General features: G+C 40.0%; 1 protein-coding gene across 2 annotated transcripts; it reads left to right on the top strand.

Annotated features, from left to right (window-relative positions):
- Positions 1-25,348: 25,348 nt before the first annotated feature.
- On the top strand, positions 25,349-102,172 carry lamc1.L (laminin subunit gamma 1 L homeolog). 2 transcript variants are annotated; one of them, XM_018258504.2, is made up of 28 exons: positions 25,351-26,130; positions 62,855-63,159; positions 63,859-63,989; positions 64,098-64,264; positions 65,536-65,724; positions 67,183-67,300; positions 68,036-68,134; positions 68,255-68,391; positions 70,023-70,145; positions 72,298-72,487; positions 74,322-74,434; positions 77,306-77,527; positions 78,320-78,508; positions 79,339-79,584; positions 80,793-80,946; positions 81,122-81,264; positions 81,390-81,568; positions 82,515-82,671; positions 82,999-83,204; positions 83,433-83,512; positions 83,934-84,071; positions 84,376-84,520; positions 90,701-90,850; positions 91,866-91,980; positions 92,159-92,358; positions 98,757-98,915; positions 99,000-99,099; positions 100,578-102,172. In XM_018258504.2, exons 1-28 carry the CDS (start codon positions 25,755-25,757, stop codon positions 100,832-100,834), a joined length of 4,788 nt encoding a protein of 1,595 aa, XP_018113993.1. In that variant the 5' UTR covers positions 25,351-25,754; the 3' UTR covers positions 100,835-102,172. The 2 variants fall into 2 exon arrangements, with proteins under 2 accessions (XP_018113994.1, XP_018113993.1); XM_018258505.2 differs by lacking the exons at positions 98,757-98,915; positions 99,000-99,099; positions 100,578-102,172 and adding an exon at positions 93,706-93,865 and having other exon boundaries at positions 25,349-26,130.
- Positions 102,173-110,048: the final 7,876 nt, after the last annotated feature.

The following is a 110,048-nucleotide window of genomic DNA, read 5'->3' as shown; positions in this document are numbered from 1 at the left end:
GGCCTCTGAGAAGAAATAAAGAAGTTATGGAAACACTCGTGATCTCCATGAAGAAGTAAGGCTTACAGGTATAATAAGCATCAACTTTGCAACAGGCCTCAGGAATTGAAGGTGATCATGTTTAACATGCAAAACAGCCCAAACTACTAAGAGTGATCTAAACCTATAAAGTCTAGATCACTCTTAGTAGTTTGGGCTGTTTTGCATGTTAAACATGATCACCTTCAATTCCTGAGGCCTGTTGCAAATTGATGCTTATTATAGAGGTGCCCAGGCTATTGGTACTTAAGCATAACTAAATGCAAGAAGCCAAAATACACCTATAGATGGAGCAAACTTTAACACCCCATGGCTCTTACAGCATACACAATACAACAGACCATTTTAAAAAAAAATGGGGGGGAGTAGAATAATCTCTGTAGATGGAGTGACCTTGCAGGCTCCATCTGTCTCTCTGAGAAACTGCTGATCTAAACTTCAGTCCTTGTTTTAAAAGAATGAAAAACAGCAGTGCATGTAATTTGTGATGCAATATACTTATTTCCATCTATACGTTCATCATTTCAGCTCAGTGTGGTTCAGAAGTTTGCTGAAGGCTCTTTCCTCCCCCTCAGTGTTTAGAGGAAGATGCTTCTATAACTGTAGTTACATTTATATAGGACTAGTAGTGTAAGAGCACATTTGAATCTATTTTTCGCTGTATGGCCAACAAATATCATTGCCAAAGAGGGAACCAATCTGTTCCAGATATTATGTTAAACAATGGCCTTATACATAAGAGACTCCAAAAATGTATTGAATCACAAAACATTCCAAGCTGAAAATGCTTACCATTCTGTCAAGCACACTGAGTACTTTCTCATTGGAGTAATTCACATTCCTTAGCACTTAGCCTACGCAGCGAGAGAAAATGCATGCAGGGAATAGTGCCAAGCGGAGCATGTGAGACGTAACAGATCAGCCCCTGCCAGGTGCTGGAAAATCCATGCCAATACTGTTTAGCTTACAAAAGGGATACAGTATTTCTTATAGTTTCCTTCTATGTTCATAGCTGACAGTTTCATATCACTTTAGTTTTGGCTCATTGCTGTGTGCAAACCAGTAGAGAAATCTATGGGTATCTGTAATACTTAATTAGCATTGTGTCAGCTACAATTAAATCAGCTCATTTTAACTTGATTTTAGTTTTCTAGACTCCAGGGAAACCGCAGTCACTGAATATCTATTTCACCCCCACACCGGCATTAGGAAAGCCCCTTAGTTGTATCCTAACTGTGTGCAACAGAGATACTCTTGTCCTTCATACAGTTAAAGAGGAACCGTTGTGTTTCCCCACACACTGCAATTCTGTAATGATGCCATAGAACTAGGTATGCAATGAATCCAGATTGGTTCAGGATTCAGGCTTTTTCAGTAGGATTCACATTCAGCCAAATCAAAGAGCCTCACACGAACAAGGTCAATTCCCAAAAGTATAGATTTGGTGAATCCATTAAATAAACACTCCTGATCTTGTCTAGGAATACTGCACATCCCATTGTTCTAAGGTCACTGGCACACCAGATAGACTCTTGAACTGTAGATAAAAGCAGGCGGAGAATCAGCCCTGGTGCTCCTATCAGCTTTTTGATTTGCCTGCACCCAGATCCACTGTGTCAGTCTGAGTGCAGGCAAAGAGCAGATTTTGTCAGCAAAATGCATACTTGCTCATACTCTTTGTGTTTATCTGCGAACCAAGAATCCGTCTGTTGTGGCAAAGGGACTACTGTACTGTACTGAATTCTGCAAATGTAAATAAAGCACATATAAACCAGTGCTTGACGACTTCCCGAGGTTCAAAACCCTTCTGTGCCACAGCTTAGATTGTAAGCTTTTTTTTGGGCAGAGCATTCTTTACCTCTTGTAACTTTGTATGTAAATCTGTATGGTCAATGTATACATGCATTTTCTGTACAGCGCTGAGGAATGTTAGTACTTATGTTAACAATAAATGGAAACAGTAACATGGCCAGTGTGTACAGCTCCTTCCTATTAATCCCTTACATTTTGATTGCATCTACTCATTAGCAGCCTACTACATGCAGACCTGGACTGATCATCTGTGGGTTCTGACAAATGCCAGAGGGGCTGCTGCTGTAAGGTCCTATAGACAGTCACTATTTAGTGGGCTGGTGGAGGTCTATTTGGGCCTCTGAGTACTTGGAATGCCACAGCCTATTTTGTCTCCCAGTCCAGACCTGCCTATATCTAAGTCCTGCATTGTGTACAAAACTGCTTAGGCTTATGTGTAAAAATGACATTCTTCCAATATACTCTATTAAATAGTAGCAAAGTGTCATGCCAGTACCAACATACTTTAGTGCCAATGACAAACAACAAAGAGCAAAATATGATTGATTTTCTATGTTCTAAGGATACTGATATATACTTCAAATTCCACCCACAAAATCCAGGGGCCTCTTAGACAATATATTTCTCTTTTGCAAAAAATCAACCCCTCCTGGAATTTTACGCAGAGGGCAAAAAGTTCAAGACAACGTGCAGCTGTTTCAATGGAACTTGCTGTCTCTGGCTCATAAATGAATGTAGAATGTAAGACATATGGCATCTCCAGGGAAAGCACAACTATATTTTTTTTATTTTCAAGGTAACCAGTCAAAAACTATAAATTTGTAGAAGTATGAAATAGAGAAAGTAAGAAGACAGTGGATAGGTGCTTCTTTATGTGCTAATTTAGATCAGATTCCATGTAGTCTGGCACTGTCATGGAAAAAGAAATGCTACAATTGGCACACCTGACAACTAGTTTATTGTAAAAACAATACTGGTTATTAATGAATGAGCTGAGTGGTTACAATCTATGGGTCACTTGGTCAAGAAGGGGCAATCGAGCTTATAGGGGCAGTTTAGCTACGATAATTCCCTCTTCCTCAAAATGATAATCCTGCTGTTTTATTTATAGGGGCCTGAGTGCCAGTTAATATCTCTCTTTGATGTTGTAAGCTGTAAGGAATCATTACATGTCCATAGAGTCCTTGTGAATCACATAAGACCACTTTAATATCTCAATGCAAAAGCTGTCACCATTAATTCTAAGGGTAACGCCACATAAGGAGATTTTAGGTTTTTTGGTGCCCACAACTTTTGGCATTCAGGAGGTGGGAAGAATATACTTAAAACTGTCTCCATTAATCTCTACATCAACTGCCCAAAAGCACTCAGACTAGTGTTTGTCAGACAAAAAGTACCAAGTGGCTGACAAATTCTTATTAAAGTTCACCTTCCATGCATCTAAAAGTCTCTCCACCAAGACGTCCCCAAATTCAGCCTATGTGCCAAAAGTGGAGAAAACATTTTTCCTGGTATAATTAGAGATAAAATAGGTGTACATAAACTCCTTATACTCATGAACAAGAACCTGTCAAAATGTGTTTTATGATGGAAAAAAAAAAAAGACTTTTTTTTGACTTTTTTAAAAAAAAAATCTTTATTTTATAAAAAAATTTCCAGATGCTCATGTCAACTTACTTCTTCTGCTCACGTCAACTAACTTCTTCCTATTACATTTATATACAAACATGGAATACGTATAGGGAATGAGAATGGTGAGGCTACATCCACAGTGGCCAGCTCATAAACATCAGCCAGTTTCTAGCAAAGTGCCCCATCAGCAGCAGCAGCCATGTAAGGCTTTGGATCTAATGATGACTCTGGAACAGCTAATTGGCACAAACATAAAACCAGTCTAGCTGACACAGGGACTCTATGGCACTGCATATCACATATCAATCCTTGTATTCTGCCAAATTGCAAACATTGAACCAATACATTGTATTACTTCCCTAAAAGAACCTCATACATGCCCTCTCAATTCTTCAGCTGTAAAGCAGATCACTCCTGCACAAGAAAATAACACTCTCAAGTTATTGGTTACAATGACAAGTTCTGGCGTCCTAAACAGATATCATCTTATTTTATAAACATCTGCATTCTCTGTAGTAAAACTCTCCGGAAAAAGTTTAGTCGTGTGTCTAACCTTGCCTTCAGCTGCAAGATGTTATTGTACAGTTTCAGTAGTCCATACCGTGTTTCCCAGGCAGCCAAAACCTCTAGAGACAAGGTTTTCTGAATTCAATGTCATAACAATTAAGGAGGGAAAGCCACAACAAGAAGTATAATCTATAAACAATGTAGCCATCTTTCTAGCTGCTACAGACTGTCATATTTCAAATAGATTGGATTTCATCTGCCAATAAAGAACACTGCAAGCAACTTGATGCACCCACCCTTGTTTACTTGAAGAATTTGGCTGTGTTGAATGCAAGAGAGGACAGATGGAATCCTTCTAGATAACACCTGCCAGTGCTTTCTCCCATCCATAAACACATTTTGTGACACTGATCAGGTCCAGCTTGTGTACGGTAAACTGTTGGCATCACAATCTTTCACATAACAAGGTCTCTCTTGGGTTTTGCTGTTCTTTCTTTTTAGCCACAACATGAAGATTCAGTGTAAAAAAAAACCTTCAATTCTCAGAACAACTGCAAAAGAGATCTGGCATCTGAAACACATTGTATTGAAGAAAATAGAAAGAACAGCAAAGTGAAGGCCATGGTTTAGCATAGTTCCCTGCATTACAAAAAGCCTACAATTAAAATTGACCATGCCAAATTCCTAGATAGGTATTAGGATAGGTACCCCCTCAGGGTCATCCTATGCAAATACAGACTCTCAAGATTCCCCCACTGTTGAACGTCAAGCTGCATCCATCACTCGTCTTTGAGAATCCTATTGTTTATTTACATCTGGAAAGTGGCTTGGATATTATTTTAGCCCTTACAGCACCAAGTTTGGTTTATTCTGCAATCCCTGAGTCCTAATCGTGTTAAATGGGAAGTTGGCCTTTTGTTAAAGGGTTGATTCACCTTTAAATAAACCCTTAGTGCGATGTAGAGAGTGCTATTCTGAGACAGTTTAGCTTTTTGTTTAGCAGCTCTCCAGTTTGCAGTTTCGGAAATCTGGTTGGGAGGGTCCAAATTACCCGAGCTACCAGGTCTGGACTGAGATTCAAAATAGGCCCTGGCATTTCAGCTACACAGACAGGCCCAAACAGCACCTCACCAGCCCAATAAATAGTGAGAGTCTATGGCAATTTACAGCAGCCCCTCTGGCATTTGCCAGAACCCACAGATTGCCAGTCCGGGCATGCTAGTAACCATGCACTGATTTGAAGAAGAGACTGGGAATATCCGGTATATGTGTTGCCTTAGAGAGTATTTGTTTTTTAGATAGGGTTAGTGACCCCCATTTGAAAGCTGGAAAAAGTTAGAAAAAGAAGGCAAATAATTAAAAATCTATAAAAAAAAGAAAAAATGAATGACAATTAAATAGCTGCTTAGAATTAGCCATTCTATAACATACTAAAAAGTTAACGCAAAGGTGAACCATCCCTTCAATGAGATGTAACCTAAAAATGGACTGTTAGTATCTTGTAGACAGAAGCAACCTGGAATGTAAACAATTTTTATGGGTCAAGTTCAGTCCTATCCACCTTTTTGTATACCATGAGTCAATTATTCAAATGCTACAAATTCTTTGGCTATATTATATTACAGTGCTAATGTCATACACAAAAATGTTTAGGTCTTTTGGGCCACCGGATGCTCATAAACATTCATTAGAGGGTCACTATTGGTCTGCAATTGACCTGAAAGTCTCCATCTGTGCAACTCACTACTTCACTTACAAGAAAATAATGTCTGATTGTTACAGGTTATTGCATGGGGCAAATTGCATCCGTGACAAAAATGATAAGAAAACTAGAAGATTAGGGGCAGATTTATCAAGGGTCGAAGTGAATTCGAGGGAATTTTCGAAGTTAAAAAATTCTAAATTTAAAGTAATTTTTTGGATACTTCGACCATCGAATAGGATACTACGACTTTGAATTCAAATTCGATTTGAAGTAAAATAGTTTGAATATTCGATAATCGAAGTACTGTCTCTTTAAAAAAATTCGACTTCAATACTTTGCCAAATTAAACCTGCCAAAGTGCTTCGACCTTCGAATTCCTTCGAAACGTTTGATTTTACTTCGACCGCAGGATACCCAAATTCGATCAAAAAAATGTTGACTTCGATATTCGAAGTCAAAGTATTTCAATTCGATGGTCGAATTTTGAAGTATTTTTAACTTCGAAATTCGACCCTTGATAAACCTGCCCCTTAGCGTATACTAGGACATAAGGTTAGCTTAGTGGTAACTTAGTTGAAGAGTGGACCTATACAATATTCAATATGGATATACAGTTATAGGACCTTTTATCCAGAATGCTTGGGATCTGGGGCTTTCCAGATAAGGGGTCATTCCATAATTTGGATGACAAAAAAATTATTTAAAGGGGTGGTTCGCCTTTGAGGTAACTTTTAGTATGTTATAGAATGTCAATTCCTAAAAACTTTGCAGTTGGTCTTCATTATTCATATGTTTTTTAGTTATTTGCTTTTTTCTTCTGACATTTTCCAGCTTCTGACATTTTTCTCTGACCCCTTTGAAAAAAAACAAATGCTCTGAAAGGCTACAAATGTATTGTTATTGCTACTTTTTATTATTCATCTTTCTTTTCAGGCCTCTCCTATTCATATTGAACCCTAGCAGCAAGACTCTGCATCATACCTGTACATAGAACAGTTTGTACAGTTTGTGTCCTGACTGGGCTTTTGCCTTGAAGGAACAGTAACGCCCAAAAATTAAAGTGTTTTAAAGGAAAGACAATATAGTGTACTGTTGAACTTTTTTTTTTTAACAGGTTTCTTTTTTATTGAGTTTCAAAAATTCAGGGATACAGAAAGCAAAAAAGGGGGGGGAAGGTAAAAAGTCAAAGAAAAAGAAGGTACAATAACATCATATCATCAATAGCATACGATCAAATGTACAGTAAATTACAGTACATCAATGCAAAGTAGCACCTAAATGAATATCACACCACAATTCCCACATCTTCTGAAATTTACCTGGGCATCCCCGAGCTTCATAAGTGAGTTTTATTAACGTAGTTTATCCACTCTTTCTTAACAGGAGGGTCTGGGGAGATCCAGTGCATCACCAACATTTTCTTTGCATAGAATAGCAATGTCCTCACAGTTAATCTAGCAGGGGCAGCTGGCAGTAGATCCTCAACAGTCCCTAACAGGCAGCCTTCAGGGATATATACGTTAGGCACCTCTAGGGACAGGTCCATACCATGTGCCAGAAGGAACCATCCATCATATGACATCTTGGGCATCTTGGCTCTGCCAACCTGCCCATTCGAGCTAATTTGTTAGGAGTAAGGTAGGTACGTAGCAGAAACTTATGCTGAATTAAGTTATCCCTGGCTGAAATCAAAAAGCTATATAGGTGCCCTGTCACTTCCTCCCATTGGTCGCTAGTAAGGGTTGGCAGATCTATTCTCCATGTGTCATATGCTCTCACAAACGGGGAAGGTATTGTAAGCAGAAGATTAGCGTACACATATGAGATCACTTTAGGAGGATGAGGCTGACGTAAATAGGTAAGTATCGCCGGTTCTGATAAGTTCCTTAACATACCACTGAATTGTGAGTGAAACATATATCTCAGTTGGAGATATCGAAACATGGGAATCGTAGGGATGGGTAAATTTTGTTCTAATTTGATTTTGTCCACAAAAAGGTCTTCCACTATTAGGTCTCCTAAAAAAATTGATGTGTTTGCTATAGAAATACAATTATAGTTTATACAATCAAGCTGCTGTGTAGCCATGAGGGCAGCCATTCAAGCACAGGATATACAGAAAATTGCATAAGTTCTGAAGAATCCCATTGTATATTACTGAGCTTATCCATTATCTGCTGTGTGACCTGTGCCTCTTCTCCCTTTTCTGCTTTAAATGGCTGCCCCCATGGCTACACAGAAGTTTGTTTATATAAACTATAGTAGAGTTTCTGAAGCAAACACACCACTTGTAACCGCGCAGCACAATAGTACAATGTATTTTCATTACTGTAAAATACTTTAATTTTTTTGGTGTTACTGTTTCTTTAAGCTTTAGGGCTCCTACCTAACATGTGAAGAATAAACAAATTAGGTTGAAACTGGTGTAGCTTCACAAACCCCAAATACAGCTTCTCTGTGCCCTCCCCACACAAGCAATACTATTCTATTTTAGGTTCCATCCATCTTATCTATATTCCATTGTTATTTATTAAAGTCACAGGCTGGCACATTCTTCTCCAATCATATATATATATATATATATATATATATATATATATATATATATATATATATATATATATATATATATATATATATAGCTTCACAAACCCCAAATACAGCTTCTCTGTGCCCTCCCCACACAAGCAATACTATTCTATTTTAGGTTCCATCCATCTTATCTATATTCCATTGTTATTTATTAAAGTCACAGGCTGGCACATTCTTCTCCAATCATATATATATATATATATATATATATATATATATGTATATTTGGATATCATCCAAATATGTTTTCCAGTGCTCATGTCCAAAGTGATACCTTTCAGGCTAGTCAAGATCTCTTTTACTGTGGCTTAGGTGCATGAATTTAGCCTCACTAACTGATATCTGCTCCATCTGCTACAATAAGCAAATGTCAAATTTTGCCTTCATGGCTTTACCCATGGAGATCTATCAAAACAAGGCATTTTTATTCATTATTACTACTATTTTATTCTTGCAAAGAACGAAGCCCAGCACTGATCCCTGTCTGAATACCTTCCATTTTGATCACCTTCCAACTCTAAGGGGGAAATTTACTAAAGTGCAAAGTGGCTAACGCTGGTGAAAATTCGCCAGCATGACGTCATTTTGGCACTTCGCCGATTTACTAACGGTAGCTGGTGTAAATTTGCTGGAGTAATTTCGCCAAAGAGATAGACTCTGGCGCAACGTCGCACTCTAACGCCAGGCGAATTTTCAGTCTACGCAAATTTACTAAGCTATTGATTTTACTGACCGTTACCTCTATCACCAGACTTGCCTTTGCCACCTCAGACCAGGCGAAGTGCAATAGGAGTTCCTCAAAAAAAAGCTGAAAATTTTTCTAAGTCCCAAAATACGCTGGCGTTTTTTCCTATTTAAAGGGTGATAGACTGAAAAAGATCATAATTTTTTTTTTTTTGGAGTACCCTCCTTCCCCCCCCCCCTACATTTGCTAACATATGGCACCTAAACTATACTGTGGGCACATGTTTAGGCATTATAACAACTTTATATAATTTTATTAAGGTTCCCTGGCCTTGTGTAGTGTAATGTATTTGCTGCAGTATATACGGCCATTGTACTTTAACTGCACACCGTATGCTAATTAGCCAACGCTAGCGTAACTTCGAACTGCTGAGCGTAATTTCGCCAGTGTTCGGTACTCTGTGCGCAACTTCGGATCTTTGTGAATTAGCGTTGTCCAGGTGAATTTACACCTGGCGAAGTCTTGAGATGTGCGCGAAGCCTGCGCTGGCGAATTTTCGCCGTTTAGTGAATTTGCATCTGAGAACTTTGGCCAATCCTTTCCTCCTCTATCTTGTGTGCCCAGTGATAGGCATGAATGTGATCCACCTCTCACTGCACGCATGGTGCAGAATTTGGCTGAAATCCACCCTGTCTGAGCAGTGACAGGCAGATCACATTCATTCCTGACAATGTGCACCCAGGATGGATGTGAATAGGATTAGCCCTTAAGGGATATTAAAAATGAATTGGGTCTGAATTGAGGAGGTATGATTTCTGAGCCCTGACAGCTCATGTGAGTTACAGAGACTGATCAAAACAGATCAATGTGTGCTTAAGGTTCAGGTTCCAGGTAAAGTGTTTTGTACCGTTAGCCAATTGATAAAGTTATAGGGTAAAACTTATGATATGAAGCATAACAAAAGTGGCGTAAAGGTGATGCCATTATTGGCTAACTAGGATAGTAATCACAGCAAGCTTTCAGTTGAGTTCCTTTTTCATAGTTGATTTGAAAAAGGAACTGATATAATCTGAAAGCTTTATGTGATTATCAGTTAGCCAATTATGGCATCACCTTTACGCCACTTTTTGTTATGTTTCATATCAAAAGTTTTATCCTATAACATAAGGTTCAGGTACGCATGTTCTGATAAATGAGATGTTCTAATCTAATATGTACTCCGTAAGTAACGCCAGAGCAGACGACATATTTATCACACTGCTTTGTGGTGTAAAGTGCAAATGAATCATGTAATGCAGAAAATTAGATTAATAATGGCATGCTTAACTGAGGCCCATGTTGACACTCATGTAAACTGCATGACTTTACAGTGGGAATCAAACTGTGCACGTGTATTGATGCTTCGTTTTTGTCTATGTATGGGAAGGGGTGGGCACAAACCATAAAGACATATACATAAATAGTGGAATTCTTTAAATTAAGAAATACCGTGAATTTCTGAATCATATGTTGGTCACTAGGCCAATATCTTCATAGAAAAGTACATGTTGAAGTACTAAATGTAATATAACTATTCCCATAAAAATAGTATAAGCATTTGTCCTGGTTCTCTTCTTACCTCACTAATCGTTGCTTAAGTGTCTCCTACAATGGAGTATCATCTTCTCCCCTAGCTCTGGAATTCTCTCCCACAGTCTGTCCGACTTTCTCCCAATCTTTCTGCTTTCAAAAGATCTCTTAAAACATACTTATTTAGAGAAGCCTACCCTCACTCTGTTCAGCTACCAAATGCAATACCATATGCTATATCTGCTATTTCTGATCTTGCCCACTGCAGCCCCTTGCTTCTCATCCCCTTCCCCTCTAGATTGTAAGCTCTTTTGCACAGATCCTATGTATGTAATTCATGTGATTTCTTTGTATAAACACATTTATTTTCCAGTGCTGCACAATATGTTGGTGTTCTTTAAAAACATGTTAATAATAGTAAGCATTATTCAGTCTTTATCAGTGTTGTTACTTTGGTTGTAGGTGTGCAACATATCACAAATATTCTAGGGGCTGTTGTGGGAACATAAAAGAATGTGTACAAAGGACCTGTTATAATTTTTAATTATCTGTCACACCTCATGTGTGCTCTTCTCTCTCTCTCCTTACTCTCCTTAAGGTATTTCTATCCCTTCCCCCACCATCTCCCTTTCTCTTGTAGCTGTGGGAGCCTCCCCGTGGGCTTCGCCAGATAGAAATATGAAAAGAATGTCTCTGGAGAAAGCCTTGTAAGATATGGTACCTTCCCATTAGAAAGGATCAAGATGGCATATGTCAGTCTGACATAAGAATTCTCCCACAGCTGGAACATCCTTAATACATCCATGGGAAAATGAAATCTAAAAGCTAAGAGCATTTTTACTGAGATTAATGTACACATAGCTGTGTTTATATAGGTAACGTAGAGCAGAGCTATGCTTTTGAACAATACATTTTATAGTACTGACACAGTAGGGCTAGCATCACACAAGTGTAGTAATTGAATTTCAAGTAGAAATGTCAAGATCCATGAGATAAGACGTGCCTGAAAAGTTTGCAGTGGAATATCAGATTACATTTCTACAGATAAAGCAAAAAAAAAAAATTCCCTATAAAGACATCTAGTGGGATCATTTCCAGGGGAGTCACAATGATGAAATATGGGGAAATTACACTATTTTTGTGATGGAATCCAAAAACTCAGACCCTAATTTATTAGTGAATCTATCAATCTATCAAGTTCTACTTCGGCGAAAATATTGCGAAACGTGGAAAATTTGCAAAATGCATTGAAGTCAATGTGGAGTCTATAAATGCGCTTTTTTCACTACAAAACTAGGCAAAAAATTTCACTCAGCACTATTAAAAATCTGTAAATCGGTTACCACTGGGTAAAACTGGGTAAAACATTACCAACTATTCAAGATTTTTAATAAAACGATTGCCTGAATCATTTCAACCTGCACGTGCAGCAGTACTAACACTAGGGGGCCCATTTACTTAGCTCATGTGAAGGAATAGAGGAAAAAAACTTCGAATTTCTAAGGTTTTTTTTTGGCTACTTCGACCATTGAATTGGCTACTTCGACAACGACTTCGAATCGAATGATTCAAACTAAAAATCATTCGACTATTCGACCATTCGATAGTCGAAGTACATTCTCTTTAAGAAAAAACTTCGACCCCCTATTTCGCCACCTAAAAGCTACCGAAGACAATGTTAGCCTATGGGGAAGGTCCCCATAGGCTTTGCTAGCTTTTTTTGGTCGAACAAAAATCGTTTGATCGATGGATTAAAATCCTTCGAATTGAACGATTCAAAGGATTTAATCGAACGAATAGTGCTAAATCCTTTGACTTCGATATTCGAAGGATTTAACTTCGACAGTCGAATATCGAGGGTTAATTAACCCTCGATATTCGACCTTAAGTAAATTTGTCCCTAGGCTGACAGACCAGTAAGAGAACTGACTTCTGCTACATTGTTTAAAAGGGAATCTCCAAAATACTCCCTTTCCTGAACTGTAGTCAAGTTTCATACCTTGTGAACCACTAAGTTTATATACACACAACCTTACAAGTCTGAAAATCTTCCATGCATTGCAACAACCATATTTGATCAGTCGTTGTCTTTGTCACAAATATTTGTGTGCACACGCACGTCTATCCCAGCCCACTGACCATACACTGGTTGTGGAATGGATATTATACGCATGCACGAGTTTGAAGCATGTCTTCTGCATCATGTCTTAAGTCTGGGTAGGGTAGACTTGGAATTCCATCATGCACTGCAGAGGTAACTGTTGAGGTTTAAAGGAGAAGGAAAGCTACGGAGGCATTTTATTGCCAATAGATTAGCTGCAATAGTGCAAGATAGAATTCTATATTTATTCTGTAGAATGTTTTACCATGCCTGAGTAAAAGCTTTAGAAGCTCTCTGGTTGTTTAGGATAGGAGCTGCAGTATTAACATGGTGTGACATCACTTCCTGCCTGAGTCTCTCCCTGCTCTGGGCTCAGATTACAGTAGAAAGGGGAGGGGGTGGGGAAGAGGAGCAAACTGAGCATGCTCTTGCCCAGGGCAATGAGGTTTAAGCTGAAGGCAGGAAGTCTGATACAGAAACCCATGTGTACACAATAGAAGGAAAGAAATGCAGTGTTTCTTTTGACAGGGGACTCAGAGCAGCACTACTTTGGGGGTTTACTGGTATATTTAGATGGACCTTTCTGATAAGGCTTACTTAGTTTTAACCTTTCCTTCTCCTTTAACAACAATAAACAGAGCCATGACATCTTATTCAATGCACCCTTTGGGGTAAATATTATTTATTGTTAGGGTTTCCTTGTCCTTGAAGAGTCAGATCCAGAGAACTGAAAGGTTCCAACCACTGCTTCAAAGCTGCTTTCAAATGTAAAATGTATAATAAATGTATACGGGAAAGCTTTTCAGGACAGCTGGAGATCACCTTAAGGGCAGAGGCACATGCTGCTATTCCGGGAGATTAGTCACCCAGCGACCTCTTCTTCTTCGGGCGATTAATCTCCCAAACTTTCTTCCCGCAGGCTAGAATGTAAATCGCCGGTGGGATGGCCCTCGGATCGCTTCGGCTTTTCGAAGTCAACCCAAGTTTTCTCGTGAGGCAACTTTGGGTGACTTCGGAAAACAAAGTGTTCCAAGTGCCATCCCGCCAGCGATTAACATTCTAGCCGGCAGGAAGAAGAAGCGGTGGCTGGGCGACTAATCTCCCGGCGATTTACATTCTAGCCGGCGGGAAGGCAGTTCGGGGAGATTAGTCACCCAAAGATGAATAGGTTTGTTGCTGGGCTACGAATCTCCTGAAATAGCAGCGTGTGTTTCTGTCCTTAAAGAAAAGATTTGTTAATCAGTTTAGCATTAAAGAAAGCTATAGTACACCTCTCGCATAGGGTATAACACACTCCTCTGGACCTTAGGCTCTAAGGTGTCATCCATCATCCTTTCAGAAAGTGAAACCAAAGAGGCCTAGATTTAGAATCATCTCCCTTTTATTACTAGGATGTACCTCATAACACCTCTAGGCCAACAGGATTTACCATCTCCCACAGGGCACGTCTAATAATGGGGAATTTCTCATAATATGGAAAGGTCAACTTTAAAACCTCATACATCAGTTATAAGGCATTCATGCAGCTTTTGCACAATGCCTGACTGTTTTGGTGTGCTTTAATTGTAATATTAATCTTCTTACACTGCTCGTTCATTGTTCTCTAAAGTTTACCTTAGATTATAAAACTGTTGACACAGTGTATCATGGGCATTGTTTTTATGCCAGCATGGTTGCAAATAATCTTTTGATGTTTGATTAATTTTACAGAAGTAAGAAGACCAAACTAAACTCTGACAAGGCAAAATGACAAAAAACAACAAACAAAAAAGCCACTTTGGTTGTGATGTGCACCCTCTAGACTCTACAATTTACTCCAATACACCAAAATCAACCAAAAGCTACAAGTTATGTGAATACAAAAATAATCCAGTTGGATTGGTGTATGTATATATATATATATATATATATATATTATAATAAGGAAAATTCACTGCCTATCACCATCCCTTCTAAAGGTATATATATGTATATATGTATATATCCCAGCATATTGGCACTCATTCAGATAAAAGTCTGCTAATCTATAGCTTGTTTCAACCTGTTGCATTTTACCTTCTTACAGCATGCACCTGGCTGCTCTCCAAAAGTGCATTCTCCATCAGAAACATTTGCATCACACTCAATCAGTAATTTCTTCTTCTGAGCACATTTTTAGAATAACACAGTTGGTGCCCCAACATTTGCACAGTCAAGAAAAATAACTAAAATAAAGTTTAAGAAATTATTGTGGAGTTAAGGACATATTCAACAAATTATTTAAAAAAACATGTATCATGCTTACAATGAGAAATAGCTAATCCTAAAGCCAGTACCAAAGGGACCAAGGCTGTGCCACATTCAAAAGAAACAATAGCTGTTTTCCCCCAATTTCCTCTAATATTGTTATATATTGTGTATTCATGTTGAATATCTGCAACCTTGGAAATATGTTCCTTCTAGTGGATGTTGAAGTACAACCAAAGGAGAATTGACTACTGAGCAGCTGGGGATTTTATTCTCAGTAGTACAGTTTACAAATAATAAACTGTTACACAGGGAATGAAGAGCAGCTAAATCTCCAACAATAAGCCTAGGGATGGTTTCATGTTACATATAATAATGAAGTAAAGATACTCTCACCTGAAGACCTTGTGTCACACCATGGGGTAAATTTATCAAAGAGTGAAGTTCCGCCACTAGAGTGAAATTCCGCAGCTCTCAATTCATTTCTATGGGATTTTGAAAGGCGTATTTATCAATGGGTGAAAGTTCACCCTTTGATAAATACACCTATAAAAATCCCATAGAAATGAATGGAGAGTGGCGGAATTTCACTCTAGTGGTGGAACTTCACTATTAACTTCACTCTTTGATAAATATACCCCCATGTTACTGCAACAGGATTTACAGATATTAGGACTAGATTTCATGTAGACTCAGCTCTTTCTAGCTAGACTGGCTCAGGTAGAGGAAATCTGTGGTTAAAGAGGTGTTCAAGTAAACTTTTGGGATGTTATAGAATAGCCAATTCTGAACAACTTTTCAGTTGGTCTTCATTATTTACTTTTTATAGTTTTTAAATTTATTTGCCTTTCGTCCTCTGACTTTGCTTTCAAGTGGGGGTCACTGAATCAAATGTTCTGTAAGGCTACAAATGTATTGATATTGCTACTTTTTATTACTCATCTTTTTATTCAGGTCCTCTCCTATTTATCTTCCAGTATCTTATTCAAGTATGTGCATGGTTGTTAGGGTAATCTGGACCCAGCAACCAGATTGCTGATATTGTAAACTGTAGAGCTACTGAATAAAATGCTAAATAACTTAAAAACCGCAAATAAAAAATGAAAAGCAATTGGGAATCGTCTCAGAATATCAATCTCTTCAGTATACTAAAAGTTAATTTAAAAGTTACCGGTTTAACCACTAGGCCAGGAGAGTAGCTGCCTGGTCAGTTTTAATTTAATTTCATATGATTTTCGGACTGTGTGTGGATCATTCTGCCATTTTTTGTGCCATGGCAATCGGTCGTTTAGTTACACAGACAGGTAAGAAGATTTCTGTCAGCTAATGATAAGATCTCTGCATATATTGTCTATCTGATGATATCAATGGGTGACTGTCACTACTATTTGTCGGACATAACTTTCGTATGATCTCTGTCTTTGAATTAATGACCAGAAAATCATCTGATTTGTTCTTTTTTTACTACTTTATTTAATCTGAATGGTTAGTTGTAGGTTGGGAGATTGCAATACACGATCATTTGTCAGACATAAGGATATACTTGCAAGTGTTATCGCCACCTTAAGGAGAATACTATTCCCCAAGGGGATATAACATTTTTTTTAAAAAAATGGCACAAAAATAAACCTTTGATAAAATATGCAATAGTTGTTTTTCAAAAATGCTGTACCTCCACTACTTCTTGCATCAGTAATCAGGGCCAGATTTCTGGCACCGCTCTAGCGAGTGCAGGCACACCAGAGCACTGGGGAGCTGTGTGTCCCCAGTGCTCCTCAGCAAGCCCCTAACAACTTGCCACACTAGGCCCGGGCCTTTGTGGCCTCGCCACCAATCCAGGCCTGCCAGTAATGATCTGCTGTAACTGGTACTGTCTGGTTATAGGCTTTTCCCCAATATCTCACCTGTGTATCTTCACTAAGGAAGAAATCTAATTGGTGTCTACACCAGTGCCTAGTGCTCCACTTACATTGTAAGATTTATGGGACAGGAATATCCTGACTCTTGTATCACTTAAGCTTAAATTCAATTGAATATATTGTAGATACCTACAATATATTCAATTGAATTTAAGCTTAAGTGATACAAGAGTATATTTATGTTCTATTATTGTATTGCTCACTGTCTCTGCATAGCTCTGTTTATAATAAAAATATGTATACATAAACTTACCAATAAGGCATCATTTGTTTTCAAAGGTTACTTCAGCAGAAAAGCTGTCCTATAAACATTATTATGGCAATAGCAGGAAACAAAGTACTGTGGTGAGGTCATTACTAGGATACCTGGGAAAGTCCAGGACGGAGCTTATTTATGCCCCAGGTTCCTAACAGAGTGGTTCCGGGACTGCTAGTCCAGCCCGGGTGTTTTGAGTTGTCCTGAGGTATCTCAGGTGGTTAATTAAAAAGGCAGCTCAAGCCAGAGTGGAGAGTTTCTGGCTGGGGAAAAGACACAGGACAGCTGCCTGTGTGAGAGGGATTGAAATCACCAAAAGGTTTGGGATTTTGTATATTACTGTATGTTCTCTGTTTTGGGGAGACAGGCGGTATGCCTTCTCCTGGTTAGTTAGGAAAACTGACTTGTATTAGTTAGAAGCCCGCCTGGACTGGGAGTCAAAATAGGCCCTGCCATTCCAAGTACACAGAGGCCCAAACAGCCCCCTACCAGCCCACTATATGGTAACTTTCTATGGAACCATACAGCCAGAACCCACAGATTGCCAGTCCGGGCCTGAGTGGCAAGGATTTTATTTATTATTATTTGTTTTGTTTATTTTGCTGCAAGAGACAATAAACTGCCAAAAAGAGACTATACTCTCATGAGTTGTGCTTGTGTTGGGCTGTGTTACCCCCAGAAAACTGATCCCAGCTACCCAAACCCTTAGAGTACGTATATGTTGTTCCTCTGGGACAATTTATAATAACAAAGGAAACAAGCTTCAGACAGAGATAGAATGTCTAAGGGTAAGGACACACGAGGAGATTCAGGGAGATTTTGTCGCCTGGCTACTAATCGCCTCGTCTTTTGAGCAACTATCTCCCTGAACTGCCTCAGCGTTTTTCCCCATAGGCTACAATGAAAAGTTGCCTGTGTTAATGCACACACAGTGATGCGTTTTCAATAGTTGCCTGAAATTGCCTCACTGAGGGAACTTTGGGCAACTATTGAAAACGCATCGCTTCTATGCAATCAGCATGCAGAAGCAAAAGTTTTCACTCAAAATATAATCTGGATAAAAAGTTGCATTATTAATATGAGATACAGTAAGGTCCGACTACCTTTAGACGAATTTCTGAACCATGTCAGAAGATATGTCAGGCAATCAATATGATGTAATTATGAAGTATGCAGAAAAACATACTAAAGGATAGACCTGAACAGAACAGTGATAGACCTGAATAGAATAGTGATAGAAAATATTTACATAATTAAGTTCAGTAAATTGATTTAATGTTAGTCAGAATTTACATCTGATGGCTGAAGACAATTCTCAGTTTTGACTACTTTTTTCAGCATTCTTGTGAGCCTACTGCCTTGCCTCTAACATTAGTACCGTGCCCAAATTAGTTCTCAATATACACTCATCAGATTGGCAAATTCACAGCCTGATTAATCAGTGCATCAAATCAAGCTGGACAGGAAATGTTGTTGTTACAATACAGTAAATATCTGGGCAGCAAAATAATCTCTTAAAATTGACCGTATATGCTAAGATCTTCTCAATCATCAAGGTTGCTGAACAACTGGAGCATTGCCCAATTTGGACATCCTGATGGCAGGTCAAATTAGGCTGATCCAATTGTTTTGGCTCCTGAATGAAAGATTGAATAACGCTAAAAGCCTGGGCAGACTGAGAGTGGACCACACCCACAATTGGGCTCTTTGCTAGATGGGATTTCCATCCAGACTGAATGATGCCTGGTGGTGCTCCATAGATCATTTGGAGAAGCCATAGCATTGGCAGGATATATGTGCCAATATGTGCTGGGGACTTAGAAGTAACCAACCTTATCCATTCAGAGGTTGATGATTTGCAAATGTCTATCATAGGGATCGCAGGCTATCATGAAATGATAATGCTGCACAAATGTATGGTTATTCTAAGCAAGAAAAGGACTGGCTCATTTGGGATCGTGAGAAAGCAATCATTGTTTAGGCCATGGTGACTAACAGTTCATTACTATACAATTCAACTCATGTCCTAGTCAGCCTATGTCTAGGAATCTTCTGAATATACTGGTTCACTATAGCATCAGAGCTGTGTTGGTCGGACCTTACCAGAGAAGAGATATACTCTGGGATTACAGACTTGTTGAATTTTAGCTAAATACTATATGGGCAAGCCTTCTAGATATATTTTATAGAAGTGTCCCTAATTTTTTTTAAATGATCTGGCAACCTTAACTTATAAACATGTAGTTTACAGAAAATGAATCATGGTTTTTAGTAGTAACCACTACAAATATCACTGTAGAAGCCCATCTTAAGGATCTACATAACATTGTCTTGGATCAGGTATCATTTGACACAATTTTTTGCAGACTTAAAAACTGGACAGGACTCTAATTGCATAATTGTGACTCCATTTATCTTGGAACATCTATGATTCCTAAGGGTATTTCCACACATGATTTCTTTGGGTAATTTCATTCCCAACCATTGCAACTTGCTTGCTCTAACAAGGTAGCACTGAGTGCAAAAGTCCCCTAGCAGAAAGATCAGGAAGGCAAACTGAACACTGCCCAATGGAAATTGGGGGGGCTCTGCTACACTGGACAAATAGTATCTGAAGTGCACACTGCCCTCTTGTATATTAATATTTGAATAGAAATCCACAATCCGGAATCCCCAAAATATGTTTCAAACCTTGTTAGTCTCAAAAAAGTGTAATTTCATTGCAAATCTGCACTTCTTTGAACTTACCACCTTTAACCCCAACTGATTTCTGTAATATATTTAAGACATTTATTATATAGTTAGAATTAAATCCAGCACAGAAGAGCATGCAACTAAGACATGACACAACTTTCACTATTTTTCTGTACTGTCACTTCTCAACAAACTTTGCACAGTTGGGCATCTCATATAATGTAGGTATCAATTGTTTGCATCCCATACCTATTTCATACGAGAAGGTATTACTTGATTCCTCATAAATAAATTACCTTTTTTTTGCTGGCAGTGAAGTTTCCAGCTCAGAAGGTGCCAAAATGCTAGGAATTGCCCCTCCATGCTCATCTACTGCAACCCAACTATTGGTCTAAGCTTACATTAAGCTAAAGTTTTTTTTTATAGTTTTCCTAACGGCAGTTAGAATAGTATTTTCAGATTTAGTGATGCACAACAACCAATTCCAGGTACTCCCTATAGTATGATGTTCAAACTCTCTGGTAGAAGCAGTGACCTCACCCAACCACAATTTCTGCTTTCATCTGCTTTTTACAATGAGGGTTTCCTTTTGTCTGTAAGGCTTCTTTTCATTTACTGGATGGACTGCGGGTGTCTGGAGTCATTACCATTATTATCATTGAGCTAATTGAATAAAGCAGAAGAGCATGTGGGTAGCCTACACACCATGGAGTCAGGCCAGGGCATGTCTATGAGAAGAAGAGTGGGAGAGAACCCCTACCTAATTACTAGACAGCCAATCCATTTCCACTGGCTTTTGCGTGTTGTTGACTTAACATGAAACATTTTCCCATGGCCTTTCCTTAGTCTTACAAACAACTAAAACAGAGTAACATTCTAAGAGTCTCCTCAAGTCATAGTAGCTTTGTAATCTTCTTCTGCATTTCCCATTAAATTCCTGGGTGTGTCCAGTGTAAATTAGAATGTGTGCCCACTTGGTTTAATGTGTCTTTAGACTGCATTTGAAATGTTTTTAGTTTGTGCTTCAGCTTTTGACTCCTCTTTAAGCTGCTGAAATGAAAGTAGATATGTAGAAGTGAAACGAATGCAGACAAGTATACAAAGAATGCAATGTATATTGCTTACGTTCATAAAAGTATAAAAGTGTGAAATATAAAAAATCCTTAATTGAGTTCAAAAATATATAGTAAATAATATACCCCAATTGTAAAATATAAGTATATTACAAGTGACAAGGAGTTCCATAATCATAAAAAAGCAAAAGTATTTTTACAGCAGTATATTGTACATTATAATAAAGGAGTTTCCATGAGTTATGTGACACAAATTACATCCTAAGGACAGTGAGTTTGCAGCATTCCTATAGGCTTGTCTATATACACCTGGCAAACTTACTTTGCTGGGGGACTGGACTGTTTTGTTGTTCAACAGGATGGGATGAACACAATCGGTTGTGGTTTGGCGGCAGGTCAGGGATGCTAGGAAACACATAGAAAAGTGTGTCTCTTTAAGTTATAAACAGCATTATGTCAGGACACACCATTTATAAGGATATCATTGGGGAAATGGCCAAACAGCTTATGTATATATGTCGAAGGTTGGGGTGTTTTTGATTGATTAATAGACATTCCCTGGTCACCAGTAATTCAGTATCTGTGTATACTTGTCAGGAGCTGAATTTCAGCAAGATGGTGGCACCCACAGTCACATAGTGATGTCAACACACATATATTCTCAGAGACCAGGTTCAATGCCCAATATAGGTTCTACTCCTGAGTGTTCTGGTGCGCTATAATAATTTATTGACTGATTCCTGGATCTTAACCTTCTTGCATTGATTCCAGACTACTGCCCTTGCTGCCTGCCCTTGACTTTTTGCCTGGATATCGACCTTGGTCTGTTTAGCCCCTTGTGTGCTGTGAACTGGACTTTTATCTGCCATCCTGCACAGCAGCTCCCTCCTCACTAATCTTACTCTTCCTCCACTAGGCCTTGCAAATACTGTATATATAACAGGACTTTTTAGTTACATGCTACTATACCACGTCAAGGTTAACCCCCATATGGTGGTCCAAACTGTTATCAGTGATCTTGTTCTGGCGCTCACCTGCTACATCCTGTTACCATGTTCTTGAGACTTGCTTTTGAGCTGTATCTTTGTGTACAGCCCTGTCACCCCCATGAGAACAGTTTTAGGAACATTATCCAAGCTTAAAATGTAGTCAGATACCTTAGTGAGGAGGGAACAAATGAAGGTTAACAGGAACCTACAGCATAGCCAGCCAGGGAAAAACAGGGATTGATTACCGTCGCTGGGGGTGCAACAAATTGGCAGTCCCAGTGAGTTTGAGTCTTACGTTGTCATTTAATACTGCCAACAGCCAATATAATTGCAAAACATACTGTGTATTTACGCATATGCTTTACAAAAAAGCTATGACAGTTGGTCTGGACATACAGAAAATCCATCCCGCCAATTCTTCATCTCGACACACGAATGTGTCAGGGAGCTGGGATGCTCCCACCAGGGAGGAGGTCAGGATCTAGGAGGAAGCCCTCAGAGGGATCAAAAGTCGCGGTGTCCAAAGGGTTAATCAAAAGGATAGTTAGAGTCCAGGCAAGGGTTCAAGGGCTGGCAGAATAATCAGCAAAATCCAAAGGAATCAGGAATAAGAACAGTCTTAAATAGTTCACAGAAACCCAGGATACACACCAGGAAGGTATACTATACTTGGGCGTGCTTTTATTTTCAAATTTGGCGCCATAGTGACGTCATTGGCGTCTTTACGCCAACGTCGATGCGCAGGCGCTCCTGCCCGCGCTGACGTCATTGCGACGGCGCCGCTACCCAGGTGGCGGCCAAGGGCGCCGCCATTTTGGGAGCGACGCCGGCAGAGAGAGACACGCCCACCCGGAGCTCCTAGGACCGCTCCGGGCGGCGATTGTGACAGAATGTGACTTTAGTGTATCCAGTTTGAGATGGAACATTTCAACCTCAAGTCTGTTCCAAGCTGCTCAATTGGATCACTTGCTTAATGAATGGATCAGTCCTTTGTGGCCATCAGGTCATATATTTCAGATGATCTGGCAACCTTATTTAAATAGTACTATATAATAACATATATTGTCTATTTTTTGCATTTTGTTGTGTATAGTTTGCATATTTAACGTCGTCATATTTTGTATACTGTTTATTTTATTTATAGTTTCTGTTATATTCATCTATATTCCATATAGAACTCTACCTGCTGACTCTAAAGGTGGCCATTTACTATATGATCCGCTTGACAAGGTCACCAAACAAGTGGACCTTTCCCCTGATATACCCACTCCTGGGACCAAATGATCGCATTACAGTGACCAGAATAAGGGCTGTCAGGTCAAGGACTGCATCAACAAGCTGACGCAGTCCTCGATCCAACATGAAAAAAAAAACCTGCTCTTTCAACGTGGCTGATTTTTTTTTTTTTTTTTTTTTTTTTTTGCCAGATATTGGTTAGGTAGCCCTGTCGGAGGGCCCCATACATGGACAGATAAGCTGCTGACATCTTAAATATGCCATGTATGGCCACCTTAATTTGTAAAGTAAGGTAAATGCTTTCCTATTTCTGTTTACCGTTTACAGATACTGTTCTAATAAACGGGCCTTCAGGAAAGATCATTATTGGGGCCTATTTAACAAAGCCACAGTGAAGACGTCATTGTTCTCACAGCCCACATGAACTGCATACACAAATGACAATGTACTATGGTATTTTATACATTATATATATATATCAATTGATAGCTGTATTTAAAGGTTTGCACATCATGCTGCTTCTCCAGATCAAGTGAACTATCAGAGGATATAACCATAACTTGACAAACTTCCTCTTTAAGGAAGAAAACTTATGTCTGCATAGATTTCAGAAATCCTGCACCATGTATTGTTTATGTTTAGAGAAAGGGAAGCCAGACAGACCCTCTCCCTGCGGATCTGTCATCCTGCAGCTGTGGCTCACAGTAATGTGGATTCAAATCTTTGTATTCTATGTTGCTAGGAGAACACTGAATTGACACTTGTTAGTGTTTCTTGCCTCATAAAGACTTATAGTTGGAATGCTGCCTTATTGGAAGCAACCCTTTCCTCCTTACACAATAACAAGCCCACTATTTGCGTCTTGAACAAACTTGCAAACCATTTGAGCAAACAGGGAATTGTTGTGTTGTGTATGGAAATAATGAGAGCAAAAAGTCCACTTCCAGTGAGGTAAAAAACTTTTAAGACAAAAAAGAGTGATTGCTCTTCAAATTAAAAATGTGCTTTTTTTTAAGGGCAATGTAGTAATTCCAGACTTTTATCACACAGGTGATTAAGGGCTAAATTCCCCAAGTGTTTTTGTAGGATCGACAAATCACATCCGACAAGCCAGATGTTTTCGCATGGATCAAAATGTAATAGGACTGATACAAATATCTGATGTGTAAACTACATGGAAGCTACACAGCTGTTGGATGGGAACACTTCGTCTTCATCTGATGAGATAAAATCTGATGGTGTCTGACTTTTTTTTGCCAGTGAAATACTATTTGGTAGCCCTTATGTGGACTGGCAGCTTACATGAGGCTCTGTTTGGCAGTTCACCTGTTTTTTATGCAACCAAAACTTGCCTTCAATCCAATAATTCAAAAATAAGCACCTGCTTTGAGGCCACTGGGAACATCCAAGGGGTTGGTGAGCAACATGTTGCCCACAAGCCACTGGTTGGGGACCGCTAATATAGAGAGTGATATTCTGAGACTATTTTTTATTATGTGTTGTTTGAGTTATTTAGCTTTGTATTCAGCAGCTCTCCAGTTTGCAATGTCAGCAATCGGGTTGCTCTGGTCCAAATTTCCCTAGGAGAGGGCCTAAATAGAAAACTAAGCCATAAAAAGTAGCAATAACAATACATCTGTAGCCTTAAATGAATTTGTTGGGGTCAGTGACTCCTATAAAAAAATGAAAGCTAATTGAAAAGTTGCTTAGAAGTCGCCTTGTGAGGCGACTTTGGAAAACGAAGCGCTGCGTGTGCTTTAGCGGAGGCAAATTTTCATTATAGCAAACGGGAAGGTACACGAAGGCAGTTCAGGGAGATTATCGCCCAGAAGAAGAGGCGACTAGTCGCTAGGCGATTAAATCTCCCCCAATCTGCCTGTGTGTCACCACCCTAAAGGTGAGGTTATAGGAGCAAGCCCTGAATTATTAATGTATTGGCTACTAGTCACTCCGCTCCACTGAGTGACTAGTAGCCAATACATTAATAATTCAGGACTTGCTCCTATAACCCAATAGCCTATAGCCAATGTGCCAAGTGAGTCGGTGATTGCGACTATTACAAACGCACGGACACCGTTGGCTCCAGGGAAACTTTGCTTCTGCTCTTCCTACAAGAAAACCCAATGGCCAAGTCTGTGCAGGACAGAATTCCAGTTGCAGCTCTTCTCCCGTCGTCCCATTGAGAATGACGGAAAGTATGAGGCGAAAGGCTCCAATCTCCGCTCCAATCTCAGCTCCTCATTTGCATCTCTTCCCCACCATGCCTTGCGTACCCCCCACCTCCCCACCCTGTGTCCTCGGCCGGCCCCTCCTGCCCAGTACAGCAGGAGCAGATAAGTATTAGGATACAGCTCCTCCCAGAGCTACCGGAACCTGATCCCGCCCCGCACGACTGGGCAATAATCCCTGTCCAAGAAGGATCCGCTGTGGGAAGTGTCCCGCTCCAGCAGCTGCACAGGGAACAAAACTTCCAGGGGAGGAGGGAAGGAAGCAGCGGATCCAAGATTAGACACAGCCAAGGCAGCCCGGGTCCATCGCAAGTCACTACTCCGCATGTGCAAAGCTGCTGCCCCACTTACCGACCCCTTCAAACTCTGGTTTGTGGATCTCCCGCACCCCTCCCGCGGAGTAAAGTGCGACCCTCCCAGCCATTCCCTTCTCTGACCTTCAGTCGGGAAGTTCCAAGTGGGCTCCAGCAGGAGGGAGCTGCCGAGCCCTTATGTGCAGGAGGATGCGGGCCCCGGTGCTGGCAGTGCTGCTGCTACTCGGGACAGTACGGGCCGCAATGGATGAATGCGAAGAGGCGGGGAGACCGCAGCGCTGCATGCCCGAGTTTGTTAATGCCGCCTTTAATGTGACTGCTGTTGTGGCCACCAACACGTGCGGCTCTCCCCCGGAGGAGTACTGCGTGCAGACCGGAGTCACCGGCGTAACCAAGTCCTGCCACATCTGCGACAGCAGCCGCTTTAACCTGCAACACGGCGCCGACTACCTGACCGACTATAACAACCAGGCGGAAATCACGTGGTGGCAGAGCCAGACTATGCTGGCCGGGATCCAGTACCCCAACTCCATCAACCTGACCCTACACCTCGGTGAGTAGTTACACAGACATGCGAATGGTCTTGTTTAACCGCACTTGCCATCAGCCACTAACATCATCAATGGGGCTAAATATAAACATCATGGTGCTGCTGTAAGGTGCCTGTAATAGCCCAGCCTTCTCTCCCACTCTGACATCTTTACTAGGCTGGTGTCCAATATCTGCCACCTTGCTCCCAGGCCAAACTTGTCCTATTTATTCATGGCTAGTGCTGCCTCTAATAATAATGTCACATTCAGCCATTCGTGGGCAGCTTATTGGCCCTTGTGTGGGACCATCCAACGGGCATCCCTGATCGATATCTGGCCGAAAGTCAGGCAGTTGCCGATCGGGCAAGTTAAAAAATCGAGTTGGATTGTGCCCGCATCTTTTTGTTGATGTGGACCAGCGTTCCGATCCATTCTGATCCGATCGTTGAGCCCCGATGTTCAGCCCGATATCGCCCACTTCAATGTATCATATTGGGAAGAGATCCGCTCGTTTGGTGACATTGCACATTTATTTTTGGTGTTCCATCTGTGGAGGTTGGACAAAAGTCACTGCCTGCATTTTTCCTGAGCCCCAAATTCAGTTCTAATTACGTAGTGTCAAGCGACCAACCTCCTTTGCATAGTTATTTTTCACAGAGGTTTCAGAGATAAATACACCTGGTTTAGCTAAAGTCCAATTAAATTGTTTAGTGTGAGTGAGGCCTATAACTCTAGAAGGGATTGTTCTGACTCTGTTGTCTGGGATTCTGGAAGCATGTAACGTGGGTCTGACAGTTGCATAACATTTAAATTAGGTGTCTGCGTGACTTTATTGCGATAGTTGCATCTTTTTATTTGTAAGTGGGACAAAATCCCGTCCAGTTATCTGTGTGGAGGTTGAATGAGCATCTGATTTACACTTACCTACATGGAGATGAATGGGAATGCAATTGCCTTACTATCTGTTGCTGCATACCACAGCTCATTTTAACACACACAGTTGGATGTGGTAACCCGACCATTGGGAGCCTAGCAACTTTATTCTGAATGAGCAGTAACTGTGCCTTTAATGTATCCTTCCCCTGGGACTATTGCCATTTCAGTTTTACAGCTCCTGCAGGCAGTTGTATTGTGGTAACTTGCCATATATTTATGTATGGTCCATCTTGGGCCCTTTCAGAATTGTGATCCATTTGGACCTTTTTTAAATCTGTAGACTGATGTACAGATTTTTTTTCTCACAATATATTTTTATTCTTGACAGTTTTTCTTATGTAAAAAAAAAAAAGCAAAAATGTTCTTGCCCCGGAAATGGAAATGATCAGAAAACTTAATTTTTTTTTTTTTTTTTGAGAAAAGGTTTTTTTTCAAATACTGTAGTTCTCCAGCTTTCTGGAAAAATATCTATAAGGTTTCCATAGATTATAATGGGCTTTAAGACAAAAAAGCATTGGAGAACCATCTTACTATATTGCAGGAAATCCTACAGTTGTCAGTCACATTCTTAAATATTAAAAAAATTGGTAAAATGTTCACACTTGGGGGAGGGGGGAGCAGCCTTTTTGTGCAGTGAGGCAAACATTTGTCTTCCAAAGCTAAAATGCTGGTAGATAAAACGGCAATAGGGCAAGCTATCTGCATCGCCCGGTGGCATCTGCCTCTCACTTCACATACTAGAATGGTTCTGTCTGAAATATGCTATGTATGCCCAGTGACTGGTAGATGCCACAGGGCAGCACTTTAGAAGGCCTTATTGGTGTTTTCTCTGCATAACTAAAAAAGGAGGTCCATCCCAATAGAACCACAGCCCTTTAGCAGTAAAGCTCTGTGCCTCCAAAGATGTCCTTGTAGCTCCCCATCTTCTCTTCTGCTAATTTACTACACATGCTCTGTGCTGCTGCCAGTTACCTGAGTTTAGGGATTGACTCATTATACACAGTATATATAGAATATAAATGTCACTCTACAAGCTGATTACTAATTAATTCAGGTTATTGGTACTTTGTCAAAAACCAGCACAATTAGCATCTGAATTTCATAATCCGCCCTGTAGCATAATCTTATATGACAGGCAGACCTTGATGATTTGGAACGACCTCCAAGCTTAGCTTCTCAACAGCTGCTTAAAGCTCACTGGGCATGTGCGTGTCGCAGACCCTCCTAACAAAATCCAAGATGGAAAACGTCTGTGACTTTGATGGTCTGAATCATTAATACTGTAGAGATGATATAGCATTTATAACCATATTTAGTTTTAAGCTGGCCATAGACGCAAAGATCAGATTGTACGAATCATCGTCCAATGGACTTTCCCATCTCCCAACCTGCCACTAACCATTCCGATCAAATAAAGTACAAAAGAACAGATCATCCGATGTTCTGCCCCTGACAGCAATCGTACGAAAGTTACGTCTGACCAAAGCTAGTGACAGTCTCAGTCTGTCTGTAAAGAGATATTACCAAACGACCGATCTCTGCCGGACGAAAAATGTCGGGACTCTCCACACATGGTCCGAAAATCGTACGAATCCTCGAATCGTACTATCTGATCTTTGCGTCTATGGCCAGCTTTAGAGTTTAGTTCTCCTTTTAAGGCTCAAATGAATGGGCTATTTTTTTCTGTTGACTTGTGTTCTAGACATTTTCGTGTAGCTCCCTGACATACTGCCCTGAGAAATAGTGTTGCAGAATGTGATACAACTAACTCTCTCTGAACCATCTCTGTCACCCTGTCAATGTAAAAAGTAGCAATAAGGGCAAACATTGTGTTAGGATGCTGCTACTCGTTGCAGGTGCCTAAATGCCCCCTTCTTGTTGTGAGTAGTGAACAGGTGTTACTGTGTGTGATATTCACCTATTCAGGTCAACCCATGTCACGTTATTTGGTAGAAGACATTTGCCTAGACACTAAACCTACAAGTCAGGCAGTCAAAATATCCTCTGCATCGTTTCTCTTTGGCAATTTTTTCACTAGAGATTTTGTTGGTCTGACAATTAGGATGAATTACACTTTGTATGATTGAGATTCTATTGCAATTTTAGTATACTGAAATTATATCATTGATGTGAATAGGGGTTGTGATTGTTTTGTTGCATGATGTTTTACCTTGTTGCAGCTCTGTTGCAGTAGACTAGCTGGAATGAGTAGATGATCATTACTTACTGTAGTAGGCCTTACTGTAATGGTAAAAGACTAATTTTACATGCCAGCTGTGTAAGCCTGTGTTCTCTATATAAGCAATTATTTCTTTAAATCTGTTTCAGAACTTAGCACTTAAAGGGGCTGTTCATGTTTAAATTAACTTTTAGTATGATGTAGAGAGTGATATTCTGCGACAATTTGGTTTTGCAACAATTGGTTTTCATTTTTTACTATTTGTGGTTTTTGCGTTATTTAACTTCTTATTCAGCAGCTCTCCAGTTTCAATTTCACCAATCTGGTTGCTGGGGTCCAATATGAATATTAAATATTTAATTTAAAGCTGAACCACTTCTTTAAGCTGTATACAAACAGGCTCATAGTTTACTAGTGTAGATCGTTCTCAAGCAGAGGAGCTAATAGGGTCTAAAAACCATACTTTATTAGAATCTTAAGATATTTCTGGCTCTGACAGGGCATGTTTGTAGATGAATATATTTGTGCATGTAAGCAATCGTAGTCTGAATAAATCAGTGTCTCGCTTCCAAGTTTATTTATTCAGTTTGCTGGTGTAGCCAAAATGGTCCGTGTTCTGCTGTCTTGTCGCATGTACCTACTCTGGCTGTATCTATAGTATTTCTGGGTGTGGCTGTCTTATAGATTGGATCTTTAGGGCACTTGCAAACCTGAATAGCATTCTTTGTTATCCAAGGACTTAACCATTTTATTTCCTTTTAAAAAGAGCCCTTGAAAGGATTTTTCACCCCTTAAAAATTAATGACTGGTACAGAAATTAGTACCTCTAGGCTGTGCAAGCGAGCACACCAGATGTTAACATCTCATGACCTCCTTTTCATTTATCACAACCTGCAATTAAATGGAAACTGAGCTTTTGGACTTTATCTGCTGGTGTGAGCTCTGAAGAATTTCATGTAAAGTTTATGGCAAAAGTCTTCAGAAGAACATATCTCAACACACTTGTTCTATCTGAGGAGATAAACGGTTAGACATTGTGACACAGTTTCTAAAGTCATGTCTGGTTCACAATTACTCAATTTCCACAGTCTAGCAAAAAACCTTTGAAACAAATCTCACATCTGAATAACTACTGGAATGCACTGCAACGTGCTGCAGATGGAAATGTCTTATATTTTAGATGTTGTTTGAGTTGGATTTGGGCCTCTCGAGCATCCCTAATTTTCTTGTATATTTAATCTTCAGTTTCTTTCATTGTATTTGCAAGCAGTTGTTAAAGCTGAAAACTTGTTTTCAGTAATATTTTTTGACATTCGTTAAATATGTTTAGTTTGTTTGGATTAATGATCAGTTTCCTCAAAATCATCTCCAATGTGGTTATTACATAAGCACGTTTGGCACAGATCACCACACAAAGCAGCCTGTAATTCTATCCTCCTAAACTCACATACTGGATTCTACAAAAGCCATTGTGAACTGTGATTTGGTAATAGAAACTTTTATTAAAAAACATATGCATTACAAACCATTTATTGATATATTGCAGTAAGCTCGAGCTTACCAAATTGGAGATCATTTGGAGAAACTGGTGCTCATCAGAGGTTGCATGATGATATGCATGGCTTTGAAGTACCAATCTTGAAATTACTGTGCTGCATTGTTGTTATATTTGTCACTTTGAGGTAACTGGAGACCAATACAAGGATCCTATACCCTGCGCTGTTTGTACTCATGGTTATTACCTTGCAACCATGCTGCAAATTGACCTGGTCTGTGCACAAATTGGTGTGTGGGGTCTGGTGGCGAATATATAAACTTTACAAACGACGAGTATAAGCCCAAGGTGTCTGCATTTGTAGCTGCACCGAACTTCAGGTTATTTTGTATTGATGGATGTTACATTCTAGTTGAGTGTTTCCAAATCTTTTTCTCTTGGAACCCAGATAAATGTTGTAAATCAGGCCAGAGACCCCACACATTGACTTTGAGTCAGCACTTTACTTGTGTTTTAACTACTCTTGTCTACCTTGGGAAGTGTTTTTACTCTGTAACATGTTAATGTATTATGTAATCAAATTATATCTGAAATAGTCACACTTTTGTATATTAATTAATACAACTTTAATTTTATATTGATTACAAGTAGTAGTTTTTCTTTTTTTTTTTTTTTTGGTTTTTTATTTTTAACGGTTTCAAGCCTATCTGCTTGATCAGTTCCCCCTTGTTCGAATTATGCACTGACACTTTAAGTTCTGGTGTTTTGAACTGTGGAAGCACATACATATGTATTTCTCAATGCCACAACACGCCCTTTCATATAAGAACTTGTCTTAAAGCTTTACTGTTCATTTAATGAGGGAACAACTGTATGTCAAACAGTGCATTATGTTGTCTGTGCAGAAACCCACTGCAGGCCTCATTGGCTATTGTTTATGTGCCTGTAAATAGGAGATTATTCGAACAGCCCCAGGCTATTAAGTGATGTCTCTGGAATGCCTGGGAGAAGAAACCGCTATATACACTCCTACATTTTCCACATTGTCTTTTTTTCATGTGCATTAGAAATGTTGGTTGTGTTAGCCTGGGCTTAACAAAATGACTGCCTGTAGTCTAATGACATGAAAAGCAGAGTTAGTTTTCACAGCAGAAGGCACTGCAAAGAAGCATTTATTAAAACATCCTCTGGGAATATTTTTATTCCCTCTGTGTTACTCTAAATGGCATAGTTATTGCATGTTTATTTTCCTATGGTTTGGTTTTCCCATGCTTCTATGAATGTGTTAACCATTCCAAAGCTGAAACTGATTCAGGCAGGCAAAACTTCTTTATCACCTTCTTTAGCCATTCGTATGAAGCAAGGAGCCCAGTGCTCGCTTACACAGCAGACTTCCGTCCAGTCTTAATAAGAATAAATCAATAGAACAGTCAAATCACTTGTGTCTATTTATTTCTGACAAGTTGGAAAATTCATCCAATGTAATTAGTCAGACTCAAAATACAGTTGTAGTTATTGCTGAGGTCTATATAACATGAACAAATCTTTGCACACTGCATTTCAGAAAAGCATAGGTGCTCACTAAAACACTAAACTGCATCTGGAATTCAGTGTTCCTTTAAATTCTCAAGTAATATCAAAAAGGGCCATGGCTTTATTTCACTGGGTGGCATTCAGCTGAATGGGGCTATAAAAGAAATATTCATAAAAGGGAGAACTCTAAGTTTCCCATGTGTTCCCCTTCCAACATGGGTGTTTTCCTGTATCAAACATAGTTGTTCAAGGGAAAAAGTATAGTACTCTTTTGTGCAATACAGGAAAATTCTGTATATAGTATACAGTATACATTTACATTAAACTGCTAACAAAAAAAGGTTTGACGTGACAGAACAATAAAATATATTCTTAAGAGCCAAAGTCCTGTTTTTATTAGTGTCTGCACTGTAAAGGCAGTGGCACGCAGTGTGTTTAGATCTCCTTAAAAGCGTGTAACAAAACATCAGAAAATACCTTTGCATTGATGTCTATGTGGCTCACTGGTGGTAAAACATTTGAATTGTGTAAGGAAAAAGGGACAGTTTGTGGCACTTAAATTATTCAAATAGTTTGCCCCAGTGATCCACACTGACACCAACGCTAAAATGTTTTCTGATGGTTTGTCACCTGTCCTGGAAGCATTGTGCCGACAAATCCACATCCATTGCAACAACATGTGTAGTCCAAGAATGATATAGCTAATCTCCAACGGTGAAGTTAAAGGGATTGTTCACCTTTAAATCAAATGTTAGTATGATGTAGAACAGGGGTGTCCAACCTTTTGGCTTCCCTGGGCCACATTGGAAAAAGAGAAATTGTCTGGGGCCATACATGAAATACACAAACACTTTTGATTTGTAAAAGTAAAATACACAGAAAAGATCTAAAATACCAGTTGGATAACCCGATGGAGCTATACACTGGAATATGGGACACCTGGATATTAAATAGACTTATTATTATATTATTATGACGTTTCCTCTGGAACTGAGCTTTTCAAGCTGGGCCACATTCATAACCATCCTGGGCCGCAGGTTGGACACACCTGATGTAGAATGATATTTTAAGACAATTTGCATTTGGTTTAATTTTTTTATTATTTGTGTTTTTTTAGTTATTTCGTTTTTTTTATTCAGAAGCACTTCAGTTTGCCATTTCAGCAATGTGGTTACAAGCGTCAAAATGACCATAGCAGCCATGTATAGATATAAGTAGCAACAACAATAAATGTGTAGCCTTACAGAGCATTCATTTTTAGATGGGGTCAGTGACCCACATTTGAAAGCTGGAAATAAATTTAAAAACTATGTAATAACATCATTATTTGTATGATGTAGTTTTTATTTCTAAATTACGCTGTTTACACTGCACATAATTTACTCTATAGTATAAAATTTCATTCCTGAACCAGCAAGTGCATTTTTTTTTTAGTTGTAATATTGGTGTGTAGGCAGCCATCTGAGGTCTTTTTGCCTGGTTGTGTGCTTTCAGAAATAGCCAACACTTTAGGATGGAACTGCTTTCTGGCATGCTGTTGTTTCTCCTACTCAATGTAACTGAATGTGTCGCAGTGGGACCTGGATTTTACTATTGAGTGCTGTTCTTAGATCTACCAGGCAGCTGTTATCTTGTGTTAGGGAGCTGCTATCTGGTTACCTTCCCATTGTTCTGTTGTTTGGCTGGGGGGGGCTGATATGACTCCAACTTGCAGTACTTCAGTAAAGAATGACTGAAGTTTATCAGAGCACAAGTCACATGACTAGGGCAGCTGGGAAACTGACAATATGTCTAGCCCCATGTCAGATTTCAAAATTAAATATAAAAAAAATAATCTGTTTGCTCTTTTGAGAAATGGATTTCTGTGCAGAAATCTGCTGGAGCAGCACTAGTAACTGATGCGTTTGGAAAAATATTTTTTTTCCCATGACTGTATCCATTTAAAGTTAAACCACCTGTTTAAGCTGAGGTATCTATTAGTCAGTTAGATGTAGGTGCAGAAGTATAGTTAATAGTGGTAATGAATGTACTCACACTCTTTGCCGGCTCTGGCAACATGAGCAAAAAGCAAGGCAATCTTGCTGACACTACCAGAGCTGTTACTGATTTCATCATGGCAACTTGCCTATGGCTGCACCCCTGCCTTCTCCAGCTGGTTAGATGCTGCAGCTTCTCTACTGTTGCTTTTTTACTTATTGCAAGCTACAGGACCAGAATGGACAACTGGCACTTAGCCAGAATGTCAGCTGTGATTTCCTGAGGACACCCCTCTTGCCACTTCCCAGTCCCTCCCACAGTTGCAACATTTGTTTTAGACTAGTACAGATAAGAACACCTTTTTACCAAACAAACCTTTTAATTTACACTGGACATTGCTTCCTACTTGGAGACCTTCTTACTTGTTTCTATTTAGTAGCTTCACAAGGAGATACATCACAACATTTAGACAGGAAAGTGCTGAGAAGTTGCAAACATTCCTTTTGTTTTTGTATGGAATCAGTCATGAGAACCCAGGCATGTTTCTTGGCCAAAACTAGGAGAAAAGTCAAGTAGCAGAGGCCTGGGTCAGGGGAAGGGAATATGTTTTGTCCTTTGGGAGAAAAGATGGGTGGGTTGAGAATGCACAAGGATTTTTCAGTCTCTGTGTCTTCTAATTTGTTAGCATTGGGGGGTTCCAAGTCTTGGACGAAAGTCCTTTTTGTGGCATTCCAGACTCCAGCCTCTTTGTTTAGAGATAAATTGCAGTCTCATCCAGGGAGAAACCGTTAAGACAAAGAGCATGCTGTTTACAGTTGCTCAGAAATGTTGAGGCCGATTCAAAGCATGTGTCCTTGTTCTGTTTAATGAGACAAAATTTCCAACTTGCAAGTACTCGGAGGCGGAACACAGGTCTCTGGAGAGGGTTAATCATGTTAACATCATAACATCTGTATTTCCTCCAGTTTGGTTGCCTAGCAAGATGTTTTTTTCCCTTGCATATCTTTACATTGCTCCCACGCCTTATGAGATTAACACATCTGTTTCTGGCTAGCATATGTCTGTTGGGGAAGATGGCAAGTAAGAAGAGATTTAGAGTCTGTATTGGTGTCTTAGTACACAACACATTTACACAATTGTGATTTGGATGGTGTACCTCTATTTGGCTTGATGTTCTGTTTGAGTAGTAACAAAGAATGTGTCTGTTTGAAAGAGAACCAGTTATGGATATTCTTTGTGCTCAGCAGTTTTTGTCTCCAGGTAAAACTCTGAGGCTTTATTCTTGTTGAAGACAAGTACAGTGAAGGAATTCCAGCAATCCTTTTGGTGATGTCACTCAAGCAGCAATTGCAAGGCATGCGCTTTCTTGTATCTTGTCTTGTCGATCTCTTAACCAAACTTCCAAGAATCTTCATAGACTTTCAGGCAAACGTGATTTCTGCAGTGTTTGCTCCACACTCCTCTTAGTCATCTATAAAGAATCTGCCTTGGTATTCTGTCTGAAGGGGATGATAGCCAAGTTGTGGCTTCTGGCAATAAACCTCCCTGGAAGTTCTGTTTTTACCCTGGTGTTAAGAATCCTCTACTATCATTGTTCTATCTGGCCTATAGATAATGTTACTTTACTGCATCTTCCTGTTATGTGATTTCTACCCATGCTTTATGTTCAGTTTTAAAGGAGAGACTGAGACTTTGTGCTGCTGCCTGCTTTTACCTAACATAAACAATTTGCAATTAGTGCAGAGTTATTATACGGCCACATTGTATTGCAGCTAACCTTTAGTATGCTGTACCTAGAATTATTGTACATCAGTCCCTTATGTAAGTATCCTATCTCTTATTGTTATGGGCGGTATGTGGCAAGACTAGGGTTGCCACCCTTTCTGAAAAAGTTTACCGGCTGGTGGGGGCGGTCACAAAAGGGGACGGTCTTTGATGCAAAAGGGGGCAGAGCGGACTATCCGTGATGCAAAAGGTGGTGGAGCAGCATAATCCATGATGCAAAAGGGGTCGGAGCGTCATAATCCGTGATGCAAAAGGGGGCGGAGCGTCATAATCCGTGATGCAAAAAGGGGGCAGATTGGCATAATCCGTGATGCAAAAGGGGGCGGAGCGGCATAATCCGTGATGCAAAAGGGGGCGGAGCGGCATAATCCGTGATGCAAAAGGGGGCGGAGCGGCATAATCCGTGATGCAAAAGGGGGCGGAGCGGCATAATCCGTGATGCAAAAGAGGGCGGAGCGGCATAGCTGTGATGCAAAAGGGGGGGGCGGCATAGCTGTAATGCAAAAGGGGGATGAGCAACATATCTGTGATGCAAAAGGGGGATGAGCAACATCGCGCGATCCCAAAAGACTGAAAAAAAAGGTAAGTTCTGAGCGGTAAGGCTCATGAATACGTATTCATTTTTAAAAGCTGTTTACTGCCCTTGCATGTAGCACTTGCATACATCTTGTGGGTTTGGTGTTTTGTAGATTATATTTTTTTATAGGGAAACCACTCTAGGTAGACTATTATGGATATTATTCATTCTCTTTTATGTGACACCTACAAAACTGTCTGAAGTTTGCACATGTGCTAGGGCTATTTTCATCAGGAGCCATTCAAACCGCATGCATGTTTTTGGTGGAGATACATTAAATCCATAATTTTTTGGTAGAGATACATTAAATCCATAATTCTTTGGCCACACAACAAGTTTTGGGCAAATACCAGTTTGAACTGTAATTTGCATACACGTAGGGAACAATTTCATTAGTTGTAAACAAAAAATGTTGTGTTCAGTTGTCCAGAACTTTAAAGTCACATGATTTTCAGGGTTTGGATTCTGTATGCCTGAGGCCACACTGGGCTAATGCCGACCAGCTGAAAAACACATTTGGATAATCGCCCATACGCTCGAATCAAACTTCCTCATTGCATTGGTCTGGGTGCAGGCACATGCAGTATATTTTCGGTGCCAAAATGCTTTGCTTGTACCTACAGCAGGGCCAACACAGGGGCAGGTAAGGAGGAAGGATGATGTGAGTGTAGGGGCTCATTCTAGGCTTGCGTTATTCAGCAGATCCAAGTGGCAACAGCCTGAAAACTTATGATACAGACAGAATATCAATCTCGGCAGTTTCCCTTGGTCTTGAAGTGTTGGAGAAAATCCACACAGATATGAAGACAACATACAAAGTCCTTGCAGATGGTGTCCAGGATTGAATCAAAGTCGGGCCCAAAGTGTTACAAGGTAGTAATGAATTGTTATATAATAGGGAAATATTGCCATTTTATGTTGCACTTTGCACTTCTATATTGCTGTGCAGTATTGCCTAAATATATGAAAAACAGTGTTTTTAAATGTTATTCTCTCCAGTGCAAGCATAAAAGTCCCAGCCTAGAGTACTGCCTCCATCAGGCTCACAAAGGGCTGCATTTATATATGTGCATGTCTGGGCTGGAGGAAGTTATAGCACACTTTCATCTTTCAGAAGGGGCACCCTTCTCATACGCCACTGCTAAATGCCTTTTTCTTTTTGCCTTTCTCCTTTGTCTGTTTAATTAAGCTTCCTTTCTTTCCATTCCTATACCTTTTTTTTTTTTTTTTTTTTTTTTTTTTACTCTCCTGCACACCCCACCCTTTGTACAGCTTCCTTTTGCACCTTCCCCCATTCATTTGAGCAGTCTGCCCTGGAAGCTTATCCATTGAGTCCTGTGCTTATTTTAGGGAACTGCCAGTCTCTGGATTGTATGGCATGTTGCTGCTATTTGCAGGCAGACTGAAGTGGATATGGGGGGTTGATTCATATGTACGCCACCTCCACCACCCTGACGCCACAAACACATCCACTTGTGAACCATATTCTGTTCATACCTTTCAAGTAAAGCTGAATGTTGCTCTCCAAATGACGAAATTGCTTTATATATAAATATAGAGAAGTACCGTTCTACTGGACAGACAAATTGTCTGTGTTTATATATAAATAATATGGATTTTAATAGTATAGTGTCATAGGCCTTTTATATGTATCTAGTATTTGGTGTATAGAGAAAGTGCAGGACGGTTCACCGTTCATTTGCACAGAACATTGATTTGGTGCCAATGACATTCATTTTAACTAATTAATCTGGCCACACGTGCTACAAAGGCATGATATCTTTTAGGTATTATCCTTTATTTATATAATGCCAGAAATATTTATGGGCTCGTTTACCAACAAAAGTTCTGATTTGTTCCAGTTCATGAAGGTAAAACTTCTAATCAGCAAGTTTCTGGAATCAGTCTAATGCTGGTGAAACAAGAAAGCATATGCCTTGTTCTTGTGTGTTAGGCTAATGGCACACTGGGCTGTGCCTCGGCTTCTCTCCATCTGTGTTTTTTTTCTGCAGGCAGAGAGAAGTCATTTCTCTCCCAGCCGCTCTTTCATATCTATGTACTGACCGACACAATGTGAGCTTGTGTACAGACACACAACCAATATCGGAGCAAATGCTCAAATTCAGCAACTGTAGAACTGGAGAAAATGATTCAAAATGATCCCTCTTTACCTCTAACATGAATTACTTATATATGTATATAAGCTGTTTTCTGCCCTTACAAACCAAGTCAGCAGCTTATGGGGCCTTCCCAATAGACTGTGCAAGGGATATTTGACCAAAACCAGTTCAGAAAAGAAGATATCTACTGGGTAGGTTAGAAAATGCCATTGGCTTATTAATGCTGTCCTCCCCTGATAGCTGTTCATAGACCTGCCTCGTAACCTGATCATTGGCCCTCCATGTGGGTGGCCAAATCTAGCAAAGATCCACTAGGATCTTTATGTTTACATCTTGCATTACTTTGCACAAGAGTTGTCATTAGATGGCAGATACTGTTAGACCAGTGGCGCACATAGCATTTTCTCTGTGGCAGTAAGGAGAAAAGGCCGATTGGCTCTAAACTGCCCTGAGTTGTGTGTATCACACACCAAAATGTGCTGTCTGTCCACACAAAAGCTGTAGGATGAGAGCAACTAATCTTTTTCTACACTGGTATTTCTATGCCAGCAGAAAAAAAAGAAAAGTATTTTCTGTTAGAATTCTACCCCATGTATGAAGTGACTGATTAAAAAGATGAATCTTTCAGATCTAGCGGAAAAAATATTCCCATGTGCCTTCCCTTTATCTGTAGAAATTGTCTTTATGTGCAGAAATTAATCTCTGAAATAATGGTCTGCCTTGGGCAGGCGCAGTCTAAGAAACTAGGCGTGCCAGTTTGTAGTGTATTAATTTTTGCTTTTCCAAAGTTAGAACTTCAGATTCCACCCATTGTAAATATGCAGGGGTTCATGCATGGGCTATGCACGTGTGTGCCTGTATTCCTGTACTGCAGCTGCTCTGATAAACTGCAGCCATTCAGCCAAAATTCCTTTGTCCCTTTTGGAGCGAATTCCACATAATCCAACCAGAAAAGTAGTCTTAACAAACTTGTGATGTTCTCATGTTGAATGGAACTTGTTTTTGTTTTTCTTATTTGAGTTTTGGATCTCCAAACATCCTGCATTTCTGTGGTGGTTGTGGTGACACTGACCTGTCTCTTCTTCAGATGAATGAATCGTGCTGTTGAGATGCGTTTTTTGTTACCTGTACACACTTCCAGGTGTATGTGGATGAGCAGCCCTTTCCCCCCCCCTCCCCCTTCTAGTCAGCAAATTACATTTTTGTTTTTTCTAGAGCACCTATCTGTTGCTACCGGGGTAGCTCATTACTTATCCTTTGTTGCTGCAATATAAACCCCCCCCCAAGGCATCATTCTTGGAGGCAATTTACTGTAGAGCAAAGCTGTGAAATACTCAGAAACCTCTCCCCTTAGTTTTTGCAACATAAAACATAAAATCATTTCCATTGGTTCTTTATTTATTTTTATGTAAAGGATAACTAAATTCCCATCTGTGTGTTTTTAACTGATCACACCCTCAGGGTTATACCAAAGTAGTACAATTCTTATGCCAGTCTCCTTAATCATAATGGGAAATGTGTTGTTTTTCTTTACACATCAAAAGAGTAAGTGCCTGCTTTTCTGCTTGAACCCACACTAGAACATTGATTTTAATAAACCCACCTCTGCGTGTTTTTTTGGTGATCGCTCCACAGCTCCTCCCCAACTGCAACAGTGACTGCAGCCGAAAATGCCATGACTTCCCTTACTGTGGCACCTTCCTGTTGCACTACTCTGCAGTTGCTTATTTTTAATCCTCAACCCACCATAGTATACCAGTGGGGTGCACCTCTCGAACCCAATCAGCATAGAGAATTGTGCATTCCCCAATCCAAAGAGAGAGAGAGAAAGGGCAGGCCAGGGGAGTTCCTTGGGCAACATGAGTTAGAAATGTGACTCTCCATTAAATAGCCGGTACAGGTATCAATGTGTTTGGAAGAGGACAGGCTATCACTGACGGGGATTTATTTCTCCTTTAAGAAAGGCACAAAGAACTGTTAAGGTTGTGTCCAGGTACTTTTTTGATGTGTAAAGACACAAGTACATTTTCCATTATAATCGGGGGGAATGGCATATGCATTTTGCTACTTTTGCATAATTTAGATTCCATTTGTCTGTAAGGCAAATTACTCATGGGGCGGCTGTGCTTCGACTTTAAATGGCAATTGATGTGCTCCCAGCTGCTCCTTGCTGTAATTGCACTGGCAGGCCTGGTGGTTGCGGAGAAAATATTGGCGCAGAAACACAAAAATATGCAATGGTTGCTGGAAGGGATGACGTTGGGTACCTTTTTGATGTCTGAATGCATTGATGGAAAACATAAAAAAAAAATGTTCTATTAAATTGAGGGTTGGCTATATGAGGCAATCAATTGTTTTCCTGATGTGACAAACTGAGTTACAGTGCCATAATTCTTTGTTTCATTACACTGTAATTGGTTTGATCTTCTAGTTGATTTAAATAACACTATCAAGTGAATGCTACATACAGCAAACATAGGGTATATGAGATAGGATATAAGAAAGACCTGCAGAACATACCCCCGTTATGTTGAAATAGCCATGGTAAGGGCCAATGGTTGCATGTATTTATTGGCTTTTCATATAGATTTGTCTTATGGAAATATCAAGTTAAATTCTCATTTGCTTTGTTTACCCAAGCCTCTATGATGGTATTCCTGACTAAGCTTGCGGTTTAAGCCTGAAATTCAAGTTCAATAAAATGCTGAACACATGCTTCCTTATCAATTGCCATAGGCATCAGAATATGTTATAACATTATATGTTGCAAAATGCAAGAAGGATAGTTCTAGTAATCCCAAAATGTAATCATTAGAGCCATGGTCTACTAAACAAGGCTGTAAATAGTACATTAGAAGTGATACCCAACAGGTGGCCTAGAGCAGCATTTGGGGCCCCTCTGTGCTCATCTGCTTGCCCTCTTATAGTTGGCTAAAACATTTGCAATAGTATACTGTACTTGCATTATCACCAACATTAAAATTGAAGGCCACACATTCACAGACTGCTGAAATCTTAAATGTAGTATCCCTGTGTTGGAAATGATGGCCTGTGTTGTTGCTACTTCTCTGGAGATGTAACGACAATGGCAGATAATACTATTTGTTGCTTTGGACAATATGTGCTACCATGAGCCATGATCTCAGGATCTCATGAAAATACCTTGCCATTTACTATCCTTCAGATCACAGAATGTAAAACACATTACATGCAGCAATCCTCCTTGCTAGTGGGAAAATGCATTCGTCCACATTACCCATTTTTAGGAAATGGCTATCACAGATTTTCTTCAGACGACAAATCTCATTGTATGCCATTGCCCTAAGGCAAGGAGTGTGACATCACTATTATTTTCTTTCCACCAGACAATGTAAGAAGGTTAGGAAGCCATTGCTTGGGGAGTAATTGATGTGGTTAACCAACAGAATGGTTTGTTTGTGGTGTAGATAGACCATCAGTCTGTTCTGATGTTCTCTTCAAAGATTCATTGTACACAATGCATCTTTTGTGTAGTCTTTTAATCACTTGAAAGAATTTGCTGTATTTCTCAGTTGTGAACTGCTCAAAGCACTGCGTCATTAATTGTATATGTGCCTTTTAAAGGCATACATATCTGATTCGAGTGAAAACTCACATGAGAGCATTTTAAAACTTGACAATATATTTTAAACAAAATGGTTAAAGAGCTAATACTTATGATCACTCCTAATATTTTAATGTACATTATACTGACCAGTAATGGATTTGGAGCACAAACAATAGATGTATTGTAAAAACTGCCCTTTTCCTCCCCTTTCCTTAATACATCCATCCACGGCCAGGAGATGCTATCTTCACACATTATAGCTTAATAAGGCCAAGCAAGCAATCGCCTTCATGAGAACTTGGACCCAGTCTGCGGGTGGTATATCATTTTCCATCATTAGTGCATAAACTATATCAGCTCTCTCCGTTATGCAGATAAATAAGGACAAATGGAAATTTTGCTTTTACTTAGCTTGTAAGTTTATGTCTCCAGTTTTATTTTTTAAATAGCTATTGCAAGCAACTTGATCTGTAGTAAATTGTAGTTTGACAAAGCTTGTGTACCATACTTTATACATCTTTGTGTAGTTCTTTCTTTTGAAATAATTGTGGATTTATTTTTAATATCTTTGTATAATATTAAAAAAAATGATTAATAAAATGTGACGGTATGGCTCTGGTATCTTACAAGCACTAAAATGCTATGTATTTGAAAAAGCAGGATTTTTGTTCTCATCTTCACTGGTGAGACGAGTTAAATGTTGGTGTGCAGTGAATTGTAAATGCATGTGTGGGGTGACCATGTTCTAGGTTTGCTTAGAAAGCAGAAATCCAGCCATTCGTGAAATGCAACAACGTCTGGGATCACTAAACTTCCCTTCAGCTGCAATAGGGTGGCTCAATGACTAGCTCACAGATATTCTCCCACGTTTCTAAACCAGATGGCTTATTTGCATGCCACTAGAACTGATGGAAGATCTCTTCAAACTGGTTTAATTAGTTACCAACAGACTACAGTACCCAACGAAGCAGTGTGCCCTGACCCTCTTATAACTCACAATTGACCTGTATGATTTAGCTTAAATACATTACAATAAAATGGTTTAAACTATCAGATTTTTGTCATGTCACCATCTGCTTCTTTTCCAGAAAGATAGAATATGTCACAAAACTTCTTGTTTGCAAACAACTTTTTTTATTTCCTTTCCATTTTCTATTTTTTTATTGCCATTTTTATAAAATGTATCTTTTATTTAAAATGTCTTTGAAAGGATTGATTAGTATTGCATTAGCAGTTTAGTAAGCTAGGTCGCAGACTCTAAACTATTTGTTTGGAACTGTAGTTGCAAACATAAAAATGATTGGGGTTTAATCAATTCACATTCCCTGGCCCCCTGTGTCACTAGTAATTTAATATCTATGTAAGTGTGTATACTTTTACAGTAATGCCAGAGAGAAGGGAACGTTTTGTTGCCTGTGCTGAAGAAGATTAAGCGTGGGCAACAAAAATTCTGTTAACTTAAAAGAGTAATATGGGTAACTAATTTATCCAATAGTAAAAGTTTGGAGAGTAAGAGATTCGGCTTAATGAGCCATTCGTGGGAAACACGTGGGAGGAAATTAATCCAGCAATTTTGATCTACTTTTTGAACGATAGAAAATCAAAAGAGAGCCATTAAGGCTGCTTCGGTTCCTACATAATGTGTAATGTGTAATATGTAAACTTCCTGTAGAGTGATTCTTATTGGCTGTACATTTTTATGCATTTATAGTCTTCTCCCATTTCCCTTTATCTCTTAAATGGTTCAGCTTTGTATGGCGGTGTTTTGTCTGATTTATTGCGTTGCCCGTTGGAATGACTTAGATTGTAAATGAACAAATACTCTTTTCTGCTTGTTTCTTTCTTGCCGTTTGGAATCTGTGAGAACCGTGTTGATGTCATACTACATGTCTTTGGCATCAATGTGCAGTGTTTTTCTTCGGACTCCCAAGAGATGTAAATCGGATTTCATGTCTTAGCATTTTGGAAAGTGGATTACTCAAAGGAAGTTCAGTGTTTTTCCATTTAGTCCCATAACTTATCTTAATTAAAGTCTCTTTAATATTTATATTTTTATATATTAAGGCCTTCTTTGCTTCCTTATAGCTGGAGGGTGTATCATTTCTCAGCATGAGTTAAGGGAGTCCCCTGTGCTGTACAGTGGAGGTCTGTTTTCTGAAAGTGCCTGCTCACCTGCATTGACATCACCAAAGGATGGCAGGTCCTATCATCACCTGCCAATCTGATGCTTGCTATAGGCAAAGATGAGTGAACTTATACGCCCTGTGAAGTCAGTTTTTGTGGCTCTGTTAAGATGCTGAGGACTAACTTTATTGGTTACAATCCTTTTGAGTCAAAAAGCATACCACTTGGGCTGTGGGTAGTTTGGTCTGGTTGATTTCAAGTCATCATGTGTGTCATAGTCATCTCTCGCTGATTGAGTTGAGTGAAGCATTTTCCTATATCAAGGAGGTATAAAGATGTCCTCATCCTGGTAATTCCAGAATTAGGGAATAAATTGTTTCTACTTCAATAAGAAGCTTATTTTATAAGCATTGTGTCCTCGGAAGTGGTCATCCATATTGCTGCAAACGCATAGACATTGCCTGTGTCAGTTAAAATTTAAGATAGATAACATTCTGTTCTGCTTTTTTACAGCTTTCAACCAAATATATTATATGGTTGAATTTGTGTTTGTATCTGGTTGTATTTGTGAATTTGTATGTATGGACTTGATATGTAGTGCTTGTGCGCTCAAAACAAACTCTACTTCCTTAATGGGAATGGACCTCAGCCACAGTATGAACATTGAATCAGCCACTGATGCATTGGAGTGGCAACTGAAATATCTAGATATTTGTATCCAGGTTGAGTAAGGGTGGTGGCACACAGAGATATTTAGTCTCCTGGAATAAACCTTCGCTACTGCTGATGACTGATCGCCCCAAAATGCCTTCCCACTGGCAAGAATGTGAATCGCCGGCGGGGTGACATTAGCATTGCTTCGGTTTTCCAAAGTCGTCTGAAGTTTCGTTGTGAAGCAAGTTCAAGTGACTTCACCAGTGATTCACATTCTTGCTGATGGGAAGGCATTTCGCAAGATTAGTCGCCCACGGTAACAAAGGTTTATCGCAGGTGACTAAATCTCCCCGTGTGCCACCACCCTAAAAGTTATTTTTTACTTGTTGGGGAACTAAAATATATTTTATTACAGTGACTTTATTAAGAGACTCTGCAAGTAGGGCCAACTGAGCTGTTTAAGAACACAAGTACAGGGTTTATTATTTCTTGCACTAAATACAGCAAATTCTGAAAAAAATAATAAAGTTTTTTGTTCTATTAGTCCAAGCACAGTCGTAACAGATTACCATTCCACTGAGAAGCCCTCTGCATAATGGGCTGCTGAAAGCTTAACAGGCTGCAGCTGGGCGAACAAAGTCGTTTGTACATGCAGCTTTACAGTGGGCTAGTAATTTGATCTGGTTGTGCTCGAATGAGCAGGAAGTAGACTGATTTTAATTTCAGTTTTATAACTGTTTAGTGTAAGAAATAACAGGAAATTTCCTACAATTTCTAACAATAATCAACAAGTATCTTCAGCTCAAGAGAGATTACTGCCCCTTTAATAGGGTCTTAAATGTCTTGAATATATTGCTTACCTTGTTACTATCAGTTGAGAAGGTTTGTGTAAGAACTTTTTTTTTTTACTTTTTTTCCTACTGAAGTATTTCGAGATTAAAGGGATAAGGTCACGGGGATTAAACAAATTGCTGATCTACTTCAGAGACAAGCAGCTCTAGCAATTTTCATGGGGTATTAATTGCAAACCAGTTGCAGGCCCCAGAGAAATTTAGTGAGGCTTAGAAAGGCCATACGTAATGGCATGGTAGGAACTGTCCTCCCATAGTTAGGATAAAGTGACAGAAGTCATGTTCTGGCCACAATATAAAATATATATTTACCAGTGTAGACATTTAAAATCATTTGAGGTAGCACATGCACAAGCACACAACTTGAACCCTCTTACTTTTTAAATTACTTCCCAAAATGAGTTTATAAGGCGTCTGCAAAGTTGGTCAGAATATAACGGAGGGATCGTACCTTTACGAATGCTAAAGAATACTGTTTCTACCTAGCTACTTAAGCCAAGCCATTTATTGCAAAGACACACAACGATTAATACACTATATGTCAGTTCTAAATGCTATTTAAAGTTAAGTAATATTTAGTATTCAAAAACAAATGTGCAATAAACATGAGCTGATGGTAGAGATGGAATAGCTGCTGATTTGTAGCAGTGAGCAGCAGCACAAAGTTCTGGCTATTTTAGCTAGACTGACAGTAGACTTACGACCCCTCTTTGCAGATAATATGACCTCAGGCAAGCTGCTTTCACATCTCCCTACATCTGAAAAGAATGTAGCCACTGGCAGTGTGTGTTTAACTCCTTCCCCCTGATTTCCTGTTGTGTAGCTTTTCATGAATGACAAAAGAAGGAAAAATAAGAGTAGAGGGCCAAAAGGGTTTTTTTTCCATTAGTGCCTCAAAGAAATCTGAAGAGCAAATGACACATTTGCAGCCTCAAAAATATATATCCATGCTGCCTTTGTTGTACCAATCAAAATTATGTTGTGTGACGTCAAACAACAATTACAAAAACCAATACATATAGGTATGAGGTTCCTTAAAGGAACTGTAACAAAAAAAGAAAATCTTTTTAATGTAATGAAATACAATGCACTGTTGCAGTACAATGGTAAAAGTTATGTATTTGCTTTAGAAAGACTACTAGTGCTTATATAAACACATTGTTGTGTAGCCACGGGGGCAGCAATTCAAGCTGAAAAAGTAGAAAAGGCACAGGATTCTTAGCATATAACAGATAATCTCTAATGCAAAACAATGGGGTTCTACAAAGTGCATCGGTTATCTGCTGTGTAACCTGAGCCTTCAATGGCTGCCCCATATCTACACAGCAGCTTGTTTATATGAACTATAGTAGTGTTTCTGAAGCAAACACACCAGTTTTACCTGTGCAAAGCAACAGTGCAATTTATTTTAATTACTTTAATACACTTTTATTTTTCGGTGTTACTGTTCCTTTGTTTAGGAAAGTTACAGTAATTCATTTTTTTGTGTTTGGGTGCCACTAAAAAGTTCTTGTCAACTCGTTTTACTTGATTGTGTCACATTTTTATTTTGGAGTATTTTCTTCCATAACATGACTAGATTGTGAGAGCGAACGTATCTTTACATAAGCATAAAGGACTTTATTAGGATTTCTGATGAATAGGATGAATGATAGTATATGCTCAGCTGATTCTTTCAACAGAAATTGATGTGAGCATTGTGTACCTAAGGCATGTTCTTACCCGCAGAATGTAAGGTTTTTTTCAAAGGAGGGGGTCACTGTTCACAAAAGAATAATCTTCCTATTTATTTAGAATAACCTGTTGGGGTCTTGATTTTGTGCTCATATAACCATCATGGCATTTGCCAGGCTAAAGCAAATTCAGAGAGAAATGTCACACCAAATATTTGTGAATAAACTTTAGGCAGGGTTTGTGTAAAAAATACCATTTGGGTTTGACCTATAAACGTAGCCCCACACTGTTTTTTTTGCTGAAACTATTTCGGTCTCTTTGTAAAGTTACTTATTATATTCATTTGTAAATATGCCACATTTTGTTCACTTCCTTCCAGATTCATAGACACACAACCCTGTGGAATGTACAGGGCAAATATTTTCGAGCTAAATTAAAAGTTAAATGCTGAATCTAATAACAGATATAAACAGAATAGAAGTGTACAAATGTAATTTAAAGGCAGTTCAAGACCAGTTTAAAGGTGGCATTTTACTTTGAGCAAAATAAATACTGTTTCAGTCTGGCATTTTATTATCCACACATTGTGCAAATGACTGAAATTCCCAGTCTTTTGGTGGTTGAGTAAGTAGTGCTTTTGCAGGCCATATATTAACTATGCACAAAGCAAAGAAAAAATGATTTGCATAGCAGAAAAATGTTTGCACTGTGCATATTTTTGTTAATTTTGTATATTATTACCCCCCGTCAGTGTTCTAGAACTCGAATTATTTGTTATGTAACTTGACCGTGATGTATGTTTGTGAGCGCTCAAGGAGCAGTGTAACCCTTGCTCAAAACAATGTGAATTGTGGTGTTGAAGTTTGAGTATTAAAGATATGTCAAAAACAAGCTCAATACATTTTTATCTACAAAATACAAGCATATAATAAAAGGCTAGACCATACACCACTAAATAAACACAAAGTGATGATTACACAGAGGTACTAAAGGCCTGCATGCTACAGTCCAAAGGAAGTTTGATGCAAAATGACAAGTGCATAGGGATTAGAGAGATTGGGAAACATAAATCCTTTAGGGATATAGACTGGAAATAGTTCGAGTTCAGCAACATGTCTACATACACAAATATAAGTGCCTTGGGGAGCACGTGTGTGTGAGTCGGATATTGTGTGCATCACTATGGTAAGCAGAATTAAGAGTGGCATCATTTTCCCATGTGGAAGGGTCATCCAGTGACTGATTCTAGTTGTTAGTGATCTGACTTACCAAAGAAGTAGTGATGCTCAGTTAATCTGAGATCCATCTGTGAAGTGGTGGTTTTGCTAACAATGCTTTTTTGGTCCCTTACACCTACACAAAAACTGATCTTTTAACTATCTTGAACTTCTTTAACAGTTGCTGAGGTTTTGGCTCTAGTATTTTGTCTGTGGCTTTCATGAGCTAATAACGTACCTTTTTTTTCTGGTCTGTGTCGCCCAACACAGATGCTGGGGCTTCACAAAAGTGCAGAACTATGGTCTCTTTGTATGAACTCGATACATTATATGTTCTATTCCACTTGCTTAACTAAAGAAGTAGCTAGAAATCTTGTACATTATGTTTTGGGCTTCTATACCAGCCCAAGGCAACCACCGACCTTTAGCAGTAAAGATATGTGCCTCTGAAGATGCCCCAATAGCTTCCCATCTTCTTTTCTGCTGATTCACTGCACATGGTCTGTACTGCTGTCACTTACTGAGCTTAGGCACCCACTCACAATATACTGTACACATAGAATATAAATGTCACAATATAAGGCTGATTAGTAATTAATGCAGATAATTACTACATGGCAGCACAGAAACCAGTACTAGCATTCAAATTAAATAAGTTTATACTACAGGCCAACCTCGTTTTCTGCTTGATAATTTGCAATGACTCCTAAGCTTACTTCTCAACATCTGCTCAGACTCAACTGAGCATGTGATTGTCGCAGACTCTTTCCAAGATGGTGACCCCTGTGACAAGTTTGAAGTCCTGGATTATTGCTGCTGAATCTTTAGGTTGGTGTAACAAGTTCAGTAAATAAAATATGGAATTTTTAGCCATATTAATTTTTAGGCTTCAGTTCTCCCTTAAAAAGTTAAACAAACAAATGTTTATTTATACGTGCTTCTTAACTCGGTAGGTTATTTTTTCATCTTGTTGTAAAGTCTGAACCTCTGTAATAGTAATGTGTGAACCTGTTGTTCCTTGGTGAACATGGTATATTATTGCTGTCAGTTGCTCATAAGGTAACCGTGCCAAGAACCACTTGTGTTTTTAACTGTACTAGGAAGTGAGTGAGAGGTAAGCCAGCTTACTGTTTAACTTGTCCCGGCTCTGACCTTGTCCTTACATTTCTTCTGTGCTACTTGTGAGAGCAACTGCACCCTGGCACCTACAGCATTCCCATTGTGTTAGTCACCAAGTCACAAATGCAGCTTAGGGCAATGGCACAACACTGCTTGCCAGCACTCTCCCAAACGCTCCTTCACTGGGCTGAATAGACCATGTTCAATGTGTGGTTTACGTGAAACTTAGTTTAATTAAATATGGCAGAAACCTATATGAAAATCTTCTGTAGGTCTTCTGAACATGCTGTGCGGCGTTCTCATTTTAATGCCGCCAGTCATTTACCATAGGAAGGACTTTTATGTTGGTTATGGCTTGAATGTTAATACATAAAACCACATGTTAAGTCTTCAGGTGTAGGCGGGAGGGAAATGTTGCCTACGCTTGTATGCTATAATTTACATTCCAGGCTGGAGGACTCGGCGCAGATGTCCTCCCTTGATGACATGCTGTGCTCCTGGTCGCCTTGCCAAAAGAGTGCTGCTAGCATGGGCTGCCTCCCTCTGCGCTGACAGTGACAGGAGAGGACTGTGCTTCTTTGCGTCATGCGTAATGTTTAATTGTTCTCCCACCTCTGGAGACCTCCAGCTGCACACAAGATGTTAGCTTAGTCTGCGGTTGAAAGGTTTAAGTTTAATGGGTTTCCTGTGAGGCTTCCTGCCAAACACTTTTGATCAACTTAAAGATTACGCCACACTTAAAGGAACATTGATAACAAAAATTCCTTGTTGTACCTCAGAACTATGTAGCCCTCAGACTTTTTTACCTTTTTTTTAATAGAAGACTCCAACAATCCAACCTAGAAGGCCTATGGCACATTGGCTATTTGACCACCATGGTGCCCTCCGTGAACTGCATCAGTCAAAAATGTCTTTACCCATCTGGAGTCGTCAGTCACTATTCATAAATGATCTCACCCTGACTATGGCAGCATTTTTTATAGGCAGAATATTTTCCATTATTTTGAATGGAAAGATATTGTTTAATGCATCATACCTTCCTGCACCACACTGTTTAAGATGCATTGTGTACCATGGGCCAAATTGTGCTTCTTTTGAAAGACTTAATATTGTTCCCTTTAGGCTAATGTCACATGGACTGCTTTCATCCTGCTGAAAAGCATTACTAATCACTTTTCTCATGCATGAGAATTTTCACTCCAAAAAGCCCTTGCGCCCAATTTGAGTGCATACGGACAAAAGGTGATCACAGGCGCTTTACAGCCTGCTGAATTAGGCCACCTGGATGTGCCCTTGTGACAGTAGCCCTAATAAAAATAGGGTTTACGTAATTTTGAAAAAATAAGGCTTTATTTCTATCAAGTTCAAATTAATTATGTATAAGGGAACTACATAGGTTAATAGCTCTATCAAATAGGATGGCAAAGTGTTCCTAAAGCTTAATCAGGGGTGTCCTTGTCTCACTTTGGCACAGGGCTGTTAATAGGGCTATGGCTATAGCTATATGTAAAAAGGCACCTTTCAGTATAATTGCCCAAATAATATCATTGCCTCCTGCGCACTGGCGGCACAAAACTGAATACATTTAAATTTTAGATGTGACCACATGTCCTAGGTGTTTAGGCCAATCAATGCCCTTGGACATGTTCTACATTTCTGTCATCTTAAATATAAACAACTAGAACACAGGAATATTTTTATAAGGCATTGCCTTTTTAGTATTATTTTGAGACCACCAAATTGCAGTTCCTAACACAACTCGCTAATCACGAAATACAGGTTTGGGACCTGTTATCCAGAATGTTCGGGACCTGGGGTTTTCTGGATAATGGATCTTTCTGTAATTCATACTAGAAAATCATGTAAACATTAAATAAACCCAGTAGGCTGGTTTTGCTTCCAGTAAGGATTAATTATAGCTTAGTTTAGATCAAGTACATTTTCAAAAATGTGGATTATTTGGAGACTATGGGAGACGGCCTTTCCATAATTCGGTGCTTTCTGGATAACGCGTTTCCGGATAACAGATACCATTCCTGTATTGATAAGAGTTTCCTTGTGAGGCAACTTCGGGTGACTTCGGTAAACGAAGCGCCGCGCCTACTTTAGCACAGGCGACTTTTCATTATAGCGGATGGGAAGACACGCTGAGGTAGTTCGGGGAGATTGTTGCTCAGAAGAAGAGGCGATTAGTCGCCAGGCGACAAAATCTCCCCGAATCTCCTCGTGTGAACTAACGCTAAAGGTATGAAACAAGCCAGAGCCAGGCCTAATTATTATCTCTTCATAAACAGCTATGTATATAGAAGGGTAAAACAAGCACAACTCCTCTGTACAGTTAAAGATGTTCAACCTTGTGTAACCACAATAATAGCCTAGCATCAGAAATTGCATCAGGGAGGTGCAGGAGGCACGTTGCTTGGTGTGATGGAAAAGACTCTTAAATGGATAGGATAAAGAGCCATTGCGGCAGCTGATCTCTATTTTGAGAAGGATGAAGTTATTTTCTGTGACATTGGGTCATAAGTATTTCTAAACTAGGGGATATGACTGTTATTCTCCTACTTCTCCCTGTCACTGTTTGTCACCCTAATCTTCCTGCTACTGTTTTTTATCCCCTAAACATTCCATCAACCATAGTGTCTCTGAAAACGGTTACTAGTGAGTTTGAGACATCCAGTTCAAGTTTTCCTTGTTGTGCCTCATAGACTCAGTTGGTGGTGGCTCCAAGGCACTCAAAAGCTTGAAGACTGCAAGTGTGGAGAAAGTACAACTATGCACAGAGACACTTATTTTAATCTTACTCTCTCAGGCAGCACCCAGCAGCAGCAGCAGCACTATAAAGTCTCTGCCAAATAGTTGTCTGAAATCTTGAAACTGATACTGTAACGGACTTTTTAAATAACTGTCATTATGGGCCCAATTAAAAAAAAAAAGCACAGGCATAAGAAGTTTGCACATTTCCTATTGTTGCAACTTAATTTATGAAACCTTAGTACCAACTGAAATGTTTTATTTTTTTCTGATTTTCTCCTATTTAATATAAATGTCTAAATATTTATCCAGTTCAACACTTTTAATTATAGGCAGATTGCATGATTAGTACGGGCCACATATGAATGATCAATATTCTGTAACTTTGTCACGGGGGGATTTTATTTATTTCTAAGGTAAAAGAATGTTACTAGAAAAAAAATTAAGTTTATAAAACTAAAAACATGGGTAATATAATACTTATTATAATACACAAAAGCTATGAATATCTTGTAAATTATATCCTTATAAACCTTGAGTTCTGATGTCATCAGTTCTAAACGGTGAGTTCTGATGTCATTTCTGTCAAATGACTCACTAAAATTTGTTTATTATAATAAATAAAATACCCCCAGTTGCAAAATATGAGGATATTAGACGTTACCTCAGAGTTCCATGACCCGTATAAAAACACGAGGCCGAAATGGTCATGAAACTCCTCGGTAACTTATAATATCCTTATATTTTACAGGGGGGGGGTACTTTATTCACTATTTAATATATTTAGCTTATCCATGTATTCTTCTGTGAATCCAGAGCAATACCTGATGTTCTCCTGTACCATCATTCCATTTCACAAAATTTTAGCTTTTGTCCTTTTAGTAGCTGCAATAACAGCAGTATACATTTTAAATGGAATTCAATACATCATGTTTTTACATAACAACAGTGCTGTACTAGGATGCCTAGGCATTGTTACATGAAACACAGAGAATACTTCATTATATACACCTGGGGTCTGCGGAGGGAGCCAAACCAGCAATACAAAAGGAAACTAGATACCATCTGAAAAGAACCTTATAATTTGTTTCGACATTCCTTGATGTTCATTTAAAGTATTTTCACACTTGCTCTCCTAACTGCCAAAGTCTCTCTGCCAGTTCTCAAGTTCTCAAGAGATATGAAAAAGGTTCCATATGTATGATAAAAATTTTTCTAACCTTGAAATTTCAGACTTGTGTCATCATTTTTTTAAAGTAACCATAACATATTTTTGTGTAAGCTCCCTTCAAATTTCTAACTCCCCACTATACAGAGCTCTGTATAAACAACTCACCTCTCTTCAACACTTTTAGTTGTGACTGTTTTGGCTTACAGATAAGCAGAAGTCTGTTATACAGGGGTTTATCTGGACTCTAATATCTAACCAACCTCCCAAAAACCAGGGAGGAGTAATTAAGTAAATATAGTTTCTCTGCCAGCTGAAAAAAACAACAAAAAACATAATTTTTTCATGCTTTTTGCCTGTTTTAATTAAGTTCAATTTAAGCCCTGATCATTAAACTCATGTGGGTATACTTGATAAGAAAGTTACATTCATGCAGGGATGAACAAGTCTGAATATATTTTGATGGAGAGTTTCCCTTAAGGCCTGAGCCAGGTAGGAAAATGTAGGTATTTGAGTGGTGTAAAAAAAAAAAAAATCTCTAAAAGGGCCCTGCAGGTTCCTACTATTGCTGCATAAAGCTACTGCAATTTGAAGAAAGCATTCACTGATCCATCCATAGAGCATTACCTGATTTACACATGGCTTTTCCAGAAAGAGAGCCAAGTTGGGAGCAGTGGATAGCCTATGACCTAATACTGGGACAAGAGAAGATAAATGGATATGTCCATTGTGCCCAAACTCTTTGCGTATTACATGGTATTAGAGAAAACTGATGCTTCTCTCAGGCCTCCAGAACATATTTTGCTTGTCAAGAAAAACGATTGCCAGTTCTCCCGCCATAAAAGGATGATTTTGCTGAATGAGTATACCGGTAATTTGCATGCTATTGCATTACACCACCACCACATGTTTTAAAGGGTTGGTGAAATTTGTTCCCCTAACTTTGCGGATAATGTACATTTCCATGCTGCATATTTCTATATGAGTTGTGTACATCTGTCTTTGCCCTCATTATTTCTTGGAGCCGTTCGTTTAAGTTCCAGTATTCACAGGTTTAAATATTTAAGGGGGTACTTCATGAGTGCCTTCCACAGGAGGATGGGAGCAAATATCGAAATATGAATATGGAGTGTTCCTGCTATCATAAAAACTGTGTGTTTGTGTCAAAAGCTATAATATGTAAAAAGAAAAATATCCTTGGTCACACTGATGGCTGCAAGTCCTGTTGTAGTAATATGACTGACCCTTCTATACGCTGAAACAAATAACCGTGTCCTGCTCATATTCTTCCTCATCATGTTATGTAATATTTGTATGTGAAGCAGAAGGGGTTTTGCAGATCTGTGGGAACTGACTAGTATGTATGTTTTAGTACATGAGAGGGCTTGCCAATAAATTTCTGCTATGTCATTATTTGTTTTAAGAGATTTATATAGGTTTGCTAAAGCCTTTATGGTAGAAAGCTGTTGCATAAACGGCACAATAGCAAATACAAGGAAATAAGCAGGGCTGTACTCTGTTCCTCGGGGATAACATTTGCTCACTGAGTTTGTGTTGTATCATAATTTACAGTGTTTTAATTATATTTGTTTTTAAAACACTTACAGAAGCACTGTGTGGTGGTTGCTACAATAATATATTGTGTTGTGTAAAGTTCATATCGATTACTATTCTTAATTTTTGCTAGTTTACGGATCTTCTCTGTTATACTGAACATATCAGTAGTGTACTGTTCTTAGAGTTGCTGGTATGGCATTATTAAAAAAAAAAAAAAAAAAAAAAATTATTAATTTTTGACACAGCAAAATTTCAACAAAAATAGCTATATCTCGAACACCAATTAATACGTTTACATAGTGTATCAAATAAAAGTAATTTGCAAGTATGGCATTTGAGTGTTTCTTGCTCAAGAATGGAAACTGCGGATGTGCAAGAAGAGATTCTTTATTTAGAACTTCCTGGTCCAAAGATGGACTACAGGTCTCCAACTGAATATCACAGCTTTGCATAATAGCCAAGTCATGAGTGGAGCAGCTAATAGTGAGGGATTGCTGACTGTTTTCATATCGCTATTAAAGGGAACCTAATGCCGACTCACTCACAAGTATAATGAGTTGTTGCGCCTCGGCAGTTAGTACTGAATTAATAGAACACTGCACTAATGCAGATCATTTAAGGGTACCGTTACCTCAGTTTTGACACCTTTCTTCTAGTATCCTGTTTTTTTAGTGTAATTTTTTTGGGTATAGTCCTCTTTACCTTTTTGTATTTGTTATTGTTTCTTTTGTATGTATTCCTTAATGCTAATGCATACACCCATTTATTGTTCAATGATGCAAAATATGTTGGCATTTTAAAATACATGGTATTAATAAGTAAATGATCTCTTCGATTCCATAGTATATCTATACTGCATCAGGGATAGCAACTAAGCAAGGAACTCTGAGGAAAAATTGTGTCTGAGTGTAAGGGTGCTACCCACACAAAATTTACTTCATTCAGGATACATGGGGGCATATTTACTAAAGAGTGAAAGTTGTAACTTGGCATATCACCAAAAATAAAAAAATTCAACACAACCTCCGCAATCAGCGAAAATTCTCATCTTGAGTGAATTTCACTTTCTTCAGTGAATTCACTTTTCAATTTACTAAAAGCACAAGAATGAATTTTTGCCAAGAGAAATTGCTCCAGGTTCAGGCTGCGAATCTGCCGGTATAAAGGTAGAGCAGCCACTTTTGGATCTAATTATTCACCCTACCTCTCCATGCTAATTTTCCACGTCATTTCTTCATGGTGAAAATTCTCCCTACTACCATTGTATAGGAAAAATACACGGTCAATTTTTCACAGAGAATTTATACCATGAAAACATTTTGGCACATTTCTCTCCATTATAAACTTGCAATTTCTAATAAATATAATGTGTTGTGAAGGCGAAATTTAGTGGTGATAGACTAGAAAAAATAATTAACTCGTAATAAATATGCCTTGCTCGGGAAATATAGATAGATTAAGATATAGATATCTTAGATATCTATTTTGCAACTGCATGTTTTTATTATTTTTTTTTGTATTACAATTTTTTCATATATCTTAGTTAAATATAATATAGAGATATAGATATATATACACACACACACACATACACACACACACATACACACACACACACACACACACACACACACACACACACTGTATTTAACTAAGATATATGAATAAATTGTAATACCAAAAAAAATAATAAAAACATGCAGTTGCAAAATAGAAACAATAGCACTCAAGGTGTTTTATCGTCACACAGAGCTTAGGGTCTAATGTAAGTTCTCCAACTGTACCTTTTCATTGAACAACTAGAAAGAATTTGCTGATGGAGCAATCCTACTGTATTCCCGGTGCTCCATGTGTCAGTGTTCCTTTAATAATCGTGCCTCAGAAAATAGCAGACATGTGAGCGAATAGCTCATGAGGTAGATGTGAGGAGCCGGCTGTTGTCAGATTCCACAAATAGCACATTAAAGGCAAGTGTCTCCTAACAAGGTGCTAGCTGTGTCTGTACAAGACTTGACTTGATCTGATTATACTGGCTGTTTCTGTGATATAAAAATAATTTCCAGGCCCTAGTCTGAATCCCAGTAAAAATCTATTTGCTACTGAGCTGAGGTGTTCATATCATGGCCTTTCATAAGTATTTCAGGGTTCTGAAATGTTCTATTTATATATAATCTTTCATTGGAACTGAAATGCTCTGTTTTGCTTGAAATAAGAGATATATGTGATGTGTTGAATGGCACATACTGTATTAAGAGCCCCGTTCAGTATAGTCTGGATCCAAATACTTAGACTGCATTTTACTGCACCTTCCAGCAGCCTTTCGTCTTCTGCTAGGTTCTTTCAAATTCTTTCTAGAGTGAGCAGATTATGAGCAGATTATTTTGGGTGCTTCATGTCTTTTGGGGTTTTATTTATTCTAGTACTATATTCCAGTACTAAAAATTTACAATTTCTTTAGAGGGGCCACATTTGCCCACTATGTTTCCATAGAGTTAACATTGTATACATTGTATACAGCTTGCTAAAAGGATTACCGTATATACTCGTGTATAAGCCGACCCGTGTATAAGCCGAGGTACCTAATTTACCTAAGAAAACTGGAAAAATGTATTGACTCGTGTATAAGCCTAGGGGCCCCATGTCAGATTTCAAAATGTGAATGTGACCCAGCCGCAACAATTGGGGGACACTGGGCAGGTACCTGTTACTGTCTGTGACTGACTGTGTCGCCGACCGGATTTCATGTTTGCTTCCCTCTGCCACCCCTATTTCATGTTTGCTTCCCTCTGCCACTTCCCCCCCCATCTGTCGCTCTCCCCACCCTGGCTGCTCTTCCCTCTGTCCTTCCCTCTGTCACCTCTGCTCTTCCCTCTGTCCTTCCCTCTGTCACCTCTGCTCTTCCCTCTGTCCTTCCCTCTGTCACCTCTGCCCCAGCCGGACTGCCTGTGACTGCCTGTGTCGCCGCCCGGAGCAGGTCCAGGAGCTCCGGGCGGCGCGTCCTTCCCTGCCGGCGTTCGCTTTCAAAATGGCGGCGCCCATGGCCGCCACGTGGGTAGCGGCCGGCGCCGCTACCCACGTGGCGGCCATGGGCGCCGCCATTTTGAAAGCGAACGCCGGCAGGGAAGGACGCGCCGCCCGGAGCTCCTGGACCTGCTCTGGGCGGCGACACAGGCAGTCACAGGCAGTCCGGCTGGGGCAGAGGTGACAGAGGGAAGGACAGAGGGAAGAGCAGAGGTATGACCCGCGTATAAGCCGAGTTTGAGTTTTTCAGCACATTTTGGGTGCTGAAAAACTCGGCTTATACGCGAGTATATACGGTATTGGGGAATAGATGGTCATTTATATAGTGAATAAAGTACCCCCTCTTGTAAAATATAAGGATATTATAAGTTACTGAGGAGTTTTTATACAGGTCATGGAACTCAGAGGTAACTTCTAATGTACTCATATTTTGCAACTGGGGGTACTTTATTCACTATATAAATGACCATCTATTCCCCAATAATTTATTATAATTTATTATAATACACAAATTTCAGTGAGTCATGTGACAGAAATGACATCAGAACTCACCGTTTATAACTGATGACATCAGAACTCACCGTTTATAAGGATATAATTTACAAGATATTCATAGCTTTTGTGTATTATATGATATTACTACACTTTGCAGCAGAATATTATTTGTGTGTGGGAAATACCTTAGTTGACAGACTTTTGTGGTATCTTTGGTATCTCTGCACAAGCTACTAGAAATCTTAAAGGGTTAAACTCCCCATAGACGCGACGATTATTCTTGCCGAACGACCGATTTTAGGGAAGCCCGACCAATCCTCTGAAATTATCGTGCGGTTAGTGGTATTCGAACAATCGCACATCTTACGATTTTTCGGCCGACATCTGTCTGGAAATTGATCGGCCAGGTCAAAAAATCTTTGTCGGACCCAGTGCAATCTATCTGTTTGCAGGGTCAAGCAGGCAGCAACCCTTTGTTTTCCTGGCAAATTGGTCTTTTTAGTTGATGGTAAATTCGTAGGATCGTACGATCGTTCTGAGAAGATCGTGGTCTCACAATCAGGATCTGATCTTTTAAAAATCTCAACATCTATGGCTAGCTTAAGTAATAATAGTGGTAAGCAGAATAAAAAATAAAGTAAGAAAATTTGCAATTTATTATTGTAAAGTATACAACTACTACAATGCAGATTATAATTCTGTGACCTACTTGAACTATTGCACAAACCTTTTATTGTACACATGTAAAAAAACATAACTTTTGATACATCTTAACTTTACACAGGGTAATTATGGATGCAGAGCAGCACCATATAAATAGATATACCGGTACCTTCATCTATCTTTCTTTTAGTACTTCCATTGGCAAATTCTTATGCTAACGGCACAAATGCACATAGTCAACCTACTTCCTACAGGGCTGAAATCTGCCCGTTACGTCACACACTGGGGAGATTTCAGCCCCAAGTCCACCCCATGTTTGCAGTGAGAGAAGCATTCAAATCTTGTCAATGGGCACACCTACATTTAAGAATAAGAGATATGCTACCCTATTAATTTAAATTAAGAGATGTGCTAACCTATGGCCCAATATTAGGCATTGTTCCCCAAGCACAACCCTCTAATAAGCATTTCTCCCCAAGCATTTAGAGCTTGATGAACCACAGTCTCTAACTAGTAATTTATATCTACTGCATAATCTTAATATGATGCAGATGCTTCTTAGTCCGCATAAAAATAAACACATGCTAATTAAGGAATCAAAGGGCAAGCCAAAAGCATTTTCATTGTGTGGTTTCACTCACAGAACATGAGTAAGCTTCACTGGGGCAGCTCTCTTGTCTAGACCTGGAAGGCAACACTTGCATATAGGGTTGCCACCTGGCCGATATATTACCAGTTTGGCCGGTAAAAATGTTGCTTTATGTCAGTTATTTATATGGAAAAACCATGAAAATATAGGAAGGCCAGTATTTTTTCCAGAAAAGGTGACAACCCTACTTGCATATCCTAGATTTGGTCACTTATATAGTGAATAAAGTACCCCCTCTTGTAAAATATAAGGCTTAAGATTCAGTGCTCCTTGGGTTGCTGTCCTTTACAAACAAGTTATCCAGATGAAGCTGTAAGCTCTACGGGGCAGGGACCTCCTTCCCACTATGTCTCTTACGACATAGCACTTAAGCTCTTTGTCCTATGATTCTGTATATATTTATTATGGGAATTGTCTCCCCCCATGTATACGTTTGAATATATATATATTTTGTACTTTTATGCACTGTATAGCGCTGCGGCTCCTAAACAGAGCTTTACAAATAAAGTTATACATACATACATACATACATACGTACATACATCAAGTACCTATTTATCACCTATAGACTGTAAAGTATGAATATAGTGTGTGTCTAGGAGTCATTGAGCCTCTTGTCAGTGACTTTTCCTGAGCAGAGAAGGCCCTATGTGACAGCTAGGGTTGCCACCCGTCCGGTATTTAACGGCCTAGCTGGTAAAACACAGCCGGGGCCAGTATTAAAAATTTACTGGCATTGTAGTTGCCGGTAAATTAGTATTACCTTTAAGATTAGCCCTTGACCCACCCCCAATCTACCATCACTTATATTTTTTTTCTTCAAGGATAACTCCATAACTAATCCTCAGGCATGCGTACAATGCCCCCGCCCCCTCTACATCATAACCACACCCCATTGTGCCACTGCCACACTCCCTCTTGTCACCACCCCCCACCGGTCGGTAAGTATTCTTTTAAAAGATGGCAACCCTAGTGACAGCTGCTGTACACACCAAACTAGTAATTTTGCATTTCCTAAATCCAACCAAGCAATGTAACATTTACTACTTTAATATGTTTAAAGGTTTTGTTGTCTGCATTTGTTTGACATTCAGTTTTTCCCTCTCTGGAATATAATCTGACCACTCCTTTCTCAACCAGTGTATCATTAGATTCGGAATTGCATATGCTTATGAATACAAAGAATATAGAGGAAAAGAAAGCCAAAATCACACCCCTGTCATTCGAATCAATGATTATTCAGAACTAAGCTTGACAGGTCCAAGCAACATTACTAACATCACTGAACAATTTCTGTGTAATTGAATCCAGTTCACGTATCTTCTCTATCCTTTCTCACACTTCTTTTTTTTTTTTTCCTGCACCTGTTTCCTTTTTTCTCTCTCCTCCTCCACCCCTACTATTCTGTGAAGGGGCAGGAATTTTGTTTAGGAATAGTACACTTCCGGCGCCAGAAAGGATTATTTGCACTGTAAGTGGGAGCTCGGATGCAATACCTGCAGGGAGCCAGTTTATGTGTGACAGGGCTATGAACAGAGTAAAGGAGCCATTAATTACAATCATATTGTGAGGGGTTATAAAGAGGTTATACATCAGGATATGTGCCACTCCTGGGGAGATCTTTCATTGTTTGATCAGTTATCGCCTGGGAAAAGTTTTTTTTTTTTTTTTTTTTTTTACCTTCTTATTTTGTCACGCCAACTTTGCCCTTCATTGATTTCACTACGCAAAATCCCTTGCTGTATATAGCTCAGTCTGTGGTAAAACACAGTTTTCTAAAGTCTGTCTGGAAAAGTAAGGTTCCTATTAGAAGTGTAGTTTGCTCATAAATAGTCCTTTATCTATACTGCCCCAGAGCAGGAAGAGGTGTAACTGGTAATTAGTCTCGAGCAGGGCTGTAGTTTGTACATTGGAGCTAATATCATGAACTCGCATGAGTTGCGGGTTTGTTTGTCTATTTTGTTCCATAAATTAACAATGAAACAGCTGGTTTGCAGCTGTGCTGCTCATCCTGGGAACATTTGTGCTGGCCCATTGTTCCAGATGTTCTGTGAAATAATTGCGTGGGGGGGTGGAAGCCTTCCCAGTTAACACCCTGTCTGAATCTTTCTCATCTGCCATTTGCTTCTCTTGCTTACCTATATAATTTCTTTTTTTTTTTTTTGTAATTTTTAATTAGTTATGCTTTGATTAAAGTGTTTTCCATCCAGCACCACTGGGAGATGGAATGTAAACCTTTATTGGACTGTCTTATCTTGCTCGATTCACTTATGTAAAGGTGGCTATACATGGGCCAATTTAAGTGTATGGGCTCAGTGAATGGGGCCCTCCGACAGGCTTCACCCTGATCGAAATCTGGCAGAAAATCGGGCAGATTTGGTTGCCAGGTTTAGAAATCCTGTCTGATCGAGGATCGTATCCGTTTGTGGATACGGTCCTCTGCGTGTGATCCAATTGTTGGGCCCTATGGTCCTTGACCAGATCAGCCCAATATCACCCACCTCAAGGTGGGCATATCGGGGGAGATCCACTCTGCAGTTTCTCTGCATGTATGCCCACCTTTATTGTTTGCTTTCCAGCAACTCTCTAACTGTTACATTTTTGTATCTGCAGGAAAGTCCTTTGACATTACTTATGTTCGGCTGAAGTTTCACACAAGTCGGCCTGAAAGTTTTGTACTATACAAGCGAACACGAGAGGATGGCCCGTGGATTCCATACCAGTACTACAGTGGCTCATGTGAGAAAACCTACCAAAAATTCAATAGAGGCTTCATCCGCACTGGGGAGGATGAACAGCAAGCTCTTTGTACTGATGAATTCAGCGACATCTCACCATTAACAGGGGGCAATGTGGCCTTTTCTACCCTTGAGGGTCGGCCCAGTGCATACAACTTTGACAACAGTCCTGTATTGCAGGTAAACTAGAACACAAATCTCTATTAAAGCTTAAAGGAAGTAGAATGTGTTATATTGAGATGTCTGCAAAGCCAAAGCGTCACACAGTATGCCTGATTCCTTTAAAAAGAGAATTTGTTTATTAAATACCCACCAATAACTTTTAATGAAGTAAACATGTCTATATATAGAAGAAATTGCTGCTATGCTTCAAGCTATAGCAGTCTAGGTGATAGGTGCAAGAATGGCGACAAATAGTGTTAAGAATGGGGATAAATTAGAGCAACCAAAAAGATAGCTAATGTTTTAATAGAACAGCATTTTCCTCCTGATCCAGATAGAGGAGGCGTTTTAATATCAAAGTAGGCTTTATTCAAGCACACATAAAAAATTTTTGTACCCCCACTGCTGTAACATTAATTTGTGTGCTTGAATAAAAGCCTGCTTTGATATTAGAATGCCTTCTCTATCTGGATCAGTGCTCAGAAGCGAGGAAAAAGCTGTACTGTTCGAGCCGGTAGAGAAGGGACTGGGTCTCACGAGAACAGCAATCACAGGGGGAAGCGAGTTTGGGAAAGCTCTGCAATAACCACGCTAAGGTTTGCTGGAAATGTTTTTACAGAACAATCTAATCAAATATTGCCATTCCATTACCCAAGATAGTTTGATGGAACCTAAATGATGTCCATTATGTTGAATATAGTCACTTCATCATTTTAGGAGTGGGTGACCGCTACAGATATTCGTGTGACCCTGAACAGATTAAACACATTTGGAGATGAAGTTTTTAGTGACCCTAAAGTGCTCAAGTCTTACTATTATGCCATTTCTGACTTTGCTGTTGGAGGCAGGTAAGTGCCTTTATTCTTCCATTTATTGAAATTCAGACATATATACTCAGATTTTAGCTATTCTGTATGTTACACCTTCTTATTATCTGTCTCCCCCCCCCCCCCCAGGTGTAAATGTAATGGCCATGCCAGCGAGTGTGTGCGTAATGAGTTTGACAAGCTTGTGTGCAACTGTAAACACAACACTTTCGGCCCTGACTGTGAGAAATGCTTACCCTTCTATAATGACCGGCCCTGGAGGAGAGCAACTGCTGACAGTCCCAACGAGTGCCTTCGTAAGTGACCGTCTAACTATAATAGTATAGAAGTTTGTTAATCAGTTACTGCCTACTTTTTGGGGCATATTTAATATGCTGTGTAAAAAACAGCAGCATAATACACCACACATCGCCAGGCTTCATCGTGTACAAAAAGGCGTAAAAATTGCATGGTGTAAAATTACACACACTTTTACACAGCTGTTTACACAGTTTTTTTCTGTGAATTTCATTTTACACCGCATAATAAATATGCCCCATAGAGTTTACCACCTATCTTAATAGTTCTGCTATATCTTTCTCAGACGCTAAAGCCAAGCCCAGATAAAAGACTTAATCAGAGCCTTTATGTAGAGCCACACTGGGTGTCCAAGTTCTCTGTGTGGTTTTAGCATTCTTTTAAAGAGTAATACAGTAATATAGTCAGGGTTACCATCTGTCTGATTTTGAATTGGATAGTCCAGTCCAGTTTTGTGAGGTTCAGAATTGCCTGTATGGGTTAGAGTTCTGCCATCAACCTGACCCCAAACAGGCAGTGTTTATGCAAAAACAGTGGCAACCCTACATATAGTTAAAGAAGCAGTAATTTCTACTAGAACAGAAAAAAAAACAGTAAAGTGAAACAGTAGTTCTTTGTGTCTGTGTTCAGAGGCCTGAACCTACGGTTTTGAGGGGCAATACTCTTGTTTCTAAGATCCACAACATTCCGGTATTTGTCCTAATTTTTAAACACTTATGCTGTGTGCCCTCGTGAAACCTCTCAGGTCTAAGCAGTTTAAAGCATTTCTGTAAATGTGTTGCTGATTCCATTAAACCTTTTTACGATGGATGCCAGAATTCTGGCTGTCCGGAACGTCACACTGACCATTACTAAAATTGTCAACATTTGTTTTTGCATTATCATCTCAATTTTTCAAATTTAATTTTAAGCAAAAAGCCACACAGATTTAATAAAATTGGATGAAACTGGCATTGTTAGCAGAATATCAATTTTATTTAGTGGCCTTCATTATGTCATCAAACTTTAAAATTTTGCTTTGAATTCCAGCATACATATGAAATTGATATGTATTGATTCTAAAATGTTGCAGCTAAATAAATGTTTTAATTACCTACTTTCTTGCCATAACATTGCATATGCATCTTTTTAAATATTCTCTTTAGTGATTAGGATGATAATTGTAATGCACTCCAGTTCTGGGATTAATAATTGTGCTGATAACCTTATTGTTTGTACTAACAACCTACTACCCCCTCCTTCCCCTCCCCCCTCTTTTTTTAACTACCAGCCTGTAATTGTAATGGACGCTCCCAGGAGTGTTACTTCGATCCAGAACTGTACCGCTCCACGGGACATGGTGGACATTGCATTGGCTGTATTGACAATACTGATGGCCCAAACTGTGAGCGGTGCCGTGAGAACTACTATCGTCAGAACAGCAATGAGCCCTGCCATGCCTGCCAGTGCAACCCTGTTGGTAAGTGTTCTGATTATATACCCTCTTATGTTAACCAACCAAGGTGCAAGAATGCAACTATATATTATCAGAATGCATAACCAAAGTACATTTTTACCACAGTACCTAGAAATATAATAAAATGTTGGGCAAACAAAACTTTTCTCAGGATAAAATGCTTGGAATTGGCAGCCTGTTGGATCACATTCCGTTTGTGTCTCGCTCAGATGTTACCTCTATTCATCCTTTTTACACTGACCTTTTAAGTGTTTTTTCCTCTGATGTGATTGTGCATGAAGTTTATTTTCACTTCCCAAATAAAACCTCCCTTGGGTCCTCAAACAAATAAACTGCACAGTAAACAGGCCTGTTGAGTGGATGGTGTCAAGAATTACACAACACTGTAAATAAGCCTCCTGCTGTCTTCTTAACAAAGAGACCTCACAGAATGATTATCAGCCCTGTAACACTAGTTTGCCTTTAGCTAAGGGAAATACTAAACATGGGGCCCTTTCTGTTCAAATACCATGTTGCATAATTATTTTAAATGATTAATGTACAAACTGTTAAAATCACCTTTTTGTATGGTCTTATGTGACCATATATGGGCCACAGTAGTAATTTGACAGACCAAACGCTGATGTGATTGTACCCGTGTTGGTGCAACACTGCCGGGAGCCCCGGATTAATACAAGCATTACTGTACTTTTCCCCTTTGCTATCCAAAAGACTGAGCCAAAGTATTGTAAGGTTAGATTTTCGGGCTAAACACATGGTTATTGTACTGAAATTGCTACTGTATTTTGGTGCAATAAGTGCTCCTTTGTGCCTTACTTTGGAACCGCATTCCTTGTTTGTTATAATAGTCTGGATTTTAAAAAAAAATTAGAGATGCACCAAATACAGGATTCGGTTCGATATTTGGCCAGGATCCGGCCATTTTTAGCAGGATTCGGCCAAATCCTTGTGCCTGGCCAATCTGAATCCTTCAAATTATGTCACAAAACAAGGAAGTTAAATATGCAAATTAGGGTTCACATTCGGTTTTCAGCCGAATCTTTCACAAATGATTCAGGGTTTCGGCTGAATCCAAAAAAGTAGATTCGTTTCATCCCTAAAAAAAAAAATCTCCTGCTTGTTGTGATTTGGTTTTAATACTTATTTCAAAATCCCTAGTATAAACTAGTATAAACCACCCTAAAGCAACGGTTTAATAAATAAGGGCTCCTCATTAGAGCAGCAGTGGCTCAGAGGATCAGGAACAATTATGCAAGTGCAACGTATTAATGTGCTTTCTTTGACCTTTATTTTGAGCCCTTCTGTGGATACTTTTACTTGAACGTTATGAAATTTATTTATTTGTATTGGTGTTTGAGAGTGTTTTCTGAGGGTGGCAGAGGGGTGACAGGTGAGTGTGAGTCTTGCCTGCTGCTCATAAATTATAAATAAAGTACATACATTGCTCTGCTATTTTTGCAGGCTCTCTCAGTACCCAGTGTGACAACACTGGACGCTGCAGCTGCAAACCTGGTGTAATGGGAGAGAAATGTGACAGATGCCAGCCTGGCTTCCACTCTCTTACTGAAGCTGGTTGCAGGTAAGCTCCAAAGGCTGGGTTGTACCTATTGTTACATGTTGTTATGTTGCAATTTCTTTAAGTTGACTCCTTACAATCAATTTATGAATTCTCTGAATTTGGTTGCATTCTTTAAACTGCTGTGTATGTTTAACATGTGCTGCATACCCTAGTGGAGCTAAAATTGAATACATGCATACAGTGCATATACCCAGTTCTTTCTGATACCTTAACCTGAAGGTAACAGAACATTTCTATACACAGTCACTCATGTTAAGCAGTGTTTTGACTGCAGAAATAGTTTTCGGTGGTCCAGTAACACTGACATAACTAAGCCTAGATCACACAGGAAATTAATTAACCTCCCTGCATTAATGTTGCCCTTACACAACTGATGATGGGATCCTTCAGCAGCCTATCCTGTCCAATGGTGTAAGGGCAACCCTGATTGGTTTCCTGTCAGATCTAAATATGGAGATCTGGAGCATGAAAAAAAGGTTCCGTAGGCAAAGCATCGCTTGAAAATAGTGACTGTAGACAGGGATTTTCTGTTTTCCTCCATGCATCTTTAAACCGTCAAAAATGGCTCAGTATATGTATGGAGATATTTTATTTTGAACTCCTATAAACTATGCAAAGGTTTCTTTAGCGAGGGACTTGAATACAAAGAATAAATTCCATGATTTGAAGGAAGATCCTATAGTTTTTCAGCAGCTGCATGACCAAACTAAAATCTGTTCATGTTATATTTCTCAGGCCCTGTGCTTGTAATCCTGCCGGCAGCACTGATGAGTGCAATGTTGAGACAGGCCGCTGTAGCTGTAAAGATAACGTGGAAGGGTTCAACTGTGAGAGGTAATGAGTTAGTTGTATACAGAGCTGCATAATCCATTGTGTAAACCAGTGATAGCTATAAAATAGCACTTACACTAAAAAGTGTTTTATAAGCTGTTTGTTTACTTCATCATTCCATAGGTGTAAACCTGGATTCTTCCACCTGGATGAGGCTAACCCACGTGGCTGCACTCCATGCTTCTGCTATGGCCATTCATCAGTGTGCAGCAATGCAGAGGGATACCGTGTCGGCAGCATTGTCTCCACATTTGAGAGTGGTGTGTATCTTCCCTGGATTCTAGTCTTAACACTTTCAACCTCCCAGTCCTCCAATGTAATCAAACCATAAATAAGCATCTTATCACTTCTAAACGAGCTTGACACCTTTACATGGATGTACATGCAGCATTCCATTCTTGGGGTTCTGCCTTTTTATCCTGCTCTGTTGCAGTACCTTACAAATTTAAAATGTGCATACCATCTCTGGCACACTTTTTAGTTTAAAGCAAATCCTACCTCCTTAAAACAAAAACATATAGTATGGTTTGCTCATGCTTATCTGTATGAAAGCTACACGTAAAAGTTATACCGATAAACTTGCTTTATGTAATGCTGCATAATTGATGTACTATTTTCGTTTGGGGTCTGGTTAATCTTTATTCTATTTACAGCTGTAGGCAATAATCTTGAAGCTGACTAAAGGGGGAAACACATTCCCTCTTTGTAATGCACAAGCTATGAGTTAAGGCTTTATGGGAAAATATTATGTTACTTGTACGTGCAGTCTTAACTCATCTGCTACTTATAGATGGTCTTCCCAATGATGAACTATTAGTCTTCATTACTAGATGGATAGTAGAAGGCAAAGTGACAGTGAAATAATGTTTTGTGTGGTTTTATTTGTAAAAAATGTTGTGTTATTTTGGTTAAGATTTTTAATTACTGTTAGTACATGTACACTTATTTGTTTAATAAGCTAAACATAGAGTAAATGGGATTTCACAGTTAGATCAGTGAATTTCATTCTCTCTCTCCCCCCGTGTATGGGGCCCCCCGCCGGGCTTCCCTGATCGAGATCCTCTATTGGATGGGACTAAAAATCCCATCCGATCGCGGCCGCATCTGTTCGTTGATGCGATCCGACCGCCCGTAAAGCCACCATTAGGATACGATCATTGGGCCCTAGGGCCCACGATTGGATCAGCCCGATACTGCCCACCTCAATGTGGGCATATCGGGGAGAGATACGCTCGTTTGGCGACCGCCAAACGAGCGGATCTCTCCGTGTATGGCCACCTTTAGTCTGATTGCAGTCACAGCCATTTGAGCTCTTTTGAATAAGCAGCAGACTTTCTCCTCTTAATAAAAAGTCAGCAGCCTGTTCTAATTTATTGATTTACTCATTATACCACAGCACTTAAATTTCAGCATTTCTGTATTGAAATAACAACACAGGACAAGACTGAGAAACATTAACCATTCCTTTTGAAATGTGCAATCACTTGATCTATCTCTTAAACCCTTGATTTTGAATAATAAATGGGATTTGTTTGGGTAGTGGCTGTTACAACGCTTTGTATTTTAATGGGTACTCTGCTAATGTTAATTTATGGTAATATCTGATTTCTCAACCTCATTGCTAAACAACTAGAGGTTTGGCAAAATTAGCCATTAATGCACTAATTAAATATAGCAAAGTGATTTATTGTGCTATTTATAAACAAATCAAAGTAGTTCATATTCGATTTTATATACCAATTAATGGCTCAAATCCTGTAGTGGCTATTAGATTTTGGAGGCAGTCAGTATTCCCTAAGAATGTACATTTTAAGTACTTCTCGTATATCACAGAGTGGCACTAATAAATGGGGTTTAACAAATAATTGGTTTTTTTTGGTGTTGCTTTAAGGTGTGGAGGACTGGACAGCACAGCAGAGGGATGGCTCTGAGTACTCACTATCCTGGGTTTCTGAAAGTAGCTCAGTTTCTGTAATTTCTGAGAGCTACTTTCCCATTTACTTCATTGCACCAGGTAAGTGGTGGTACATGCCATATTGAACCAATGAGGTTGGAAGCCAGGGTGAAAAACCTGTGGTCATCAGTGGAAATCCTAATAGTGGAATTGACGTGTCAGGCTCCAAACAAGGCGATCCAATCAGAGGAAGTGACGGTTATGTTTTTGTAATCACCTGTAGTATATGCTTTAGAATATACTAGCAGCAGCAACCTAGTTTTCATTAAGACATTGGTTTCTCTCCGGGAACAGTGCTTGCAGTGAATGTTCTGCATTCTCAGGGCAAATAAATCCTTTGCTTATGTTAATATATTTGCTCATATCGCTGCACAAATTAAAGTATCACCTCGCTTTTCATTTCCACAAACATCTATTTTGGAGTTTCATTTATAATCACAGTGCAAAAGAGAGGTTTTGAACAATCCTGCTCAAGTGATGTTTATTACTTGTTTGAGGTACCTCCTTCCCCTCAAAAATCTGTTGTTTAAATAAGTAGGAGGAGGACTACGATGATCATCTGGGCATGCCTCATAGATAATGGTGGTTGGACTGAGCACTGCAAGAAGTTAAATATTAGTATCTACTTTGTGCCCCAAACCGCATGCATGTGTCTTGAGAGGTGACAGTAGCATGAATGGCAGTTAGTTGGCAAAATCTTTGCAGAAACAAGTAGAAGTGAGAGAGACTTACTGAGAAACCTGATCACAGCAGGTTCTTCTTGTATAAAGTATCTAGTATGCAAGTGCCATAACAAGTTAAATGTAAGCAGGGCCGGAACTAGCTAAACAAGGCATCCTCCTCAATCACAGTGTTGAATATCAGTGTCTGTGGTACAGTAAAAAGCATTGGCCAGTAACCAGAATTAAATGGTCTGAGGGAGGCAGAGCGTGAAAGCTCATATGGAAATGACACAGGGTGATGCAAAGAAAATGCTAAATGCTCAAAGGGGACAAAAGGCATAAGGGGTGGAGGAGAAGGGAACTGCACACTGGGAGAAGAGAAAAGGCTTAATCGGAAATAATGGCACATGTGGAGAGAGAAAAAGTTGGGACAATAAGATGCATTGAAGGGTAAAGCATGTATGAGAAAACATATTTGGTTTATTTATAAAAAAAAAATTATTTATAAAAAGAAAACTAAAAAGCATCCTGTGGGGGACACAATTTTTCAGTGTTGCCTAGGGTGCCAGCAGGCCTACTCTGGTGCTGAAAGTAAATAACCTTTTAATGAAGCTCATGGATATTAGGAAGTGATTGTTTGTTTAAGCAGTGGTTTGCTAGAGGTCAGCATAAAGGGTCACAGTTGCTCTTGTATTTTAGGACATCTGGCAGCTGCTATCAGGGCTGCACTCAGACAAACTTCGTTATTAATATTTGTATCTGAGTTGTGAAGTTCTATCACAACTGATGGTGTCACTTTTGTAATATTCTGCAAAATGTAGCTGGGAAATGTACAGCTTAGATTGAAATTCTGCAAAATAAAAAAGTATTGCTTAAGAACGAAGATCCGTGTAGTTATTTGCTTTGTGGATCACTCACTGATGTGAAGGCAGATAAAAAGCTAAAACCAGAATCAATATAATTCACCTTGGTGAGTAGTACAGCACAGAACAACCACTGAGGCCATTTTATGTTTCTGTCTGTGTGACTACAAATGGGGGCCTCGGCCCTGCTTTTCCTGATTTGGATGAAATCCCTTGTGCTTAGGTTCTTCACTAACTATATGTTAGATTTTTTTTTTAACTTTGATGTAGATCTCTTAAGCTTATTTACACATTTTAAATAAAATATTACAATTAGAAAATAGTAATTGAGTTTGTATGTGGAGAGAATCCAGTTCAATCTGCAGGATAAACCGCAACTGATTTGCAAACATTTATGTCCTTACGATCTTCTTAAACTGACGTGGGACAACAGCAGGTACAGCAGTGTCACATTTGGGTAATCACTGGGTTAACACACTGGTCAACAGATCTTCATGACTTTGTGTAGTAAGTTAAGAAGTTCAAACCAAACATAGCCACTGAAAGGATGATAGCAAAATTAGGTGTCTATTGAGCCTTTATTATTTTTGTGATTGTATTAGATTATGATTTGGAAAGTCATATTTAATTTTCTCATGAACATTCCACTTTGCAACATGCACCTTAGAAGCTTTTATTTTTTTACAGCAAAATTTTTGGGAAACCAAGGTGCAAGTTATGGCCAGAACCTCACTTTTAGCTTCCGCGTGGAGCGTCGTGATACCCGACTTTCTGCAGAGGATCTAGTGCTAGAAGGAGCTGGACTCAGGGTATCTGTGCCTCTCATTGCCCAGGGGAACTCTTACCCAAGTGAAACTACTCAACGCTATGTTTTCAGGTAATATTAGGCCTACAGAGAGACTACAATTGTGTGATACTAAATAAGTGTGATAAAGCACAGTAATAACAAACAAAAAGGTAAACGCTAAGACAGGAAAATGTCTAGATTTGTGGATTTTGTTTCACACATTTATGTTATTTATGATATTAATTCCCAAAGATTACATTTAATACATACATTGATAAATTATTACTATTGATAATTAAAAAAAAACTATTAGTTGTCTTGACTACAGATATGAGATATCTTTTTTTAATAAACCCAATATTCAGAAAGCTCCAGATTACAGGAAGGCCATGCCCATATAGTCCATTTCATGCTAATTTTGAAATTTCCTTTTTCCTCTGTAATAATAAAACAATACTTTGTCATTCTTGGTGGCAAAACAGTCTTAGTGCGTTTTTTTAATGTTACAATTAAATTTAGTAGATATGAAGGTCCAAATAATGGAAAGTCTCCTGTCCCAGACATTTCAGATACCATATCTGCATTGATATTTTTAGAGATGCACCAAATCCAGGATTCAGTTAGGGTTTCAGCCGAATTCAAGTGCCTGGCCGAACCAAATTCTTAAAAACTACTTGTCACATAAACAAGGGAGTAAAATAAATGTTTACTTTTTTCTCTAACCTTAATTGCCCTCATTTGCATATGCCAATTAGCCTTCAGTATTCGACCAAATCCTAAAATAGTCTATTTGGTGCATCCCTAATAATAAATAATAATAATTAATAATAAAAATAAACCTCCCAAGTTTTATATCAGCAACTGGAATTGCTAAAAACTTGCAGCTTGCCTAAATGAGCTTACATAAATATTAGTAATTGAAAAACTGATCAGGCACATTACACTTAGACGTTGCATTATTTTTGCACTAAAAAAAATTGCAGAATTAATGGGCAATGGTTTTAAATACGGTAATTGTTTTACTTTAGTAAATGGATGTCTTAGCTTACATCTAATGAATAAAACATTCATTCACTGCTTATTTCTGAATAGCAATAAAATGTGCTGCGGCTCCTATAATTTCTAGATCTGCTGATGGCAGATTATATTCTTAGTGTCGACAGACCAACTGCAATCCAAAAGGAATGCAGATAATGTTGACATAGCAAGTCAAGGTTCCTTAATTTCAATTATAGCCATTAGGGTCAAGGCTGGATGAAATCCGCACAAGAATGGCTAAATAATCTAAGATACTATTAAATATGTTTGTATTTAATTGCTTGATTGCCATTTGACCGTTAACTGCAATGTAACACTTAACAACCCAAGTGTCTGTGAATTCTGACTGGACACTTGGGTGTAAATAGTCACTCCATTTGGATGAAAATAGTCAGTGATGTACATACATATGGTTACCATTAAGATATTTCCCTTAGGTTTCATTCGTGCAGATGTTCAGTCATTCCAGCCTTTGCCATTGAATGATATGTACATAAACATCTGGAATAAATATTTTAAAATGAAGAATGATTATCTTTCTAATTCCAGCTTTTATTGTGTAAAACACGGGAATGCAATGTTACAACTTAATGCAAGTATTCCCCTTCACTGTCTGTAGAGTTGGGAACTTTCTTTTATTTCAAAATTATTCTAAGATTTGGGAGCTGAGAAAAGATTTATAGTATATAAGAATGCATCTGCCTACCATTGCACTTCTCCTTCTGTTGCTACTTGTAAGAGTTTTCTTGCTTTCTACAGTGAATGCACACTATCAACAATAAATTGCCAGTGACTGTGGGGCAACACCTCAGCACAATTTATTCAGTTTTCTAGGATGTAATAAATGCATATTTTAAAGATATTCTTTGATTTTTTTCTTCCTTAGGATGCATGAAGCCACTGACTATCCATGGAGACCATCAGTATCACCTTTTGAATTTCAGAAGATGTTGCAGAATCTCACAGCAATTAAGATCCGCGGAACCTACAGTGAACGCAGTGAGTCTTTTATCCACACATAGTCCTTTAGCTGGATTTTGCGCTGTCTTTAAAGGAACTGTAACACCAACAAATAAATGTGTGAAAATATAATGTACCGTTGCCCTGCACTGGTAAAACGTATGTGTTTGCTTCAGAAACACTACTATAGTTCATATAAACAAGCTGCTGTTTGTGTAGCAATGTCTGAAATTGAAACAAGGCTAAATGGCACAGGTAGAATAATGGATAACAGATAACACCATTATGTTCTACAGAGCTTATCTGCTATCTGCTGTGTAACCTGAGCCTTTTCTCCTTTGAATGGCTGCCCCCATTACTACACAGCAACTTATTTATATAAACTATAGTAGTGTTACTGAAGCACAAACAGCAGTTTTACCAGGGCAACACTGCATTATATTTGTATTTCTTTAAATCAATTTCATTTTTTGATGTTACTTTTCCTTTAAAGGGGCATTCATAATACAGGCATTTTCAGTATGAGTTCAGTTAATCGGGCTTGTGCTCAATATACTTTTTCCCAGTGTCGGACTAGAGATCCAGAGACCAGGGGGGCTAACATTTTAGGGGCCCCCACACCATACCTGATGACCTTCACAGACACCGCAACCCCCCTCCTTCTCACGCACGTACCTTGTAGTCTTCATTGCTGTCAGGAGCGGGGGGTCAGTGATGAGCACAGATTTTTTAGGGGGGTCTGTATCAGCTGGGCCCACTGGTTTTTTTTCCCAGTATCGACCCTTCTTTTTGCCTATTGTTTTAATTATGAAATACATAGTATGTATGTCTTTTGTTCTCAGCCCACTGACAATTAACAAACCCCTCCCAGCTATAATCTATTATGCTTTTAGATAAAGAGACATTCTTTATACAGAGGCTTCCCAGTGGACTGGTTTTGAACTTACTCAGGAGGGCATTTCATTTTTAGATTATGCCCAAGATATGGCAAAAATCATATTTTTTGCCTATTGTTTTAAGTAGTCTATATGAATCTTAATCACATAATGTTTAAATGTTGGTATACTGCCCCTTTAAACTAGGATCATATTCGTTCTAGTCTTCACTGTGATCCTCCACTCAAAATCGTTTTTTGCCTAATGACAATAAATAAAATTATAATGCACTTTCCAGTATGCATTCATTATAGATTTTCAGTAATTTAAAAATTATTTGTCTGTTATTCTTTTAAAAGCAGTGTGTATTTATGCCTTTCTATTCATTGGGTCTGAGTACCTGTATGTAACAGGTATCCGTTCTACTCCACATCTTTTAGGACTGAGGAGACTAGTTGCCCTGTGATTAATCTCCTCTTAATCTAGTCTCCTTGAAATGTTCCCCCAGTGGCTAAAATGCATCACAGCTGGGGAAAAATACACAGAGCAAAGTTGCCCATAGTTTCCTTGCAAACAGACTTCAGGCCACATTTGAAGTAGCTGCGGCACGTATGTTTTCTCAGTGGCAATTTGCATGTTAGCCACAGTGGGAGCATTTGAAGGAAACTAGTTGCCCATGCTAGAGAATAGTAATTGTGAGATGACTTTTCAATTGCTTTTCATCTTTTATTTTTTATTTTTTCCAAAATTTAAGTTTAAAGTTGAATGTCTCTGGTGTTTCAGTTTGGTAATTCAGGTGCAGATTCTGAACTGTTACAATTTTCTACATTGGTTGATAGTTAAATTTTTCAGAAGCATCTCTGGAATATTAGCAACTTTTGTATCAATTCTAACAGCTGCCTTTAATAAAACTCAGGGATTCTGCTCAGCAGGGACAAAGAGTTTACAGTCTGCAACAAAGTTGAACTTTACACTTCAATATTAGAAAAATGGTCACAAATTAAAAATAATTTAGCAAAGTTTTCATTTCTGGTGAAGTAGCTGAAACCAACTTAAATTTAAAAAGTCTTGGGACGGAGAACATTGTTGCAGACCCAGGAGTGCATGTAAATAATCAGACAAATACCTCTTTTAATAGAAGTTGCATTTTCAAATAACTTAAAAACTAAACATTACCATCAAAAAATAAGTATTTTAAATAATTTAAAGTATAATGTACTGTTGCTTTGCACTAGTATTATGGGTGTGCTTGTTTTAGAAACTAATATAGTTTATATAAACAAGCTGCTGTGTAGCTATTGGGGCAGCCATTTAAACCTGAAAAAGGAGGTGACACAGTAGATAACAGATACTCTCTATAGTATAGAATGGAATTCTGCTTATCTTCTATCTACTATGTATTTTGTGCTTGAATGGCTGCCCCTGTGGTTATTCAGCAGCTTGTTTATATAAACTATAGTAGTGTTTCTGAAGCAAACATGTCAGTTTTACCAGTACAGGGAAACTGTACATGATAATTTTTAACACCTTCATTTTTTAAGTTACTGTTCCTTTAAAACCATTGAAAATGTTAATGTGTATTGGAAAGTTTGTTAGAATTCCAATTTATTCATTTAGTTCTTCGTTAGTATTTTATTTTGTTTTTTCATTATAGGACCCCTTGGCGCTGTTTTTTTTTTTTATTTAATTCTCTAATCAACTGCCTTTCAACAGTCTCTCTCACTAACTTGCAGTCCTTGTCTTACTCTTTCTGCAGCCTTTCCTTTACATTACATTTAATCATCAGAGTAATATTCACAATAATTATAAGGCAGAGCTCAGTTATGATCTCGACACCTTTTAGATTTTCTAGAGAGTCATCTCTCATTTTCTTTGATTTGTCTTTCCCTGCATAAGGTAACTGGTTGCCATAAATATCAACTAAATAAAGAACAATCCTTTTGTTCCTCATGCCCACATCCTTGTTCTGATTGTAATGATTCTGTTATTTCTAAAACAGTAAGAAATTGCAATCCTTTATTCCATTTTTTATTAGGTGCTGGACTTCTAGAGGAGGTCAGTTTGGTAACTGCTGAGGCAGGTGCTGGTCCTTTTGCCCCATGGGTGGAGATGTGCAGCTGTCCCACTGGCTATATTGGGCAGTTCTGTGAGAGGTGTGCTCCTGGCTATCGAAGAGAGAACCCAAGCCTGGGACCTTACAGTCCATGTGTGTTGTGTACTTGCAATGGCCATAGTGACACATGTGACCCTGAGTCTGGTGAGTGTAAAATGCCAAAAATTATCAGCATAGGTTGGCATGGGAACTATACATCATCTCCAAATATTCCTTTTTACTTCTGCCTGCCACATTTTTTAAATTACCTGTAGTTCTACCATTCTCTAGTGCAAGTATTGGCAAGTTTCATGTCACCCTGAGCCAGTTACTATTTACTAAAAAGGACATGTCTGGCCAATCACTTTTGCAAAGTTACCTGCATAAGTGACACTTCCTCATCTTGTGTCGTATCTTGTTGTGAACACAAGATTAAGGGCTCATTTACATGGGAAATTGAGCTCAAACACAGTGTCAGCTCACTTCAAGCATAAATTGACAGCTTTTTTTCCCAGAATGTTTTTTTCCGCATAACTATTTCATCATTGCGGCCTCAAGAGGGAGATGCACAATTTGAGGGCGGCATTGCCTCCAGAGTTCCCCTGTGTTAATAGGCATACTGTGAGCGATTCTCAAGAGTAGACATAATAGAAGTAACTGTGCTGAGTGCAATTGTACAGAAGTGAAGGAGTGACTATTTATTTGCAAAGCGACTGCTGCAAACTTTGCAGATACCAGATATTTTCTTTGTGTTTTGTTTCTTTGGTTCTCTTTTGGTCAGAAGCAGTTTTGTCAGTGTGATTCTGGAAGGTAATGATGGAAAGGAATAGCCTGTAGGTTTCACCAGTATGAGTCCAGTAATGCAGATGATTAAGTACACATATTTATGGTTCTCAAAGGAAGACACATACATATTTCCAATCTTGTATATGTTAAATAATATAACAATGTCTTTAGGTGTCTGCGACTGCCAACATGACACCGCAGGTCCTCACTGTGAGAGGTGTAGTGAAGGTTATTATGGAGACAGCACAACTGGTACCTCATCAGACTGTCGGCCTTGTCCATGCCCAGGAGGATCAAGCTGTGCTGTTGTACCAAGGACAAAGGAAGTTGTTTGTACCAACTGCCCCCTGGGGACTACAGGTGAGTCTTTTGTGCCTCATATATAAATTGCTATTTTGCAATCTAAACAACATATAAAACCCCTGCACCCAAAAAAAGCTAAATAAATTAAATGTCAGTCTTGAGACCCAAGTATTCTATGGGAGGACATTTGAGCATTTATCTATTCTAATTTCACAATCACCTTTCTTGGGGGGTTTCTCAAAATTGGTATTAAAGGAGAACTAACCCCCACTGTACCAAAAGCCCCCCTTGCTTTGCTATTGCCCCCGTCTCCTTCCCTTCAGTGTGCATTAGTAAAAAAAAAACCTGGCCCTAAAATGCAGAGCAGTGGAGCTCCAGGACACCATCTTCCACCGCTTTGTATTCTTTCGGGCCCAACGCCGATTTAAGCATGCTCAATTGAAGTCAAATCCTGAATTTGGCTCAACTGCACATGCTCCTGCAGGCTTCAGTCGGAGTTGAGCCCCAAAAGCAAGCTACAGCTAAGGTTAGATTTGGCCAATATCAAAATCAAGATGCTATTTGGGAAAGTAAACCAACTACTTCTTGTGTCATGGAAAATCTTTGCTTTTACTTAGTCTGGATTTGGGGAGCAAAACAATGCACAGGTTGCTTCCCTTATCACCCAATGCCATACTTTAGAACAAGCCACTATTGCACATCAGCCAAAAATATTATTGTATCCCTGTAAAATATATTTAAATGTTTGCAAGTGAGATTGTAGTGGTAAAGCAAATGTTTTAAATACAAACTATTTGCAAATGGATTAACCATCCACTACACTAGTTTTTATCTCTGCATTTATAGATTAGTACTTTTCCTATTTATGTTTACCTTCTTATGTTCAGGGAAGCGTTGTGAGCTGTGTGATGATGGCTACTTTGGAGACCCACTGGGTGAAAATGCAGCCCCCCGACCATGCCGAATTTGTGATTGCAACGACAACGTTGACCCCAATGCTGTCGGTAACTGTGATCGTCTGACTGGAGAGTGTCTGAAATGCATCTACAACACGGGTGGATTTTACTGTGACCGATGCAGAGATGGCTTTTATGGGAATGCTCTGTCACAAAACCCTGACCTTAAATGCCGAGGTATGATTATTTTTTTTAAATTGAAGTACAATAATTGAAGTATATTAAATGTCATTATATGGCCTAAAAGGCACCAACATTTCCTAACATGCCTAGGATTTGCCATATCCTGCTCTTTCTGATCAAGCTAAAGTTTAAGTAACTTACTCACAAAATATAAATGAAGTGCTGATGAGTTTTTTTTTGAGCCGCTGTGACCTAAGCCCAAAAGATTGCTAGCCTTATTCTATATTCCTTTTTTTAATAATTTTAAATGCTATACGATTTAAACAATATTTATATTTCTGTCAACCATAAGCACCCATTGCGCTCCATATTATAGTTGAATGACATGTTCATTGAAGTAGAAGGAAAGGTTAAAACTAAGTAAGCCTTATCAGAAAGGTCCATCTAAATATGCCAGTAAACCTCCAAAGTAGTGCTGCTCTGAGTCCCCTGTCAAAAGAAACACTGCATTTCTTTCCTTCTATTGTGTACACATGGGCTCCTGTATCAGACTTCCTGCCTTCAGCTTAAACCTCATTGCCCTGGGCAAGAGCATGCTCAGTTTGCTCCTCTTCCCCCTCCCTTCTCTGCTGTAATCTGAGCCCAGAGCAGGGAAGAGACTCAGGCAGGAAGTGATGTCATACCATGTTAATACTGCAGCTCCTGTCCTAAAAAAAACTGAGTTTCTAGAGCTTTTTACTCAGGTATGGTAAAACATTCTACAGAATAAATATAGCATTCTAGTTTGCACTATTGCAGCTAATCTATTGGCAATAAAATGCCTCAGTAGCTTTCCTTCTCCTTTAAGGTTACATAAAGAGCTCCCTTGATAAATTGCTTATAACACTGAATAGCAGCTGCTTATTAAGGTATTTTTCAACGTTGGTATAATAATTTTTCCTGTTTTAATTAATAAATACATTTTCTACTTTTAGATTTTTACAAGCAAAATCAAAACAAATCCACTGAGGAGCCCTTTCATTTTGAAATTGTATTAATCTAGCGACTCTGAACAGGGCTTGTGTTGAATATTCTTTTTGCTGATTGTTTTAAATAGGGAATATATGCATTTTTAATTATTTTAAAACCTGAGGTTAAAATCTGAAACTAAATTTGCATTCTACTTCAGGTTCTTACAAGCAAAGTCAGAACAAAATCAGAAGTTCACTGAGAATCCCTTTAATTGAATTATAATGATGAGTTAATGAACACCTTCCTTACAGCTTGCAGTTGTAATCCATATGGTACTGTCAAGGATCAAAGTGGCTGCAACCAGGTGACTGGTCAGTGTGAGTGCTTGCCTCATGTCACAGAACGGGATTGTTCAGCATGTGATCCAGGATTCTACAACCTGTTGAGTGGCCGTGGCTGTGAAAGGTGAGAACACAGAACAGTTTTCTATGGGGCTGATATGTCAACCAATGATATGAAATCACATTCATGAGAACAATTTAAATAGCTTTAATGGGAGCTCTTGATAAATCTACTTATCAACAAGAGTAATCCGGACAGTTTTTTCTGGCTAATTCTAACTTGTACTTTGTTTCTGTAGATGTGATTGCCACCCCCTAGGCTCCACCAACGGTCAGTGTGATATTCGTACAGGACAGTGTGAGTGCCATCCTGGCATCAGTGGACAACAATGCCAGCAGTGTGAGCCAAACCACTTCGGATTTGGGCCAGAAGGCTGCAAACGTGAGTTTTATATACAAGTCTTTGTGCATCAGCTGCTTTGGTCATAAAAGGATGTACATATAAAATGTGGGATGGTGTGTGCTTATGTCTGTATCAGTCCTGTATTTTGTTTTATTTTTGCACAGCCTGTGACTGTGATCCTGAAGGCTCCAGTTCTCTTCAGTGTAAAGAGGATGGTCACTGTGAATGCAAGAGTGGATTTGTCGGCACTCGCTGTGATCAGTGTGAGGAAAACTATTTCTATAACCGCTCTGGTCCAGGGTGCCAGGAGTGTCCAGCTTGCTACCGGTTGGTTAAAGATAAGGTGAGATTAAAACTTTTATGAACATTAGATGCAACTGTGTCTTTAGTGGTTTAGTGTTGCTCTTATTTCAGTATTTGGAATTAAAGGGGTTGTTTACCTTCCAACACATTTTCAGTTCAGTTGTTTTAAGACAGTTCAACCTGAAATAGACTTTTTTATTGAAGTTTTACATTTTATTTTCACCTTCTTATGTCTTTATAAAGCAGCCTTGAAAGGGGTCATTGACTGTAAAATGTTCTAAATGATACATTTCTTATCTTTGTCCCTGCTGAGCAGAATCCCACAATTTCATTACAGGCAGCTGTTATAATTGATACAGTAGTTGCTAATATTCCACAGATACTACTGAGAAAAGTATCAAGTAATGAAGCAAATTGGAACACTTCAGAATCTGCTTCTGAATTACTGAGTTGCCAGACTGAAACACCAGAGGCAGGAACATTCAACTTTAGTTTTTGAAATGTTAAAAAATAAAGAATGGAAAGTTATTTAAAAAAAATAAAAAAAAAAAACTCTATTTCTGGTGAACAGTATGAAAACAACTGAACTGAGAAAAGTGTTTTTCTGTTTGTGAGCAACCCCTTTAATCACCCAGTTATAAAATAAATAGTGGTTTTGGCTGCAGGTGATACTGACTTGTCAAAGCTTTATCAAGGGAAGAGCCATGGAAACTCTGTCTGCAGCAATGTGAGAACCATTACAAGTCTCTCTAAACAAATATAATCAACAAATGGCTTCTGCTTTTAAAAGTGAATTAACCTTATTTCCAGTTACTTTACAGATATCGCTACTGAAATATTAATAAGTTGGGATATGATGCACCAAGTTCTCAGTTGCATGGCAGTCTAAAGGGATCACATAAAACCTCTTTAAATGCTTTACTTTGCATGCTAAATTTTTAGATGCTATTTCCATGATACATTCTTCTCTCTCCCTCTGTCATTAGGTGAATGAGCAACGGGTGAAATTGCAGGAACTAGAGGATCTCCTGAAGAATTTGGGTACAGGAGAAGAAACCATTACAGACCAGGCCTTTGAGGAGCGGCTCATTGAGGCTGAAAAAGCTGTGACTGACCTTCTCCTGGATGCCCAGAGCAGTAAAGGTAAAGTTGAATTTAAAGAAAATAAAATCTGTGAAGATACCATAGCTTATGTTTAGCAAAGTACACTAAAACGTTGTATGTGTCTGGCAACATGGTAAGAAGGTGAAATAAGGATTTTTCTTTCTGCAGTAGCAAACTCAGCCCTGTGGCAGGTTTTCAGTACATTACAAATGTAAATGTGTGTTGTATTGTTTATTTTTTATGTTTTATTTAGGATGGGCCTGCCAAAGACTGGATGAAAGTTTGCAGTGCATCTGTAGGGTAGCTGGTAAAAGTAACCGGATAGTTTATAGTTTTTAGTTAGATCTTTGGTCTGTCTTTCCCCAGATGTAGATCAGGGCATGCTGGATCGGCTTGCAGAGATAAACACTACTTTGAGCTTCCAGTTGGAACGTCTGCAGAACATAAGAGACATGATCCGTGACACAGACAAGCAGGCACAGGAGGCCAGAGATAGAGTAGAGGGCACAGAACTAATCATTGAATCTGCAAGAGTACAACTGGAAAAGGCAAAGGTGGCCATTGCCAACGTGGTATGTAAAATTATTTGTGCTGTATTGGTGTAAAAGGAAAATGTTTGGGGCCTGTGTAAGGCTTAAATGATTTCACAAGAACGCAACGTCAAAAGGTGTTTGTTACTAATTAGTATAAGCATTATTTCAAAAGTGATATTTTTTTTGGACTTCTTTATGTCAAAATTTTGTACCATCATTGTTCAAAAGATCCCAACTGATTATTACTTTTTCAATGGCTTCTTTCAGTCAATTACCCCACCAGAGACAGGTGGAGATCCAAACAATATGACACTGCTTGCAGAAGAAGCAAGGAAGCTTGCTGAAAGGTGAGAAGGAGTGAGGACTTTCAGGATACACTTTAGTCAACGCTTATATTTCCTGTGGAGGCACAAATGTTAACCCAGCTCATAATGTATTAATGTTTATTGCAAGTATTGTCATTGTCACTAGGGGAACATGCAAGTATAGTCATTGTCACTAGGGGAACATGCAGTGAAGACTCTTAGCGATATATACATTTTCTGCTGCAATCCCTGAAAAATGGAAAAAGAAGCACACAGAAGCAGTTATATAAGAAATCTTACCCTTCAAACAGATAATAATGGTCATGTTTGAGGAAGTGTGTAACTGTATATAAAAGCTTTAGAGAAAAAAATCCTCATAATTACTAGGCATTTAGAGACCGTACAGATATCTTCAAAGCTACGCTACACTTTAAACTGTGCAATTTCTGTTCTCTTTCCATAGGCATATGCAGGAAGCTCGGGAGATAGAGAAGGCTGCTAAGGAAGCCAATGACACTGCAAATGAAGCACTTCGCTTGTTACAAAAAACTCTTGCTGCAGAGAATCAGACAGCCTTAGATATTGAAGAACTAAATCGCAAGTGGGTATCAGGGATGCAACTGTATTATACCAACAATGGGGAAAATGAGGATCTCCAGCTTGTTAATGTACCTCACTGAAGATCCCTCCCACAGTGACAGGCTGTCCCGTTTGCTGGGAGTTGTAGTGCAAAAACAGATTCTTTACCACATTGAACCTTCAATTGATTCATTTACAGTGCTTACATATTTAGTTTTTTTCCCCCTTTTGCAGTCTTGTATTACAAATTGAATGTAAAAGAAATAATTCACTGTTCTTTTCTGTAGAAATAATATTAAAATGTGTTTTGACTTTTCCACCCTTAGGTATGCACAGGCTAAGGACATAGCCCGGGAGCTGGAGAAGCAGGCTAGCAAGGTGCATGCAGAGGCTGAGGAGGCTGGCAACAGAGCGCTGCAGATTTATGCCAACTTGACATCACTTCCCAATATTGATACCACTGGATTACAGGTAAAACTGCAGCACAATGAGGACTGGATTAATAATTTCATTTGTTGATCTACAGTGGGAGCCTTAATGGCTTGATATATCACTATCATTAACTTTCACCAATCATTGATTAGTGGCTTAAATATTCACTTTCATTATATTTTTTAATAGTTGTTATATAGGTTATATCACTTTTCAATTTCAAGATTGTGTTAAATGTTTATAGAATATACCACTATAAATAAAACCTGCTGTGCGATTTGCTTCAAATGAAGTGTTGGACAGATGCTGTTCAGATTATGGATTAATGTTGCATTCTGCCTGGAGCTTGGGCTAGTGAGAGAATAAGTTAGAGGAATGCCTTGTAGGCACCATATGTATTTAATGCTAGTTTTCTCTAGGTCTGCTTGGGGGACACAGGGACAGTGGGTATAGCTGGAACCACTAGGAGGCAGGACACAATAAAAAAATAGAAACTTGACCCCTCCTCCTCCTGCTATACCCCTCCTCTGTAGGCAGAGACACTCAGTTTCGTTGTGTCCTCAGGAGGTTAGGACCGTCTCCTGCATTCAGGAGTATTTTACTATTTATTTTGCTCTTTTATTTTTATTTCATTACAATTCCTTCACATATGGAAATGGAGCTGGACAGCTACACTGAGTAGTCTGATCCATTACTTGAGGATGTCACCAGGGTCTCTTGTGCTGTGCACTGACCATCCAGCATTGATTCCCTCCCTCTGACATACAGAGAGAGGATGCGCTGGCCGGGACACAGGGCTGAGGTATAGCCAGGTTCATCCTGTTGCTCAATCCTCCTTATATGCCCCAAGGATCCCTACACTACAGTCTGGGAACTCCTGCCGTGGCTCATTTAAGGTAAGCATATATCCTTAATAGCAGCCTATTCACTCTCTGAGCCCCCCTCCCCCTCTGCACAATCCATCTGCCTTGCACAGCAGTATAGGAGACTTTGTTGCAACCTGCAGGTCACTAGTTCAGACCCAGGCAGTATGTTAATCAGCCTCCAGCAAACACACAGGCACTTGATAAAGGGCTTCTGGCCTGAAACATGTTGTGTGCAATAAAGAGCACCTAGCAGCAAGGTCTGCCTTTTCACTTGCTTTCTCTCAGTACTCAGTAATTGGTTAATTTCCTACACCTGGAGCGGGTGTGGCTTACTGAGATTGAGAGCACAGCTGCCAAATCATCTCTACAAATTGTCCAGAATGGGAATGGCACTTATGTTTCCTACTGTCCTCACTGTCAGCAGCACAAGAGAGTTATTGTGGGCTTAGCACCAGTTGCGCACCACTATTTTACAAGAGACTTCACCAAGGCTGTCTTTCACTCTACCTGGGGAGGCAACGGCTGGGGCAGATTTTTCACTTACTGTACGTGCACCCTGTGTGCAACCCAAAAATTGCGCGCCAGTGCCTTATGCACCATTTTTCTAAGGTGTACGTCTGCACCATATGTCACCGCTAGGGGAGGGGCCATTCTTCGCACTCTCCATTGTGCGCCCAGGCAGCTACTTCCCATTGATTCTGGAGGAGGTTCTATTACTAGCAGACTCACCACACTGGGCAGAACTCTTTCCCAGCTTCTCTGCAGCGCAGCCCCCCCCCCCTGTTTATACTAAGAACACAACAGGGCAGTACTGCTGACACAGTGGGGTTTTTAGCTAATGCCACAGGGCAGCAGGCTTTGTAATTACTGCCTTATCAGCCTTTACTCCCTTCCAAGGCTTTACTCCCAGCAGTACCCTGGGGAAGCATTTTCAGTTATATATATATCCTACATTATATATATTGTTAACTTAATTCCTCTCTTACAGGAACAGCTTGTGTACACCATGTCTGAAGGTACAGGTGATAACCTTTTTTCCAGGCCAGCAACTACTTCATCGGTTAAGTATTTAGCTTGTGCCAAATGCCGCATCTGGTCACAAGGACCCTCTGTGTTCCACGTGCAAGCCACCTGATGCAGTTTCCGAAACGTCAGAACTCCGTCCTCAGGTAAGCCAAGCCTCCCATGGGGACCCATCAGGCCAGCCCCGGGACTCCACCCACCTGGACCCCCAGCCTCCCCCAGAATGGGCATCTAAGCTTGCCGCCGGCATTCCTAAATTGGTGGAGTCCTGTGGCTAGATAAGCCTCGGCCTAAGCCTCCAAAATGTAGAGCCCCCTCTCCTTCCGAGGATGAGTGTGAGGCGGAGTCCATCACTACTTCATCCCTGCCGCCTGACTCCGAGGAGGATCTGGCTCTGTCTGATGGTGAACTATCTCACAGTTCCGACCCAGAGTAAGGGGAATCCCCCCAAACTCTCCTCCGAGGCCATTGATTCCCTCATTTCAGTATTAAGACCCTTCACTTAAAGGAGCCTGAACCTAGTTGCAGTACCTCCTTGTTTAAGCGCCGCAGCAGGTCAGCAGGTCCTCACCTTCCTTTCCTCTCTCATGCTCAACTCGAGCAAATTATACAACAGGAATGGTTCAAGCCAGAGGGATGTTTCCAGGCTAACCGCAGTTTTTCTCAAACTATATCCTTTTCCACAGGAACTAACGGAAAAGTGGACCTCCCCACCTTCAGTGGACGCGCCTGTCTCTCGACTATCTAAGGGCACTGCTTTACCAGTTCCTGATGCAGCCTCCTTCAAGGACTCCATGGACAAGAAGCTTGAGGGCATTCTAAGTTCCCTCTTCTCTGCTTCAGGTACCTCCCTTCGGCCTGTTCTAGACTCGGCTTGGGTAAGTAGAGCCGTCCAAACTTGGTCGGACGCCTTATGCCGAGCGATTGCCACAAGGGTCCCCCGTGAAGAACTCGCTCATTTGGCCTCGCAAATCAAGGAGGCTGACTACCTATGTGAAGCCTCCCTCGATGCGCTACAGGTGATTAGCAGAAATTCAGCCGACTTGACTTGTCGGTATCGGTTCGCAGATCTCTCTGGATGAAACTGCGGACTTGTCTTCAAAAAAGTCTCTCACGACACTCCACCACCTGCAGAGGACGCTTCAGTGGAAGGTCCAGGCTATCCTGGCAGTCCCGCAAGTCCACGTCTGCATTACTCACCCCTTCTTCCCTTCAGCGACTCAGCCGTAGGGGGGGGAGACTTGCAGGTTTGCCGACTCCTGGAAGAATCTGACTCAAGACGCCTGGGTACACAAGGTCGTGAGTCAGGGCTACCACCTAGAATTCGCTTCTCTCCCACCCCGCCGGTTCTTCATGTCCAGATATCCTCAGGGGCATCAAAAGGCTCAGGCGCTGCACGACGCGATCGGCAAGCTTATCCGTTCAGAGGTCATCATCCCTTTTCCAACTGAGGAGAGATTCCGAGGCTATTACTCAAACTTGTTTGTAGTCCCCAAGAAGGATGGATCTGTTCGGCCAATCCTGGACCTCAAGGAACTCCATACTTTCATTCGACCGCGAAGGTTCAGGTTGGAATCCCTCAGGTCTGTAATCGCGGCCCCAATTTTCTGTCCCCATCAGAGATTCTTGCGATTTGCCTTCCAAAATCGCCACTTCCCACTCACAGACTTTCCCCTTGGCCTGAACTCGGCCCCTCGTGTCTTTACCAAGATCATGTCGGTGGCCACTGCTCTAATCCGCACCAGGGGGATATCCATAACTCCTTATCTGGACGATCTCCTGATCAAGGCACCTTAATTTGCAGTGGCCCAGCAGGCGTTGCACTTCACCATGGTTCGATTACAGGAGTTTGGTTGGTTCATCAACCTGGACAAGTCCTCGTTAACCCCAAGCAAATCCATGGTCTTCCTCTGGATGCAGTTCAACACCCAGACACAAACTCTCCCAGTGACAAGGTCCAGCATTTGCGGACCCTCGTGCGGTCTCTCCTCTCGAAGTCCCACACCGCGAGATTCTACATGAAGGTGTTGGGAGTCATGGTTTCGATGATAGAATCAGTTCCCTTCACCCAACGTCACCTCAGGGAGCTTCAGTGGAATATTCTTGCGACCTGGAGGCACAAATCCCTTCTCCTGGAATTTCGTATATCCCGCAGGACTCGAGTCTCTCTTCTCTGGTTGATGCAAACCAGTCACCTGACCAGGGGCAGACCCCTAGGGGATCCACAATGGTGACTGCTCACCACAGATGCAAGCCTCTCCGGTTGGGGAGCAGTGCAGAGGGTCGGTCAGCGCAGGGTCGCTGGCCTCTATCGGAACAATGTCTTCACATCAACCTTCTTGAGATACAGACAATCCGACTTGCCTGTCAGCCATCTTCATTCCAGGTCTCTTAAACTGGGAAGCAGATTATCTCAGCAGACATCCCTAGATTCCTGCGAGTGGCCTGTAAAGGACAACATCTTCCACAAGATCACTCAAAGATGGGGGACGCCAGAGGTCGATCACAATCGTAAAGTTGCTCTCTTCTTTGCAAGGTCCAGGGACCCTCTGGCGGCAGACGCCCTCACCTCTCCCTGGGACTTCCATCTTGCGTTCATTCCAAGAAAGATCAAGAAACTTCAGAGAGAACTCATACTCTCATCCTCATAGCTCCAACATGGCCCCGTAGATCCTGGGTCTAGGATCTAGTACATCTCTCAGTAGAGGAACCTTGGCCTCTCATCCTGGACCTTCTCTCTCAGGGTCCAATCCTTCACCACTGTCCTGCCACCCTCAATTTGATGGCGTGGCTACTGAAACTGCGATCCTAAGACGGAAGGGGTTCTCTCACACTGTCATTCTACCATGCGTGCAGCCCGCAAACCGGTCTCCGCCAAGACGTACCATTGGGTCTGGTTTACTTTCCATTGGTGGTGCCAATGTAATGGTTTCAATTCACTGAAGTTTTCCACTCCACTCCTTCTGGCCTTATACAGGAGGGACTGTCCCTGCACATGTCCCTCGGATCACTGAAATCTCAGTTTTCGGCACTTCCATCCTGTTCCAAAGACCTCTCGCCTTGTTCCCAGATGTTAGGATTTTTCTTCAGGGAATGGCCCACATAAAGCGCCCGGTACTTTCACCGGTGCCAAATTGGGACTTAACCCTAGTCCTACGTGCCCTGCAACACGCTCCCTTTAAACCCATGGATTCTATTCCACTTCAGTGGCTCACATGGAAAACAGTTTTTTCTGCTGGCTATTGCCTCAGCACGGAGAGTATCTGAGATCTCTGCCCAATCCTGTAGGTCTCCTCTGTTGACCTTCCACAACGACAGGGCAGTACTTCATACGTCTCCCTCTTTTCTTCCCAAGGTGGTTTCCACTTTCCACCTCAACCAGGAAATTACGATTCCTACCTTCTGTCCATCCCTTTCCAATGCGAAGGAAGCAGCACTGCACACCCTCGACCCCATTAGGGCCCTCAAATTTTACCTGCACCGGGTCGAGAACATCCGTCTATCGGACTCCTTGTCCTTAGACCACCATATCCTGATGGATAAAGCAGGCCATCCAGAGATCCTATTCATCACAGGGTCAGGTTCCCCCAGATCAATCAGGGCACATTCCGCCAGAGGGCTTTTCGAAAATAAGCCTCAGCGGAACAAGGCTGCAACGTGGACTTCAATCCATACTTTTGCCAAATTTTGTGGCATCTGACACCCACTATGGCAGGAAGGTACTTCAGGCTGCAGTGGCTGGTTCCACGTAGGCCTCTACTTCCCGCCCTAGATTCAGGGGACAGCTTTGGTACGTCCCCACTGTCCCTGTGTCCCCCAAGCAGACCTAGAGAAAAGGAGATTTTGTGTACTCACCGTTAAATCTCTTTCTCTTCAGTCGCTTGGGGGACACAGGGCTTCCCTCCCTGAATAGAGGCCTTCTCTTGGCTTCAGACTGTTCTTCTTGTAATTAGTTATCAGATTTTCTGTTGATTATTGATAACCTCCTGTTTCTCCTTTGGTACGAACTGAGTGTCTCTGCCTACAGAGGAGGGGTATAGCAGGAGGAGGAGGGGTCAAGTTTCTATTTTTTTATTGTGTCCTGCCTCCTAGTGGTTCCAGCTATACCCACTGTCCCTGTGTCCCCCAAGCGACTGAAGAGAAAGAGATTTAACGGTGAGTACACAAAATCTCCTTTTCTAGAGCATCTGGCAGTAAAGGGGTCAAAGGAACAAAAATAATTGATGTAACTATGTAAACAGGCCTCTCAACTAAATCTCCTGCATGAACGGACTAAGTCTGACAAATGTGTGGGTTGGAAGCACTTTGAACTATTCCCCCTTTCTTTCAGAATGAAGCAGACAAGATCCAGAAAGAGGCAGAAGAGCTGGATTCATTGATTGACAGAAAGCTGCGAGACTATGATGATCTGCGAGAGGACATGAGGGGTCGTGAAATGGAAGTCAAAAACCTGCTAGATAAAGGGAAGACTGAGCAGCAGGTCAGTTTTGCGATGTTCTGTGATATTCGCCATGCAATGCACACCCTGCTGATAGTGAATGTACACTGAACGCTTTTGTATGTGTGGTGTTACTACAGATTTCTCACATATCACTCCAGTTTCTTTCTCCAGTAGACACAATATAATAAAACTACTACTGTTAAAAAATGCTTTCCTACAGGTCTTACCCATCCATCTAGTGTTATTTTCTAAACAACATATTACTTACCTATTTTCTTGAAACGCCCCAAAGGTAAATATGTGTTTCTTTCCCATTACTGAAGTTTAAACATGCTGTAACCAATGTATAGTTGCTTTATAAATAAAGACTAATATTACAATAAATAAAATGCAACATCAAGGCTGTATAAGCATAGAGGGCTACCATACCTTGAAAAAACCATCTTTGTTTTTCTGGATCGTACTGGTGTAGATAACAAGAATTGTATTCTGCTCTTTACATATTGACTCTTGAACGTTGAATTCTTGAACGCCATTTGAATCCCTTTAAATAACCAATATATGTTTTGTCTGTAATAATTGCTTTGTGTTTTTAAAGTGGCTACATATTATGATCCAAAATGATTTCTATGAAACAGTGAAACCTTTCCTTAGGAAGGCACATTATAAATATAACGCCCGATAACCCCTGTGCTTCTGCTATCTTTTATTGAAAATCTTGAATCCTCAAAACACAATATTTGTGTGTAATAACCAGAAAGCAAGGTTCAGTCTCCAATCATACTATTCCATATTAACTAAATTTGTATGTTATTGATGACTATTATATTTTGCACCTTTCAGATCTAGTTAGTGCACTTGCAATAGTAATTAAAAAAGAAATACACATTTTCTGCATTACCAGATTAGTCAGTGCAGTATCCATTCAGTGCTTGTGCAAGTTTATAGAAGTGACCACATGTTCTACTAATATTATAGCTCTTATTAACTGCTTTGTCTGTTCTTTGGATTTTCTCATGTGGCTCCATAACCATGTTGTCTTATTTCCTTGTAGACCGCCGACCAGCTGCTTGCCCGAGCTGATGCAGCAAAAGCACAAGCCGAGGAAGCTGCAAAGAAGGGCCGTGAAACGTTGCAAGAAGCTAATGATATACTCAACAAGCTGAGAGGTGAAGTTCAGCTGTGTTAAGATAAGATACATATGCAATTATCCTCAAATGCCTTTTAGCATATACTTCAGCATAAAGTGAAATATCTCATGCTGGGAAGTTTTAGTACCGTACATTTATTTATTTTTATGGAGAATTGTGAATTTTAAAACCTTTCTTTTTGCTTTGCTCCTTTTAGATTTTGACAAGAGAGTGAATGACAATAAGACAGCAGCAGAAACTGCTTTACGTAAGATCCCGATGATCACCCAAACCATTGCTGAAGCCAATAACAAGACACGACAGGCAGAGAGTGCACTGGGCAATGCTAATGCTGATGCACGTGGAGCAAAGAGCAAGGCAGAGGAGGCAGAAGCGCTAGCCAATACCGTCCAAAAGGTATGTTGTCAGCCACACCTATTGAGCAAAATCAGTTATGGAGTTATGGGCTGTAACACAGAAATTCAAGTACTGCAGCTAATGTTCATTTGCATGTTTCCAACCTGACCGACTGACACACACCAGAACCCTGGCCACCTCCTAATAAGCCCTCCATTATTGTTCTGTTTTTGGGTTTTTTTTCCCCATTTAAAAAAAAAACAAAAAACACAGGGATTGAATAGATAAAGTTTCCTTACAGTGAATATGTAACTTCAGGTTGCCAGTCACGTATCCGTGGAACCCAGCAGTTAAATACCTACACACACAAGTCTTACTGTGCTTGTTTGTCTGTTTATTTATGGCATTAACGAAAGGCAGACTCTCTTTCTTGGCATTTTACCCATCTGTTATTTATGGAAAACTCTGCCTGGAATGTAATTATCAGCTCTGCTGTGTATGTGCTTCATCCATCCAAAGTGAAAAACATTCTCCAAATTAAGTGCAACTTTGCAAACAGAACTATACATCATGATCCTACAGCTTGGAAAAATCTTGTACTGGTTAAGGTACTCTCAAGTGCTGTTTTTAGCATGTATGTGTCCTTATAGGGCCCAACACAATATGCCAGGGTACATTAGAGTGTGTCTTGTAATGTAGAGTGTATATACAGTGTATAAGTGGGCAAAATCAGTTTTGGGCTGTAACACAGAAATTCAAGTACTGTGGCTAATGTTCATTTGCATGTCTTGTAATGTAGAGTGTATATACAATGTACAAATACACTGAGCTTTACATTCAGTCATATTCAAATTGTGGCAGAATATTGGGAAAGGAATTTAAGAGTTTAAGCTAATGTCACACACAGACATTTCCCTGCCAGCATAAAAATGCTTTATACCATGTACAGTCTGTCATTTTTTGACAATTGCCTGTCTGATTTCAGCCCAAAAATGCATGGTATGGGGCAATGTTATTCATTATTGTGTCAGGAAGGAAAACACTGTTTTCTCCTAGTCTGCTTGGGGGCACAGGGACCGGACAGTGGGGTATAGCTGGTACATCCAGGAGGCAGGACAAAACTAATAAAACAAACTGGCTCCTCCTCCACTGGCTATACCCTCTGCAGGCGGAGCTTCACTCAGTTTGAGTGGTGTCCTCACGAGGATAGGACTTTATTTTTCTCTGCAAGAGTTTCTTTTATTATTTTATTCAAATTGTTCAGCTAGACTGACACCTGGGGATGTTCACGCCCTCTACACTGTGTAGAGGTCCATTCTGACACCCCCCTACGAGGGACCAGTCCCCGGGGTCTTGGAGTGCCTTGAGCACGGACCATCCAGCCTGATACCCTTTTTTCATCTACAGGAAGAAAAGAAAGCTGGCCGGAGAACTGAGACCATAGGGCCTTCCTGGGGTAAGTCAAAGATTCCCCTTTTTATACTAAGGGCCCCTGGTTTGCAGCTCTCTCCCTCACAGCACAGGGAGTTCACGGGCAGGTCATAGGAGAGTGCGCGTTTGTGCGCTTACTGTCTCAGTCTCATTCTCCCTCACTCTGCAAACTTCTTGCCACCTGCAGCACAGGTCATCTATTCTAAAAGCCGTTTCCCGGGTCTGTAGGGCAACGTGGGCGGTGCGCGGTCCTGCATACAGTTTGTCCTGGCGCCTTTTCTATTACAGAGGCGCAGGTCACACGCCAACATTTTCCCTGCGTTCCACAGCATTCTCGCGAAACCATTTTGTCCAGACTTCTGGGAGACAAGAGCTCTGGGTTTTTTAACCGCTCCATACCTCCTGCAATAGGCGGACCTTCTTTGTCTGCACAGAGTGTCCTGCCTACAGCTCTAGACATACAGTAGGTTATCCTGCCTGGTTTTCAGCTCCAGCAGGGCACACCCAGGACTGCTGATCCTCCTTCCCTGCTCTACCTTCCGCAGGTTAGTGTTCAGCTGGACATAGGGGCTACTAGGGATCCTCCATCCTACCCTAATTACAAGCCCACTACACTTTTTCTATTGTCATGTCTGATGGTCAAAGTGATAACCTTTTTTCCAGGGCAGCGCCAACTGCTTCTGTTAAATGTCTGCCTTGTGCCAAATACAGCAAACGTTTGTCTTCTGGGCCCATAGACCCATTATGCATCAAATGTAAGCCTATAGAACATGATTCTGAATCTCCAGGCCCTCTTATCCCTTGGGCAGACCAGACTCAGGATGAATCCTTATCTCTGAACAGGGACCCCTCTCCACCCAGGGGCCCTCATTTTCCTCCAGAATGGGAATCCCAACTAGCCACAGGGATTCCAAAATTGGCATTATCATTAGACAAGCTATTGTCACGCCTTGATAATCCCAAAGTGAGGCCCACCAAGCGCAGGGCCCCTTCGTTTTCAGATGAAGATAGTGATTACCTTCGGGAAATTCTTCCCTTCGGCCCTCATTTAATGGTTGAAGGTGACCGATCTGAAGGAGAGCTTTCCTCTAACTCTGAACAAGATGAGGATGACTTCCTTTCTAGTAAGACCGCTTTTGCAGAAACGACAACACACTGTCAAAATTGCACGAAAGTCCTGCGAGTCATGGTCTCCGCCATAGAAGCAGATCGTTTGCACAATTCCATCTTCAAGAGCTCCAATGGAACATCGTGACGTTGTGGAAACGACGATCCCTGCTACAAGAGATCAGTCTACCTCACCAGACGAGGGTATCCCTGCGTTGGTGGCTGAAGACCAACCACCTAACATTAGGCAGACATCTAGGAGAAATCTAGGAGACCCACACTGGCGAGTACTCACTACAGATGCAAGTCTGTCAGGTTGGGGAGCTGCCCTCGAGAGGAAAATAAACAACAGATCAATCTTCTAGAGATTCGAGCAGTATGTCCAGGCCTTCTTCATTGGCAACGATATCCGATAGATCAGGTGGCGAAGATTCAGATGAACAATGCCACAGCGGTGGCTTACATCAACCACCAAGGGGGCACGAGAAGCAGAGGGGCCTTAAACAAGGTCAAGCTCATTTTCCAATTGGCAGAAAGCCATCAGACCATGCTTTCAGCCATCTACATTCCAGGACTCCTCAACTGGGAAGCAGACCTTCTAAGCAGACAGTCCATTGACACATGCGAGTGGTCTCTAAACGACAAAGTATTCCACGAGATAACACAGGGGTGGGGTGGAGTGTCGACGCACAGTGGACACACTGTGGAAGCTTTTCTAGCTCTGTACAGAGATCCCCTAGCATTTCGACGTCGACACTCTCACGGCGGCCTGGCCGTTTCAACTAAGCGTACGTCTTTCCACCTCTGCCACTTCTCCCAAGGCTAACAGACGGCTGCAGACAGAGCAGACACCTCTAATTCTCATAGCACCTAGGTGGCCTCGACTTTCCTGGTTCACAGACCTCATCAATTTGTCAGTAGCAGAACCCTGGATGCTACCTCCTCTGCCGGACCTTCTATTGTAGGGTCCAATCCAACATCCAAATCCATCATACCTGAATTTGACGACATGGCTCTTGAGACACAGATCCTGACTCAAAAGGGGTTTTTCCAAGGTTGTAGCACGCACTATGTGCGATGCCAGAAAGCCAGTTTCAGCCAAGACATACCATTGAGACTGGTCAACTTACCGTCAATGGTGCAACCGAAACAATGCTTTATTCAAGGTCTTCCCTGTCTCTTGGTTCTCTAAAATCTCAGATTTCTGCTTTTCTGTCCTATTCAAGAAGATCGTGCTGTCAGAAACTTTAGCCAGGGGGTTGCGCATGTGGCCCCCCCCCATTCGACCACCAGCTCCTCTCTGGGGCCTTACCTTGGTATTGCAAGCATTACAACACGCGCCTTTTGAACCATTGGGGTCAGTGTCTCTTCAATGGCTCACCTGGAAGACAGTTTTTCTTTTGGCAATTGCCTCAGCAAGACGTGTTTCTGAACTCAACACCTTATTCTGTAATCCGCCCTTCTTAGTTTTTCCATCACGACAGAGCAGTTCTCTAAACTGTCCCTTATTTCCTGTCTACTGTGGTCTCAGAATTTCACTTGAACTAGTAAATAACGGTTCCAACCTTCTGTCCTTCACCATCTAATCCCAAGGAGGTGGCTCTACATTCTCTGGATCCTGTTAGAGATCTAAAATTCTATCCTCATAGAGTTAAGGATATCCGCAGGACTGATGCTCTACTCATCCTGCCTTTGGGACCTCATAAAGGTTCACCTGCCACTAAATCTGCCATTTCCTGTTGGATCAAGTAAACCATTCAGCGTGCCTACACGACACAAGGCCAATCGCCTCCAGCTAGGATTACTGCCCACTCTACCAGAGGGATGAGTACGTCTTGGGTCTTCAGAAATCGGGCCTCGGCAGAACAGCTGTGCAAAGAAACTACGTGGACTTCGGTCCACTCTTTTTTTTGCAAATTTTACCATTTTGATACCTTTGCAGCTTCTGACACTCGCTTCGGCAGAGAGGTGCTTTAAGCCGCAGTGGTTGTTTCCACATAGGCCTCACTCTCCCACCCGGGATTTTAGGAGACAGCTTTGGTACGTCCCCACTGTCCCTGTGACCCCCAAGCAGACCTTCTGAAAAGGAGATTTTGTGTACTCACCGTTAAAGTGGACCTGTCACCCAGACACAAAAATCTGTTTAATAAAAGTCCTTTTCAAATTAAACATGAAATCCAAATTCTTTTTTTTTTATTAAAGCATTCATAGCTGTTGTAAACTCATTTAAAAATCTCAGCTGTCAATCAAATATTGTCTGCCCCGCCTCTATGCCCGTAGCATTTAAAAATCTCAGCTGTCAATCAAATATTGTCTGCCCCGCCTCTATGCCCGTAGCATAGAGGCGGGGCAGACAATTACTTTCACTTTCAATTCAGCACTTCCTAGATGTCACTGCTCCCCACACATTCCCCCAGTTCTCTTTACCATATAACTGTGTGGTCAGGGCATGGGGATGGACATCGGGTCCCCCATTCTGGTGCACAAACAAGATTCTGAGATGATACAAGTCTTTTCTTAATAACAGTGACTACAAAATGGCTGCTGCCTGCTTGTTATAATTTTGAAATCCCAGACTGAAGGAAGCAAGATTCAAATAATTTATATAGTGGAATTAAAGTTCATTTTCCTTGACTAATCTGATAAAATAGGATTTTGAATAATTTTTTTGGGTGACGGGTCCCCTTTAAATCTTTCTCTTCAGTCGCTTGGGGCACACATGGCTTCCCGCCCTGGATTGAGGCTCTGCTTTTTTCTATCAGACATGTTAACTTGTTTGTATTTTACTATTACATGTTATAAAGGATTATTTGATTCCTCTTGACTTTGTTACAAACTGAGTGAAGCTCCACCTGCTGGGGGTATAGCCAGTGGAGGAGGAGCCAGTTTTTTAATTAGTTGTGTCCTGCCTCCTGGCTGTACCAGCTATACCCCAATGTCCCTGTGTCCCCCAAGCTACTGAAGAGAAAGAGATTTAACGGTGAGTACACAAAATCTCCTTTTAGTCTAAACTTTTGTTCTTTGCCTGGTACAACTTCACCTTAATTATCATTTTTTATTACTTATTTTTCTATAAGGCCCTCCCTTTTTATATTACCTTTCTCTTTTAAACCACTGCCTGGTTGCTAGGTTAAATTGAACCCTAGGAACCAGATAGTTGCTGAAATTGCAAACTGCTGCACAAAAAGCTAAATAATTCAAAAACCACAAATAAGAAAAAATGAAACTGTCTCAAAATAGCCTTCTCTATGTCATACTAAAAGTTAATTTAAAGGTGAATAACCCCTTTTAATTGCTCTTAATTTTAGAAGAAAGGTTGTCTTAATGTGTTGCTTGTACTTTCCACAATCTATTGTACAGTCAGATTCTACCCATGGCCTTGTCTATAAACATTGGGCAAATATACACCAGTAACCAATCAGTGATTAGCTTTTTTTTTCAGCCACCTACAGGTAGAACAATAAAATCAAAAATGTGATGGAATGTGTTACTGTCCTGGTGCAAATCTGCCCAGTGTTTAAAAATTACCCCAACTGTAAGTCATGTTTTACTGCAGGTTTTAGGTTTTCACTTTTCACTTCTACTTCTAATATTCAGTATTTACGGAGTGTTTCTGCTGTTGCGTAAAGACCAGTTTCATTGCTTTCAAATTTCCTATAAATGTTGTGTGAAACATATTAGACTGTCTGCTTTGAGCATATAGAAACCAGTAAGAACATACAGTTTTTGTAAGACACACAAGTACCAAGTTAGAAGATGTTTAGTTCCTGTCCTGGAATGTTGTCAGATGGTGGGAACACATACTGGTGCCTGACGGTGTATACGTTTTGCCTGAATAAATCTATCTTTGGTGCTTTTACCGGAATGGCGTAATAGTATTTTGGCATTTTCCCTTCTGTAAATTATAAATTTGCCTGCAGAAAGCGGCCACTGCCAGGGCCGAAGCAGATAACACCTTCAAGGAAGTGACTGATTTGGATGGGGATCTCCAAGAAATGCTGCAACAGCTACAAGATGCAGAGAATCAGCTGAATAAGAAGCAGACGGAAGCGGAGAATGATGAGAAAATGGCTGAAATGGTGTGTATTCATTTTAAGAGAAAATCCAGCTGGAGTTTTACTTCTACATTCAAAAGTCATCTTATGTTTGTTGTTTTTCCTCAGGCCTCTAATGCAACACAGGAAGCTGAAAAATATGCCAACAAGGCCAAGTCGTCTGTTAACGGGGTTCTTTTGATGATCGATGAGTTGCTCTCCCGACTCGGTAATTGGCTGGTTTTTCCTCCTTGATAAGAATTTTCTCCAGGTTTCGCCGAAAAAAACCCCTCATAGACTCCAAGCTATTGTGCAAAAGTAAAGTTGCCACAGAAAAATTCCTGTTGACTTAAATGCATTTTGTGAATTTTCACACAGAAATCTTCCTGTGCACTTTTACTTTAGCTTTACAAAATCTTAGCTTTCATTTAGTAAAAAAAGCTTGGCGTTTTAAAAACAGGATATAATTATTCTCATGCCCAAAATACAGTTATGTATTCTCTAAACCGCTGATTTCTAATTACATCCAACACTACACTACTGGAACGATTTATGTCTGATAGATATTTGCTTCTCATTCAAATACACTTGAATGTTTTATTTAGACTGATGTGATATAATTATATTTAGCATAACAGCATGGAGATGGAGAGTCACATTTTATAGCATCCCGCATATAAGTTGGCCATATCAAACTCCTGTGGTGTTGGGCCCTTTGCTTTCCTGTCCATGTAGGATGCCTGTGATACAGCTGGAGGCTTCTGTGATTGGTCTTATTGATCTGTTTGATCTGATATGGTCAAAACCATAATAATGTTTAATAGCAAAGACCTGCCAAAACAAATGCACAGAAATATGCATATGCATGTTTGGTGCAAGAAAAACCTGAGCCTTGGAAGATGATTTGTTTTCAAGTAAAACTACCTAGATAACAATAGAGGAAAGGGGGAAAAATGGCAGTGCCCAGTGTCCATGACTTATCCACACAGACTCACGGTTGGAATTGCTGCCACTTAACACTGACTTGAAGGGTGATGTATGTTATTTGGTATTTCTTTGTTGTGATTAATTGAAAACCCTTTGCAGAAAATCTGTTTTCAGATGTTATCTGATTTTTTTATCAAATTTCTCCATATGTAAATGATGTAAATAATTTACTATTCATTACTTGGTTTCCTGCCCCCCCCCCCATTTTTCCTATTTGCATATGTGTTTTTCATTTTTCTCCCCTTATGGAGGTTTACTCTACTTTAATGGTGGTGCATGTTAAGGGGCTACATTTTCTCTTTTTCTTATTTTCAAAACAACATACAACAATTTGAGAGCATATTATCCAATTACAGGAGGGCTTTATAAGGAGATAAAGTTGTGGCTGTGAGCAATAGAGGCGTCATACAAGGCAGCGTGTGTTGCCATGGTGCAGACATTCTTACCTGCTATAAGGTTAGATAGCAAACAAACTCTGTAGAATATAATGGTGTTCTACAGCTGTTATGGAAAGTTTGATTGGTTCTCAACATTTGTACTTCTAAAGTGTATGCCATCAACATGGAGGCACCCAGGTTTTTCTCTAAGGCTGACATGGCTTTTAGCCACCTTAATTTGAATGATTATTTTGGTTTCTTTATGTTGTAATGTTTCTCCTCCACAATCTCTTATACAGTCTTGTCTCTCTCCTACTGTCTCTCTCTCTATGTGGCCTCACAGGGCAGCTAGATTCTGTGGATGTTGGACAACTCACTGATCTGGAGAGGACGCTGGATGATGCAAAGAACCAACTCCGTGACAGCGATTTGGACAGAAAACTTGCAGAACTTCAAGAGACTTCCAACCTACAGCAAGCTGCAATAGAATCATATTCTCGAGACATTGACCAGATCCTTCGAGATATAACTAATCTTAATGACATTAAAAACACCCTGCCTACTGGCTGCTATAACACCCCTATTATCGAAAAGCCTTAAAGCCGACCCACTTGGGAAATAAGGTTGGAGGATTTCTCTTTCCTCAGCAACCTCCACGTTTGGCTGTGAAGTGCCTTATTACTCACCCAACCCAGACTTATTGCCCTGCACACTCTTCACTCCCTGCCCTCTGAATGTTCAACTGAAGGGAAAGTGCCAACATCTGATTGTTCTCCATCCAACATCCAATTGTTCTCTTCAACATCAAACACCCATTATATCCTGTGTGTCATGAGGCAAAATTCTGAAATTGCTGTGTTTTCCTCCTCTGGAGATATATATTTGAATTTATATGAGGCTAAGGGAAACAGCAGCCTGCAGATCTCAACACTCAGCAGTGTATAGCAGGTTATCTGTGCTAGGAGGCCAAACTCCCAAATGCCATGGAAGGAATAGTGTAAGCAACTGTCTTAAACCTGAGATTACCTGCTTCAGTTCTGGTGGCATTTTATTGGCCTGTAGTTCTAGCACTAATGGGATTAATGGAGACTTGCTTTGACGTCCTTGTCAAAATTAAGGGCACTTGCAGAAAAATTCTCCATTCTAAAAATACAATCCTATTGCCTTTCCCTGCACTAATCAGCTGCCTGGGCCCTGGCCCTATATTCTAACAACACAGCCAGCCTAATCCCCCATAGAACAAAACTAATTAGGAACAGTCTTCGGTCATTGGCTGTGCATATAGTCTATTGTAGCTGCTGCACCCTTAGTGAACAGAAGCTGGAGCAACCCTTCCTGATCATATGTAACAGTTAATTCAAATGTCTTGGCATCTCAGAACCGATAATGAAGAGAGGGACACAGCTACTTTCCCCATTCTGTGATGAGCAGCTTAAAGGAGAATAAATGTACTCCTGTCTAAATTGTGTCCTTCACTACACGACATAACACTGCATGGGGTTACACCTAGCCATTCACTTGATCAAGGTTTGGAATATCGGACTATAGCATTTATTTATTGGTTACCCACTACTAACTGCCCTATCACAGTCATGTTCCATCCATTCCCAGGCAATCCCTAAACACCACTCACACTCTGTTATTGATATATTCCTTTAAATAGATTTTAGCTTTAAAGAATACAGGAGGTTACATTTGCCTTTTTCCCATTAAGAGTACTTATGTCTCCGTGCATTAGTTTGGTTTAGATATTTAATATTATAATAAAGCAGTGCTATGTACAGCATTCTATGTTCTAAGAAGGGAAGGGTACCCAATTGTCACATGCAATAATTAATTTTTCTACTCCTCTGCTGTGAAATGTGCCCTTGTGCACCAGGTACCTTCAGAGCTTTAAGCCAATCGCTAATGTCAGCTGCTGGAGCAAGTTAGCTTGGGGGAATGACATACTTTGCTTTTCATGGTATGGAAGCTTCCTACTTATGTATAAAAGCCAATATATACAGAAGGCAAGGGATTGTGTAGAATAAGCTATGCTTTCATACTTCCATTAGTGTTTTATTAAAACAAATTTGTTAAGCTTTATTGGTCATTTAAAGGCAGGGATCCCCAACCTTTTGAACCCGTGAGCAACATTCCAAAATAAAAGGAGTTGGGGAGCAACACTAGCATGAAAAATGTTCTTGGGCTAGCAAATAACTGCTGTGATTGGACATTTGGTAACCCATATGTGGATTGTCAACCTACTCTGAGACTCTGGTAGTACATCTGGTTTTTATACAAGCAAAACTTGCCTCCAAGCCTGGAATTCAAAAATAAGCTCCTCCTTTGAGACCACTGGGAGTAACATCCAAGGGGAGAGCAACATGTTGCTGACGAGCTACTGGTTGGGGACCACTGATTTAAAGGGATACTTTCATGGGAAAAAATGTTGTTTTTTTTCAAAACACAGTTAATAGTGCTGCTCCAGTAGAATTCTGCACTGAAATCTGTTTCTCAAAAGAGCAAACAGATTTTTTTATATTTCATTTTGAAATCTGACATGGGGCTAGACATATTGTCAGTTTCCCAGCTGCCCCCAGTCATGTGACGTGTGCTCTGATAAACTTTAGTCACTCTTTACTGCTGCAGTGCAAAATTGGAGTGATATCACCCCCCCTCCCAGCAGCCTTACAACAGAACAATGGGAAGGTAACCAGATAGCAGCTCCCTAACACAAGATAACAGCTCCCTAACACAAGATAACAGCTCCCTGGAAGATCTAAACAGCACTTAATATTAAAATACAGGTCCCACTGAGACACATTCAGTTACATTGAGTAGGAGAAACAACAGCCTGCCAGAAAGCAGTTCCATCCTAAAGTGCTGGCTCTTTCTGAAAGCACATGACCAGGTAAAATGACCTGAGATGGCTGCCTACACGCCAATATTACAACTTAAAAAAACACTTACTTGTTTTGGAATGAAATGTTATATTGTAGAGTGAATTATTTACAGTGTAATTTAGAAATAAAAACTACATAATACAAATCATGACAGAATCCTTTTAACAAAAACAAGTATTTTATATTCTGCTGTCTGTAAACACAGAACTAGGTCTCGCTTATCTTCATTCTCCTTTTGTAGACTCCTTTGTGTCTAAAGTTTATAAACTAAATCTGCCTTAAGCTACTGTAGTTTATCTAAAGTGGGTGACTAGGGTTGCCGCCTTTTTAGAAAAACAGAAATACCAGCATTGCTCAATGTTCTACATTAACAGTGACTGCAGCGAGGGCTTGCTTCAGTGGTGTCTGCAGCCACTTTCATACATTTTACTACAGATGATTTATCCGCTCCACCTAGTGGTAGAATTAATTATCAATAGAAGTAACTAAATAGTATATAAAGACAAATTATCAGATAAAATAAGTGCTCCTTGAAGTGAACATCGCTTATAGAATGAAGGTATACTTGCCCTTTTATATAGAGTGTAGTGTATGAGGATTCTATTATTAGAATACCCTAAGAACATTATTTAAAAAAAAAAAAAAAACAAGGATGGAGATGCCAGAGAACGTTTCCCTGGCTCATGCTTTTAATGGCTGTAGGCTTTAATTCCTCTCTGAAAAATGAACGATGCGTGTCCCCTCTAGTTCTGAGAATCCATGCCTCTGATTCATTTGGTCTTCTCACACAGCAGTCCCTCTTCCTAAGGACACACTTTACGTCCCTTCCCTGGGGCACTCGGGAGGGCCGAGGGTGGAACCCTTTTAATTACACTGGTGCTATTAATGATTTTGAAATTGCTTGATTAATGTGTGTTCTATTTTTTTGTATCCAGATTATGTCTATTTTGTTTCAGTTTATCTCTGTTAATATATTCTTAGATAATGAGGAGGGGGAGGGAGAAAGGGGTTCTTTATTGTAGCTTTCACCGCTTTCTAAGCTGTCCCCCAATCATGTCTCCCTCTACGCCCATGCTCCATTTCCTACATTTTGTCTATCTCCCAGATCTTTATGTAACTCAGACCTCCAGAAGTAGACACTTGACAGTACCATAGTGGCTCACAGTTTCAGCTCATCAGCACCCCAGATTTGTGCCAGTGCCTTCCTCTTGTATTATGACACCCTTTAACCTCTGATTGTAAAGTCCATATTATAGTCCTTTTTTTATGTCAGAGACGCTTCTGTTGGAGCACAGACGAAGCAGATGAAGGAGGCGGCTCCCCCTCACACTCTTGCTTAGCAGCCGCTCATACTGGACTTTTATTGGGCATGAAATTATGCAGAAGAGTTCATCTGTGGTCATTATTTTTGTCCAGGGGAGAAGGGGGTTCAACAGAAACACACCACCTTTTATATGTATAAAACAGTATTTCTTATTTATAATAAAGTGAATATTTGTAACCCCTTAGCCTACCTGCCTATTTTCTTTAATGTGCCTTTTCTCTTACAATATTTTCCTAATTTCTATATAATTGATCCTTGTAATGTTTAACAAACGATTCAACAGGGCTCTAGATTTCTGTCATTTCTAGAAAAACCCAGTATTATAAAGGAGCCATTGTTTTATTTATCAATGTTCATGCAGTGGCACAAGTGGTGTTTTTGTTGGCTTGGAGCGAGGAGTCTGTTTGTTAATTAACGTTTAAAGGAGAAGGAAAGGCTAAAATTAAGTAAGCTTTATCAGAAAGGTCTATATAAATACACCAGTAAACACTCAAAGTAAAGCTGCTCTGAGTCCTCTGTCAAAAGAAACACAGCATTTCTTTCCTTTTATTGTGTACTCATGGACTTCTGTATCAGACTTTCTGTTTTCAGCTCAAACCTCCAGGACATGGCATTGACCATGCTCAGTTTGCTCCTGTCCCCCTCCCTCCTCCCCTCCCTGCTGTAATCTGAGCCCAGAGCTGAGTGAACAAGGAAGACTCAGGCAGGAAGTGATGACACACAAAGCCAATATGGCAGCTGCTATCCTAAGAAACGGAGAGCTTCTAAAGCGGTTTACTCAGGTATGGTAAAACATTCTACCGAATAAATATAGTGTTATAGCTTGCCCTATTGTGGCTAATCTATTGACAATAACCTGCTTCTGTACCTTTCCTTCTCCTTTAAGGGATCCTTCCTAACAAAAGTCATCCAAAGCCCTTTATACTTTCTACCCCCCCCCCCCCCAAAAAAAGGAGGGTTACTACTACCAGTCTTGCATGACCTTCTTTAGTAACTAGAAATTTCTTCTCCCTGGTAAACCACCATGGTGCCTTCCAGTCTATGGCAGTTTTCCAGCTCATGACAGGCAAGTGCCCCTGTTGGTTTGTAATGTTCCTGCTGCAACATAAACATTACTGCATGGACATTAGAGACACTCTCCTATCAGTCAGGAATAGATTAAGGTCTACAAAGGGGACCCGGTTGCTGTGTTAAACTTAGGGATGCAGTGAATCCGGGATTCGGTATTTTGCAACAAGATTCGGCCGAATCCTTCTGCCCGGCCATGGGAAGGGAAATCACGTGACTTTTTGTCACAAAACAAGAAAGTAAAAAAAACGGTTTCCCCCTTCCCACCCCTAATTTGCATACTCAAATTAAGATTTGGTTCGGTATTCAGCCAAATCTTTCACGAAGGATTCGGCTGAATCCAAAATAGTGGATTTGGTGCATCCCTAGTTAAACTTCCCTGAAACTGGCCCTGTTGTTAGTCAAAATTCCCTGTGTGCTACAGCAATTTTATGCTCACAAGCGTTTTTTATAAATGATACATACATTCAGAGAAACAGCCATTTCATTCTGCATGTGATGTGGTTTCTAGCACTGAAGAGTTAAAGGATAAAGTAAAATAAGGTGACATGAAAAGTTTGATGTACGGGCTGGGTGTGGGTACAGTTCAGGTACAGGCAGGTTTAGACACGGTACATAACATTTCACTTTGTAAAACTCAGAACACTTTGTGCGTGATATTTGCTTAAATATTTTAAGGAACTATTGGGATCAGCACACTGGGACTAGCATTAATATTCTTTTAAACTATGGCCAAAAATATCTATGTATCTGCCAGTCCAATATCTCAGTCCCAAAACTAGACTATTAATATGAAGTTGGTCTTACTGTACATTTGTTGGTGCAGTGTTTTAACATTCAGCCTTGAGCATTTGTTGGACACTGATATTGGGGATCAGGCCAGGCACACAGTGGGCCAAGAGTTGTAGGATTATGTCCCTTATGCATAGTGACTTCTATAGCAGCCTAACGTTACTGCAGAGAAGATCCATCCAAATCTGTTCACTGATGAACAAAATACCTGTCTGACACAAACTATCAGCTAGAGAGGCAAGGCACCTGTGTTTGTCTAATGCCATCTGGTGGGTCACTGTAAGCAAAACAAAGCTCTGGGGAGAAATCACAGCTGGTTCCCTCGTACTAAATTGCAGTACCAGTGGCTGGCACCATTTCAGGTGCTATTCCTTGTTTTCCACTAGTTGGTAGTACTTAGTATTGGTACACTTAAACTGGAAGCCAATGGATATTGGAATCCTCAACATTATACAGTGAAGAAAATAGGTAAGATCATTCTCAGCCCATTATAAAGCAGGGGTGAAGATGGGTAGGGTGGGTACCAGCATCCCCACAATATTACACATTGAGAGAAATTGGCAATGACTTGATCAGCATGTATACAGGGAGAATGATAGGTACTAGGTTAAATACATGAAACAATGAGAGGAAGGAAATTGCACATCCTTTAGATGGGGTCAGTGGCCAACATGTAATGGGAGTGGCATTTTATTTTGGTATCCAATGTACCATTCTGCAAAAACCATTATCCAGGAAGCTCAGGAAGACCATCTCCCATGGGGGCAAATTTACTAAAGGGGCGATGGCGTAAATTCGCTAGCGAAGGAGATAGACTCTAGCGCTACTTCGGCTTCTACTCGGATTTTAATGAACGTTATATCTTGCGCCAGACTTGCCTTCGCCACCTCAGACCAGGCGAAGTGCAATAGAGTTGATAGAAAAATGTAAAAAAAAATTTTTTTGAGGAAGTCCTACGTTTCCCTTGGCTTGTGTAGTGTAATGTATTGAAATGTAACTTCCCGCTGTATGCAAATTAGCCAACACTAGCGCAACTTCACTTTGCTTGGCAAATTAACACTAGCGAAACTTCGCCATCGTTCGGCACCCTGGACTCAACTTCGCATTTTAGTGAATTAGCGGTTTCCTACGCCTGCCGAAATGTGGCAATGTGGGGAAGCCGTCATTGGGGAATTTCCGTAGGTTAGTGAATCTGCCCCATAGAGTCTGTTTTAAGCAAATATTACTAATTTGTAATGATGAATCCATATTGGTGGCAAAACAACCATATTGAGTTTATTTAATCTGTTTGAATTATTAGACTTAAGTTATGGTGAATCAAATTACAGAAAGATTACTTATCTGGAAAACCCCAGGTCCCAAGCATTCGGAATAATAAATCCAATACCTGTACTTTGCTCTGTCCTTTATACAGTTTAGACTATTCTATTGCTAATGGTATTCGGTAAATATGCTGATATTATTATTATGGGGTTGCTATGTTGACACGAGCCATGATGAATATTGCATTGAAGGATGGGCTTGGCTTTCCCACCTACGATTTCCCTGTTTGTTTTGTGCAGCCTGAGGGCAGACAGTCTGAGGCTGTGGTGAGACACTCCTGCCCTGCACAATATCTGTCTCCTAAAGACGTATTACAATATACGGCTCAGCTGGGCGTCATTCCTCTGATCCCTGCACCAATCACTCCTTAGGGTGTGTTAGATTGTGATTCACTGTGTTTCCTGTCTGCTCCGCTCCAAACATCACAGGGTTGCCAACTGCTGCAACTGTATTAGCCCAGCTGGTAAAAAAAATGACCCCAGATGCCAATGTTATTAATAGTGTAGTGAGGCTGGTTTTCTCTAGAAAGTGTGGCAACCCTGTCTGTGACTGCTACATTCTAGTGAAGAAACACCTGTAATTGCATTGGGAATGGCATTACAGTAGGGTGACTGAAAGGTGTCAGAAGGGTCTCTTTGGGGACATAGTTAAAATAAAGGCCCTATATAAGTTATTTCATGCTTTTAGTATAAACATTAGGGATGTCCACAACGAGCCTGCCACCATTATTGGACTACAATTCCCAGTCTCACAGCCATCAAAATTAATTAAAGCTTTTGTGAATTTTACCTCCAGTTTAACTCCAATAATAATTGTTACTACAGTTTTTAATTTTTTCCAATTTTGTGTCCCTTCCCCCCCCCCTAGAGTGCAATGCATCAGAGCAAGCTAAAGGCATCATTTAAGACCTGCAAGTACCGTTGCGGCTGTGCAACTTTAGTTGTAAAAAAAAACCATTTACCAAAAGTAATTGTGTCCAAAGCTGCTCCTTGTACTTCCCAGATCGTTCAGGGCTGCTACTTCCTTCCGACCTCCTTTTCAAATTGGGCAGTGCAGGGAAAACTTGGAACTACCACATCCTTGGAAGGTAACGTTACAGCAGACAATGAACACAACTAACCTGTGACTAAAGAATCAGGCGACATCAATCTGACACAGAGCCCCAGAAATTGTTATTGAACACCTTCAATGCGTGACTGTGAGCAACAAATCTCCCGTAAATGCATCCCCATTGGAAATAACTGAAATCGCTGACGGTAAAGCCAACATTTCACAAAGTCACGCAAAGTTTTCCTCCAGAGGCAACTTCGGGCAACTTTGCGATGTGTTGGTTTTACTGCTGGCTTACACTGCGGCTGCATTCATTAACCACTCCTTAAATCTTTGGGAACAGAATGCCAGCACTCGCGTTTTAGTGACCACATTAAAAAATATATATATATATATATATGTATATGGGACCAAAAAAGGCTCGCACTCGCAGGTCTTATGAAAAAACAAAAGTGTTTATTCAGCAAAATACGACTAACGTTCGGCTAGCACTCTAGCATTTCTCAAAGTACTAGCCGAAATGTATTTTGTTAAATAAACACTTTTGTTTTTTCATAAGACCTGTGAGTGCAAGCCTTTTTAGATCCTTCATTTATTGTTTCAGGCTACATGCACCCAGGCACTGTTCACTCTTATACGAGTTGTGCGACATCCAGTTCTATATATATATATATATATATATATATATATATATATATATATATATATATATATATATATATATATATATATATATATATATATATATATTTATTATTATTAACATGTATTTATATAGCGCCAACATATTGCGTAGCACTGTAAAGTAAATGTGATTATACAACTAAATCACATGACTTATATACATAGAACATATGGAGTTACATACATCACAATCAATACCGGTACAAAAAGGTGAGGAAGGCCCTATGCAGAAAGAGCATACACTCTAAAAGGGGAGTAATACACAAGGTGTGGGAGTGGGTGAGAAATGTGTTACTGTATGTGGTGTTGCGTTTGGTAGTTAAGCAGAGTGAGGGTAGGCTTCTCAAAAGAAGTGCGTTTTCAGAGATTTCATGAAAGCAAAAAGGTTGGGAGATAGTCGGACAGACCGTGGGAGACAGTTCCAGAGGTGGGGTGCAGCCCTTGCAAAGTCTTGAATGCGAGCATGTGAGGAGGTAATGAGAGAAGAGTTGAGTAGCAGGTCAGTAGAGGAGTGTAGTAAGTGGTTGGGTGAGTATATAGAGATGAGTTCAAAGATGTAGGGTGGGGCAGAGTTATGAAGTGCTTCGAAAGTCAGTGTCATTAATTTGAATTTGATTCTGAAAGGTAACAGAAGCCAGTGCAGGGATTGACAGAATGGCGAGGCAGATGAGGAGCGGTTGCTGAGGTG

Source organism: Xenopus laevis, chromosome 4L (genome assembly GCF_017654675.1).
Source record: "Xenopus laevis strain J_2021 chromosome 4L, Xenopus_laevis_v10.1, whole genome shotgun sequence".
Classification (NCBI taxonomy): Eukaryota; Metazoa; Chordata; class Amphibia; order Anura; family Pipidae; genus Xenopus; species Xenopus laevis.
This window is presented reverse-complemented; position numbering and strand designations above follow the sequence as displayed.

Excerpts from the sequence above, each read along its gene's own strand:
- lamc1.L (XM_018258504.2), top strand. The coding sequence starts at position 25,755 with ATGTGCAGGAGGATGCGGGCCCCGGTGCTGGCAGTGCTGCTGCTACTC. Across the intron at positions 63,990-64,097 it reads GACTTTGCTGTTGGAGGCAG|GTGTAAATGTAATGGCCATG; the intron begins GTAAGTGCCTTT and ends CCCCCCCCCCAG. Across the intron at positions 67,301-68,035 it reads CTTACTGAAGCTGGTTGCAG|GCCCTGTGCTTGTAATCCTG; the intron begins GTAAGCTCCAAA and ends TATATTTCTCAG.